Source organism: Diplotaxodon limnothrissa, linkage group LG19 (genome assembly GCF_057381915.1).
Source record: "Diplotaxodon limnothrissa isolate DT_005_m linkage group LG19, D_limnothrissa_male_GT1.1, whole genome shotgun sequence".
In the NCBI taxonomy this organism is placed as follows: Eukaryota; Metazoa; Chordata; class Actinopteri; order Cichliformes; family Cichlidae; genus Diplotaxodon; species Diplotaxodon limnothrissa.
The window spans coordinates 13140947-13257686 of NC_140614.1; the positions used below are offsets into that span (position 1 = coordinate 13140947).

At 42.3% G+C, this 116740-nt stretch overlaps 2 protein-coding genes across 6 annotated transcripts; one reads left to right on the forward strand and one right to left on the reverse strand.

Moving 5' to 3' along the window:
• The first annotated feature begins 9078 nt into the window (after window positions 1–9078).
• ralgapa2 (Ral GTPase activating protein catalytic subunit alpha 2) lies at window positions 9079–105189 on the forward strand. 3 transcript variants are annotated; one of them, XM_085343295.1, is made up of 41 exons: window positions 9079–9305; window positions 26712–26822; window positions 27194–27243; window positions 35786–35843; window positions 37232–37275; window positions 37410–37590; window positions 37769–37884; window positions 38575–38713; window positions 40878–41086; window positions 41622–41861; window positions 42075–42257; window positions 42969–43103; window positions 43205–43353; window positions 43499–43610; window positions 43824–44061; window positions 44417–44596; window positions 47460–47606; window positions 47961–48083; window positions 50645–50730; window positions 50822–50912; window positions 51110–51283; window positions 52321–52506; window positions 53207–53400; window positions 53651–53749; window positions 54290–54445; window positions 57931–58059; window positions 59051–59179; window positions 59453–59511; window positions 60356–60464; window positions 64617–64727; window positions 65229–65297; window positions 65579–65716; window positions 70106–70283; window positions 71705–72536; window positions 73138–73209; window positions 73992–74115; window positions 74214–74369; window positions 77008–77166; window positions 78930–79057; window positions 96808–96929; window positions 102654–105189. In XM_085343295.1, exons 1-41 carry the CDS (start codon window positions 9200–9202, stop codon window positions 102812–102814), a joined length of 6183 nt encoding a protein of 2060 aa, XP_085199421.1. In that variant the 5' UTR covers window positions 9079–9199; the 3' UTR covers window positions 102815–105189. The 3 variants fall into 3 exon arrangements, with proteins under 3 accessions (XP_085199421.1, XP_085199420.1, XP_085199419.1); XM_085343294.1 differs by lacking the exon at window positions 47460–47606 and adding an exon at window positions 100620–100661 and having other exon boundaries at window positions 102654–102715; XM_085343293.1 differs by lacking the exon at window positions 47460–47606.
• Window positions 105190–108013: 2824 nt separating this feature from the next.
• Window positions 108014–109625, reverse strand: insm1b (insulinoma-associated 1b). Of its 3 annotated transcripts, none has more exons than XM_085343173.1 (2): window positions 108386–109471; window positions 108014–108313 (listed from the first exon to the last, which is right to left on the reverse strand). In XM_085343173.1, the coding sequence occupies exons 1-2, from the start codon at window positions 109469–109471 to the stop codon at window positions 108014–108016; spliced, it is 1386 nt and encodes a 461-aa protein (XP_085199299.1). The 3 variants fall into 3 exon arrangements, with proteins under 3 accessions (XP_085199299.1, XP_085199298.1, XP_085199297.1); XM_085343172.1 differs by having other exon boundaries at window positions 108014–108273; window positions 108337–109471; XM_085343171.1 differs by having other exon boundaries at window positions 108014–109625.
• Between the last annotated feature and the right edge of the window lie 7115 nt (window positions 109626–116740).

A 116740-nucleotide genomic window follows, 5' to 3' on the forward strand; every position in this document is an offset into this window, starting at 1 on the left:
TTACGATTCGTCTCTTTCATGTCGGTTTCCAGCAGCCCACATCCTTCGGCGTCGACCCCCGTCCTTCACGTTTTCAGCACCGTGACATCCGACACGACTGCGTCCTAAACAGAATCGGATCATTAAAGGAGAAAACGCGAGGCATTGTCACGTTTGTTTGTTTTCATCCTGGGCAGCAGTTCAGATACAGCAAAGGCTCGGAGCCAGACTTGGCCCTCGCTGCAAAAAAGAAACACGATGAACCAAATCTGCATTTGTGAGCGCAAAACATGTACTGTAAATGACAACCGCTGTGCTTCGGGCAAAGGGTGGATGCTGCAAGTCGGCGGTGTGTGTGTGCTCGCGAAGATGTGTGAGCGTTTGAATGTGACAGCAGACCTCGCTAAGGACTAGCAATCACTCCATTCAGCATCTGCTGCCACACAGCTCATATTGTCATTCCCCAGTTTAAAGGAACCTTGAGCGGCTTCAAAGATCTTTTCAAAGCCTTAATCCTAATAGGTCGCGGTTTGTTCTGTCACATCAAAAGGGGGAGAGAGGAGGTAGGGGGAATAATGCATCGGGGCTGGCAGAGATTCTTAAGGGTGGAAGATTGGCAGAGGATTTGCAGTGCGGGGAGGACAGAAATCTGAAATATCGGACACAGAATGCCTGCTGTAATAGATATGAAATAGGTCTTCTCAACAGCATGAAAGGCTGACATTTCCAGAAAGTTTGTCATGAGAAGGCCCTTTTATTCCCCTTCGTCTATCTGCGTTTGTACTGCCACCATGTCCATAATGGAAATTCGCAAGTGTCACTCTAACAGGTTATAGAATAAGATTGGACATTTAAGATTTTTTTTCCACCTCTTCCCTTTTTTATTCAGTGTTTAGAATTTTCTGTGAGAGACCAATTGAGTCCAAGCCGTTTTAGAAAAATGACTTCTGCATGGCACTCCAGTCAGAAATCCACCTCCGGCACTTGTTTTCTGACCCGGTTTTACAGCGAGCTGGAAAAAATACGCCCTCGAAATAGTTTTTAAACCGTTTTCTTGGATTATAATATCTCCATGTTATGCAATATGATATATATATATATATATATATATATATATATATATATATATATCTGGCAAATTTCATTGGAGAAATTTGTGGAATGACTAAGCCTATTTGATGAGCAGATAAAATGCTTCTGTGACGATAAAGTTCAGATCAAGTCTGCCAAAGCATATAGTGGGTGTGAGACGTGCTAGACCATAAGTGTCACTTATGTGTTTACTCCTCACCTCTCTGACACTTTATCAGCTCTGATGGTGTCTCTCGTGCATTTCACCTGATCGACTAAGCAGACAAAGAGATGTGGTCCAGTGTTTCAACAGTGCACAAGTGTCCAGCTAATTAGGTGCTCATGGGAACCCGGGCATTGATTTTCTGTCAGCATGTCTGCCCCCGAAAAAGAAACAGGGGCTGTTTGTCTTTTCAAACGATGCACCGTGCACAATTGATAACAGCGATAAAACGGGTCAGGGGTGTAGCATAAGCAAACCTGGACACACTATACCCGTGGGAACCCACATATATATATATTTATATATAATGATGCGGTTTAATTGTACGGCTTTGTATGGGAAATGGGTAGGCTGCGAGTAGCTGGAAGTAAACAAAGTTTGTTGGGGATGGAAATGGACTGAGTTGTCTGACAAAAACATATCTTTTCAGCTCTGCAAAGGCGTGAAATCCCTCTTGTGCTTGTTATTTCACACTCCTGTGGCTTCAACTTGGGCCAGCAGTGACACAGTAAACAAACAAACACATGCGTTCTTGCAAACACACACCACAGTATTCTAAAGAGAAGGGATTTCGGCAGAGAACTTACTAATGACCTCACATTTTCAGGCTTCTCACTCATGGAGAATATCCTGGAATACCTACTGACAATTTTTACATTATTCCAATACAGCACAGCTCTAGCATTAAAAAAGAGCTATTTTTCTAGAATAGCAAAATAACCAAGGATGCTGCCTATCCCTCACATTCTCTCTGAGATTGGAAACACGGCTCAGCTGAGCACACAGAGCACTGCCATGTATACTGTAAATAATGGTTTCAGTATCACACTGGACAGTGTGCCAGCCACCTGCTGATCCAACCACACACAGGTAGAGCCAGCCCGGGTGCCGCGGGGCTGTAGACATGGGCATTCAATCTGCCAGCAAACTAATCAGTGAAAAGGATGACCTCCAAGCTTATCAGAAGGGGTCATGGATGTAGGTGGAGGAGGCAGCAGTAGGAGAGAAGGGATGTTTTGCACAGCCACAGCAGGGTGACACCGGCCGCAGAATGGGAAAATTCTCAAATCTCAGTGTAGGAGGTTAGAAGAGCGCAACCCTTGAGGAGGTGAGGGAAGCTTGGCTGCCTACCACCCACACATTACCTGAACATGTCAGAGTCCTGTGCCAACACCTTCAGCCCAACGATGATATCATGAATGCCAGGTTCACTTGCTTCGCAATGGATATCTGGCAGCCACTATATTATTGGCACTGGGCATTTGTGGGTGTAAACTCTGTATCACGATAAAGAGCAGCGTATACCATGAGTGTGAGAGTTTGATAAATAAATCTTGCCAGAATTAATGGGCATTGCCTTGCGTCGCACGTCTTGTACTGCAGATGCTCGAGTACTGCATTGTCTCTGAAGCACTAAACCCTGTTAAAAAAACAAAAAAAACCAATTCAATTCACTAGATAAACGCCCATCTTTGAAATGCAAGGACGTTTGCCTTTAAATTGAAGAATGTTCTTTTGCCTTGGCACAGAGATGCACACCGCTGAATCGAAGCATTATTTCAGCTCCTTAACTGATCACCGCTGGAAACAATTCTGTATCAGCATTTAAAGGTACAAGGCTGTAATTCAGAAGGTAATTTCACATCTTAACAGAATCCAATTAAAAGCATGGACATTTCAATTAAACCTCCCCCCGGCTTGTCGCTACAGTGTCACAGCATAAGTGAAATTGGAATCAGATTACGGAAAGAATCTGAAGAAGTGTTTTTCAGCGCAATAAGGATCACGCATTGCTGATAGAGACCCCTGTCATGCATACTGCAGGAAAAAAATAGCCCTTCTTTGCTAACATTAGTCATTTAATTCTCCCTCGTTATTAATTTCACAGCAGATTACCTGAGAAGATACAAAATGCTGTCAGCAAAGAGTTTTAATTAAGTATGGGGTATGTTGCTAAGAGTACCTTATGTGAAACTGCTGCCTTATAATGCTCTTGTTTTAATTACTTCAGAGTGCCCCCTCATTAACCTCTGTGGAGATGTGCTCCAAACTGCTGGCTGAATTACACACACTGCACTCCGAAATTGCTTATATCCACATACAGATACTTGTATTAATATTTATATTACCAGAAATGATACGACTGTTTCCAGTTCTTAAAAAAAGAACTTTTTTTTTTCAATTTCAAAGTAAAAGAAAAAAACAGAAGCATTAGGAAATCTGTGCTTTGAACTTCCAGCTGTGAGATAACCTTGGTGGCTAAGGGCACCATGACGACCCCTGGTGGGAGGTGTAATTTCAGATTAAAAGCCTGCATTTTTGCCTTATTAAAAAGAGAGGGAGAGAGAGAGAAAAAAGTCAACATATAGTATGTGAGTTTTCTATACAGCACGTCTAACAGTGAGCCTGAAAATGTATTTAATTGAAATAAATATTTCAGAATTATCTCTGCTGTTCTGCATGTAATAATTACAACAAAGCGTTAAAAAAAGAAAAAGGAAGGTAAAATATGGATAGTCCCTTTCTGAGGTGCTGCATTGAACCAAACAAAGATTGCTTTTGTTTTATCATTTTATTGCTCCGTGGCGCGTCTCTGTCAGGCAGCTGTGGGTGGTCGCTCAGCCTGAAAATGTGGGTCGCTGTGGACGTTTCCCTTTTGATCCTTTTCATCCTGAAGTTTCTGAATGGTCTGATATAGATTTCAAACATTACTCCAAAAGTGGGCTCCTGTTCAAAATATGCGGATGCACCACTGTCCACCCTCACACCTTAATGTGGTTTAACAGGATACATTAGCTTTTAATGGCACTTAATTGTACAAAAAGGAAATCCATAACCACATAAGGAGAAAAGTCAAGTATTTCCAAGCTCTTTATAAGAACAATTTAGAGCAGACAAGTGCTTTTCAAACCTTGGATTGGAATCAGTCCGACAGTCTGGCCATGAGAGCGGTGGTGCGCATTTGTAAGCCTACAGTGCCACCATTTGGTCGTGTTGGGGAGCGTCACTTGCCAATCTTAAAATAACAAATTATGTTTGGTTATGCATCAAAAGTCCTGTTTAAAAAAAAGAAGAAATAATTAAACAACAATCTTACAGTTGCCACAGTAAGAGTTTTAACTCTGCACTGAACCAGTTTTCAGGAAACAGTGGCTCTGCGGAGGGCTTCAAACTCTGCCTCAGCGTCGGGTATATGATTTCAAACATGAGCTGGACCCGAACTCCTTCCAGGTGCCAAATTAGAGAGGAAAAGATCCAGTCCCATTGTTAGTGTTGATAGATTATCGTAGGTCCGTGCCATCTTAGATAACGAGCAATAACCTGCTCTTCAAGAACAGGGGAGGTTTGCCAAGAAGGAATGGTGATTACAGTCAATTAAGACTGATGACAAAGCACCAATAATAACCCAGTGTGTGTGTGAGCATGTGTGAGCTTGTTTTATTCACTCATTCTTCCAAACTACCCTGTTTTGTGTAATCAACATCTGTTGTGACAGGCACCCTCCTCCTTTCTCAGAATGGCCCACTTCAGATAATGAGTGTCATACCAAACTGCAGGGCGAAGGCTGATTTTACTCCTCTTTTTACTCCTCCTCTTTGGCCTCTGCTCTCACTACCCTCTGTTTTCCTCTCTATCATTCAAGACATCCATTATTGGGAACCTTGAAAACGAGAGACAAATGCTTTCACAGCATTGTCAGTGGTGGATATGTGGGGGTGACAGAAGAACAGAGTGCAGTCTTGTTTTCTTTAATGAAAGCGATGCTTCACCGTTGACTAAATTTCTTGTTAATGTCTTTATTTTACATTCACAATTTTGTTTTTTGGTATTCAGACAAAACATGAGAACTTGTGAGATTTTTCCTACAGATTATTCTGTTATTGCCATTTAAATGGATTCTGTCAGTCTTATCTGCACCGATGCACCTGCATCTGCAGACCTATGGCTATGAAGCATATTTACTCCTTGGGAAAAGAAAGAAATCCAGATCTGCAGCCTTTGCAGCTCAGCAGGTTTGTTTGCTTCAGTGGTTTAGGCGCCATCTTCTGGTAAAATAGGTCAACTCCAAGAACCTAGGATGGATGGTTGTGAGGACAATAATTAGAAAACAAAAAAATAGTATTACATAACGTCATAAAGGATCTTTCCATATTTAAAAAAGTTTCCACCTGACCCCTCAGAATCACATAAAATTAAGCCATTTGAATTTTAAACGCATACTATGAGCATTTCCTGAGTTACAGCCTCTCAGTCCACCTCATTCACCTTTTTCTACAGAAAGTTTGAGCAAAGCTTGTACAACCAAATCTTTATGAAAGCCCACAAGTTGGTAAATATTCATAGCACAAATTTTACATGGCTTCATTAAATACACTACACATTGTTCTAGAATATTTGCAGATCCTAAGGTGGGAAGTGCCCCATGATTTTTCATATGTAGCGGTGGCACGGTAGTTGTATAAACCTTTATTTTTTCACATAAGGCTAAAAAGATTTTAAGCCTGCAGTCGGATCTGTGTTTTTAATCAGTTACTAAGAAGTGTAAGTAAAATCATTTTAGGTCAGAATTGCTTACAAAATGAGACAGATTGGTTCAGACAAGTAAAAGTGTGAAACTGCACTGAATGTCACTTTAGTGGGTTGATTAATAAATCTATCCATGTTCTTCAAACTTAATATTTATCTCACAACGATGTTCTGAAAAACATAAAACCTAGTAGTGTCATGAGTACAGTGAACTCTTTTTAAGGTATCATAACCGTGAGAGTACTTAAAACTACAGAAAAGCTTTGCTGTTTTGAAACTACCTTGTATTCTTATATTAATTCATCAAAACCTCCAGTTTAAAGTGTCAAGTGGCAGCAGCTGGAATGAGCAGTGAAGCTGTTATACTTTCATTCTCTTTTTAAGTGTCACCATAGCAGGGTGTGAATATCAAAAAATGCAAGTCCTTTTAATCTGAAAGTTGGGTTCCACGGTTCATTTTTAACTTCACTCTAAAAATTAGTGCATTCGGCTCTGAGAGTTTGCAGGAAGACATGAAATATTTTGAATACACCCTCTGACGTGTTCCCAGGCTTCCAACTACAGTGAGATAAAGTGCAGGCTTGTGTCTGCTTTTATACATATACAGCAGAGGAAATAATTAATATTAATGATCATTTACCAAGAGGCAGCCAAGAAACCTAAATGACTTAAAGTTCCTCCTGAGATGTGTGCGAACCTGGTGACCAACTACAGCAAAGGTCTCACCAAGGGTTTCTCCACCGCGCACTAAATGATGACTTCCTTGAGGATCAAATATTTATTTCACTTGGTGTAATGTGTTAAACCGAATTTAATTTAATGTGTTTTTTTCCGGACTTTTGGTTGATATTCTGTCTCCTTCCAAAAAGTGAAACTACCAGACAAAATGAGAAGCTGTAAAAAATGAACGACTGAGTGAACTGGGATCTACGTGCAGAGAAGCCAAAGAAAAAGCAAGATTAAGACCTAAAAAGAAGAAACCAATATATAGCGGGCCAAGGAGCAGCATGGATGAAAGTGATGTTCAGTGCCGAATGACAAATCTGCAGTGTGAAACATTTAAAGACGACTACCTGAACAAATTTTCTGGCTAATGGGGTTGCATATCAGGTAAAGTACCGGGCGGCATGACCATCATTAACTCAGCACTATTCACACAGGATCACACTTGCATGTTGGGCATTTTTCTCATCTGACAGAAAGTAGGTTTGGTGATAATGAAGCCATTTTTCAGGATCATAATGCATCTTGCTGCAGAGCAAAGAGTGCTCAAAAAGGCAGCTAATATCAACTTCGTGCCATGGGCAGCAAACAGTCTGGATCCAAGTCTGATTGAAAATTTATGGTGGAAATTGAAAAAGTAAATTTCCATAGTGAGCATCCATGCTGGAAAGCTGATCTGCCAGCCGCTATTTGGGAAGGCTGGTTGAGAGAGCAGGTTGATACAGAATATTGCTTTTCATTAGTGAAATCCATCCATGCCTCAGAAAAATCAGGTCGTTATGAAAGCCACAGGAGATGCAATAAATTATTAATTTTGGTGTTTTTGTAGATTACGCCATCATTTTCCCCTCAACATCGAGTGTTTCCATTTCTACCTTATCTGGAAAAAATATAGCGTTAATTAAAATAATTCCATTTAATTTATTTGAGGCATGTTTGGCTGTTAGACAAAGAAGAAAAGCAATAAGAGTGAAGGTTGAAATGATGCTACTGAGACCTGCTAAGATGTTTGATTTGAAGATGGTGGAGCTGACAAAAAGACGAGTGTTAAGGTTTTTATTGAGTGTGACCAGGATGGAGAAGATTAGAAATGGCTACGTCAGAGGAGTGGTTCAGGTTGAGCAAAGTTGGAGAGGCGAGGTGAGATGATTAGGACATGTGCAGAGGTGGGATAGAGCATATACTGGACACAGTGGACAAAGGATGCTGAAGATGGAGCTGGTCGGCGGGAGGAAAAGAGGAAGACCTCAGAGAAGATTTATGGACGTAGTGAAGGAGGACATGCAGAGGGCTGGTGTGACAGAGAAGGATGGAGCCAGGTGATTCCCTGTGATGATCCCTAAAGGGAGCAGTTGTGTCATAATTGTGATTTGTTTATGTCCTTCAAAAAGTGGTGATTTCATTTGTCAGTTACCCTTAGTTTTGATATTACTTTCATTTATTTTATTAATATGTGTGAACATACGCACCGTGTCCCTCTCTAGCTTTAGTGTTAGAGACTAAAAGGGAAAGCATTCTGTACATTCTTTCAAATCTTATTTTAGTTAGTGTTTCAAGAGCATATTATTTTAGTTTGTTTTTGTTTGTTTGGGTTTGTTTTTCAACCCAATTATACTTTTATACTTCAATTCACTAATTATACTTCACTCACCTGATGACCTTGTGTTGGACAAAATGGGCAATCACTACTTTATCTTTAATTTTCATGAAACAAATTCTAATTTGCAAGCACATTTCTGTTTGTTGTTGTTGTTGTTGTTGTTATGCCAAAAGGTGATTTATGAAACAGGATTTATGACTGGGGTCATATATAAAAAATAAAGAAATTACCTCTTTTACAAGTATCTTTATGAGTCTGAGTTATTGTACCTACAAAAAAAAATCAGAACTGTGACATTATCCTTGTTACAATTTCCTCTTGGTTCGATCTCTTGTAAAACACATTTTTAATTTGAATGACATTAAAATAAAGAATAAACTTTCTTTCTGTTCTTTCTGTTTAAAAATGTCTTAATATCATTCATGAAAGACACGTTGAACATAGGCCAACAAGTCATTTACAACAGTTTAAATACAGACAATCATTTTGGGGAAAATATGGAAATCACTTTTTCTTATCAGTGTATATAGTATCATGAATATTCATCCACTGCTCCTCTACTGTAGTGTTTTACCTTAGACACCAGAGGGCGCTTGGGAGCTATATCAACCCCATTTTATCAAAATAAAGAGGTATACAGTCTCACAGTCCCATTTTTAAACTAAAGCTTGCTGCCAATACTCAAACTTTTAGACAGGACAGTGCACTCAAGCCCACTACTATCAGTTTCTGAAATTAAAGTAGACAAACTCCTCCGTGGTGCTTTGAAAAGTCTGTTCTTAACCTAGAAAACTGAAATGAGTAACCTTACTTGTAGCAGGGACGGAGAGTAAAGCTGAAGGTGCAAGGTGTAAAAGACATAAACACGGAGGCGTATTCATGAGGTCTAACCACGCCTCCGTTAGACTGCGCTTCCGTGTTTACACACCCACAAAAATAGTAGACTCCAGCGGCCGTCGGGCGGCTGTTTACCGAGCAAGCAGAGTAGCAGTGAGGAAAGTGACAGCCACACGGGAGGCTCGGTGTATGGTGAAAGACAGGTGATTTCAGCTTCCACGGTCGCATTTTAAAGCGTAATGTTCACTCGAAGGGGGCATGGAGACGTCAAGAAATCTACACAGAAAGTTCTGGACCCAAAGAAGGATGTGTTTACCCGGTTCAAACACCTCCGGACTCTGTTAGGTGAGTGAAATGTCACCGGGGAGCTGGATGCTGCATCGTCGAGGCTTAGCTAAGTGGAGCTAGCTAGCTGGCACCAGCCGACTGCTAACGTCAAACAAGGCGTCAGGTCAGCTGGCTGCTTAGTGCGAGTCCAGCCGGCTGACCTGTAACATGCATCTGCATTATGCCGGTACCCTCTGCTGTTTGAAGTCTTTGTTCATTTAAAATATGAGACAAATCGCACTGTGATGAGGCATGGATGCTAGCTAATACAAGCTAGCTCCCCTGCGGCTACCTAGCCAGCCAATAATGCTAACTGATGCAGGGAAACAGATGACGAGAACAGGCTTTGCTGCTCTTCGGTCCTGTGCCATCATTATAGTGTTAAACACGTAACTGAAGCTTCGTCATTCAGCATCGATTCGCACAGGTTGAAGTCTCTGTTTGGACTTTTGGAGAGAAGACAGGGCTTTCTTACTGCAGGTTACCTTCCCGAGTTTCAGTCAACTTGCCTCTACCTTTTTTTGAGAAATTTGACATGATATTGACATAAACGTGTTACACAAGAGCAGTCATTTATTTTAATCCACTGGACAAGGAAGTGCAGAATTTATGAGGCTCATAAAACTGTTGTCTTCTTGCGCTGCGTTAATAAAAAAGAGACACGACTATGTTCTGCAGTCACCTGACTTGTGTTGTCCATACGAGCTGTTAAACGGTCTGAGTTTGCACGGCTTATTCCATTGATAAACTGTAATAATGACAAGTGAATGCTGAATCTACACTGATTTAAGCAGAACCGATGACGTGCAAGTTGTACATTTTATCATGCCGAATCATATCAAAGACAAAATAAATGCAGTGCTGGAATTTGAAGGCACCATCATCCTTTTTATAAATGAAGAGCGCATCCATTGGCTGAAAAATATATGTGATAGGCTAATATCTGGTGATATGTCACTGGTGTATTATTGGTTTCTCGTATTTGGAACTCAAACGTTGTATTAGAGGCCAGGAGGTCAAATGTTACAGTCGCCTCCCATCAGAACTCTGTTGACAACATCATGAATGCTGTACTATATCTTGTGCTCTTCTGTTATTCTCCGTGCTTTGTCAGTAATCGAGGTCAGTGTGGAGAGGAACAAAGAGATCTGGAGAAAAACTGCAATCTGCTCACTCTGAGTGCAATAAATCATGTCTTTCAGAAATATCATTCAAAGTAGGTCATGTATGTGTATTTCTTGACGTGGACCACACAGAGGTGAACATCTAGGCAGTTAATTTTCTCTTGTTTTTATTTGATGATTAATGGTTATATCCCCAGAGTAGCTGGAAAACAGATGCAGTAAACACAGTTTCTTCTCTTGTTTTCATTTAGATTTTATTTTATTTATTTTTTTACATAAAGCTTTGAAAAATATTGGAAACCTTTTTACATATTGTCCCAAAATACACACGATGACTGATTTGGGTAAGTTTTAGTTACAGTAAACACTAATTGCTTTTAGTTAGAGCACTTTTAGAGCTTCTAAAGTTTGGTATGTCTGTGGTGGCAGTGAAATTCAGAGGAAAGTCCGAGCACGTTTGCCATGTTTAGAGTTTAAACCATCGGTTCATTGACACGTGCCTGCTTGTAACCTTTTCATATAGTGACTTGTTATCCAATTTATTGATCCTCAGTACTGCAGCAGGATTGTAATAGCCACTGTCAGCCTAACAGTTGTAAATGGTAAATGGTCTGCATTTGTATAGCGCTTTTCTAGTCCATAGGACCCCAAAGCGCTTCACACTACATTCAGTCATTCACCCATTCACACACACATTCACACACTGGCGATGGCAAGCTACATTGTAGCCACAGCTGCCCTGGGGCGCACTGACAGAGGCGAGGCTGCCGGACACTGGCGCCACCGGGCCCTCTGACCACCACCAGTAGGCAAACACGGGGTTAGTATCTTGCCCAAGGATATTTGCCATGCAGCCAGGATGCAGCCTGGGATCGAACCACCGACCTTCTGATTAGTGGATGACCTGCTCTGCCACCTGAGCTACAGCAAAGCTGTGGGAAGTTGATATGGTTGAAGTTTTTTTGCTATCATAGCAAACTTTCAATGTCAAGACTAGTACAGCCAAGGTGGAGGTCAGCACAGTGCTCTGCCTGCCATCTGTGTTTTTCTTTCCCTCATGTGCAGCTAAAGATAAGGCTGGTCTGTTTGTCCAGCAGCTGATAGTTGGGCCGACGTTGCAATCTCCCCCAAATTCCCAGATTACACCGAGCTTGCAGTTCAGGAAGGATTTCCTCCTGGTTCTGCTGGTTCCTGTGTGGCAGGAAGCTTGATGAGAGATGGGGGTGAGGTGGAGGACAGGGCAGGACAGGGACTTGGATAGAGCTGACCTTCTTTCACCAATCACGCTGTTTTATCTTTTTGAAATATTTAAATGTTATTATTCATAACACTAGCAAGAGAAGACATTTCCAGAGGCGGCAGGCTGGAACAGCTTCTGGTGGGAGGAAATTTAATATGTAGCTTCTTGTTAAACTTTACAACCTGTATGTCAAGCATCCACAGCTGGGGTTTACCACACTTATTTACTATGTTCCAAGGAGAAGATACCATTAAGGCACAGTTTGTTTTTTAATGACTCTTATGTTTTCAGTAATCCTTTAATTTCTGCACAGAAGTTTTCAACCTGCTCGTCTTCTCTCAAGGTCATTGTCTATTAAGTTATCCAAAATTTGACCTCTTTATGTCATTGCCACACCAACACCAGAAATTTGGTAAACAGGCTTGTTAAATCAGTGGTACTATCAGCAGTATTGTACTTGAAAGGACAATCTGTGGTCTGGGCTATTTTCAGAGTGGCCCTCTATTGGTTTTCTGCTCACTGAGCCGATCTGTGGGATAGAGTGTGAAAGCTGCTGCATGTTAATTTGCTGGTCATGCCTGGCTGCATTTGGCTGAGGTTGTTAATTACAGGAGCCCAGCAAAACCACCTGATCACTCACTGCTTCACACACTTGTGGCACCAACCGCTTTTCCTTTGACTTCTCTCTGTGCGAAGTCTTTCTCATCCTCGGCCCCCACCTGCTGAGCTCGCTGTGCATCCCAGTGCTCCAGGTTGTTCATAGTGACCTGGAGTATGATGATGAAAGTGTAGGAAATCCTTCATTGACATGAATGTAAACAACAGTGTTTGTCTGGAGGAATACCCATTGTATCCCCGGGGCAGTATTTCTTTTTTAGTGCCAAGTCAGCTATAAACGAGTCACGCTGCTGCATTTGAAGCTCGTAAATGTTTAACTCAAAGCTTTTCGTTTGTGAGGACTTGAGACCGGGTGCCTTGGTTGAAGGAGTAAATTAGCTGTTGTTTCTTTACTTTTCAGCTGGTGTAAACAGGCTCAGCTGGAATCTGCTTGTGAACTGCACTGGAACAAGTGTTGCCAGTGATAACACTCAGGTGTGTTTGTTGTAGGTCTTGGTATTTTTAAGTTTGCAACCAAAGGTAAACCTGGGGAAAAAATGAAGCTCTGTACTCATCGTTCACAAAAAATGAAAATGGTGTCATTACACTCTGCCTTTCTTCGTGTGCTGTTGTGTGGGTCGGGGTCAACTGAAAGTGCTGCTGTTAGAGGAGGAAATCACAAGTTGAAGCACCAGGGGGGAACAATGAGCACAACACTGGAAGTGCTCTCAAGAAGGTCCTCTGTGTGGCTGAAGTAAAGGCTGAGATCACTTGACTTCTGATTCTGCCCCATTTGTACAACACTCAGGTTAGACTTGTGAACAAGTCCAGCCTCTTACCATCTTTTATCCCACACTGCGTAGGCAGGATATCAACACTTAAAAAGTGTAGTGCAGTTCAATGCAAGTGTCATATTAAACTGTCCTTTCAGGATTTTATTAACCTTTCACAGTCTTGAGTTTTGTTTCTTATTTTCATGCTATCACCAACTAAACTTGTATCCGAGTCATCATGGATGATTAAAGCTTTTTGACACTAATTGGCATAAGTGGACTCTTTAATGTTACAAGTAAAATAAATCTGACCACTTTTAAACCAAAACATTTACCTGGTTTCCAGATAAATGAAGAAGTATGCAGAAAGAAATCATTGTTAGTTCCCTGTCAGATAAACTGTTAATATAATGATGTTAGAAGCATTGTGTGCTGCTTAGATTAGATGGCAGCTTTAACAGCTCTGTAGTGTTGCCTATTACAGCAGCACCTCCTCTCATAATGGTCTAGGCATTTAGCATCTTAGCACGTACTTAACACGTGCTAAATGCCTTATTAAGAGAAGCACAGAGATGCTTCAGAATAGAAATGAGGAATATCTAACACTGTATAATCATGGAATAGTGTAAAGCTGCCTGATTTGACTGTACATTATAAATTGTTGTAGACTTTATCAGTTAAATTTATATTTAATATATATTTGCTCATAAAGGTGAATGTTTTTAACTGCTTTATATTAGTTGATAGGGTCGGCAGGACTATGACTCTGTCATGGATATCAATTATTTATTGTGTTGCAGTGATATCTAACAAGGTGGTCATGTTAACCACATGGTTTATTTAGGCTGGAGGGGAAGATCTATTTCCTTTCATAAAGTCTATAATTTTTACTGTCTTGTCAATCAAGAATGGGAGCAGCTACTGGCATCAACAGGTAGACGACGCTTCTGCAGCAAAACAACTTAGCCATGCAGGTTATCAAATAGTCACTTCTAGATGTTATTGTTACTTACTGTGCTGCTTCACTGATTTAAGTACCCTTTGAGTCAGTAATAAAACCCAAATATGTGTATATCATGGTGCAGTTGATCGTAATGAAAGTGTCAGCTTCAGTCTCTCGGGGCTATTTATCAGAAGCAGCATCGCCCCCCTCCCTAGAGACAACTAGACTTCTTAAAAATCGATCCTTAAAAGAAGAGACTGGATTATAACTGTCATGATCTCAAAAATGTAAAAGCAGCAAAACAGGTTTGTTTTTGTCCACATCTGCAAAAAGGCTCATGTGAGCCTATTACAGTGTGAAAAATGGCTGATGATCTAACAGATAGCTGCTGGGCAGACGAATGTAAAACCTCATCCACGTATTTGTTTTAGATAAATCAGTGGAAGAGCTTTTTTAAAAGAAGTTATAGAGGAACTAAGGTAAGCTGGGGAAAAAGCTTCAGTTCTACATAAAGACTGAGTTATCTGGCCACACACAGGAAGCAGGTGGAAGGTGAAAAACGAGTGTTTTGACCAGTAGTTGTCAGAGTCACTCTGGTAAATGAATGATGATTTATTTATTCATTAGCTACATTGGAACAGATCAGAGATTAATAACTCTGTAGGCAAAGAGCTTCAGGCTTTAAGAACAAGATTAAAAAGTAGATGTAATAAGAGGAACAGTTTGTTTCCACCCTTGTTTCTGCTGTTAATGTTGGTGGCTTCTAAACTGGTGGCAGAGTCAAGATAAGCATTTGGCAGTACAAAGAAGTCCTATCCCGCAGTCCCTGGGTGATTAGAATTGCAAATCATGGCACCATAAAACAGAAACTAGCTATCGCGCATTATAAATGCTGGATCGGCACACCTCAGTAGGAGTGGAGGGCTCTTATTAGTGTTAAGTTGATGTTGAAGTACGTCCATACCGTAGTAGTGACAGTTTTAGGGTGTCCCGTGTCTGTGTTTTCAGGTGTTTCTCATACACCATCAGAATAAACTCTGGGGCCATTTCTTTGAGTCTTTTGGAAATGTTCTTGGCTTTATTTTCTTTTTGCCATCACTGCTGTTTATCAGAGCCCACATTTCAGATATAAAGATATGTTTAAATCACATGCTTTTGAATGAATTCCTTTCCTCCCCTTTTAGCTACAGGCCAGCCGATGAAATGGAGAGAAAAACACCAAAACCCTGTGTTGTGCTGTGGGTGATCTGTGTTTCACCCACTGCAAAACCAGTTTGACAGGTTTCACTGTTGACCTTTCCTGTTTTTATAATGGCCAAACTTAAACCTAGCCCCCGTGTTTTACTGTGGCAGCATGTTATTGAGATCTGATCTCAGGGTGGATTTACATTTCATGTTGCCTTTTTGAATGCACAAGCTCCCGCTAATCTTAAGCAGTTTTAAAGCCAAGTAAAAACAAACACTCAGGTTTGGCTTACAGTCCATCAGATTAGTAGTTTGAGTAAAGCACAATCGAGGCTGGTGTTTGTTTCAAAAATAGTCAGTGACAAATTGATATTCAATGAAAATAGAACCTCTGTTTGGGGTTACACACTTGCAGGTGTTCATGTGACCTTGCCTTGTGGTCAGCTGTTGCGTCTTTACCTGTCTGCTTGTTTCAGTTTGGTCTTTCGTTTCCACAGCTCTCAATAAAAGTAAAGGTGGTGCGTGGAGAGGAAGAGTGAGTGTTGCCAGTTTAGCAGCTCAGTTCTGCGATAAGCTGTTTTCTAATGTGTGGGCTCAGACTGGGATAAGGTCAGGCTTTGCCAGTTGTAGCATGACCACTTCACACTGTGCTCTCTGTAGACTCATAGGCCCCAATCTGTTACACAGCTAGACACTAACTGCAAGTCAAGAGGCATTCATGCAGTGTTTGGCATGGTGGCACCATAATGAAATGACATGGGCCAAAAGTGATGGGATTGGAGGAAAGTCCTTTTTCATCACAGTTTCATTCTTGTGATTGATTTAATGAAGCTCTACACCCTCAACCATAAATAATACGTCTAAATAGGACTCTAGTTTTTATCCACACCATCATGTTACATCATGTTATGACAAGCCTGATGAGATTTAATTTATGGTCTTCCATGAGTATAGCTGATGCTTTGAGAGTGTGGCAGCCTTTGCAGTGTTGCTTTACCCTAGCACCATGTTAGTTATGGGTCCACCAATTGATCAGTGAAGCATTGGCTAATATACAAGTCAGCAAGGTGTGAGTGCCTCTGACAAATGACAGGATATTCTGATATTGGACATGTCTGTTAGATCATGTCAGTTTTGTGGATCTTGTATCTAAAATACAGTTTTATAAGTTTGAAAGATTATGATGAGTAAATGTCTGTTTCAACCATAAACATAAAGTTTGGAAATATTTTATTTATTTTCTTAAGCTAAGCTCACAATCAGCCAACCACTTGTACATTTGCCCAGTGCTGCAAAATAAAAGCTTTAATGGCCGAAGCAATCCATAGAAGACGAGTCTTGTCAGTAATAAAACAAATGGCTCTAATAGACCCCCTGATAAGGAAAATCATTCTGTCCCAGCGAGCATCAAATTATGATTGACATCTGTAGATTGGCAAAGCCTGGAGCGCATTTAGTAACACAAATGTTCACTGTGTGCTATCAAGGCCTCAAATGTGCCTCACACTGATTGCTCCTTATTGCATCATGTGACAGATGTGTCCTTCTCTGCTGGTTGCAGCAGATTTATGATTAACTTTGTTTCACTTTGGTCAAATATCAACCTTCTGTGGGTTGCAAAGAACTTCCTACAGGAGATATGTTTTCCTGTTTTGTCTTCTTCTTCATTTACATTCATGAACGTGGAATTTTAGGACTGATAATTGACTCTACGTGTTTGTTATGTCCCATTTTAATAGTGTGGATACTGTAGATATATTAAATAGTTTTAGAAGAAGTTATATATTAACTCTGCTTCCTTTTTTTTTTTTTTTTTTTTTTAGCACAGACAGCCACAAAAAAAGTTAGAGTAACTTGGCATACTCTTGAGGTTATTAGCAGTTACTGAGATACTTTAGAAATGGTTGAAATCTGTTAACCTTACACTTAAATGAAACCAGCTGACGGCAGCAGGTCTGTCCTTTGTTGTCTGCCTTTAGATTGTTTTTAACTAAGTATAAAACATTCAAACTCTGCACACTGACTTTATATCTTTAGTTTGTTCCAAAGGTATTCAAGTATTGTTGCATGTCTTAATAGTAAGTTTCCATCAGCACTGCATTAATGCTGCCCCTGGCTTCCCTTTGATTGGCAGCATTTGTTGACAAAAATAATTTTATTATGTCAGTATTTATTTTGGGTGGAGCACAAATGGTTTCACTTCCAGTGCTAAGACAGACATTGTTAAATAATATTGTAAAGGCCGTACCACATTATAAGAAAAATGTCCCCTCGACACAAAGCCTTTCAAAATGTTACCAGTATTGTTTTATCAGCAGCATTTTTTTTTCTGAATGCAGTGCAATAACTGACAAGTTTTTTTTTTTTAAGTTTTTTTTTTAGCACAGACAGCCACAAAAAAAGTTAGAGTAACTTGGCATACTCTTGAGCTTATTAGCAGTTACTGAGATACTTTAGAAATGGTTGAAATCTGTTAACCTTACACTTAAATGAAACCAGCTGACGGCAGCAGGTCTGTCCTTTGTTGTCTGCCTTTAGATTGTTTTTAACTAAGTATAAAACATTCAAACTCTGCACACTGACTTTATATCTTTAGTTTGTTCCAAAGGTATTCAAGTATTGTTGCATGTCTTAATAGTAAGTTTCCATCAGCACTGCATTAATGCTGCCCCTGGCTTCCCTTTGATTGGCAGCATTTGTTGACAAAAATAATTTTATTATGTCAGTATTTATTTTGGGTGGAGCACAAATGGTTTCACTTCCAGTGCTAAGACAGACATTGTTAAATAATATTGTAAAGGCCGTACCACATTATAAGAAAAATGTCCCCTCGACACAAAGCCTTTCAAAATGTTACCAGTATTGTTTTATCAGCAGCATTTTTTTTTCTGAATGCAGTGCAATAACTGACAAGTTTTTTTTTTTAAGTTTTTTTTTTATTCAACATTAAAACATGTTGAATAGAAAGACTGGGCTCATGTTGGTCCACTTACATGTTTCAAATGTCATGTTTGATGTCTGTCAACAAATAAGAGGACTGTTTGCGTGCAGACTTAGTATGTCACCCTCTTAGGGTTTTCTTCCACTCTCTCAAAATGATTCCACACTTTGGATTTCCTGCCTGACATATGTAATTACTGTAACTAATTACTGTGACCACTGGTAGCAGCCATGATAACTGTTTGAGACACACTGTCACCGCTTTCACTAAGTTAACTTGACTAAGAATGATCAAATAGCATTTGGGCGGCTCTGTGAATCATGCTGTCTGTTAGTGGAGGATCGTAGCTCAACATGCAAACAGCCACGGAGCAGGATGGGGAGCAGAAAAAAACAGATTTTAAGTAGTGTCCATAATTGGCTTCATATTCATATAGAATTTCCATTATTTCTGGAAGGATGACGGTAATAATATTCTTACTTAAATGCATTTTGTTAATTGGAATATTTTATAGCTAAGGTACTTGAGTAGAATAGCTAAGGGTATTGCTGCTGACTTTTGCAGTTATTATTCAATAATAAATACTTATAAATAAATGAAAAATGTTTGAACTGGTTAAAGAACTGAATATTCTCAAGAAATCCTCAAGGAACAGGCGTATCTTTATTATGATCAATCTCCTGCAGTCTCTCTAAATTTGGGAAGTATAATGGCATCCATAGTGCATTTGTCGCCTTCTCCTTTAGCTGGCATGCCATATCTGTGCTCCTACGTGTTGGCAGCCTCCAGGCATCCGTGCCGGGGCCCTTAAAGAGTCCTCTGTGTCTAATGTGAGCATTCAGCCAAGGGCACATATCAGTCTCTTCTCTCTCTCATCTCCTTTCTGGCAAGAATATAGTGCACCTGCAGTGCTAGCTAGCCCAGGACTAATGCAAATGAGAGTGTGTCTGATCAAAGGCTTTATTCGACTGCTTTTTGTGTATGACGTGGCATACTAATGATTCAGCTTTAATTGAAATAAGTGGCGTACACTGGAATTTACCCAGAGACTTAAATGTGGTTTAACAAAACCTGTTACACTGAATGTCAGTTTTTATTGGATGTGTTGTCTGCTGATTAACTTTAAACAGGGGAGTAGGCAGAGTGGCGCATCGTGGCCCATCGCCTTCAAAGAGCAAACAGCAGAAGAGCACACCAATTATTCAGCTAAAACTTGAGACTGTTCTGCTTTACCCAGCGGGTGGCTGCTGTTCATTTTTCCACCTTATTTGAAATGGTTATGCATCAAAGGATGTGCAAAAGCGTTAGATAACACTTGAACACTGTTTGGGGTATTTCCAACCACTCTCACCATAGCAGCTCTCGGTCTCTTTGTTGTAGAAGTCACAGTAAGATGTAAGGAAGCCTCATTCATGTCATGACGATGATATGAATTATCCGATAACAGCGCTGCCAAAGATCAGAAAGTAAAGGTATAATCTGTCATTTTTTAAATTAATTTTTTTAGACAGGAGGATGAGCTGATAGTATTAGACTGAACATTTTGAGAAGATACTGTGTTTAACGGCTGTGCAGTATATAAGATTATGGCTCTTAGCTCTGGCTGCATATTATTGTTTTGCAGCTGGTCGTTTCACACAGGGGTGGAACATCTGCCCTTTCCTGACAGTTAACAGGAAACATCACAATGGAGAACTGTGTCCTCCGAGCCAAACCTGGCATGGCTGATGTGTTTGGCATGTATTTATTAATTCCATTGTAGAAAATTGCAGATCTCCGAATCATTAACTTATCACTGTCAGCACCATTTAGAAGAGTGTTCATGCAATTGTTTGTTTAATAGGGCTGACTTGGTGATCCCCACAAGTCATTTTTACTGCATTTTATGCAACCAAAAAAGGCTTTATGTGAGTATGAAGCCTTATTGGGCACTTTATCAGAAAATAAACAGTAACTGGAAGGAACAAAATAGCACCTGTGGCATGAACTCGGCATTTGACGTTTGAAGGCAGTTTAGCTCTCTAGATTTATACAGTCGGCACTAAATTGTGCGTCTCAGCAGATATTGAGATTTATCAGACCGTGTGTGTGTGTGTGTGTGTGTGTGTGTGCGTGTGTGTGTGTGCGTGTGTGTGTGTGCGTGTGTGTGTGTGCGTGTGTGTGTGTGCGTGCGCGCGTGTGCGTGCGCGCGTGTGCGTGCGCGCGTGTGCGTGTGTGTCAGCCTTAGATTTCTGCCCTCGGCCTGCAGATACCCAGCCAGATATGATCTTGTTGTTTCTTGACTCTGTCTCAGAGTTTGTTGTGCACTTTGAACGTTTGTGAAACTCAGCTCGAACCAGTTTGGCCACACCCCGTTTACTCTTTTCACCAATAAAATTGTTTCATTCACCCATTTTTATTGTGTTTTTGAACTTCTTCAATAAACCCTAAAGGCGTGTGTGAGAGACATTTCTAACAGCAGTTTCATAAATTGTATAAGCATGTCTATCACCAGTCATGTTGCCACTGCCAAAGTTAGAGCGTTTTTACCCAGTATGATTCTTGATTAATTCAACACTAATTCCTGTGTTGTATCTCCATGCTACCATGCATTGCCTTCCTATCTCATTATTTGGCTGATTGCATTTCATTATCATTTCATTTCCTGTTTTTGACGCGAGCAGATGGAGAATGACAGATGGAGGCGTGTCATTCAAAGGACTGAGTTATTTTGTTGGAATCGGAGGATACAGAGTTATCCCCAGCATTCCTGGGTCTGGAGAGCAGGTTCTGTCGCTTTCTGTCCACATCCTGTTACCTGATGATGTTGGATATCTTCTCACATTGCTGGATGCTATTGAACAATTTCATTCTTTCATTTAACACATTTCTTTCATAAAAAGCAAGTCCTGATGTAGCAAGCATAAGAAATAAAGTTCCTCTCTTTCTGTAAATCATTAATGGCTTAGCAGACCATTAGTAGCTGGCAGTGTGATCAGATATTAGAGTATTCTCATTACTGAATTTTAATGCATTAACCCTCTCCATGTAGCCTGGACAGTAGGTCTGTTAGGAGGGATTGTATACACTCCCAATCACATCTAGGCTCTTTATCTGAACTTTAGTACTTGTAGGCAGATGACTGTCAGCTTTTTCCAACATCCTTAAGGGCTTAAGGATGTTGGCTTACCCACTGCTGAAGAGCGCAGACTAGTATCACAACAGCTTGATGTATGAAATTCACCCAGCACCATAAACATATGAAGCAGCCAATAATATTTAATTTAGAGGCATTTAGTGATGAATTGTTACACAATTCTTTTCTTTCTCCGTCTTACATTACAGGTACATGATTTTCTAATCTAATCTGTTTGATATGAAGACTTTTTTTTTAATTGTATTTTATCCACAGAGCTCTTAAGTACACATAGTTTCATCTCAGGGCACTTTTATATTGTAAGGTCAAGTTCTTACTGTTTATTATACACAGGACATGTTAAGGCCAATGTGCTGAATCCAAGTTAAAGATTGTGCATCTGCACTTCTTCCATGTTTTCAAAGCTACTGGGAAAGCAGTGAATAATCCTTCATTCTTCCTGTGCTCAGAGGTGACTGTGGGTTCTTGCACTAGCTTCAAAGGATAACACATAGTAGAGCTAGGGTTGTCAAGTGGGCAGCTACCATCCTCTGCATTTTGCTGATTTAGCCATTTTTTTAAATGGTTTTCCCCAATGCCTGTCCATTTAATCTTATTTCAAATATATTCTGTACAGTTTTACTAACTAATAATAATGTATAGGGACAAGTTTGTCTTATATTCTTAGGTGTACAGATCCTACAATAGGGGGGGAAAAGTATACCTTTAGTTTTCTGATGTGCACTGACTTGTGTATGTTCTTGTCATTAAAGCGGCTGTTCTGTTCTAAATGATAACGTGTCAGCCCTGCTTCCACTATGACTTTGCATGTTTTGTTTGATTATTGTTAGGGGCTTGTTTATATTAGAGGTCATTCTCAGCTTTTCATTAGCAGCATTCATATGCAGCATGTCCTAAAAGCTCACTTTTTAAAAGCTTGTGACGTTACTACAGCCCATGGGCTCACGGTTTACCAGACACAGACACTCATTGAGCCAGATAATAAACCCTTTTTTGTTTTTTTTGTTTTTTGGAAGTGATTGAAAGATTGGAATTAGGGGAATGATGTTATACAAATGTGCATAACAACTTTGATTTCTAAAATAGTAACGTGGATAGTAGGGCTGAGCCATACCATACTGTTCACAGTAATACTGGTATAATGTTGGGCAATGATAAGAAAATTAAATATTGCGATAGAATATGGGTAAAACGTGCATGTGCAGTGCCTTTGTTTTCATACGCACATGGTGGAAAAAGCATGGCGGCGATGGAGAATGAGAAGGGAGAAAGCGTATCGTTGAATGAAACGGATGAACCAGAACTGGTTTGTAAAAATGCTTCAACTTCAGTGGTGTGGAACTGGTTTGGCTTTCGTCCGTCAGATACACTAAACTCACATTAAACAGTATTATAATCATTCTTTATGGTTCACACTAACTAGATAGGGTAGCAGATAGGGCTGTGCGATATGACCAAAATCTCATATCCCGATATAAAACATCTATCGTCCCAATAACAATATAAATCACAAAAAATTTAATATTTTCTGTAAATTCTGTGAATCTCGGGTAGGTGAAGTGTTTCCAGCTGGGCGTCGTGTACCTGGAGTCGAGTGTTCTAACCGATGCATGAAACTACACTTTTTTAGCCATAAGTTGTAAAGGCCGCCGTTTTCTTTGTATTTATTACACAGCGTGCTGCGGGGAAAAGCCTGTTCTGAGTGTAAGGTTTATTTTTTAGCACCTGACAACTATTTTTTTTTTTTTTTTTTTTTTTGCTTCTCACCCGTCAATATTCTGCATACTTTTTCATGTGATTCCGTTTATTTTGAAAATTCTCAACAGGATCTTGAGCTTTATTGTGAAAGGTTAATGTGGAAAATAAACAAGCGGACATGCGATGGTTTTACCGTCGTTGTTGCTAACGACAACTCAAAAAAACAGGCGCTTGTCCATCCGTAGTGTGGTTATATTAAATATAAGAGAAAGAGAGAACTTTAAGAAATGAATATAGCCACTACAGTGGCCATCAAAACGATGAAAAAAATATTGCCGTAAACAGTTTATTTTGCGACACCACGAAACAAACAATAGCGTAAAATGAAACGATAGATGTTTTTATATCGTCATCCGATATATATTGTTATATCGACCAGCCCTAGTAGCAGAGAAACGCCAAACTGAGCAACATGAGCCTTTAAAAAGGTTTGGTGTATTATTCTGTGCAACATTTCTGATTCTGGATAACTAGAATATTTCCCCCTGTGCATCTGGGGCTACTTTACTCTGAGCCGCTCCCAAGTGACCAAGCTTCTCACTGTAGCTCTAAGGGAGAGCCCAGGCACTCTTCCATTGAAGGCTTATTTCAGCCTTCTTCATCTGCAGTCTCACTCTGTTTTGCCTCAGTGGTTAGCGAGTGTTTTCTGGAGGTTGGTGGCTGTCTCTGGGTTAAATCGGTCACAGAGTATGTTTTGATTGACCTTGTGATTTCTTTGGTCTCGCAGATTCCTGGGTTGGCCCATAGTGTTCATGCAAGATGCATTTGTCTGCAAGCACTTGTTACCTTATGGAGAACATTCTACTTTAAAGTAATAGTTGTCTTTACTGCTAAATCATGCGACTGGGGCTTTAGTAGTTGATTTTGCAGCAACTGCCTGCAGCCACTTGCAACCACTCAAGGAATTTTTTTTTTTCCATAGCAACTGGTGGCTGGCTATAGGCATGTGTGACTGGAGACTAAGGTTCATTAGATTTCTTTAAATCATTTTAGTGTTGGATGTTATTTTTATAACAGTGCAGTTGACCGGAGCTAATTCCTTCAGTTCAATGTGTTTTGTGATTAAGATTGGCTCATCTAAAACAGTCTGATAGTCTAAATCTAATCTATAACCTAAAATCAGTTTAGATTTGGATTGGAAATGGGAAAATTGGAATAATAATCTTTTTTTTAATTAGTATTATTTTTTTGTTATCCTACATTTTCCAGCATCTCTTTACAACTGTTTTTAGTGGTTAAAAATTAGCTGAAATAAAAACCTAAAAAAAATCTCCCCCTTTTATCCCTGTGTTTTTTAACGAAATCAAAAGTCTGTTACCGGTAGTTAAAATAATACAGACATTTGAATTTCCTGATGGAGCTATTCTTGGTTATGCTTCACTGTTTTGTTTCATGATTAATGAATCTTAGCCTCATGGGATTAATGTAGCTTTTCTTTTTTTTCATGTACATCTTCTTGTGCTTTCTCAGTTGAAAACAAGCATCTGTTTCTACAGCAATGGGCTGATAATAGCTGCATTACACTGGTTTAAATTGCTAGCTGCTGGCTGGCAGGGAGGTTGCCTATCTGCGGATATCATCAGGTAGTTTTGTTAGTCTACAGTAATTATGGGCAAGCTAAGGTAACTGTAAAGCATTGATGGTAGTAAAACTGGGTCGGGTAGAAAGTCGGTGTCATCTCACTGTGTGTCACCAATTAGTCGTTACATTATACATCTAACTGTCAAACAGCAGCGTCACTAGGGATTCACCCATGATGACATGATTATTTATTTTTTCCTAAATCGAGGCTAAAAATGTAAAACACTCATTACTTTGACTCAGTTTTCTCATCATGCATCTTCATTATCCCTGCTTTGATCTCAGGGCAAAGCTTTGTCTTTGTCACGTAATTCATCATTCCAGCAGTCCCCGGGAGTTGGACAGCTTCAGGGAGTTTTCCAATTTGCCATTTAGTAGAGGGAGAATTGGAACAGAAGGTGAAGCTTAATTGCTCTGTTTTGCCAGGAATCATTTTTGGGAAATGTATATGGGGAAATTATAGTTTTCAACAGTGTGTGTGTGTGTGTGTGTGTGTGTGTGTGTGTGTGTGTGTGTGTGTGTGTGTGTGTGTGTGACTAAACTGCTATTTAATGCATTGAAAAACACATTTACCACAGCTGTAAATAAATATAGATAGATTAATGCTTGAGGAAGCTTAAACATGTGTATTAGTTAAATATCAAGCAGAGGTGTCTCTTCCAGCATCCCAGCTGCCTGTTAAAGTGTATTTTTGCCCAGGAGAAAATCTGTCTTACAATAGCACTTCCTGAGTGCTGACCTAAATCCCAAAGAGCCCTATTGGATGGCATGGAGGAAAAAAGTCATCTCATTTATTCATCCTCCAGTGTAGATGAACTCAAAGTATTACTGGCTGAAACATGGAGGAGACTTTCATCACAGCAGTAACTGAAACAATGGCCTCATATTGTCTGAGAGTTTTGCAATCTTGAAAAAACAGAAGGAAACAAAAGGGGGAAAAAATCACAAACTGATATTTTCTTTAACATTTATTTGGTTTGCAAGTATGTTTTGTCTCCATGTTAAACTGTGACTACCATTCTTTAGATTAAGTGCTCTTAGCTTTGCATTGTATTCCTCACATGGACTTTGCCTTTGGGAGCTACAAAAAGTATATTTTGCGACTCGTTTAGCTTAAGCAGAACCTTAAAGTGATTCCTCACAATAAGGTTCTGGGTTTGCACCTCCTAGTCGACTGGGCCCTTTATGTGTAGAGTTTCTGTGTTCTCCCTGTGCCTGTGGGACCTTCTGAGTACTCTGGTTCTCTCCCAAAGGCATTTTAGGTTAATTAGCCATAGGTGCATGTATATGGGAGAAGGTAAGGTTCTCTGTCCCTCTGCCAGATCTCAGTGGACCGGTGCGTGGTTCACTGCGCCTTTTGCACCATAACTGCTGAGATGGATTGAGTTAAATAAGCGGTTGGATGGGTGGATGAATTTATTAGACGGCATCCATTTCACTGTGATGGACTGCAGCTTGTTTGCCTTCTGTTTAGGAGATTGATTGCAAGCTAACCAGAACCTTGTACCAGGCTGAGGCTCCAGAGCAGAAGGACCACTGTAGTCGGTTGAGGTGCAACATGGTGGCACCGGAATCGGTCTATTCATTGTAGTGCCAGCTTAACATGTATTACTTATTAGTTACTTATTATAATTTATGTACCAATGCACGGATGTGCCTCTGTGCGCCACCACAGAGGCAACAATACAAAAATTGTGTCTTTGTTGGATAAAATGCACATTTCACAGTAAAAGCATCATTTAGAAATCTTTCACTTTTCAAATTGTGAAATTGTAGATCGGGGTAAAAAGTTTCTCAACGTCCCCAAAAAAAACAGTTCTCTCCCGTGGCTACAGGTGAGGAGTGGGAGAAGTTACACTGCTTAAGGAAGTGAAGCAATTTGCTTTGTTTTAAAATGTATGTAGTTTTCTGTTTAAATGGGGAACTAATGGGAACTCACTGTCACTCCTGTGATTAGTGTCACACAGACAACATTAAAGCATCCAGGTTTCTCAAAACAGACTACAGGGGAAAATCTCTACATTAACAAACCTTGAACGTTGAATACACTGTTGAATAAAAGTGATTGTTGTTTCTTTTTTATTTAATTATTATTTTATATTCTCACTGACTAAAGTTGATTGAGTTTCTTTTTCTTTTCCCCCAGATATCATTGACAAGAGTGAGTTGAAGACATTCTTTGAGAGCAACAGTTCTCAGATTTATTTTATCTTCTATGAAAATTTCATTACACTGGAAAGCAACTTAAAACAAAAAGGTGAGTAAAAGCTTTTTTTGTAATAAACTGCACATGAACTATTTAGCTGCTGCTGTCACTGTCGGTTCAATAATTAACCCTCTCTTTGCCCTCTGTGCTACAGCAAAGGTTATTTTCCGTTTGCCCCACATTTCCAGAGCAGCGGTACTTAGAGAATCAATCTGATTATGTTTAGTGTAACTGAGTGGATTGAGCTTGCCTTCATTCATTCCCACTGGGACTGCGGTCTCATGGTCATACACGTTCATTTAAATGAATGTTTATGCAATGGCCCATATTATTTTTGCATTATTGATGAAGCTCTATGCAGCATAGCTTCAGGTAAAATGTTTTAAAAACTTTGTACTAAACGTGTATTCTTTGTGCTTCAGGGAACAAATCTCAAAGGGAGGAGCTGGACTCTATCCTCTTTATTTTTGAAGTAAGTGCTCTGTTGTTTTTTATGTTGATATCTCCAGCTGGTATTTCCAGGTAAACTCGGGGAGTAGAATCACCTGCTACGTCCTGAATTCACTTCATAGAGTCTGTAGATCAATAGCAGGTTGTTCTAAGGCCTCATTGTTACGCTGCCATTCAGTCCACTTGTTTTTAAAATCCAGGCGTGCATGCAAATCAGAGGTGTGTTTCATCTCTGCATGCACAGCATGCTGTTGGCTCTCTAGCCCCTCCCTCTGTTTTTGCTGAGCACTTTTATGTTGCACATGCAGGTTAAAGTCCCCTACCTTGTTTTCCCACCTGACTGCAAAGGCAGCTCGAGTTTCCAATACAAACAGTGAGCTCTCCGGTTACATTTGCTCAGGGCAGGGCTGTTAGGATGGCAGCAGATCAAATTGTGGGGCAGTCTGTTTGTCTCTTTTGGTACAGTATGCCTTGCCCTAAATTTTGTCATCACCTGGGAGCAGTATCAGGGGGTTCCTTAAATTACACCAAGTCACAGCTAGGGAAGCGCTGCCAAGGATCCTTAACTGCTATAGTCTGTCTTGAGCGATGGATTACTATGTTGTTGGGGTTTTTTGGGTTTGTTTTTTTTTTGGGGGGTTTTTTTTAGTCGGGCATATCAAATGCAAATTGGGCTCAGTGTTTTCGTGTAATCACATTACGTTTTCGGTGCTGTCTGGGTGATGCATCGTGTACTTCATGCATGCTCTGAAATGCTTCCCTATGTGTCTGGCTGCTCATCGTTTTTCCTGCTGGTGTTCTTTCAGTCTGTCAATCTTCTTTAGAATTAACACTTGTGCCGATGCCCCTCTCCTGCAGATCATACCAGAAATTATTTTCTGATCAAAACAGAAAAATGTTATCATTCAGTTCAACATTTCCATTCAGTTCTCTCTATTCTTTACCTAGAAACCCACAGTGTCTGTCTGCACACATCCAGTCATTTGACCTGTAAATAAAGCCTGGATTCATGGCTTCTACATATTTATGGAGTCATCTTTTCAGAGAGAACTAATATTGAAAGCAGCTTAACCCTCATTTTTCCCCTTTTAGCCCCTGCCTGTGACGCTGTGTGCTTTTACCCATGCACTGAGAAGATAAGCTTGCTTTGACTAATGTGGGCAGGACAGATACAGGGTTGCCTTGATCCTGAGCTGTGCTGCACTGTGTGGACATTCTCGTCACACCACATTACATTAAGAATTTTTTCGTCAATGTGATATCAGTGCATGTACTTCGAACATGCATACTTGAAGAAAATGTGTAATATTATGCAACGAAAGATGTGGCAGTGCAGCAGAAAATTAATTAAAACAGTGTTTCGAGGCAATGGCATTTTGCTCCCTCATAAATTATTTCTACAACAAGCACAGTAATGTAATATATTTCTTATGGGAATTTTACATTTATGCCACGTGTGTCATACACCTTCTCTCAGTGCAGGATAATACTTTGTGTAAACGGCCATTGTTAACATAAGTGATGGGAATCGCCCGGCCAAAACATGGCAGCTTTTGTCCAGCAAGTGTCAGAGGATTTTGTAGCGTGGCCTACGAGTGGATAATGGCTGGGACAAAAGCAAGTTTGCAGCACAGTGCTTAGAGTCACACTTTAATGCTGTATGACAGGGTAAGAAGAACAGGACATCTCAACATCACTTCTCATGTTCTTTGTATGAGTTTCCCTGGAGAACCCCGTTTACACTCCTCTCTTCAGGAATGTGAAACGTAGTCCCTCACGCTCTCACCTGTCCCTCACATCTGCCTGATATATACAGTCCACGTCCCCAGTTTGTTTCCTTCGAGCTGGCTATGTGGGGATTACTTTGCTGTCTTGATGAGGTATGCAACCCCTTTTTCATGAGTTGCTGTGGGGGAGCATGATCTCCCATGCTGGGCCCGTTTGAGTAATGGCTGTCTAGAGGGGGTAATCTTTTGTTCCTCTGCCTAAACTGTGCTGGTCCACTCCACCCCCCCATCCCACCAGCAGCCATCACTCCCTTCCAGGATTTCTTTGTCTGCTTCCACAGAGGCATCATACCATGGCAGTCTTTATGGGAATGCAACCACATTTCTGAGGATGCAGTCGTGTTCTCAGCATCTTTTATTTTGATATTGATTAAAGATTTTACCCCATAAAAAGCGACATAACATTTATTTATTTTGTTTAACTTTAATAGTTAGTCAATGTTGAATCAAAGGATTGCCTTAGTATGACCACAAGGCTTTGAACTCTCTTGGCAACTGTTTGTGTTTTATGTTAAAACATGTTTTATGTTTTTGAATACGTGTTGCTATGATACATGCTGTTAAAAATAATTCAAACGAAAAGTTTTCAGTGTATAACATCCGCAGAAAAAACTGTGTTTGGCTCCTTTGACCGTGTAGGCGGAGGCTTGAAGTAACGTTAGCAGTTTTTCTAGTCATTCACAGCTTGAGAGAGCGAACACTTAGTTTGATTAGAAGTTCTGAATTTATTGATCGAAATGTGAAAATACTCCACTGCCTAGCCATTAACATCTGCTGCACTTTAATCATTATCTGTTCCTGCAAATGACAAATTCAGTGGAGACTTCCAAGGTGATTGATGGTTAGTTGATTCCTAGGCAGTAACTCCCATACAAATCAGGCACATTAGCAACAAATACACAGAAACAAATGTGATGAAGTCAATGTGATGGTTGTCATAGAACATGGACAGAACATTGAACAGCTGTAAATTCACACAGAAGAAACTATCCTCTGTGTGAGAGTGAAATTGGAAATGGGCAGGTGGGAATCATGAAACCTATGGGCTGTTCAGCTGCAGAAATCTGAGGCAGTTTGTGCACAACCTAAACCTAAAACCTCACCAGTATCACAATCAATGAAAGAGGGTAAACTACTATAGATTTAGTAATCATGCTTTTTTTTTTTTTTTTTTTTTTTTTTTTTTTAAATTGCAGTTCATTTGGGTAGTTTAATCAGAATCAGAAATACTTTATTAATTCTGAAGGAAATTATGGGTTACAGCCGGCAGCATGCACACCAACCAATACCAATCCCTGAGGCCAGCAGGGGTTGGTACTGGTTCTTCCTACAGACTGACCAACAAAGAGGCCACGTTCCAGGTATGTTGGAACTTTGATATCAGAATTCATGACATCACACATGAGTTGGCACGTTCCAGAAAAAGCGAGGAAAAACAGGATTTGTTTCTGTTCTTGGCATGCTGGAGTCATTCACGCATCACACGCAGTGCAGCAGTAATACTACTTTTGTGTTTAAAAAAGACATTCGTAGATAGAGCCTGGTCAGTGCTCTGTGTATGGCTTCTTTACTAAGTCACAAATACACAACAGTGGCAGTACAGATTCAAAGGTTTACAGTTTCACAACTGTTTACATTCACTGCCGCCATCTTGGATTGCTAACTCGGGGTTTGTCTGCTCCGAGTCGGGAAATCTGAATTGAGGAGCCGTTTCCCAAAAATTCACTGGGGAAAATGAGTGTTGCGTCAGGGCCAGGCATATAGAGTTTATTGTTGTACTTCAATTAATTAAATCAAATAAATTAATTTGTTTGGAGTGGCCTTTTGCATGCGAACATGTCCACAAAAAATCTTATTAGCCTTTATAAAATAAGGTCAAGCAAAACAATACATTCTAATTACAGTTCTGCTGGTAGGCTAGTGGCTGCACACAGATGTAAAATTTAATATAAAACTCCCTTATAGCTCCATCCCTGTGAGCACAATGTGCCTTTCAAAGACACACAATCTGCTGTAGATGCATGGATGTGTCTCCATATCTGTGTTGTACATGGATTCAGACATGAAGGACAAAATTTCTTTTCCTCTTTTTTTTATAAAATAAAAACTTGTGCCAAAAGGATAAACAGGCTTCTCTTTACATTCGGTAAAGATTCATGGTTTTCAATCTCTGTCTTAACCTGTTGGCACCCAGCTGCTGTGGAGAACCACCTGTCTCGTCAGGTGACCTGTGCGTGAGACGCACATTGTTGCTGATTGGCCAAGAGTTATTAACAACCTTTAGCGATCAACAAAGAGCCAAATTTGACACATGTGACAGAGGTTGTGAGGTTGATCAGTGAAGTTAAGTGTGCTTGTTTAGTTCATTACTTTCTGATTTGAGTGCAGAAAGTTAAGGAAGGAGGGCTTCTTTTTTACTGTCATGTAGTCGTTTTATTCGTGTTTTTGTGATTTTTGTTTTTTGTTTTGTAATGACATGTGTTCATGTCTTTAGTTTTCATTCTTGGTTTGCAAGCTGCAGTCGTAAATTGTTTATTTGCTAATCAGATATCAGCTAATTAGAGCCAAGAGTTGGTGTTTGAGAAAATATTTTTCTACATGTAATTCATTTCTCTTTCTTGCTGCTGCACAGTAGAAGGATACTATAAAGAATGAGTTTTACAGCCAGCGTGAGACCTCTTTCTGTTTTCTGCTGTCACAAGACCAGAACCAGCTTCTCAGGCCTCAGGGGAAGAGTTTGTTTATGCCCCTGTATTACTGGAGATGACTTCTCACTGACAACAGTGGCATTGAACACTGGTGCCGCTGTGGTTATGGAACAGGTTAAGGGACAGCTTTGGGACCCCTGAAACTCCGTGACCTCACCCTGACATGTCAAGTGCCATCTGGACCTGAGTCAGCAGGCTGAATTCCCCTTGTTATCCTCTCTGTCAAGCTGCCCCATCTAGATCTGAGACTTAACTTACTGACTTTTTAATAAACAAAATAAATCTATTTTTGTATAGTTTTTTGTTTTTGGAGATCACAGACTGAGAGAAATCTTTTTTTTATAGGAATAGTATCAGCCAAAATGGCAACACACTAAAACAAGTATCAAGCAGAAAAAAAAGACTCTGAGAGAAGAGAGATCTCTGAGGTTAAACTGAGATTTATTCATGTCAGCCGTAGCATATGATTTATTTTGACCTGCATGTTTTTAAATGCCCAGGTGTGTAATTAGTAATTAATTACATAGTTTAAGTCTCTATCATGAGCAGCCATCTATAGTTCTGTTCGGCCTTGTGTAATTGCTTCATATTCTTTGTTCCTCTAAACCTCGGCTAACGCTTCTAATAAAAAAAATGTGCTCAGGGCCATTTAGTTACATGATTTGTTTTACAGTCTAATTCTTCTTGACTGGCAGTTTACCCATTGGACCCTCACTGGTTATGCATAATGCAAATGTACAAAGTGTAGCTTGGGGTTGCACAGGGGAGCAGCAGATGAATCTTGATGATCTGTGCGTTGGTCCAGAATATTACAGATAGGAACATTTTTGTCACTAGTACGTAACCTGATTAAGAAGAGTTTTTAAAACGGACCCTAGAATGCTGTAGCTTGGCTTTGCCAACCAAAGAGGAAGGTGTAGCAGATGGATGAGAAGCTGGTGTTAAGGCGCTGAAGGAGTCTCATGTGCTGTTGCTGCCATCTACTGGCCACAGAGGGGAATTAAAACAGTTTTGTAACACTGTTCCCATATTTTTGGTGTTCTTCTTAAAAACAAAGAATAAAAACAAGTGTTTTGGGCTTAAAGCACCATTTAATTGGAGTTTTGTATATTTTACTTGGTTTAATTTGCATGTTAGTCAAATTTCTGTTCAGTCTTACGTGGCTCACACTGTTGTGGCATAAGCAAAGCAGGTGTGTGTAACTGACGTCTTCTCTCTGTGCTTTTCATCTATAAGTGTTTGTAATCCCAGGGCCCGCTTTTGGTTGATTGAATGCAAGCACTATACATTGCACTTTATTTCCTACACTGCTTACTCTGTGTTATAATTTGAGTTTTGCCTGTTTTGTCTGGTTTTCTCATTATTGCACGTCCTTGACTGCAGTTTAAGGTAGATTAGTTCGTTATGTCTCTAGTGTGTTTGGTCCTTCCTCCATATATGCTATATTCATCTCTATGATTGCCAGAAATCCCAAACAATATGCAAAGTACAACATTTCATCTAAAAGCATTGCATTGTGATTGGTGCTAGAAGCCCTTGTAGACCACATCTGTAAGCAGCATATTCTGTGTCATGTTCAGGCTCTACTGCTGGAAATCTAAGTACGGATCATGTAAATGTGTTAAGGCTGCTGTTGGACCACAATAATGCCCTTATATTTATGCTGGAGTATGGCTGCAGATTAGTGTAACTCCAACAACATCCAGTCCTGCAGATTTTGTATTCGCCTTGTATCAGCCGGTAAATTCTTCATTGTTGCGGCCGCCATTCCAGCTCCACAGGGAGTTTTTCTGAGCTAGCTTCTCCACCTCATTCCCACTCTCCCTTCCTAATGCTCTGTGAAGAGACAGTGTTACTGTGTGCACGCACACACACAAGGCTTAAGCTGGCTACCCTGCTGTGCTACCGACTAGCATAATGTCTCTACTGGCATAAGGAGACAAAATGAAGGTGGCCAGCACAGCCTTTGCGGAGATGTAATAATCCCACTTGGGATCAATACCAAGGTGCAGCCACACGCCTGTACACGCATATTATCGAGTCTGGGGATCAGAAAGAAGTTGAATGGCACAGATAGTCATCCAGCGCCCCCTTAAAGTGATGTATGCCTTTCAGTTTCTCTGCTGTCACTGATAATGACGGGGATTTAGTCTCAGAGGACAAGAAGGGAAAGTTAAAGATGATAAGGGAAGAAGGAAGTTGTTGACAAACGGAGACACTCAAAGCCTGAGATGACTTGTGGGCCACCACAGCTCTCAGCATAATGCGGCAAAGCACAGGGTAAAGATAAAGCTCATACCATTTGTCAGACCAGTGTTATGTCCATGGCTAATAAAGCACAGAGTTCTGTTAGTATATCACTTCAGTGAGTTTTTTTTATCCTGCCAGTTTCTGTTTCAGTGGTCAGAGTGGGTCAGAGCTGCATACGTAAAGCAGTAAAGGACAGGCTTGACCTCTGCATTGCAATCATGAAGTCTTTCTGGGTCAGTCATTAGGATTTGATGAGAAGTGAGTCATTGGAGCATTAGTTGCTCGCAATGAACTGACTGTTAACTAGCCGCATGTGCACAGCCGCACACATCTGCAGACTCGGGGCATTTTTTTCATCTTTCCAGAGGGACCCAGTTAACGGGTCGCTGCATTGAGGAATAATGATAGTCTGCTCAAAGGTTAGAGCTCGCTAATTGAGTTGTAAAACTGTTGTTGGTGAGGTGATGAGTGCTGTGTCGGGTCACGGGGTTTCACTGACAGGCTAGGCAAAGTGGAGAGAGAGGGCATTGCTTAAATAAATATATATGTGTGTATATATTAGGGGTGCAACAATACACAAAATTCACGGTTCGGTACGATACTTTGGTGTCACAGTTCGATATTTTTTTCGATTAAAAAAAAAAGGTTCATGCCTTTTTAATTTGTCATTTATTAAAATTATAAATATATATTTTAACACAAACGTACAGTTTTTAAATGTAATGTTGCTGAAACAACAAAGGGATAAAATAATAAATCTCTGATCGAGAAATCACTCATCTTTGGAAAAGAGTTTGTTACAGAGAAATGTCTCTTTCCAAAACAAAAGCTATACTATACGCTTCTTCTGGGCTATACTCTCAGCAGCATATTAAACATATCAGGTCCCCATAAGGAGAATCATGTGCTAACGGCTGTCTAAATGACTCTGGTAAAGTTTGTAGCATGCGTGCTTGTTGTTTTTGTCTGCTTCCACTAGGATGCTGTCGGCGTATATGTGCAGTCATATTCGTTGTGTTCCCACTAGTGCTGTCAACGGTAATCTCGTTAAAATGACGTTAACGCCACAACACGGCAAACCTCTGTTAACGAGTAACCGCGGATCGCCCCGTGCGTGGGGCTGGATGGCGTCAACACGTTAACAAGCTAACTGCGCTAACGCACTAGTTCCCACCGATTGAGCATTGCGTGGCACATCCGACATACTATTTTACTTTTGTCCATGACGCGCTTACCATCAGGGTCATACGTCACATGAAAACCAAGATAGGTCCAAAGGCCAGATCTGAATGAGGGTGGGGGAGGTTCAATTTCGGGTAGCGTTGAGGCAGTTGCCATGTTGCAACGATCTTAGCTTCTGTCTTGCTAGCTTGCGCTGCGCTCAGTGGATCTGCACTCGACAGTGCAGCCTAGGCGGAGTAGTCGAACGCAGATCCACTGAGCGCTCAACACAGACAGCATCGTCAGAAGAAAAGCTGATAAAATAAATAAAACATTTTGTATTGTTCGATACATATGCATACCGAACTGAAAGCACTGTATCGAGCGGTTCAATATCGATACAAGTATTGTTGCATTGTTGTGTATAAATGTATGTATATGTGTGTTTTGGTCAAAAATGGTTTGACTTGTAAATTCAGCAAAGAATTATTTGTTTTAGAAATCCAGAAAACATAACTGGAATAAATGGGTGTTTTCCCCAATTTGTCATTCATCAGCTAGCTACCAGAATTGTTTGTCACAGCTGACGCAGGTACTGTTCTCTACCACTCTAATCACTCCTCTAAAGCTAATCATGACATGTCCTGTTTTTCATCAGAAAATCCTGCAGAATCTGCCTGAGAAGCTCTACAACAGATGGCAGTTTCACAGTATAGGTATGCACGTAACGTTTTTCCACTTTATCAAACATTTTGCACTTGCTTGAATTGTAACCGTTTTCTTTGTAACAACTGACAGGTAGGTGTACGCTTTGTATTTCTTTACACTTAAGGACAAAAAAATGGCACCAGGACCAAGCCTTAACCTTTAATAATGAGGAGGAAATAATTAGTCTGAGAAGGGGATGTAAATGGGAAATGCAAATTAACACTTCATTTGAAATGCAAATAAGTAATTGAATTATGCATGATTTCAGTCCTGCACAAAAAAGGAAAACCCTTGCAAGAAGCGATAACCCCAATTATAACTGTTTTTCGTCAGCCGTTGGCAGCTAAACAGTCCAGGTTGAGATCACTGTTGCAGATTTGCCTTCCCCCTCCCCAGGCTTGTAATTTTAAATATCAACACTTATCTTTGGGTGGATGTCCCAGACATATTTACCATTTTTGTCCATCTGGATCACAAATCCGCGCAGGTTTAAAGCTTCCTCTTAGCCTTTCTTGCACTCGCATAGAATTTTTTTTTTTCCCACACATCAGTTCAGGTGTCACTGGTCAAGATCCAGTGCTGTTATATGTGTACTTCAGCCTGGTTAACTTTTTCTTTCACATAATTTTTAGTGTGCTGTATCCAGAACCGTTACTAATGGAAATACAGCACCTTGCGACATATTCTTTGTGGTGGGTAGAGTAGCTCAAGAATTACATTAATGACTTGGTGGTTTTGGCCTTTTAGTTTGGAGATGCAGGGTCACAGGTACTTCACTCGTACCTTTAAGATGCTGAAGGAAATGTGCACAGCTTTTTGTTATCCTTCTGTCCCCAGCCCACAACCCATGAAAGGATTGCTCTGTGCTTTCGTGTTCAGTATTCTGATGAGAAGACCAGACAAAAGCTCCCTCAGTAAGGGCCTGTTGATCAGGACTTTAAGACACCTGTTCAGCGGTTTGGCTTTTACACTAACAAAACCCGATTCTTAATCTTAATCATCACCTTAAAATCAATATTAGGACCAGTCAAAGTGTTTTCCAGCCCACAACGTCCTCAAAAGAGACTGCTGCCTGTCAAGAGCATGTCCTAAATCACGCACGCACAGACATGCAGAGCTCTTCCTCCCGAGATATTTAGCAATCAGACCGATGTCTCATTTGATTACAGTGGAACCAGATTGGCTTCATAAATGTGTGTCGCTGCCAACTCGTGTTAATTTTCATCAGGAAAATATGAAGCCTTGCCACTCTACCCACTAGTTTGTCAAGACCACCCATCAAGGTCAATTCTTCTGAGTCGAGATGACAGCTTTGTGCGGTTTGTCTCTTTCCTTGTTGTGCAGAAGAAAATTTGAATAGCGGTTTTTGACCGTTGTCACGTTTTCTATCCTCCAGGTTCTATTCTCAAAAAGCTTCTGCACACTGGAAATTCATTCAAAGTAAGTGCCCAATTTGAGCTTTTAAAATCTTGGCACACAAAGATGGACTGAACATATTTTTTTAGTTGAATGGATTGTTAAAATTAGCCTCCTTTTGAATATGCATAAAAATGACCTTTTCTCCCGCTTTCTAGATTCGCTGTGAGGGGATCCGTCTCTTCCTGCTGTGGCTGCAGGCCCTAAGGGACCACTGTGCAGAGGAGCAGTTCCTCATCTTTGCCTGTCTGGTGCCAGGATTCCCCGCTGTGCCCTCCTCCAGAGGGCCGTGCACCCTCGACACCATCATTTACAACCCTTTCTCCAACCCCCCAGATGGTGAGAAAAGAGTAGCACATTACACATTATGTATTCACATTTAAATGACCATAGATTTTATTACATTTGTACATGCTTAGGATTGCCACTGAAATTATGTAAAGTACCCAGTTATAATACTGGGTAGGTTTATTTTCTGTCATTAACTCGGGTCCTTTCTTTCTGTTGATTTGAGCAGCCAAGGTGGTGCCTGAGGAGATCACCCCACTGGTTCCAGCTGTGGCAGGTGAAAAAGCTGCAGATGACCTGACCTGTTATATCCTAGAAATACTGCTTAAGTACATGGTCATCCAGGTAATAACTCACTTTGTCTGACAGCAGCAAGAATAGTAATGTTATCATAACTAACCCTGCCTGCAGGATATTCTTGGATGTGCTTGATGGCTGCTTTACCCCACTTGTTGTTGGGGTTCCTTCTAATACTGTTAGATAAAGTATTTTAGTTGAGTATTTCTTTCATCATGAAAATATCAGCTTTAACCCAGCACGTTTTATGAAGTCAGCAGCTAAACTATTAATTCCTCATGTTCTGTACAGTTAGTTCCTCAGACACAAACATTTTCAGTGACTAGATTAAGTTGTGTTATAAAATTTGCGCAAATGCACTTGCATACTTAAATTAAATGCCTTTTATGTGCAAATGCTTTTTCTGTCTTTAATAGACAGCCGTGTGATGGAAGTGCTCAACAAATGTGAACATACTCTGTTCTGGCTTCATCTTTCATTTGTTTTCATGATTGGGTCTCCTCCATGTATTGTGCCACTGTAAGATAAAAAGTAAATTCAGTTGTTAAGTCTAAAGTTTTTCATCATATTTGGCCTCAGATCTAACAGTTTATGTCTATGTACTTTTTTTTTTTTTTAATCTTAGAGGAACCTTCATGCTATTGTGTTGCAAACAATATACTGTCGCTGTGATGTTGGAAGCATCTCCTCTCTCTGTAGCCTGACCTTGTCTGCCTTATTGTGCTGTCTGTCTGCCAGGCATCCAGTTTAGAATGGAAGAACAAAGAGAACCAGGACACAGGCTTCAGGTTTCTCTTCACCCTGTTCAAGAAGTACTACCTTCCACACTTATTTCCCTCCTTCACCAAGCTCACAAACCTCTACAAGCCTTTATTAGGTAAGCCCACAAACCCAAACTATGCACTGTATATATTACAAACCGGATTCCAAAAAAGTTGGGACACCAAACAAATTGTGAATAAAAACTGAATGCAATGATGTGGAGATGGCAAATGTCAATATTTTATTCAGAATAGAACGTAGATGACAGATCAAAAGTTCAATCCGAGAAAATGTATTATTTGAAAGGAAAAAGATATTGATTCAAAATTTCACGGTGTCAACAAATCCCAAAAAAGTTGGGACAAGTAGCAATAAGAGGCTGGAAAAAGTAAATTTGAGCATAATGAAGAGCTGGAAGACCAATTAACACTAATTACGTTAATTGGCAACACGATTGTGTCTCTCAGAAGCCAAGATGGGTAGAGGATCATCAATTCCCACAATGTTGCGCAGAAAGATAGTGGAGCAATATCAGAAAGGTGTTACCCAGCGAAAAATTGCAAAGACTTTGTAGTTATCATCATCAACTGTGCATAACATCATCCGAAGATCCAGAGAATCTGGGACAATCTCTGTGCGTAAGGGTCAAGGGCGTAAACCCTTACTGGATGCCCGTGATCTCCGGGCCCTTAAACGACACTGCACCACAAACAGGAAAGGAAATCACAGAATGGGCTCAGGAATACTTCCAGAAACCATTGTCAGTGAACACAATCCACTGTGCCATCCACTGTTGCCAGCTGAAACTCTACAGTGCAAAGAAGAAGCCATTTCTAAGCAAGATCCACAAGCTCAGGCGTTTTCACTGGGCCAGGGATCAGAATCAGAATCAGAATCAGAATGGGTTTATTGCCAGATGTTGAGGTTTACAACATTAGGAATTTGCTGCGGTGCTTCAGTGCAAACAATAAGAATTAAAGTGCTATGTAGAAAGAAAGATATGTGCATGAGATATACATGAGATATATACATGAGAATAAGAATTAAGAGTGCTACGTAGAAAGATATATACATGAGTGTAAAATGGAGTGTGGCAAAATGGAAGACTGTTCTGTGGTCAGACGAGTCACGATTGGAAGTTGTTTTTGGAAATGTGGGACGCCATGTCATCAGGACCAAAGAGGACAAGGACAACCCAAGTTGTTATCAACGCTCAGTTCAGAAGCCTGCATCTCTGATGGTATGGGGTTGCATGGGTGCGTGTGGCATGGGCAGCTTGCATGTCTGGAAAGGCACCATCAATGCAGAAAAATACATTCAGGTTCTAGAACAACATATGCTCCCATCCAGACGTCATCTCTTTCAGGGAAGACCCTTAATTTTTCAACAAGATAATGCCAGACCACATTCTGCATCAATCACAACATCATGGCTGCGTAGGAGAAGGATCCGGGTACTGAAATGGCCAGTCTGCAGTCCAGATCTTTCACCTATAGAGAACATTTGGCGCATCATAAAGAGGAAGGTGCGACAAAGAAGGCCCAAGACGATAATACAGTTAGAGGCCTGTATTAGACAAGAATGGGAGAGCATTCCTATTTCTAAACTTGAGAAACTGGTCTCCTCGGTCCCCAGACGTCTGAGTGTTGTAAGAAGAAGGGGAGATGCCACACAGTGGTGAAAATGGCCTTGTCCCAACTTTTTGGGGATTTGTTGACACCATGACATTTTGAATCACCATATTTTTCCCTTAAAATTATCAGTCTTCTCAGTTTCAACTTTTGTTCCGTGATTTATGTTCTATTCTGAATAAAATATTGACATTTGCCATCCCCACATCGTTGCATTCAGTTTTTATTCACAATTTGTTTAGTGTCCTAACTTTTTTGGAATCCGGTTTGTATGTTTTAGTATGTTTATTTACAAAAGGAGTATTCTCTCAAGTTGCACACAGTGTACATCAGCTACTCTTTCTTTACTTATTACTTTCCCGTAACACAGAAAATAAGATAAGTGTGCAGAAAATAGTTTCCTTAATAAAAACAGTGACGGCTTTACTCGTGAGCAGCAGTTTCATGAAATACAGGAAATGATGAAATCATATCCTGTTTCAAGATTCCATAATCATTTAAATGAACAATTTGATTTAGTGGGAAAAACTCTGACTTCACCACAGCCACTCATTTAATCTTTATTATCTTTGTCTTTTTCTCCCACTGTTTTCCATTTTTAACCGCCCCTCTGCCCTCAACTCTTCATCCACTGTGTTACTCCATCAGACCTCCCCCACCACAGACCAAAACCCTTGTATGTGCCAGTGACACGGAACAATGAGAGCACCTTCTGCACAAGGGATCAGTACCTAGCACCTCGTGTGGCCTTCATCACCTGGCTTGTCACTTTCTTCCTGGAGAAGAAGTACATCAGCACTGCTGCTTCAGCGCAGAGCGCAAAGAACGGCACCGAGGTCATTCCCAAACTCATCCAGGTGAACACACAGTACCCTGTGTTGGTTTCTTCTTTCTCCATTCTGTTATTCCAAGATCTTCTTTATCCTTCAGATGTTTTTGTAGCACACCATCTTTAGCAGTAGTATAAAGACATCTGGGGTTTATGTTTCTGAACAATATTCATGCATTTATTCATTCCTAAATGTTATTTTACCTCTATATAAAACATAGTTGATCAACAGCTTCACAAGCAATACAGCATTCAACCTAAGATTATAGCTGAAATAAAATCGTGATGACGGCGATCAGGAGTCATGGAGGTTTTATTTCAGACTGCAACAGTTCTGTCACTTTCGAGTTAAATCAGTCATGGAGAAAATAAATGGATTTTTATGTGATTTATCCAGAGACAAATGCTGCATACATACTACAGTGGTTCATTTCCCTTTAAAAATGCTATAAAATACAACTAACAGCCAAGTAATCTGTGCTGAAGGAGACTGTAGTGGTCCGTGTGAGGAGGTACCCCCTACTGCATACTGAAGGACTCTCGTTCCTGGCTGTGTTTTCCAGACTGTCACTGCAGGCAGTAGCAGCCAGGAGAAGGATAAGACATCAGATGGGGACGCAAACGGACCAGCGGGGGAGCCTGAGAAGAGCCACTCCAACAGTAGCACCCTGTCAGATCGACGAGCCAGCGATTCCAGTTTGTGTAGCGTTGAGGAGGAGCACCGCCATGTTTATGACATGGTGCAGTCCATTCTGCTCTCCACCCGGGACAATGTGAACTTCGTCAACGAGATCTTCCACCAGGTGGAGTATTTCTGTCGTCTGTTGCAACCTTTGCCAGTATTTTCTATTTTGTTCTGTTGGAAGATGCCTCTAACAAAGATGCACTGCAGTAACACGGACTGTGTCGCCCTCTGCTGGCCTTTTCATTAAATTACAGATTCACATTTAAAACTAACTTTAATCCTAATGAGCCATGGTTTCTTTCTTTCTTTCTTGTTAATTTGTTTTGCAAAGGCTTTCTTGTTGCCATCCTGTGAGGCTTCTGCAACCAGGAAGGTCATCAAAGTGTACAGGAAGTGGCTCCTGCAGGAGAAACCCTCTTTCATGGCAGAGCCCGACAGAACCGCTCGGGAAGATGAAGTGGACGAATGCTCCGAACAGATTATCAGCACCGAGACAAATAACATGCACGTGCAAGTAAGTAATGCAGAAAGATGAATAAGTTTGCAATAACCTGTCACATATATAATGACTAAGTTGTATAAAAATCAGTTATGCCCTTGTTTTTTTCCCCATGCTTTCAAAAACCCGTCTTACAGGTAGTTTTTGCAGGCCTGTATCAGACTTGGTACAATTTGAGTTGAGAATCTTACAGAAAAAAACATTTAATTACTAACAATTTTGGAATAATCAGAAATGCAATAAGAATATTATTAGTTATTCACTTTCATTGTTAGACATATCTTTTCTGTTATTTGTAAACATTGATCTACCTATAAATCATATGCCTCAATAACTTAATTACCACAACATTTAAAGTGCATATTTTTACTTCAAAGCAATTAGCAGCTTTATTTTTTATTCACAGAAACTACCTGCAGCCTGTATCAATCATGCAAACGTCCAGAAATAGTGTCCTGTCTCTGCAGCCTATTGTGAGCCCCAGTTAATGGTGTAGAATGATAAAGGTGCACCAGACTGAGAAATAAACACTAAAACCCTTTTGACCATTAAAACGAACGTGTAACATGCAAATGATACGATGCATTTATGTGCATAAAACCAGCTTACGTTGATTAACTGGCCTTAGTCATGCAGTTTGTGTATACAAATACATAGAAAAACCGGTCTTAATAAATTAGTTTACGTCTACTGTGAATTTGACTGGCCGGCCTTGTCTTCTACCAGATGATGGAGAGTCACAGTCACAAGCGGTCGTCCAGCTGGGGTAGGACCTACTCGTTCAGCAGTGCCATCAATCAGGGCTTCATCACCGAGGAGGAGAACAGGAACATCAAAGCCGGCATCCAGCCAACACTACAGGTATATCTGTGTTCATAACCTCTGATGGTTGGAATTAGTGTTTTTCCAGTATTGTTGTTGTCTTAATTACTTTATGTTTGCACACATTTACGTTCGTGCAGGTGTTTCTGACCAGTTCATCCAACGTGTTTCTGTTGGAGCCATGCCAGGATGTACCAAAACTCCTGGAAAATCAGGTTGAGGTGTGCAAGGGTGTTCTTAGCATCTATCGGCATATGATCATGGAGCACTCCATGAATACACAGACGTGGTTAGTAGTATGTTTAGATGTGCAAATTTATTTATTTTAAAAAAAAAATAAAAAATTGTGATTTTTATCCCTTTTTTTTTTTTTTTTTTTTTTAATCGAATTCAATTGACATTATTGTAATTTATTTACTGTCCATGTTCTGCAGGGAGCAGATGTTGCAGGTACTACTGAGAATCACAGAGGCTGTGATGAAGAGGCCACAGGACAACCAAAGAAAAGACAGCTTTGCTGAAAGTTTAGCATCTTTGCTTTTTAGGGTATGGTTGCATTTAGTTTGTTACACACTCTGATAAACAGGCAGTCATAGAGATGGATCTGTCATCACCTCTGTTCTTTGGCTCTGAATACAGTGCGATTTGTCTTTATTTGTACACGTGCTATCAAGCCTGCTCTATATTCAGCGTGTTTGTGTCTCACTGTATGTGTAACTTGGTGCTAATTCATCATGTCTTTTCTCCTCCTGCATCCAGACCATCATTGTGGCGTGGGTACGAGCCAACCTGTGCGTATTTATCTCCCGGGAGCTTTGGGATGAGCTGCTGGCAGTGCTGTCCTCTCTTACCTGCTGGGAGGAGCTGGTGACAGAATGGGCCAGCATCATGGACTCGCTTACGGCTGTGCTGGCACGCTCCGTTTATGGCCTGGACATGGCCAACCTGCCTCTGGACAAACTCAGTGAACAGAAGGAGAAGAAGCAGAGAGGACGTGGTGAGAGGACAAAATGGGAGGAGATTAGAGTGGCTTTAATTTGATTGGAAGGATGACACGGTTTATTTTTTGTCTTTTGTTTTTCTTTGTGTGCTTGACTAACTCTGACCAGTACGATTCAGTACACTTGTTTGACCTGTTTTAAAGGTGCCATGCTTAAAAGTGACCTATGTAAGGTTAAAACGATAATTCTGCCAGCTACTCTGTGTTGTTTAAAGTCAAATAAAAAGGGTTGGCCCATTAATTTTCATTCTTGTTTTTTCAGCTCTAAAATAAACTAAATGTTTAGTTTTGTTCATTACAAAATGCCCTTGAACACTTCAGCACTCACTAAGTTTTGTTCCTCGTATGTCAGGAGTGATCCAGGACTCTCAGAAGGCAGCAGCAGTTGCACGCTCATTCTCCCTGAGCTGGAGGAATCATGGGGAACAGGGCGGGCCACCAGTACAGGAGCCCATGAGGACTCGCTCAGCCACTACTTCAGGAGCACCGGGTGTGGAGAAGGCCCGGAACAATGTCCGACAGAAGGCCTCTGGTAAGTAAGCTGTGGCTCGTATGAGCCATATACATTTAAAGCAGACGTAAAATGAATTTAATACTTGGCTTTATATAAAACATTAGCATTAAAGGCACTGACAGGTGAAGAGAATGACTCAGATTATCTTGTTATGATTGCATTTTTTAAGATGCATTTTGGCTGATGCGTTAGAAGCAGGAAACAAAGCTGTTTTAAATGTGTTGTTATTGTTTTTTTTAAAGCATTGTTCCATACGCACAGAGTATTATCTTCAGCTTTTGTGTGAGTCTCTAACACCATACTGATAACCCTTTGAAGCACAACTTTAGACCGCAGGGTTTATCAGACAGTATTATTGTGTGTGAAAGTCTTCAGACAGGTCCGTGTGTACACTGGCCCAGGTGTCTCTGAAAGCCCTGACACCAAAGACAAAGAGGCCAGCAGATGGCACCTATTGTTTCCCTCACATGTCACTACCCAGTGTCAACATGTTTCCATGTCAACTGGATTGTAGGCATACAGCACAGTCCCCCTGACAGCATGTCAGAGGCCAGCTTTGGACTCTGCAAACACCCCTTATCTGATGAGAAAGTGGCAGGCTAATTATAAGTTGAGCAGTGGAGTAGTAAGAAGCTACAGTGTCTGGCTTGCTCCTCTTAATTTTGTCTAGACAGAATCTTAATGTGGGGGATAAAACACAGAGATGATCCCTTTTTGTTCCCTGGCCTTCCGCCTCACCAATTACCGCCAATGTTCTGAAATGACGAGCTCATTGAGCGAGGAGCAGACGTAATTGTGCCTGGATGACATCTTAGAAGGGGCGTGTGTGTGTGGTGTAGGTATTACTCGTGTTGTGGGGGCCTAAATTTGTTTGTCTACACAGTCTCATTATGGAGACGTGTCTTCCCTATGCAGGCGAAAAGCAAGAGCCTGTAATATAAATCGCACACATTTAAAGGTTCAAGTAAGGTCACTTTTAAGGTTGTGGTGTGTGTGTGTGCGTGCGTGTGCATGCGCGCGTGTTCTCGATCTATTATGCGTCCCATGCACATGTTTATCCACCTATTATGCTGGTCTGTTTATTTGTATCTGCGTACAAGCAAAGATGGACATGAAACACTACTGCTTGAAATTCCCTTCCCTTTCTTTGGCCTAATTGGATTTCTCCCACATTGATCTTCAAAGGCCGAGCAGCCCTCCTCCCTACTCCTCAAGAGAAGGCCCACACATCAATTGCATGGCAGTTTTTGATAGTTTCATTAAGAGTGTAATTAATGCTCATTAATATGCATAAATGGGATGCAGTGGCGGGCTGGAGGAGACGATGTATCTCTCTCACTGAAAGGCATAATTAAAGTGTGCTGAAAGCAGAGAATAGAACTGTCCTCTTTCTCTGCTCCCTTTGAGATTAAACCTGAAGTGCTATTCAGGCACAATGGCAATGCCTCAGCATTGACAACTGTCAAAACTTGGTTGCACTTAAGCATGCAAATGCAAACTAATATTGTTCTGAGATCATGTCTTGATAACGAAGGAAGGGGCTCAAAAATTCATTACAGTACTCATTAAGCTTCTACAGCTTCAAGGACCCAGTTGAACCGGCTCTCAGTCTGCCAGAGATGAGATGGTTATCAGGTCTTATAGAATAATGCAGAGAGTGAGATCAAATGTTTTCTGCTTGGCGTGTACACGGGTAATTATTTTTATTAATTTTTCATTTTTTACTGCATAGTGTGTGTAGCCCTGCAATATACTGGCGACCTGCCCAGGGTGTACTCAGACTCTCACCCTGTAACACCTGGATACACAGCAGCCATCCTGCCTTGTATATGTGTGATGGATAAGTTCTGTTGCTCTCTTTCTTAGGTTGCCCTTGAAAGAGAGAGAGAGAGAGTGTGTGTGTGTGTGTGTGTGTGTCTCAATGAAAATTTTAACTACACAAATTTTTATCATCATCATTTGAATCTGCATGGATTTAGGGGAGAGTACTAGTCTATAGACTGATATGCGTTTCAGCTGATAAGGAGCAAAAAATCAGTTTGAAAATACTACAGATACTCCACACTGGAAGTCACGTATTGCCATTTGCAAATATGTTACTACATGTCAGAAAATGTATCTTTTAATTTAAAATGAATGTCAGCTGTATGTCATTATTATTTAGGAATAAATTAAAAAGCCTCCTCATGATCATCTTAAAAGGGTCACGCGGCTGTTAAATAATCATAATAATAATCAGTTCACTAAATTCAGAACCAAGACATCGCTGATCTTTGTTTTTGCTTTTTGGAGGAAAACTTTAGCATTCGTGCTCATTTTCTATATAGTTTCTTTACTTCTGTTGCACATTTAAAACCAGAGATTTTCACAGTAAAATAAAATCTAAAATTGACATAGTCCAGAATCAGTGTTTCTTCATTATCTGAGAAATGTGTATTACCAGTTTTTTATTTTATTGTCTTCCAGGCGTTTTGATTTCTTTCCCTCGTGATTTATATTTGGTAGATTTTGTGGTATTGCTGTGCTGATTTGTGTTATGATTTTCTATATTTTTTCTGTATAAAATCTTTAAATCTCACTTTTGTGACAGTGTCCCTTCATTTTTATTTATTTATTTTTTTGACTGGTTTTAAAATATTTTCTCTCTTAAAGCCGTTTTATTTTAACCTGTGACTCACATGCGACTATATTTGGATCAAACTCTGGTGCTGCTGGTCTTCAATTGCTCCATTTTCACGATCAGAATTGAATTTATTAGCAGAAGCTTCTTTGCAGCATTTTGTACTTTACTATCATTGAATATTTGCTTCTTTCCTTTACCTTTTTTCTCTTCCCACTGTCTCTCTTCTTTTTCCTCTTCTTTCTCCTTCCCTGATGGAAGCTAAGCGAAGCCAGTCCATCAGCAACTGTGTTCATCTATACGAGGCTTTGCCCACTACTAAAAGTGTTCCTATGCTGCTCCACACTGTGAGCTCTTTCTTGCCTGGTATCTCTTCTGGTAACTCTGCTTGCTCTCACAGACTCTCAGGTAAAGTATTGTGAGAGCTGCATGTGTTTGCATGTTGCGTGACCTTCGCCCAGCCTTTCCCATTCATATTCAGTCACAGTCTCTCGTATAGCACCCTGAACTTTTTATTTAATCCATGTTGTTGGATGATCTGACTAATGCATTTCTCAAGATTGCCCCGGTGCCTTGTGCTGTCCTTAACAAGTGTATGTATCACCGTTGCATGTTTGCATGCCCTGTTTTTCCTCACCATGTTTCATATGTGTGAAATCTTTGTCTGTACAGTGTCTGCAAGTCATATTCCAGTGTGTTTCCATGATATTTGATCCGTATTGCACCTCTGCCTGACCATGTCTTTGTCTTCCCGACTGTCAGATGTGGAGGAGTGTCAGCTGTCAGAGTGTGGGGGAGAGGAGGAGCTGGGAGGCAGAGACAGTCCTCTGCCGCGTAGCAGCAGCACCTCAGACATCACCCAACAGCTGTCTGAGACCTTACCAGGTATATACAAGCGCAAAGCACTTTTTAATCTTCTGTATACACTCACTGAATACTGTATTAGGTACACCCTACAAGTACCAGATGTTTTTCCAATCATCTGCTGTCCAATTTTGCTGAGACTGTTCAAGGTGTAGCCTCAGTTTCCTGCCGCTGTAGCTCATCTCCTTCAAAGTTTCAGTTATTGGCATTCAGAGATGCTCTTCTGCACACCCTGGTTGTAATTAGAGGTTATTTGAGTTATTGTTGCCTTCCTATCCACTTAAAGCAGTTTGGCACTTACTGAGAACTATTGCTCACTGGACAATTTCCTTTTATAGGCCTATTCAACTATTTTCAGTGGAATTACTCCTCTTTTATTCAGTTTGTGTGTTCAGCTGTGATACAAATTAACCCTGCAGTTTCTTTATAAAAGAGAAGTAAACTGTCACTTCAGTTGTCTTTATTACACCACTATCCAGTGCAATATTACGGTATTAATCTTATTCGGTTTTTCAAAGCAATACAAAAAAAAGCAAATAACAGCTTGTTTTTCACAGTTAAAAATTTAACCTCGTGATAAAAAGGATATGAAAAACAGGCCAAACACCAAATTGAATTTTTCTGTTTAGTCAGATTTTCATAAACAGGAAGTTACTGACTTCTTTACACTTTATAAGCTTGGAGCAGAAACGGCTGATATAATCGTGCAGCTCGAGTTTGCAAATGAGTTTGAACATCATATATTTGCACATACATGTACAAAAACAACCAATTAGAAAAAACAGCTCTGTAAGCAAATTAAAGAAAGGTAAAATTCATTATTCTTCTTTTCAACAAGATGATGTGAGAGTGGACTTGTATAGTGTGAACACTTTTTATTATTTACATTACAGTCAACTGGAATTTTTCATTTTAGCAGCTAAGCCTGATATGTTTGATTTTTAAGCATGAATAGTTAAACAGACCTTAAACTGTATGTCAGAGATCTTTGGTGTTATTATTGTTTAAGTGATGAGACGGTGGATTTATGAGCCAGTGCTAGTCAGCTTGGTTTAGAAGCTGCATTGCACAGAAACAGGTGTCTGCTAATTATTTCAGAGATGCAGTACATCCAGAGTATTCACAGCATTCTCCGGCTGGAATAAAGCTGCCGCGTTAACGCCCTATTCCAAATAGATTCAATTCATTTATCACAATAAAATTCTGCACACAATAGTGAAGTGAAAAAGTTGCTTGAAATTCTGGCAAATTTATTAAAAAAATTAAAGTATTCACAGCTCTTGCTTAATAACTTGGCAGCAATTGCAGCCTCAAGTCTTTTTGAGTATGATGCTTCAAGGTTGGCGCACCTATTTTTTTGTTGGGGGGGCAGTTTCTCACATCCTTTGCAGAAACTGTCAAGCTTGGTCTGAATCAGGAGCTTTGGTGCACAGCCATTTTCAGGTCTCTCCATAGTTGTTCAGTCAGTTTCAAGTCTGGACTCTGGCTGAGGCATTCGGGGCATTCAGAGAGTCTCAAAGCCACTCCTTTGTTATCATGGCTGTGTGCTTACGTTTCTTGTCCTGTTGGAAGATGAACCTTCAGCCCAGTCTGAGGTTCAGAGCACTCAGGAGCAAGTTATCATCAAGCATGTCTCTGTAGATTGCTGCATTTATGCTGAAATGCATCCCAACAACTTGATGCATCCCAACAACTTGATGCTACCACCATGCTTTACTGTAGGGACGGTGTCCCAGCAACAATGGTTACTGTAAGGTGCTTTATATTTTAAGGTAAAGACCCTACAATAATAACGAGGGGGGGAAAAAAATCACATGTCCTCTATGAGCAAGCGTGTTGGCGACAGTGGGGAGGACAGAGGACATGCTGTGGAAGAGAGCCAGAGATTAGTACTAACAAATAAGTGCAGAGAGGTGTACAAACACATAGTGAGTGAAAAAAGTGACTGAGGAAGAAATGCTCACTGCATCGTGGGAATCCCCCAGCAGCCTACACCTATTGCAGCATAACTAAGGGAGGATTCAGGGTCCCCTGATCCAGCCCTAATTATGTGCTTTGTCAAAAAGGAAAGTTTGAAGCCTAATCTTAAGTACAGAATTCTCGGTCTCCTGAATCCAAACTGGAAGCTGGTTCCACAGAAGAGGGGCCTGAAAACTGAAGGCTCTGCTTCCCATTCTACTTTTAAATACTGTAGGAACAACAAGTAGGCCTGTGTGAGAGCAAAGTGCTCTAATCAGATGAGAGACCTTTTGGCAAACTCCAGGTGGGCTGTCATGTGCTTTTTACCTGAGAAGCATCTTCCATCTGGCTACTCTACCATTCAGGCCTGAAGTGCTGCAGAAATGGTTCTTTTAGAAGGTTCTCCTCTCTCCAGTGTAACTGGACGCTCTGGCGCTCGATCAGAGTGATAATCGGGTTCTTGGTCACCTTCCTGAGCCTGTGTGCTCTGATTGGTCAGACGACCTGCTTTAAACATATTCATTTATTTATTTTTTTATAATTAAGATCAGGGCTACAGAGATTAACTGAACATGTTCCAGTTTTTGGTAGAGACCAAATCAGAACTGTTTGTTGCCTTTCAGTCCAGCAGAGAGAGTACTCGCCTACTTCCTGTGGTTCTGATAGCAGGATGTCTGAGGGCAGGACTGAGAGCAGTGAACCACCTGTGGTGAGAACATTCATCCTCAACCATCGTGTTAGCTTAAAATAAGATTGATCAACGCTTGGTTCATCTGTTTAAATGTTTGTCTTTTTTGTAGATCCTCATCCGACGGACCAGCAGCTCAGCTGAGACAGAGTGCAATACTGAGGGACACGCAAACTACACGAGGCCCAAGCTCAGAGAGAAAAGTTAGAAGTTATAATCACTGTTCAGTTTTAATGTTAAACAAATGTGAATTTTCATCAGCATACTCTGAGACTATAGCATATAAATATGTAATTGTTGCATTGGATATTACAGTTTTCCTTACAGAGCTAGTAGGCTCCATTTGAAGCTTCTTTTGCTTTTTTTTCTTTCATGAATTTAATCTTTTCACCTTACCTAGGTGAGAGTGTTAGTAGCGAGACGTCCAATGGCTACCTCAATGAGGCTGAAGTTACCTGGCAGGCGTTTGATGAGGAAGCCGATAATCAGTCCACGCAGTCGGCACACATGGACGTAACAGTTGATCCTCAGAGCCAGGGGAGTCTGCTGCTCAGCCATAATGAAGCTTTAGCAGGTAGAAACTCACAGCATGCCCCTAAATCTTGATGCAAGTGTCTCTATTAAATGTCTCTGTTTAGCTGTGCTTGTTACAGTTTGTTTGAGCTAACAAATCCAGTCAGAGTACTTGATTTATGTCTGTCTGCAGCCTGCAGCTGGTTTGATACATATAATAGTTAGCAACAGAGCTAATATCCTCATTATTATAAAGGAAGCCCTTTGTGACCATTCATCACAGTGATTAAATTATTTGGGACACTTCAGCAGTTGTGCAGTTTAAACTGGGTTTTGTAACGTTGCTCTTGATTGATAGATTGATCAATCTTAGGAAGGGTGAAAAACCTAATATTGTCTAGATGACTTCTCCCAAGCAATTTAAGATTTTAAATCTGCTCAGAGTTTGTGGTGTTTGAAAAGTGGAAATGTTATGAAAGGAAAAGTAACCTGTGGTCTCTGGTTTGTTTAAGGTATCTACAGATGTTTGACAAATTTAAGGGTGGAAAAAAAGATGCGCTGTTGTAGTATGGAGAAGAACCACCACAGCATCATTTTACTTTTTGCCCCTTGGAGGGATAGAACACATTTTTTCCAGGAAATATTCCCTCATTTGGTTTTCTGATGCTGTGCAAAAACTCATAGGTACTGTCTCATGTGTAATCAGATAGGAAGTGAAGTGGTGACTGTGGATAGCATGTGGTTCACATAATTTTCATTCAGTGAGAGCATTGTCATGTTGGAGGAGACTACTCCCATCAGGATAGAGATGTTTCATTAACCAGGAAAAATGGAGGAGGGGCTTGAATTAGCTGGTTTGTTTTTCCTTTAATTTGTCACCTGTCAATTTCTGTGAGGGGGGGTTACCACAACATCCCTTCAGCTTTGAGGCTTTTTATTTATTTACTCCCTCCCCCCTCGTGTATGCAGATATTGTCGTCCCCCTGTCTGCCCTTCCCACCCTTGTACGTGAACTTCTGTGTTTCCCACATTGTGATCACTGCCCCTCTGCTCTGTTCCTCAAACCCAGTTTGATCCATGTCCACTTGTTGTTTTTAGGTCCTGAGTGTGCTCTCCCTACCCACTCCGCATCCCCGTCCTACCACCACAACCACCAAAACCACTACCACTACCCCCAGAATCCCCCCGCTTCACCAGCCCTGCTGGTGCACACAGAGTGCCCACGGGATTGCCCCCTGGACGACACCATGCATCAGTCTGTCTTACACATGCCACACCACTTGGGTACTGCTCCCTAGCTGCTACTCATCATGTAGACCACAGTCTTCATCTGCATTTCACTTCTTTGTCTTAAATTCCCCCTGTAGATTTTTCTATTTTCTTTTTCTTTGTTTGGTTTGATGCTACTCTTACTTAAAGTAGTTGCTTTGTCATTATTCTGCACACATAATACAAAATAATTGTTCTTTTGTTTCTTCTTGTAAACAAATGAGCAATCTTTTATCTTTTTTTCCCTGCAACTAAATTTAAAAACAGTGAAACAGAAAAAACTTTCAGAAGTCATTTGAATCACCTCACATCAGCTACACTATCATCTGTCTTTCCAAGCCTTTACTCCCTCAGGTTCTCATTGCTCTCCTGCTGCCCACTAGGTGGCACTGTCCTGCCACAATTCACTTGGATGATGCATGTGGTTTCTGCCTGTTTCCCAAAAGTATTTGAGTGTTTTATTCACTTGCATAATGCGTTTGGGGAATATGCACCAGATAACTTAAGGATTTGGTCAACAGCTGCTCTAACGACGCATTAGCATTGACAGTCAAATCAATTCATTTTATTATAACTGTATAAAGTTGATCTGCATTTGTTGACTGAATCCATTCAGCTAAATAAAATGAAGTCTTTCTTGGTACTGGCAAAGTGTTGCCAAATAATAATTTCTGTAACCCACATCACCCATTACTCTTTCTATGTGACCATGCAGATAGCAGTGAGTTTCTGGCTGATGATGTCAGCATCATTGCTGGTGGGACTCTGACTGGCTGGCATGCTGATTCAGCCTTCGTCCTGTGGAGGAGAATTTTGGGTATCTTGGGAGATGTCAACAATATCCGCTGCCCCAAAATCCATGCCAAGGTCTTCTCCTATCTCTATGAGCTGTGGCACAAGCTGGCCAAGGTACAATAAAGACATAATCAGCTGATGATAAACCAGTAATTCCATATGTTATTTGTACACGAGCATAAAAAAAAAGCCTACATCAAAGTGATGCTTTTAAATCCTCTTTATGTCAAAGACAGATAAAATTTCTATAAAAAAATATGACATTTTAAATCAGACATTGTATTCTGTACTTCCTAAAGCAGAGAGTTTGAACCAAGCATTAGATATGATGTGTTATTCAATGAAGTGAAATGTTTGCTTACAGATTCGGGACAATCTTGGGATTAGTGTGGACAACCAGTCTTCTCCGCCCCAACCTGCCTTCATCCCACCTCTTCGAATGCTTGCGTCCTGGCTTTTCAGGGTATGAACAATGCAAAGACACAGCAGATGTTCAAAACGCTTTTTATATGTTAGTGTGCACACAAGCTATGGATGAAATACTAAAACCTAAAAATGATTTATAGATCTGATTGCCGGATCCACTGTCATGTCATTAAAAGTAAATATTAAAACATTTAGAGTGAATTTCTCAATTGGTGCTATTTGGGGGGGGGGGGAATCTGGGAGGATCTTATAATGCTCAGAAGGCAATATCATTACATTTCCAGGAGCAGCAAAAAGTAATCAATGCAGCTGAATGGTTAGCCTTGGCGGCAACAAACATATTAGTATTATCTAATCAAACTGTTTATGCAAACCAATAAAAGGAAGAATGTTGCCTCAATATGTGTTATGTCTGTATGAGGGAAAATTTAGTGGTTGGTGTTGGATTTTTTTTTTTTTTTTTTTTTTTTTTTTTTTTTTAAATGGGTGGGGGACATCAGCTTCTCAAGCCTCTGCTGCAGCTTAATAGAATAGAAGTGTCTCCAGCTCCTGATAATGGCACTCCTCCCCTCTTTAGGGCACCATGCTGCCTGCAGAGTACAAGGCTGGCAAACTGCAGGCCTTCAAGCTGATCTGTGAGATGATGACCAGGCACCAGGATGTGCTCCCCAACAGTGATTTCCTGGTGCACCTTTACCACATCATGCACAAGGGCTTCATGAGCGATGACCCGGTAAGGCTCCTGCACAAAAGCTGCCGGTTGTTCCTTTTTCCTCCAGTAGATGGCGCATTGGTCAAATCAATGTGCATCAGCCCTGATTAAAAACTGAAAAGCAATTAAGGCTGTTTGTTTTTGTCAGTTTGCCATTTACTTTTTTTAATGTGTGATTTTTGTCGTATTCAACTGGTTGTATTTGCTGCAATCTTTGTACTCGTGTCAGTACTAGTCATGTGTTTGGAGTGATGAGTTAGGTTCAAGGGTTTCTTGGCAGGAGTGAGGACACAGTTTATATAGGTTTATGATTGTGACCCTTGTTTTATTTAAAAAAAGAAGGTGAGGAGGAACATTACTGTGTTTTGGCATCTTCCACCTCCTTCAGCCACACCCTTCCTAGTATTCAGGTCTGGCATTGCTCCATTGCTTCTGCACAAAGCTGAGTGGTTATGAATGGAGTTCCTCTAAATAAAAACATGAAGATGAAAATGTGTGTAAGAGATGTTTTGCATGCTACTGTGTGTGTGTGTGTGTGTGTATATAAAAAGGACTGTAGATTTATATATGCCCTCCTCGCCGGGTTTCTGTTGCGCTTTGGCTGTGTGACAAGCTTATTAGAATGTTTTCCATGTCGTTAAATAATGTTTTGAGCCCCTGCCGCGTATACGTGATTAATTAAGGACTGACGTCTGTCGCGCTCCGTTAGACTGACACGTCGGCCGGGGGCCCGGAGTAGACTGGCCCGCTTGCCTCTGTGTATGCGAGTGTGTGTGAAGGAGTGGGAGGGGAGCCTGGGGAACGTAGTGCAGAGTAGAGCAATGAGGGGGGCACTCTGAGAGAGCAGGCAGCATTCTCAAGCTTTTGTTGTGGCTCTGTATAATGCGTTGGGGGGCCAGAGCCAGGCTGGCCACTGAAGCATGCTCAAATTGGCCAGAGAAAAGAGTCCTCACGCCACACAATAGAGGACAGCCGCACGCCTGCTTAACATAAGAAAGTGGCTCTTACTCTCCTCCTCCTTCCTCTCTGCCTTCACCCCACCCCCCCAATGCACCTAAAACATTAAGCTTCTTTATTTATAAGCTTTTTCTGGAGGCTCCAATTATAGGACTTATTTTTTTTAATGTTTTTTTCTTTGTGCGTTTAATATTAGACATCTGAAGATGTTTGGTCTTTTTGTTCAACAGCATCTCTCATATCTTTAGAAATGAATGCTGAATGTATAGTCTGCCTGTCAATGGAGTAACACAGTCTGCCTTAAACAGCCATGCTTTATAGACAGCAGGGGGAATCCCAGTGTAAATCCTCACCAATAAAATCAACTAAGCTTGGAGGAAAATGACATTTCCCTTGGAGGGATTCTCCTTCCAACTGACAGAGTGCCAAGGTCAGGGCTATTGTCCTGATAGTCTGTCAGTCTCTGGTCACTGGTCTCACAAAAGCATGACCACCGCACAATGGCAGTAATCTATCTAATAGGTCTGCAATCTGGAGTGCAATAGTCAACAGCATATTTTGCTAAACATAATAAGTGCACACAAAGCTTTAATGCATCTATTCACCTTTTATTCTTTAGGTTAAAGAAAGGGCTCGAAAGCACTAACACATTTGCACAAACACACAGATTTCAGCACCTGTGCAGAGCTGGCTTCTCCTTTTAACTCGGTTCATCTTGTCATTCCCTAAAAGGAGGCTGCTGCATAATTTATATAGTGTCAGATTAAAATGTGAAGGTTGACCCGTAGGCCACCGACACGGCTGTTGATTAAACTGCTCGTGGCTACAACAGCCTGCAGGTAGGTTATTATCCCTTTCTTACAACTTGTGAATGAATTACAATAGGAAATATGTCCCCATGCGAAACTGTACATTTAAATTGGTAAATTTTGGGATTCTGTGCAGAGTGATGTAATGCCAGAATGAACCCCGTCACCCCAGGGGCCAGCAGGTGGAAAGCGTTTGCTTTCGTGAAAATGAGGCCACATAAAAAGGCCTGAGGTAGCTCTATTCAGAGTTACGTTAATGCACCTTTTGTTGATGCAGGGGCTATTCCTACTGCCAACACAGCGCCGCATGCGGTTATTCCCTTTCCACATTTCTCTGTTCTGATTTCTATACACACTTCAAATCAGGTTCCCTCTACTTGCACGTACAATTGAAAGCACTTTGCATTCTACATTTGTGGCTTCCTCTAAAATGCTCATTTCAGGCAATCAAGAAACAGTTTGTTGCCTGCTAATTACCTCTGACTGCACTACACATTATGCTTCAGAGGTCAATTACCAACAAAACGAGGGTAAAATGGGCCCTCAATCCCGAAGCTCTTCCCACCAATTTTCCACATGTGTTGCTGGTGTTGGTTTGACTTCCTACTAGTCTTCTCTGTGTTTATTCTATTCTGTTGTTCACCTGGATTCCCTGTTTACCAAAGCTCTGGGTGATTAATGTCGCGCATAGATAGTGGTACTGTGTGTGTGTGTGTGTGTGTGTGTGTGTGTGATTGAGAGAGAGAGAGAGAGAGAGAGAGAGAGAGAAATTGTTTGTTAAGGTGCCCTTCGGTTCAGCTAGAAACGGGCTGATGTTTGAACTGTCCGATTTACACAAGTTTATGGCCAAGAAGGCAGGTGTTTGGAGCCTGGACCTTGCCTTCATACGCAAATATGCGCATGCATGACTCGGATAAGAGAGACAGCAATCTTTCCGTCTTATTTAGATGCTGCATTCTTTTATTCTTAAACTAATTATATTTTTTTTTTTCCCAAGAGTATTTCCTGTGTCCGTCAATGGTGAAGAAATGAGCGTCTTTGCTGTAAGATTACCAGCTAAATATAGTCTGGAAATTCTCAAGCATCCTTTTACGCCCTTCACTAGTGCAGTATTATACTGTACATACTTGAGCAGTTTGTGCAGAACCCTCTGCAATACAGCATATGCCTGTGTTGAAAGAGCACCCATCTGCCACTGAGCCGCCTGCACCTCAACCAAACAATACCTTGTCTCTGGCTTTAATTACAGGTTTGCTTGTGTGTGTACATACATGTGACTCTTGAAAGTTGAGGTCTTTTGTTCTCCCTCTTATCCACTGTGAACAATCCATCTGCTGTCTCTCTCTTCTGTCTGTCTTTCCCACTCTGTTTTTTCCCCCTTTTTTTGTCCTTTGGTGACATGCACTGTTGAGTGCTTTACTCTCCTCAGCACGCTTAAAATGCTTAGCCTACCTGTTGAAGTGAAAAGCTTTCTCGGTGCCACGTCTCTCACACTGTGGCCCATTTACAAAATATTTCTGATACTGCTTCACTCCACCCACACTAACAACACACGAGGCTCCCCCCAAATGCAAAAATCCCGGGCTGTAATCGTAAAAAATTTTGGAGAATTAAAAGAAGGAAAAAAATCTGTTTTTGTTCTGTTATTCAGGCTGTTCCTAAATAAAGTCTGCAGAGATATAATAACGGAGATTGCTGCAGACATGATGACAGTTTATCTGTGTCCATGCTTATCATCAGGATGTTTTGAACACCATCATCCGCTCCTGCTCTCCTCGATTCTTCTTCCTCGGCCTGCCGGGCTTCACAATGCTGATTGGAGATTTCATCGCTGCTGCTGCCTGCGTCCTCACCTCTGGCTCCTCAGAGGTACAAACACACTTTCAACTTTTATTTGATATTTCAGTCATACAGGAATTTATGAGTCAAGAACTAGAAAAAGGTTTCAGATTTTTTTTCTTTTTTCCCACAAATCAGTAGCACTGTAAATCTGCAACAAAGATGATAAAATTCTTCACAAAACATCATAAATCATCCTTCTCATATTTTGCAGCTGTTTGACATTGAAAAGCTGATATTGTTTTGTGACATTTTTATGCTTTTAGCAATAAAAAATTTATTTGAGGCACCAAATAGCAGAAATGTTAAAAAAACAAAATACAAACTGCACTTACATGTAGGACTGAGCAACTGTGGCTGAAATTAGAATTATAGATATTTTGTCTTACTATGATTATTCATCATGATAGATGACTTCATGTTTGAGGACTAAATGAAATACGTAAATATCCTTTTTTTCATTAAATCCACACAAGTATTAAATGAAAAGTGTTAATATGACTGTTGGTCATGTTCAGTTAATGTTGTAGACCATCTGTACAAGTGAGCATATGGACTTTAGATAGAGAGAGAGCTGATCTGGAGCAGATCAATATTATGGCCGCTATCTGTTACTTGCACAGCTTTAAACCCGAATATGGTTCAGTTGATGTTAACTGTCATTTATCAGGTGTGTATGTGTTGCTTCTTCCTGTTTTTGCCATTACACGTACCTCCCAGCATAGATTTGTTCTCGCTCCTCAGTTTAACAGCAGCTCATCAGGTGCGGCAGCACAACCTGCTACAGAGCTGCACCCATCATGCATTTAATCAATCATTTTGTTGTCCAGCGCCTAACATGTGCGATGTTTTTCCGTCAGCAGAATCATGAATAAAGATGAAATTAAATCTGCAAGCTCCCTCAAATCCTCATCCATCGTATGCGTTCTGCGCCTTTCGCTTGAAGCGGGTTGTTTATGTGTTTGTCTCTGGTATTAATGATGCCGTGGGTTTGGTTTTCTTTTTTTAAAATTTCCTCCAGGCTCCGAGGGTGGAAGCTCAGACGATCCTGGGCTCCCTCGTGTGTTTCCCAAACCTCTACCTCCAGATTCCTATACTGCACCGTGTGCCTGGCTCTGATGACATCAGTGTGAGCAATGAGGACATCAAGGTAAACGCTCATGATGTGCAGTGACGGGAATACGGACACTTCATATAAAAGCAGATGTTGTTTTAATTAGGATCAATCAGTCGTCTGCTGTGTAAATCATGACAAACTTATCCTAAACGTTATTAGATACAGCAGTGTGAACATCACACTGATTTAACATGACTACAAGGCTGTGTGTTACAGTTAATGGCGTCTTATTGTTATAAAGATGAAGGAAGGAATGGCTTGGATTGTCACTGAGAACTGTTAACTGGTGTTGTCGTTTCTGTTCAGAATTACTTGGTCAACATCCTGCTGGAGACGGCAACGAAGGAGCACTATGAAGGGGCGAGGTATGATTAGTAATTCTTTTGTTGCACTGTCTGATATGATCGCGTTTTACACACGTTCCAAGAAAAGGTTTGGGAACCTGCTCGTCACTGTTTTCTAATACTGTTTCTATGTTGATCACTCCTCGATAAATACAGAATACATATTTTTTAACAATCTTGTCCACCTGTGTTACGATTGTCGTGCTCTTGTAAGCTTTGGATTACACCTGCCTCTCCTCCTCCTCCTGCTCTATCATATTGTTGTTATTGTCATCATGACATGTTTTGAAATGCTTCCGCAGCCTTTTCCTGCTTTGTTCTTCCACTAAATTGTCATTGAGGCATTGTTGACACCAGCCAATCATTTTTAAGAGGGGCAGACTAACTAACCACACTTTACCAGCCTCCTCTTTTGGAGAAGCACCTCTACAGCCAACACTTCCAATCTCAAAACTCACTCAAGTAGCTTGTGGAGAACTCATTAGCATCGAGGTTCACTTCATTTTTCCAGGCTGCACTGTGAATGATTAGTGTTCAATAAAGACATAAACTGGAGCGGTTTAGTTTTGTAGACAAACAAAGTACAACCAATCAGTGCAGACATGTATTCATTCCAACATTTAGTTTCTCTTTGCAGCTGTACATTTCTGTATACATAAGGAATTTGAAGAGGCTAATGGTGGTGAAGCAGTGGCTACCCGTCATTAAAATTTGATGCAATGCTTCTAAAGCCTGTTTGCAAAAAAAAAAGTCCAAATGTTCATGGTTTTAATTATATAGTAGTTTATTTCTCAAAACATCTGATCCCATTCAGATCCTGCTCTACTTAAATCTGCACATTTTGTTCTCTGCTGCTGCCATTCAGGTGCATTGCTGTGTGCAGCCTGGGTCTGTGGGTGTGTGAGGAGCTAATGCAAAAGAACATCCACCCCCAGGTTAAAGATGCCATCAATGTTTTGGGAGTGACACTAAAGGTGAGTGAACCTCTTACCCGAGGACGCTGCACTTGTGCATTTCCAGTTTCATTTACAAGAAACTACAGGTGCGCTTTTTTTAAAAATGCTTGCGTCATGTGCTGAGAACACAGATAAGCCCGCTGTCCTGAAATGAATGGGTGTTGGAAGCTGTTTTTTTGTGCAAACCTTACATTGTTTATCTCAAACTAAAATGACAGTTGATTACATAAAAGGACTGCAGAAAAATTTTCAACACAGGCAAAAAGTGTGAGAATAAAATGTGACTCGTGGGTATATTCTGGAACAGGCCTTTTTTCTCCCTAAGTGAAGAGATGCAGAGAAGCTGTGGGTTTGTGGGCTTTTTTGGTTTAGTTTTTTTTTTTCTTCCATGGGAAAAGGGTTTGGGGCGGTGGCGTAATTTCCAGGCTGCTCACTCTCAGTAGATGTGGGCCAATTTAAGCAGCTACATCTCCCAGCTTCCTGCTCGAGCAAAGCCCCCACCCATCCCCTCGCCCCCTTCTCTAATGGAGCAGTAATCACTCCCCTGTACAACTTGACACACAGACTCAGCCAGCCCCAAAATAGAGGGTATAGGCTGGGTGGGGGATCTAGGGGGAAGAGTGGCACTGAGAGTCTCTTTTCTAAAAGCAGGTGCTGAACTCTCAGGGCCCCTTTTTGTGTTTGGCCATTTCTGCACTCCCCACATTGTCTGCCCTTGTTACATGTTGAGAGGCATTCAGCTGGAAGAAATAGGAAATTCTATTTCTCCACAAAGAATTTCAAATCACTGAAGAAATCCACATTTGAAAGAAAATTGTCAACAGCTCAATTCTTTCCTTCAATGAGTCTGGGGAAAATGAACCATGGTTTGAAGTGAAATGAAATTATGCTGATTATCTGCACAGTAAGTGCAAAACTAAATTTAAGGAAAATTACTCCAAATTTTGGCACAGTCAGTGTGTCCTCAAACTTTTTTTTTTTCACTGTCTTTAATCAGCATTGTCCCGGTGCTGTTTTACAAATTACATGACACAAATGCAGCAAGAGATTTTGTTCCTGCGTTACTCTCTGGAAGCTCTGAAAGAGACATTTAAAAGCCTTAAAATCAGGGATTCTGCAGATAATTAATGTTCTGCCTTAAGATCACACATTACATTCAAAGTACTTCTGTAGTTCTAGTGTCTTTAAAAAAAAACTGGCCCATTTTTTTAAGTGTAAGGAGAGGCTCCACTGAGGTTTATGTATCTGCAAAATTTAAAGAGTATCATGATAAAACACGTTCTTTCCCTACAGTGTTTAGATTGAAAATGAACTATTGGTTAGATTAAAAGTTCCAATGAAGATAAACATTAAAAAATGGTTGTTTTTGTGGGGTTTTTTAAGCATGACTCCTCATGTTTTTGTCAAATCTGATAGCCGATGTCATACCAGAATGATTTGACCATGTTCCAAAAAGCTTCTTGTGATGACAGGAGAGCTTGACTTTCTCGCTCTTCAAACACAAGTTCAGCTGAGTCGAGGTCATTGAGGGTGGAAGAAAGTCTACGACAGTCTGCACTTCTCAGTCTTCTTTGGTCTTCAAGTAGTTCCTGCACAGCTCTGAGATGTGTTTGGACAGGAGTGTGAATCCTTGTCTGCAGAAATGCAAATCAGCGGGTGGAGCTTGTCTCTGCAGAATCGAGGGGTGTCCAACTCGAGAGGAGTTGATATTCCCATCACTCTTTTTTTCTCCCTCTCGTATCCTTCTGTTACTGCCGTAGATTTCAGAGATGGATTCATCTGTAATCAAGTGTGAAATGCTGGTATGTCTTAGCCCAGCCCAAGCATTTGGCCTTGTTTCCCCTCCTGAAAAGCAGTTTACTGACCACTAACTTTGCTTTTTTTTTTTTTTTTTTTAAGTGTTAAATTCTTTATTCAGCAGGCTTTTTTTCCCCTTCAGGTCTGCCTACCTGATCACTTTTCCTTAAAGTGTTTCAGAGGTCTTACTGTGGGTACTGTCCTCTTACAAGTCTTCAGTGTATTTTACACCCTTTGACACTGAAACTTGTCTTACTTCTGATCTCGATCACATCATGTTATTTAACTCTGCTGGAAACTTGAGGCACTTTAAGTAAGATTTTGTTGAATAAGCCTTTTGTGAATTGATCAAATCCACCTCTTAAAATGGTCAGTGCCACAAAGCTCCTACAGCTCCACCTTAATGCTCCTACAGCTCCACCTTGATTAAAACAAAACATCTTAAATGTCTTCCTCCATTGTATATAAATTTTATATCCCTAAACTTACTGATTATCTTCAGTATGACATGAAAACATGGCAGATATTCAACATTGTACCAGGGTCCCACTATACGCTTCTATTGGAAAATTACGTTTTTATATACACTTGTACATGTGTGAATACACACATCTGGCATTGTATTAGTTAACTCTTTCTAATACCAGGTTGGGCCCTCTTTAACCTTGAGAACTGTTTTAATTCTGCAAGGCACAGATTCAAGGTGCAGGGAGCATTCCTCAGAGATTTTGGTCCATATCAACATGATAGCATCGCACAGCTGCTGCAGATGTGAATCTCCTGCTCCACCACATCCCAAAGGTGCTCAAGTGTGCTGAGATCTGGTGACTATGGAGGCCATTTGAGTGAACTCATCGTCGTGTTCAGAAACTGTTTGTGCAACACATTGTGTCCCAAATTTCAAATCAAAGGGGTGTGCGTGGCTAACAACAATAGTCAGTTGGTACTGAGGGGTCCAAAGTGTGCTAATAAAGTATCGCCCAACACCTGTGCACTACCAGCAGCAGCATGAACTGGCATAATGGATCTTTCATGTTGCCCACTCTAATTGTTAGCCAGCTATGCAAATGTGGCAGAAGAAACGGATATTCATCAGACCGGGCAATATTTTTACAATCTTTTATTGTACAATTTTGCTGAGTCTGTTCAAATTGTAGTCCGAGTTTCATGTTCTCAGCTGACACCTGGCGTGGTCTGCTGCTGTAGCCCGTCTGCTTCAAGGCTCAACATGTTGTGCTGCATTCAGCTCTTCTGCATATCTTGGTTTGAATGAGTGGTTACGTTAGTTACAGTTACTCCCATCAGCTCAGCCGTTGTACTCTGACTTCTGGCAGGAAGACGAGGCATTTTCTTTGAGAACTACTGCTCACTATATTTTCTCTGTTCACTGTAAACTTTAGAGATGGTTTGTGGGAAAATCTCAGCAGATCAACAGTTTCTGAAACACTCTGACCAGCCCGTCTGACACCAACAACCACCCCACGTTCAAAGTTACTTAAATCACCTTTCTCCTCCTTTCTAATGCTCAGTTTGAACTTCAGCAGGTTTTCTTGATCATGTCCACACACATGTCCTAAATGCATCAAGTTACAGTGGTCCCTCGCTATAACGCGGTTCACCTTTCGCGGCCTCGCGGTTTCTGGGATTTTTTTTTGGTGCAATTTTGCAGGTTTTTCTTTTTTGTTTTTTTTTCTTACAGCGCATTGTGTTCTGACTCCTGATTGGCTGTAGACCATTGTCAATCAACCCCGTGCCATGTCTCCTGTACAGTACAGAATGTGTTCAGCTTGTCAAATCTTTGATCGCTAGCAATGCAACTTTGAAGTGCTGCACTGTATGTTTGTAAGTTTTCTCACCCACAAACACAACAATGCTGACGAGAATCATGCCACCTGCGGGTGTCTTTGGTTTCATTCTATAATACTGGACTTATTTTTCTACGAATGTTTGAACTTTGAGTGTTTAAACAAGAGAGAAAAGTGAAAATGTTCATGCCTGTCTGGGAAAAGTGTACAAAGTGTGTAGTGGGGGGGGGTTTACAGCCTTAACACATCCAATTGTTAAAAAAATAAAGTTGGCTACTTCGCCGATTTCACCTATCGCGGGTTATTTTTGGAACGCAACTCCCGCGATAAACGAGGGACCAATGTACATGTGATTGGATGATTAGAGATAGAGAGATAGATATAGAGAGATATAGATATAGATATATATATAGATAAACTGCTTTTAGCTTTTGCTTAGCAATTGAAAAGATGTATCTGATTTAGTGGCTAGCTAGTGTGTTATGTTGTTGTTTTTTTTTAACTGACGGTACAGTTCCTCTTCACTTTTCAATTCTTGTTTGTTTGTTTTTTGTTTTTGTTTTTAAAGTTTGGGAACAAAGCAGTGGCGCAGGTAGCCTGTGACGTCTTTCAGCTGCTCATCTCTCACTGGGAGCATCTCCAGAGGTTGGAGCCCACATTCCCAAAGAAAATTATTGAGGTAAAACAGACACAAACGTCTGGTTTGCTATCCTCGTGGGAACATCCCATTGACATAATGCTTTCTCTAGCTGCTTACCCTAACCATCAGAAATGAATGCCTAAACCCAACCATAACCCAATGGTAATGTAAAAATGCCTTCAAACGTATGGGGACCATGATTTTGGTCCCCAGAAGTTTAGTAAACTTCAAATTTTTGGTCCCCACTAAGATATGAACACACACACACACACACACACACACACACACACACACACACACACACACACACACACACACACATTGATGTAACCCATGTAAATGTGTTTCACATCCAATAAGAGAAATTCCTTTGAAATAACTTTTAGCATTTAAATGCAAACGTTACACAAATTGTCGCTCGCTCATGTGCACAGTCCTCATCCTGTGGTTTCGTCTCCGTTTTAGCATTCAGCCCTGACTCAGATGATGAATGGGAGTGTGTCATCCAATTATCTTTCTCCTTGTTTTGTCCCAATACAGATCTTTGTGGCCACAATAGCCTTTTTGTTGCCGAGCGCAGAGCACTCAACGGTGGAAGCGGACAAAAAGGTACATGTTGGAAAGGATGGGACATGAAATGGCTGAGATCTAAAGGCTCTTGATCTATCATGTTGGAATGGTGCATTTGCAGAGGAATGTTTCTACTGAAGTGATTTGTTTTCTCTTCGACCTCGTTCTCCACTGCGTCTTTGATGCTCTCACCTGTTATCCGCTGCCACTCTTTTTTTTTTTTTTTTTCTTTTTTTTTGCTTTGTTAATAATATATCTTTTATTTGTTAGTGTGTGACTGAAATAAATTAGGAACTTCTCTCTCATTTCTCACACTGTAGTTGATGGTATCGCTTCTGCTTTGCCTGTTGGACTGGTGCATGGCTGTTCCCTTGAGTCTGCTGCTTGAGCCTATCACCATGCCGTCACTGGAGGACCACACAGCCCACAAGGCCCCGCTGCTGGACTACATCTACAGAGTGGGTGTCATCAGTGGCAGCCTGGAATAGAGCCACCTTTTACCGATTCATATTCATAGTCTTCTGAACCACACGCAGCTTTTGCAAACAGACACAGCAACTTAAGCTTTGACATCTCCACCCCCACCCCGCCACATGGGCTTGCCACTTTAATTAGACTCACCTCTACCATGACCTTTTGACTATGCATCATTTAACATTATTGTAGCACAAAGGCGTAGAAGTGTCCACAGCAGCTTACACTCGTGACTGGCATTTAGCATATGTACGAAACCCTGACAACTGTTAGGAAACTTCAGGAGTGTTTGTTTCAAGCATGCAAAATATTCCGTATTGGATCTGCTCCTCTGTTTTTGTCCCTCAAACTCTTTATTTTATGGTCTGACCCTGAGGATGAGGGCCAAGCTTCGGGCCCAAATGAATGAGGTATTATTCATTCCCTCCTGTCTGGGCAGATGCGGTCAACAGCAGATCTTTGTAAGGATGTCACCCCTGATAAGAAATGGTCCAATTATTCAAACGGGACCCTTTGTCCACTTGATAAGCTCAGGCTATAAATGCTTGTCCTGGAGATTTGAATGGAATATGTCTTAATATGAGAGAGACTGCAGCTGCTATGAAAGCAAAGACAATTAAGCATGATTGGTTGTCTATCAGTGCACAAAAAGCACAGTCCCTCTGGCTTTCATTCAAGGTGTGATGATATTAATGTGATATCAACGCTGAAATCTATATGTTTCCACTGTCACATTGGCTGCTAATTATTCTGTATACCAGGCAGAGAATAGAAAACATCTTCCCTTTATTCCATCACTACCCACGTTCCCTGACAGGTTGTTTCATGCCTCATTTTCCTTTAATTACAAATTTATATTTAACGCTCAAGCGCCCAAGCTATTTTAGTGACCACAATTTTTCCCCCATCCTGGCTCCATTTTCTGTTTAGATTTTCTAAAATATTCTAATCAATTTAATTATATAGTTTTTATTCAGACATCGGTTAGCAGAGATTCGCTGGAAAGTCTTGCAATGTAGTGATTAGAAGTGGAAAATTAATATAAATGTACAAAAAAAGACATATTTCCACTGTCTTTGTCACAACAGCAGAGCAAAAACTGCTAAAAGTTTATAGAAAAATTTCTTATGACTGAAAGCATCACAGCTACACATTTAAAAATACGACTTGAGTCATAAATGACTCCACTTGGGCACTTAACAATGTGTCCTTTGCCGACCAATCAAATGCAAGCAGAGACCATGTTTACAGCTAATGAATGGCTTCCATGCTTCCTGGGATGCAGACAAAAGTGAAAAAAGTTGGTACGGTTGACTAACGGCGAGCACATAGCTGTAAAAAGCAACATTGCACTAGACCATGTCGGTTCACTGGAGATCTGCTCAGGCTTCTCCATCTGCTCCCTGTGCCTGCCTCAGCAGCCAGCTGCACCGCGTGTGTGTGTGCGTGCAAGAGAGACAGCAAAGATAGGTACATCCGTGTTTTATTATTTGATTTATTTGTGTACATAGTGTGCTCACATCTCCATGCACCATGTGCCCTTCTAACTACTGTGTTACCTTCCAGGAACTGTTGCTATGCAAATTGCAGTCAATTTGTTGTCAAGCACAGTCGTGGGTTTGCCCCCCCCCCCTTTCTACATCTCCACAGAGGAAGTTCTTTGGGGCTTTGGTGTAGCAGCTGTTTGGTTCACATCTTTTCAGCATCAAGCCTCAAATCCCTCCCCCTACGCACCCAGAGGTCTGCTTGATGGAATCATCCACATACTGTCTACATTGCCCCACACAATACTGTTTCACATGGCAGGGCCAGCGTCTCACAGCCAAGTGTGTGTGCGCTGAATGGGATTAGCCTTTGCATGGCTTTACCCAAGTTGCTCCACTCTGAATAAGAGGCGCCCTCCTCTACATGCATTAGGCATATGTTCTACCCCCTTACCTTTGCTCAGATTATACACTATACAGGTGTGTTTGTCTGTGTACTCGGATATGTATATGTGGCTAAGCATGCGTGTTTGTGGTGGGAGCTGAGCACAAGGATAAAGTCTTAATTAAATCAAACAGTGTAAACCTGTTCAGTGGCTGTAATCAACTGCCCCAGTGCGCCTTATCTAGCACTGCCAACGGATGCTCTGCCATCTGTTATGTAGATCGATACACTCACACATCACAGAAGAAATGGATTAGTGGCTATAAAGACCCTCTTTTCTTCCCTTTTCTCCCTCTCTCCCCCTTTTTGCCTTATGATGTAAATAGACCATATATTCCCCATTCACGTTCTCCTGCGTCGTGCACAGTCACGACAGACACTGCTGCATATTTTCTTACCAGACTTCAACCTTCTAGTACTATGAGTGAGTGGGGGGGAGGGTAAACATACATCGAATATCAATATTTAATAAAATGAATTAAAATCTGGGAATACTGTAAACAAGGTGGCTCGTCTTATTCACCAGCATCCTCAGATAACCTTAGCTAAGCAAATTTTTAATTAAATTGATTCAACTGAAAAACGTCCAACACTAGACACACTTCAGCGGGATTTATGGTCCAGCAGAGGAAAGTGTTCGCTGTCCGTTCCAGTCTGGGGACTGCCTGCAGAGAGCTCTGATGTCAAATGGAGGCGGTTTACAAAGTTTAGGGTACAGCCGGTCTGTGGGCCACTCTTACTTGTACTGCTGATGGTCCACTAGGCAGCTGCAGAGGAGAGCAAAGTTAAAACATGCAAAGAGCTGAAGTAAATCCAAGTGTTAAAAACAAGAGTCTCTACTGCAGCCACTGTCTGTGCTCCCATTCCCGGGAACTCTGCTGTCATTCTCCTCTATTCCAGCCCACTTGTCAACATTAAAAAGACACTTTTGTCAGCTGTGCTCAGTCAGGATCTTTGAGGACTGCACAGGAGCACATGTTGCATTTCCCTCTTCAAACTCAAATGTGTAGATGGACACATTAGCAGGACCATAAATTATGCTTTATCTTGACCAAGTTGTCTCCAAATTCAAAGCACGCTAATGGCTCAGTCACACGAGTGAAAGTAGGACAGCGACCTCCTTTTTCAGCAACCAATTGCAAGTTTTGGTGACTAAATGGTTGCCTGGAGTGAGGTTGGTGTTGCTCACACTCGCAAGTCATCTGATAGGAGGCAACCTTGTTGCAAACAGTTGCAGTCTGATTTAGACTGACCCCAATCACTACCATAAATCACTACACTGTTTATGTAGACAGATTGCTGACATGTTGCCATCAGTATGAATGAGTCAATGAGCAAAACTTAAGGAGTCTTGACTCAACTAACTGCCAGCTGCCTGTAATCTGGTTATACTGGATGTGATGGACCGAGCAGTGAAGGAAACTTAGGCACAGGTTAAAGTCCAAAAAAAAGATTTTTTATTTAACCCAAAAAACATAATTGGTTAACTCATGCAAAAAGAATCAAAATCTTGGGCCCATAAAAGAGGTCAAAATAACAAAACTCTACTCAAAGTTGACAACACAACTGATAACTCAAACTGACCTAACTTAATGAGACAAAGGGGAAACTTAAATAGTGGCTGATCAGCCCACAAAAACAGGAGAAGGGGTAAAACACACAAAACCTAACTAAACCAAACATAATGAACTCCAATTCCCCCCCATGGTCCCGAGTTATGGCATGAACCAATTTGTAGTCTTCCTTTAAAGCTCGCTCCGCCCCTTTTCCACCTCTTGGCTCCTTAATCAAGGGACTGGAACAGCTGCAACTAAGGTAACTCAGAAAACAAAAATTTAATCATACATAACAGTGTAAACTAAAATGTGCGCACTTATTTTAGAATGCAGTGTTATGTGGATATGTGAATGAATTCTAAACCAAAACCAGTTATTTATTGTCCTGTAAATAAATTCCTATATTTAAAGAAAGAAATGTGAATGCAATGTTACTTATAAGCCTCTGCACTAACATGGTGGGTATTACCACTGTGTGGCTGTAAGTGCAGCCATCACACTGGAGCAGGAAGGTTGCTGAGCACAAATGTAATAGTTAAATATCAATTTATGTTAAATGAGAACTTCTGTCTACGTAGATGGCAATAAATGTGATTTTCAGCAATCTGTTGCAGTTAATTGCTGAATTCTAAGAAATATAAAACTGTTGGCATGTAGTTGCCGACTGCAGTCTCTTATCTTATCTGATTAAAGAGGTATGACTGAAGTTTGACTTTGAGGACATAATTTGCAGTTTGAAAAAGGTGATTCCAGTAATGTTGTGAGTTAAATGTAGTAATATTATGGTATTGCGGGGTGTTTGGGGTGTCTCTACTAAGTACTGTAGCAAAACAACCCATGCATGCCAAATAATCACTACATTTTTGCTCTTCCGCTCTCGTTCCTCAGGTGCTGCACTGCTGTGTGGCTGGGTCCAACCTGCACACCCAGCAGAGCCACTATCTGCTCACCCTGTCTGACTTGTCCAGTGACTATGACCTCATGCTGGGTCAGGTTAAGCGTTGCGAGCCAACCCCGTCACAGACACCCACCATGGACTTAGGCAACCTACTCACTGTGGCTGAGGGTAAGGGCAGGAAAATGTCATTTCCTAAATCTGAATCTGTTTTGAGAAAGATCGCACTGCATAAAAAGGTTAAGTGTTAATTGTTATATAGTATGTGTTAGTATGTACATAGGTTTACATAGGAGGGTTAAAAGCCAGTTAGTACTTGATGCCAGCTGCTGCATCGTAATGTTTTGGATACTGCTGCCAGCTCTATATTTTATAGTTCCTACATTATAGCTCCCAGAATATGGAGCCAAACTCTCTACCCTGTCTGCCCCCACCCTCCCACCCCCACAAAAAAATCATCCAAAACAGGTTACAGGTAAAAGCAAACTCTAAGTAGGCCATCCATTTAGAGCCTCTCCATTAAATGTCAATATCTTATTAAAAGTATAAAAAGGAAATCAACCATCACAGGGAATGGAATGTTCACATTAGTACTCAGCCCTAAGAGAAGACCCATTATGGGGTTTAGATTTAAAAAAAAAAAATCTTTTTTGTGACCTTGTGATTCCATTAGGCAACATATTTCTCTTTCTCTCTCGCGTCCTCAACTTCTAAAAAGTCCTCAAAGTCCAAATACACAATGTGAATGTCTCCTGAAACAATGTGAGAAATTCAAACAGAAGCTTTTGTCTTGAAAATTTCATCACACCTCTGCTTTTGTTCAATTCTTTTTTTTTTTTTCTGGTGCACAGCTGCACAGCTGCACAGAGTCTTGGTTGAAATAACAAAACACTATCAAAAGGGCAAACCAAAGAGTGCCGGCCTAGTTATATTCATGCCCTCACCTCATATTGATCAAGTCACATCAAAGGGCCAGTGCATCTCTAATGCAGCTTGGCCTGCTTTCTAAAGAGCTTTCTCCACTTTGATGGGGGATGATGGTATTGATAGCACTGTCACAATGCAAGAGTGCATCTTCTTGTTTTTCCCACATCCCTGCAGAATAAAGCACGGCATGCCTTTCACTTGGGAGTAAAAACCTGTACATTTACATAAATGCAATCTGCAAAGTACAATTCTATTCAGAAGTCTGCAAAGATGGTGGTTCTCATTAGCACTTGGCCAGTCTCAATGGTTGTCCATTGTAAGAAGACTCAATGGGCTTTTCAAAGTTGTCTCTTATGATTAGATGCTACCTACTTAGAGGTGTGCTAGCTAAGCTATTGTGAGAAATGAATAAAGTAGCCCTATTAGTAATCATGAATCAGATTTGGGTTTGTGTAAAAGGAGCTAATAAAGAGTGTAACATGTCGACACACAAATGTGGAGCTTTTTAAATATTGTTAAAGTCTACATTGAACATATTATAAAAGACAGCCCTGAGTGCAGCTGTATTCTAAACCCATTGGTCATTTTTACTATTGATCATGTGTTACACTTGCTTGCTTGTATTTTTTTTTTTTCTCATCCTCCCATCCTTTTTCTCCCACCAGAAAAGCGTCGCCGAAACATGGAGCTGATCCCGCTGACGGCACGGATGGTCATGACACACCTTGTGAACCATTTGGGCCATCATCCCCTGAGCGGCGGCCCCGCTCTCCTCCACAGCCTCGTGAGCGAAAATCATGACAACCCATACGTGGAGTCGTCCGAGCTGTCCTCCGAGGTCTTCAAAAGCCCCAACCTGCAGCTTTTTGTCTTCAACGACAGCACGCTGGTGTCCTACCTGCAAATCCCTGCCGAGACTCCCACCGTTGGAGAGTCCCTGCACACTTCCTCCCAAGTACGCGTCATTGTCCGGGACATCTCGGGCAAGTACTCGTGGGATGGTGCCATCCTCTACTGCACCGCACATGAAGACTTTGATGTGGGAGCCTTTAAACCAGTTGACCCTTCCCTTTCTGCAGCCACTGCAGTCAGCCACAGCAGCAACCCGCCCCCCTCCCCAGTAGCAGGACCGCACAAGCGTCATTGCTCAGGCTCCGATTGCCTCTCAAACTCTTGCGAGGAGGATGAGTTTGATGTTCTCGATAAGCTTTTGGAGGACCTCGGACACAGCAGCCCAGAATGTCTTCCCCAGCCACGACTTAAGCTTAACCAGCCGGCCGCATCACCACACGGAATGAACCTAGAGCAAGAGAACGCCATCCTGGAAGCCATTCATCGTCAGACTCAGCAGGAGGAGGAGCAAGTGAGGAGGTGGGAGGCTGATGTAAGCTTTCGGGCTGACTGCCAGAGCGAACCGTCCCACCAGGAACCAAAAGCTCCTTTTTACTTCTGCCGGCTGCTGCTTAATGATCTTGGGATGAACTCTTGGGATCGCAGGTATTACAGACAGACTGCAAATAGCCTGCTCTTTACTGAAAGAAACAAATAGAGGAAAGTGGGGTTTTAAGAGAAGTCAGACAGGGGTCTGTTACTTATTGGTCACTAGTCTAAAAACAAACACACATTAAATGCAGGCAATCAGAGAGAAAGAACAAGACACATCCTCTTGTTAAGTCTGACACAAAGTCACTTTCTTCATCTTCAAAGTAACTCAGCTGTTGGCTTGTTACTCAAAGAGAGAGAGGATGAATTTAAAGGCACACTGGAGTCCGCAGTGTCTTAATCTCCTCTCCACAGGATAAGAGTGCCCAGCTGTTTTCACTAAGGTCTAGCTTGCAGAGCCTCATCTTTGCTGTTCTGCCCCGTAAATTAAAAGCTTACACCTCTTAATGGTGATGGTGTAACATGCACACTACAAGAGGAGGTTGTGGCTTGCACCTGTGCCTGTTTTTTTTGGTCCTTGGTCATCAGATCTGCAAAACACAACTTTGGTTTAACACTTATTTTCTTTGTGATGATTTAAGCCGCTGATGGCAGTTTTAGTTTCAGATTAAAATCCTCATGTCTAATCTAATCAAGACTTGTTGTTGTTCAACAGGAAAAGCTTCCATTTGCTGAAGAAAAACTCTAAACTCTTACGGGAACTGAAGAACTTGGACTCCAGGCAGTGGTAAAGTTCACTTGGGAGTTTTGTATCATCTTGTGATGATTTAGCACGTCATGATAAGCAGTGTTGTCTGTAATGTATTGTGTTTTCCTGATCGCCCATAAACATGTTTCTGAATGAGTGGAATTAACTCTTTGCATGTCCTGCGAGCCCTCCAGTTTTTCAAGACTGCAGTGCTCCCTTACTCCTCCATGAATTTGCTAATCTGTGCCAACTCCTGCTGAGCACAACCCTGGAAGTCTCCCTCCATCACTCTCTCCGTCCTGTTCTCATCGTTCTTACTGGACTCTCGTAGTCCGATCAATTAGTGCTCTACACATTGCTAATGACAGGAGGTTATAAAATAATGCCCTCAGAAGTGGACCGTTTTCTCCCAGACGGTAGACCTGGTTGGACAATAACAACCTGTGCGCAATCATGCAAAGTCTCCTAAATGCACTCCAGCACAATGTACTGCCATGGCAACAGGGAAAGTAGGATGGGGGGGCTTTGCTGCCATTCTTCTTCTTCTTTTTTTTTTTTTAACATGATGTTAAAGCTGATGGATAGATAGCAGACGGGTTTTTGGAGATAAACATTTTTTTCCCCCTCTGTGCTTGAGATTTTTATTCAGCAGTTCAATTACACAATTTACCTTGATAAGCGAGGTGTAATCCAAGCATTTCATCCAGAGTAGCTCAAGTAGTTAAAGGCTTTTCAAGTTGTGTTACAACTGTTAAACTGGTTAGTGTAGCTGTTGTTCTTTTAATGCTGGCTGCTTTTTATTTTTTGTTGTTGTTCTGTAGCCGAGAGACGCACAAGATTGCTGTGTTCTACATTGGAGAAGGCCAAGAAGACAAGTGCTCCATTTTGTCTAACAGCACAGGAAGCCAGGACTATGAAGACTTTGTATCTGGACTGGGATGGGAGGTGCAAACCACGACTTTAAATCAAATCTTTGCATTCATATTTGCACAAAGTTGTACAGCCTCACTCAGAAAAGAGTAACTTTTGCTTGTACATTTCAGGTGGACCTAGCCACGCACTGTGGCTTTATGGGCGGGCTCCAGAGGAATGGCAGCACAGGTCTAACGGCTCCTTATTATGCTACCTCCACTGTGGAAGTTATTTTCCACGTCTCAACGCGTATGCCATCTGATTCTGATGACTGCCTCACCAAAAAGGTTAAAAAAAAGCTCGTATTGACTATTCGCACATCTGGATTGTCTGTATTGAATTACTTGCACACCTTAAGTTCTAAGTGCATTAGAAAAAGAAGAATGTACTGCAGTGAAATGGCTACACAGCCATGCCTGCCCAGAGCAGTATGTTGTTGCAGCCTTCAGCTCTGTGTTAAGCTGTGATCAGGAGGTGTGACTCCAGAGTGTGGGCATTGATTAGTGACCCTGGCCAGGAAGGCCTGAGGAGTAGAGAATCGCAGGCGCGTGAGTGAAGAGAGGGCATGTGCTGCTGTGGTAATGACTATGATTCTGCTAGCCCCTGCCCCCCTCCCTGTGTGCTGTGACCAGGGCCTGGATTCAGCCATTAGCTCTCCCTGCTAGGGCAGGCGCCGGCCGGATGCCGGCAGGATCCTTTTATCCAATTCCTGCTGCCGCCACAGGAGCGATCGATTTGGTTCTGCAGTGGGATTCTGAGCTGTAGTGCAGCAGTAGCAGTTAGCAGAAAGAAATGAGCCGCAAGGCCCCTGCCCGTGCTGCCAATCTTCTCATACAGTACCCTGCTGAGGAGGGAAATTCATCAGACTCTCCTCATATCCAGCCACACTCCAGCCCTCAACAGACATCCCCCTCTCCATTTCACAAATAATCGCCTACTCATTCCAAACCCATCCTGGAACTGTGTTTAGTGGCCACGGAAATTAGTCTGAGGAAAGATTTTGTCTCGGTTTGTCCAGAGTGTGGCGCTGGAGGGGTGCCCGTGCCCAAAGCAGAGTGTGCTGCCACTCCGCTCTCATTCAGTTTCGCCGGGAACTTCTGTAATTGCTCGTGCTCACCTCGCACAGATCTCCACACCAGCTACAGGTCCAAGAGAAATTTGCAGGCTGGGCCGCTTGCGCCGATGTTTCAGAAAACGATGGGAAGGTAAAGAGAAGAGAAAGTGGTATGAAAAAATTGGAATGAGAAACAGGCTTTGTCTGTGTCTAAGTACGATGTTACTCTGTCAATTTAAAAATAACACTTTTAGTCCAGCAGTCATCCACTTTACTTGCTGTAACCATAGAGGCATACTGTAGGGGAGAGACGGATGGGGTAGCTCTCGCTGAGTAGATTGCCTGTTTGAAGCTGATGGAAGGGGGGGGAAAAGCTAAACCTAAAAGAAAAGACGGAAAACCATGAATTCCTCAATCCAATTGTGGGTTTTAAGGCACTGCAGGCTGTAGCAGCAGCAGCAGCAGCTGGCTTCAGTAATGCATTTATAGAAATGACCTGCAGGGTTGGGGTCAGGCCATGTAGACGATGTGGATGTGTGTGAAAGTGAGGGAGATGGACGGGTGCCTTAGCCGTCCCAGTTACCCTCGGGCGCTACGTCTTAACTAGGTTGCTGCAGGTTGTTTTCATTAGGATGCTCTTGTCTTCTGGATCCTTTGGGTGGCAGTTTCCATGTATGTGAACCCCACTGGTTGGGTGGAAGGTCAAGGTGGGCTAATTGGACAAGAGCCTTTGACTTGAATCACATTTTATTAAAGAAGTCTCAAACATTTGGATGTGATTAACAAGGGGATAAATGGGTTGGTGCAGAAGATGATTGACTAGAGCATAAGCATCCTCATTAAACTTGTCATTCAGCTAATCCAAATGCTACTATCTTAACCCAAATTAACATCCCACTGCTGATTGTCTGCAGCAAATGCATATTCAACATTTTCTCTGAAATTGTCCCAGTGACTGACCTGGCTGGTACCTGCTGATCCTTGGACAGACAGACTGAACTGGCGAGCTCCAGTAATCAGCATGCCGTGGATTTGTTTAAGATTAGCGTATTACCATAATTAAGGGCTTATAATAGAATGTGCTAATTGCATTTTTGGTGGCGAGGGCATGTTTCTTAATGGCTCATTAGGCCAACAGTACATTGGCAGATGTTTTCTTCTGAGTAGAGACTCACTTTTCAGTTTCTATGATACTCTGGAAAATGGAAGGACTGCTTGATTCGACATCACTGGACCACCAGCTAATAAATGATCTACACTTGTCATCAGAGAATGTAATGTTGCTACTCCCATCTATTTTACTTTGAAAAGGGGAAAGCTGTTTACCTTTTTTCTTCTTTTTTTTTTTTAAACTAGCATCAGTCAATTTCCTGTCATTTAAGCAAATCTTCTTGTCCTGCCCAGTTTCATTTGTGGTTGTGAACAGAGTGGAAATGGGAAGCAATTTAACCTCTGATGGGGTAGGTTAATTGGATTTGAATTATTTGGTTTTAAAATGCTCAATTTTGTCCATTTTATGTTTGCTATTTGAATTTGTAATGAAAAAGCTATAATAGGAGACTAAACCAGAGCCAGGCTACGATTTAGACCATTGTTTTCAAACAAATTTTGCGATCACCTGCTCCAGAAACAGTTGCTCCCAAGATGCACTAGAAAATAATATTGTCAGTCATCCTCTTCTAAAAAGATTTTTAACCTCAGTCCGCTCCTCGATCTCCTGGAGGCAGTGTGGGTTTTAAGTGCAGAGCGGATAAAACCCAGTTAGAAGCCCTAATCCATCCAAATTTGTGTTCCTGTCTAGTTCCCCAAAGCAGTGAAAATTATATTCGCTCACTAAGCTGTTGATTAGACTAATTTTGTTTGTTTGGCAGCTGCGTCACCTGGGAAACGATGAGGTGCACATAGTGTGGTCCGAGCACACCAGGGACTACCGGCGCGGCATCATCCCAACTGACTTTGGAGATGTGCTGATAGTCATCTACCCAATGAAGAAACACATGTATTTCATCCAGATCATGAAGAAACCACAGGTAAATGGCAGTGCCGAGTGGAATATTTAGGTTATAGACCACTGCAGATGTTTTAGCTCTTTAGGTGTAATGATCATTTACGGGAGGTTTTACTTTTTAAGCATGCAGGTTTACTGTCATGTCTTAAGGGCACCTAAACAAAGTGGTAGCAGGTTAATTCTACCTGTTACCTGCTGTAACAAGTCAGCATACAGCATGGCACTGCATTAATTTCCTGTCTGTGTTCATTAGATAATGCAGACCCTCGTCCTTCTGTTGTGTTCAGACTTTGCTCTGAATTTCATACCTTCTTTCCCTTGTTGTGGTTTCTGTCTGAAGGCTCTCAGGTCTTTCCTCCAGCGATGCATTATTACCCACACTGTGGGTATGTGCTTTTAGAGATGGTTACTGGCCTTTGTTGGCTTGCTTTCATCTTGGTTACTCCATAGTGCTGCACTCGATGTGTGGCCTCCTGGAGGACCGTGAAATTACTTTGTCCAGGATGACTGGATTCAGATGTTCAGATATATCCACACATTATAAAAGTGCATAGTGCAAAATTTGTAAAGCAGTATTTTTCTTTTCTTTCCAGTAAGTTATCTTGAGAGAGATAATCGGGAAATGGATCATGTAAAATGATGTTGTAGTTTAAGCCTAACTTGAAGAAACACGTTATGTTCTTATTCTTCCATTGTTTTTTATAACAGTCATAGGAGGAGGGGAAATTCATTCAGACTGTATTTGTTTCTTTCATTGTTTTTTAGTGTGAATGATCATAGTGCCAATTTATTGCCGTCTCTGTTTGCATCATAGTCATTGCTCTAATGGAGTTCTGGTTTTGTCTGTGTAAACAGAAAACTAGCGAGGCCATCCTCGTCACTGAAAGCTCCACGTTTTGACTTTGTTAAATGTCAAAATTCAACACAGCAGTTCACTAGATGCAAAACTTTATTCACTGCTGAGAGCACATTAGTTATCAAAAAGAAATTTAAATCGTTTTCCTGGAACTCTCAATTGCTGTTAAGAAAACCCACAAAACTACAGTTGTTAAAGATCATAATTTAAAAAAAGAGTTTCTGCCACAGGAAGCCTTTTTCATTGGGTGAAGGTCAGAAGAAGAGCTGCCGCTGCAGTGCCGAGGCCAATCGTGAAAAAATAAACATTTTTATCGGAGAGTTCCTCTAAATTAAAAAACATGTAAAACCATCTACTCAGATGTCTGATACTGGAGTATTTATAGTATAACTTCAGGTTTCCATCACACGATTTAGCTAATTATTCTGTATCACTGGTGTTATACATCATTTTGTTGTTTAATTTGGCTGGTCGAGTGCCAAGTTGAGGACAGCAGGGCCTTTGGAAAGACTTTGACGTTCACGTCAACTTCCAGGTCAGTGACTATTGAGCTTCAGTGATTAAGGGCCCCCTTCCAATATGCATGAACAGACGCGTACACACACACACACACGCTATTCTTGAAATTCATTCTGCCCCTTTGTATTAAATAGCTCAATATGAGGGCATTGTATAGTATTGATTGTCATTTTAATTTCATTTACCTAACATTGATTCGCATAAGATATGTGTGGTTGTCATGCAGAGTTAGGCAAAATCCAATTTCAACTTGAACCCTTCCCCTAAACAGATGGAGGGTTTTTTGTTTTGTTTTTAAACAAAAAATGTGTCTCTTAAGTACTTGCACATGCAAAAACAGGATCCGCACTAAAATTTGAGTTTTATTATCGACTTGTCTAATTTCTTTGTTTCTTTCTTGACTTCCTCAGGTTCCCTTCTTTGGCCCTCTGTTTAATGGCGCTATCGTCACTGGAATGCTGCTGCCAAGCTTAGTACGGGCTACCTGTATCAATGCCAGCAGAGCTGTCAAGTCCCGGCTGACTCTCTACCAGAGCTTGTATCCTTTTTTCCTCAAGGCTTCTGCTTTACTTCCTCTCTCACACAGGTACAGCTCCTCAGATGAGTGTGACACTTTTAAAAGATGAGGCAGTGGTTACTCAGAGAGCTCAGACTGCTAAGTTTATTAGCAACGATTTTGAAATATTTCAATTAGATGTAAATAAAACATCACTGAGATTAAATTTCCAACATGACAAGCCACCACATTGGAGTGGATTCACTGGAACATGTGGTGTGCTTTCCATGTTAGCCAAAGTACACAGCTGAGTGCAGACACTGATCTTTATGAGCTACCTGATTTACATACAACTATTAGGCCTAGGCTGTTTCACAGCCTGGAGCAACACGGGAGGTTGCGGGGCTGTTTTGGGTAAGAGAACAGATAATGTGTCATCATCTATCACTACCGTTTTATGGCGGACGAGAAGAACCAAAATAAAAGCCCCATCAACAAATGTATACAAGTGCATACACTCACACACTGCTCTCATCCCTACACCCATCCATCCAACTGTGTGCCGTTAAGAGCCTGACTCCAGCTGTAGTTGTCAGTTGGTTTAAAGAGAGTGTAATTACCAGTGGAGATGAATTAGCATGTGAATACCAGCAGCACAGAGTCGAGGGAGGGGTGGGAGGGTGAGATTGGGGGGGCAGAGTTGGGATGGCCCCTGGAGGGGGAAACCTGATCTCCCTTAACGTCCCGCTCCTACTCGGACAGCGTGTGCGCCACCGCCTCACCAGAACCACACTGCCCCTCTGGCAGTTGCTATAGAAACCTCTCCCAAGGAGGTTTTATTTGGATTGAGGATGTATGCATAATTTCTAAACTTGTTTTCAGACTCTGTGTGGATGACTATTACTCACAAAGGGCTTTTGGTCTGTCATCGTGCTGCACCGCTCACAGTGTAGGGTGTGTGCAAGTATGTGTGTGTCTGTATGCATTTCACAGTGCATCACATAGCTTGGCCCCCCCACCCCAATATTGGGCCTTGTCTGAAAGTCCCCGGGGGTATCCTGAGTGACAGATGTCTGTTACCCGACGCCAAGTGAATTAGCCCAGTGTGATTCTCAGTGCCAGAGGGGGGCCGTCCACAGGCCTGCCTGGCTCTGGAAGCCTGAGGGACTGGGGAAGCCGAAGGGATTTTTGTTTTTTGTGTTTTTTTTAAAAGGGGGGTGGTGCTGCTGCAGTAAGAGGGCCGTACTGGGACACTAAAGCCTCACCTGGCATTCCTTAGCACAGAATCAGTTCAACACAAAGGCATGATCTATGAGAGGAGATAAGCGCTGCCTCTGGAGTTCTGGCACCGATCGGCTGCCAGGCCTCGCACACTCCACCAGAGGAGATGAATGAAAGTGCCAGGCGGAGCACACGGCCAAAATGAGTATCTGCATGTCTGCCTAGCCAGAGAGCTCGTGAGCACAGAGGCAAAACTTTAAGCTAATGAATGTTTGGTGCTGTATGAAAAGTGACAACTTGAGATTTGATATTTTAAGAGAACGTCAGAGCGCACTGGTGCAACGTCCCGCAGTGGTTCTGATCGTAAAAGAAACAGTGCGTTGGTAGCCAGGTGGAGTTGCTCTTTCAGATGCTTTGATTTCAACATTGCTTTTACTGTTACGCCACTCCAGCCTTTTGCATTTTTCCCTCTCCGGTCGTTTCAGTTCTTCCATCTTCTCAGGATATTGCAGCCCTTTATCTTTCACAGGTTGGAACAATGACCTGAAACTCTTTTTTTTTTTTTTTTTCTTTTGATGAAAATCCTCATCCTTAGTTTACCCCTTCACAATGCCTTTACAATTCACAGCCTGCTCTCTGCCTGTGAGGCCACTCTCCAAGGTAATTAGTTGAATATTTCTTCAAAGAGAAGCTATATAACCCCTGTGTGTCCAGATAAAAGGCCAGTATGGCTCTGCAGCCCCCTCTCTCGCGCCGTCACAGGGATCTAGAGGACTCCAGCAGTCTGCTGCAACGCTCACAGAATCTCTCGAGCTAATAGGATTTGATATTGAAAAATGACCACCAGCAACATTTTCTGAAAATACACACAGATGGGCTACAGGAGTGTTTTTCAAAAGGATACTACCTCTTGGCAGCTTTCTGTCTTTCTCATATGGCTTTGCTCTCTCGTCCTTTTTCTGCCCACATGATTTTGTCAAATCTGTGCAGTTGCATATGCCTTGTCGTGTCACGTACAGCCATCGGTGTCATTTGCGATTTGTGTCATTTTCCTCTGCCAGGACACAACCTTGGCCTCATAGGCAACATATCACAAGACTCTCACAGACAACTCATAATGTATCATTTATTATTTATATGGCTGATAGGAAATGCAGCTGCTCTGGCTTTGTGTTCTAAGTGTATTGTTGGCCATTCGCGGCTGCATTTTGAATACTTGAGACCACAAAATGTTCAATCAAAAACAACTTTGAATTAAATGTAACCACATTTGTTTTTACAGACTTCTGTGAAACATGGATGTTAATCGGGCCCTCCCTTGCAAATGTAAGAAGCTTAAAACCAAAAACAGCAATTAGTTTGTTAGTGACACGTGGACCAAACCTGCCACTGCACTGCCTGCTGCCATTTACTGTATGAGAAAGATCCTTCATACTGTCAGTATAGAATAATGTCGTCATCCAGAAGGTGGGATTCATTTCACTCTTCAACAAGCACTTGAGTTTGATGTGCCATCCATCACTCTTTGTGATGGGGTATTGTTAAAGGTGAAGTGTGTGTGTGTCTGTGTGTGGGGTGATGGCAAGTTACTAATAGGTGAGACAATGCAAAACTGACCTTGATTCAGAGGCATAGCCTTCCTATTGGACAGAATCAATAGCTTTTGCACACTGCCCTTAGTCCCCATCCTTTGCTCTGACACACAAGTAAACACACACACAGATCCATCTCCAGGCAGCGATCAATAACCATAATCTGTTTCTGCCCATCGCCAGTCATGCGAGCCAGGCTTTTAGGTAGCGTGTGTGTGCATGTGTGTGTGTGTGTGCGCAGCAGCAGGAAGAGGAGAGGAAGGCTTGATCCTTTCAGTGGAACCCAAAAAGCTGCTTAACTCTGTCATGTTCCCTCACAGGCTCATGTGAGCATATCTGCAGTCCCCCAGCTCCACTGCTGGAGACAAGATGTACATCTTTGCAACGGCTGTATGCTGAAAACACAATGGATATGATATTCTGCATGCACTGCTTTTGTGTGCCGTTTCTGCATCCCCACACGCCGTCATAATTAGTACAGTCGCCGCATTGACCGTGACACATTCTCACACCCCTTCTGAGCAAGTTATTGTCCCGGTCTCATCGCGTCTTTGTCTCACGACAGCATGTTCTTTTGTATACTGTAAGATTCTTCACCTAGCGGAGATGAAAGTGCGCCTGTATGCATGATAGGGTGTCATGAATAGGATCTGCCATGTTAGTGTTGTCTCTCATGAATTATTTAGCATCGTTGATAGGTCTAATTTGCCAGCTGTTGTGCCATAACTGTTGGCAGACTCATGGATAATACTCAGCAGTCTATATCACTATGGAGCACAGTGCTTGACTGGGCACAGTGAGACGCCAAGCTAGTCATTATAAGCTGGATTCATGTAATGGTCTGAGCTGATGTGAGTATAGCCAACTTCCTGTTCACTGGAAGCGGGGCTGACCAACTAAAAGTAATTTGTAATCTGCAGTAACTTTTGCAGCGGGAGTTGGACAGCTTGACTTGTTGCATGATTTATGACAAGTGATTGTCAGCATATTGTTATTACTGGATGCGAACCGTTTAGTCGGAGGCGGTTGGCTGCTGTTGGATGAGTAGGTAGCTGGAGTTGGGTGAGGGGCTAGTTTGGACTTAAAGTGTCCCTGCTTGGAGTTGGCAGGGCTAAGTTTGGGCGGAGGCTGGCATTGGCTTTGATAGGGTGGTTGAGAGTTTACGCATTATTTCAGGGGGCTGCAAAGAGAGGAGGGGGCTCTCCCCAACTGAATGTTTTAACCTAATCCCATTATCAGTGTAGCGCACTGCCTCCCATCTCTTCCCCCTTCTTATCCCTGCTCCCTCCCACTCCTCTCTCCAGCTGACCAGCTGTTCCTGCCGGGACTCACGACAATGTCCGATGTGTTCAGATCACTGAGTACCCCCCTCCTAATAAACACACACACATGAACAGAGCGCAGTCCATGCACGACCAAAGCAATTGCCAAGCCCATTGCTGGAGCCGAGAAGGCCTAGAGGAGGAGGGTGTTGGTTGGGGAAGAAGGGGTGTAGCTTTGGGGGTTTGGAGGGGGCAAGCACAGGCCTGTCAAACAGAGAGCCCTGACTCAGGAGGCAGCCCAGCTCGGATGGCATATGGCGTCTAGCTTCATACAACATGCAAAAGTATTCTCTCTCTTCACCCCCTCTCATCTACTCCCCCTCCCCATCTCCCTCTCCCTGCTGCTAATGCAGAATGACTCATAGCATTACTCATTTTTTTCCTGCCCCCCCAACACACATTAGTTCCTCCTCCTCTTGCCACCCAGCCTGTAACAAAAGGCGTACACTGTGCGGCACCCACACCCTGAAAGCCCTGGGGGCCTAGCACAGCCTACACTCTGGGGTCTGAGCTTCATGGGGGCCGCCCCCTTTTAAACACAGGTAGAGCAGGCATGGAACCAGACAGCCAACAGCAGGGCCCCAGAGCCCCGCCTGTCAGAGCGTACACACACTGCTGGTGTCAGAACTGCCTGTTGGTGTATATCAGTTTGTGTTTGTATATACAGCTAGCTTTGCACTCTTGTGCTTCGGGGCTTTAAAATCATCACGCTTGGTGTCCTGCATTTGTTCATCTTTGCCTCTCCCTGCAACCTTTGTGACGTCTTGCTGGTCTCACTGATATTTTTCCACATTTTGATTGATATTTAATTACCATGTATAAAAGTCTATTTCTTATCAGGATTTTTTCAGTTGCTTTCATTTATTTACTTTTTTGCGCAGTGTTTATCAAATAAAAAGCCGTGGTGTTTTCAGGTATCAGTGGTGGAAAACTGCGTAGCCTAGTGTAACCCAAAGAATGTCACGCTCTGTGTATTTTTAAACTTGAACCCCCACCCTCATGCCCTCCTCCCCCGTCCGTCTGTTATGCGTTCGTGTCTGACATCTGTCTGTTTGTTAGCGGCAAAGTGAGAGCCGGTTTTATGCGGGATCACCTTCCCTGTCTCTTCTCCATCTCGGCGTTGTGGAATGGGTTAGGAATGCCAAAAAGACCATTACAGTTGTGTGAAGGATTCTGTGTACTTTTTGGCAGCTCTTTGGACTAAATTAGTATTATTTTCTGGTCAATATATTTGAATTCCAGTACAAGGGATTTTTCCTTGTGTGGTGTATAAAAAGTGCCACATTCTGAATGTCAGATGGTAAAAATGGAAGAAAAACTCTGTATTTGAAATGATTTGACTATTAGATAACTGGAAAATGATTTGAAGTCTATTTCTTTGTCTTTGTCATTTTAAAATATCTTTCTACTACTGTGTGCTTCTAGAGAAAAGCCTCCCAGTTCTCCTAATGTGCTTAATAGCAGAAATTCCCACAGATTGAACCATCAAAGAGGACAACATGGTCCTCCTCCCTCTTATTATAGTTTGCATATGCTTGATCATGTAGGACTAAAGTCCTCATCTCAAATAGGCTACTATATGTAAGGGAATGGCCCTCCGAGCCAAAAAGAAGCGCAAATATTCTCACAAAATATCACGCATAGAAACATTGATGCAATCACCGTCTCACTAATAACGCACAGGATGCGTAGTCAGGATGCTGTGACCCCGGTCGCATGATTGGACCTATTACGAGCTACACTGAGACATGTTCATTGTGATTGATGTGTGCCGCTGCTAGCTTGGGTGTAAAAACCTGTGTCTGCTTTATGTGATTAGCATCCAGCTAGCCACTCCATCTGTTACCCCTAGCCCTGTTTAATTAATGAACTTTCTTTTTCCACCCCACAGCCAGGCAGTGCAACACTAAAGCAAAAGCTGTTAGTCCTCTCAGGTTATCCAAATGGATGCGTGTTCTTGCTCCCCCTCCCCTCAACCCACCCCCACTCAACCCACCCACCCACTCTCAATGGGTGCGTTCTCATTGATTAGTTATGTTTTGTTCCCCCCCCCCCTCTTTTGTTTCAGGGTTCTTGAAGGGAGGGTTAATGAGCTTTCCTGGCAAGCTTTAGTGCTTGGAATCTGGGGATAAATGGGAATAATTTTGTTGTTTTTTGTTTTGTTTTTTGTGATGGACTTGGCAGAGATGTGAAGCCTCGTGCCACCGTGTCAGTCTGTGTGAGTGTGTGTTTGTTTGGGTGTGTATGAATGGGTTGCGGCGGGGTGCGTTGCATTTCATCCCTGCTGGTCCATCATTCGTCTTCAGAAGCCGGGAATCTGGAACACTCTTTAACAGTTGGCTCTGTCACTATTCATCTTCCAACCATCTCAGCAAAACTCTTGTCCTGTCCTCCTTTTACCACCAAGTAGTCCTCTCTTTTTTCATTTACGTCCCTTCTTCCTTCCATGTCTCGTGAACAGCCTTTTGTCCAGCTAAAGCTGCCCTCTTTTGTTTGTGCGGCCTTTTTTATCCTTGTGCTAATCGGCATGGTCGTGTGCCTGAGTTGGACCCCATCTTTCACGCTCAGCTCTCCTTTGTTTGACACACCGCCCCTGATAAGAATCCCAATTCTAGGGCCTCTCTGATATTGAAATCCAACAGCGGCGTAGAAAGAGCCTTCAATCATCTATTATCTGTGCTCCAGTGATTACCATTCAATCTCCCTGGGTCCAGGCTCCTCATCACCGGCCCCAGAGCTGAGGCCGTCCCCTGAAAGAACCTGCATCCCTTAACGTCTGTGTCACATTGAGCATAGCCATAGATATTTCTGACACCGTCTTGAGACAGCCACGCATCGAGCGCTGCTGGGAAATGTCAGCAAAATGTCACTCATCATTCTCCACTGGAATCTCTCGTTCTCTGATCTGGCACGGGGGTTTTGGAGACTCTTGTGAAGATACCTTGTGACATTATTGGCGGCCTTTGTCCCTAAATGGCCATTAATTTTTCAGTTCCCTTTTTTTGTTCAGACACCAGAATTGCTCTTTTTTTTTTTTTTTTCCATAAGGCTGCATTGCTTTTAATGTTGCAGACTTAATTGGCTGTTTTAGGAAGGAATTGCTTGATTATTTATAAGTTGCACATTAATGCCTCTTTAAATGGTTCAAAGGCAGTGTGTGCTCTTCCGCTGGCCTGTGGCCATTATTCTCTTTCAGAGGATGTCCTTGTGCCTTGCAGCATTTGCATTTTTGCACTAAATGGAATGTTCTGCATTGACAGACAGGCAAGGGAAACAAAGCAATAACAAAAACAAAACATTTAACTGTGCATCACTGTGCATCGTCTGCTTCTTCTTAGAGGAGCAGCCTTTGATGTGTTAATACTGATAGTCTGTATTTCATTGTCAAGTGGTGGCTGTGGCTGAAAGGGAAGCGGTGAGAAATATTGGTCAAATCTTCCTTTGCGTCTCCACTGCAACAGGCTGTAATAGAGTTTGATGTCGAACAGAAAGAAGGTTTTGTTGGTTGTAAAAGCACACGGAACACATTTTGGGTGGTGGGATCTCCTTTAAAAATACCGTATAACTTTAAAGCACCATTCCTACTGTGCATGGTTAGCATTGCTTTTTTTCATCATTTTCCTGTTTGCTCTTGTTTTGTGTTCAAACATCCACTTACCTAATTCTGTGTTTAAATACACAGCAGCGCTTGGTACCTTTTTGTTTAATGTAGCGTACACATCTTCATTAGTTATGTATATCTTCTAATTACTATTGATGAGACTCTAGCTGATTTGGGTACAAATCTATAGCTTTTCATATTCTAATGAGTGTTATTTACCCTCAGATCTCCAAGCCAGGGGGCTTTGTGCAGGCAGATATAGCCCGCACTGCTCTAGCTACACCCACTTGTTTTTGTATCTGCCGACTCTGACAAAATCCAGTTTCCATCCCCCCACATCATCACCCGTCTGTGTGGATGTATAGCACTTCCCGCTCCTCCATCTGTTTTTGTCCACCCATGAAAAGGTCCATTATAATCTGCAGGATGCACAGTGGACGTACTGCAAACTCCACTTCAGCCAATCAAGACGCAGCTCTGAACTCGCGCCGTGAATCCAAGGGGCACGAACGCCACCCCCGAGTTCGTTTTGATTATGTGCGGTCTCTGCCAGAGATCTTCAGTTGAACAAGTTTTTATACCAACATTGTCTCCATCGTCCCTTTTCCCTATAAAAGCTTCCACTGTGAATGGAGCTCTGTGCATGCCCACTGGATGATGGCAGGCTCCTGATTAACCCTGGAGTGACTAGCTAATGTCATTGAAGGAGAGCCACCTGGCTGTGAGACTGTACAGTCAGCTGCCACTGAAGGACCAGAATAGGAGACGACCAGGTGTTGGGCTCCAGCCCCCCTAATTGTTGCCATGTAATAGCCTGCTTGACTGCACAATATAGCCCAGGGGCGAGGATTAGGAAAAAGCTGTTGCCATCGTAGAAGTCTATTTTCTTTTTTCCTAAGGTTTTGTGTGCGACTTTCTTTTTAAGTGCGTACATCTATAATTCTTCCTTCGCTGTCCTCCTCCTGAGGTTATCCACCATTCCAGGTTTTGTCCTTGCACATTACAGAATCTGGATATTTACTGTAAATGTGCACAACTACAAAGTTGCTTTTCAGATTGTGATGGGATAGAAAAATGTTTCATGTCCATGAGATTAACTGGCACAAACTTGACAGACTTTAGTTATCATGCATCAAAAAGTATGTGCATCATGTACTTGACAGTTTAGTATTTTCTTTCTTTAATAATTGGCCCGACAGTCCAGATCTCATAACTCATTCTAGCAGCGGTGGCATTGATTAAACTATGCCCCTAGTCACAGTAATGAACCTGTTCTGCCAGTGCTTTTACCGCAGATGTGATCATATGTAACCTAGTGCTAATCATTAGCATTCTCCCTAAATGCCAGGCATTTTGCATGAGGCCAGGCAGCCTAATTGGTCCAATGAACCTTTCACAGAGGGGGCAATGGAGGAGCAAGAGACTTTATGTGTAGGATGCCTCGGCCGGGAGGCAGAAAGGGATGCTTGGCATTAACGCATCACGCGTCTTCTGACGCACATACCGCAAGCATCATTAAAATTGCAGAAGCCTCTGTTCATTTTGTTTTAATATTTCATCAGTGCTTGTCTGAGCTGTGTGATCGCAGGGTGAAAATCAGAGTCATTTGGCATGACCCGGCGTTGGCACATTTCTCTGACAATTTAAGTGTCAGGTTGGTTTTGCAGATGTGTCAAATAGATTATAGAACATCAGGGTACTTTGATTACTGCTGTGCTTTGAGGTGTGTGTACAGGTGGGCAGAAACCGTGTGAGCGTGATAATCATCGTGCTACAAATTTCCTCATGAAAGTTGGAAGAGAGAAGAGGCTAAAGCCCTCATATGGATTTCAGCATGCCCTTCCCTGTTTAATCTTTGACTTTTTATTAAAAGTTCAAATTGAGATCAGATAGATGCTTTTTGCTTCCTCTCTCTCTTGAACAATTTCAGGAACTGAGGGGAAAATATGACAGATATTTACCTCAGATAGCTCACAGGATGCCCACCTTTGTCCTGACCTAATAACATTTCCAGAGGGTGCAGACATTCGTGACACTCTGGCCATCGTTGCTAACAAAGGAGACCTTCCAAGAAAACTCTCACCCAGCCACTCAGAGCTGTATCTGTTAATCTTCATCCCTATCAGCCTTTTGTAGCTCATCTTATTATGACTTTCTGTTAATACACAGTGGAGGCCTGTGTGACTGTCTGGCTATAATGGGTCTGTGTTTGATTAATCATGTCGATCCTTTATGCTTCACATCTAAGGCTGCTGTGTTAGGACTCATCAATGCAGGCCAGAGTCCTTTGAAAAAGAGATTGGTTACAGACTCGGCTCATCTGAATACACAAGGCTAGCAGGCTTTGATGGCAGTCATGTTAAACAAACCATGTGCCAACAAATTATGATGTCACCAGGTATCTTGGAGCTAACCCACGTCTCTGGTGTGTGAGGATGACTTGTTGCACTGCCATTTATATTCTGTGAAACCCTGGCAATCAGTCAGTTCGAACATAGTTTAGGGGTCAACATTGACCTTAGTGTAGGTGCTGCTCTTATGATTTGTTTTGCAGCGGAAATCGATTTTTAGTGGCCCCCAGAGGAACGGTGGGTTGCCGGAGACTTGAGAAAATGGGTGTCTGCTTCCTCCAGTCAGCTTGTAAATAACCCAGTCATGCCAGCTAGCAGACATCTGATTTTGTCTGCAGCTTTGGCGAACCCGTGTGAAATCACTGACGGGCAGTGATGATGTCACAGGTTAGGAGTGATGTCACAGCCATAACTCCCCACCCTGCTGTCCGAATGCCAGATGGACGGTAGAGAGGTGTGGAGGTTGGAGCTTAGAAAGCTCTCGCTGTGGGAAACGTGCCCCTCAGGAGGTGTCATTAACCTTGGCTTACTGTTTGACCTGACTCCTCTGGGGCCTCAGAGTTCCAATTTCTTGGACCCACTAATTGGGCTACTTGTTAAAACTCTCTGAAACCAGCTATTCCTCTTGAGCTTCTTATGTTTTGCAAGTCCACACTCACCCAGAAAGTGGACCCACAAACAGCATAATAACGCATCTGTGACACATTCAGACGTTTTCTGCAGCCACAGCTGTTTAATGAGACACCAGGGTCTGAGTAGCTGATATATAAAGTGGGAGATGGACACACATATACGCTATACCATACACATTTTCACTTTATCCACCTTAATCTGTTGTTCCTTCCCATGCTGCCATTATTCCTGCAGCCAGCCTTAGTGGCACATTCACTCTCTCTGTCCCCTTTTCTCCCTGTGTCTTTCCATCTAAATGTCTGTCTTCCTCCCCGTTTTCCCATAATCACCTCACACCTCTGAGGGCCTCTGCTGAGACGAGCTTCACACCTCAGCCCTCGCTGTGACAACAGGTACCGCTGGCACTCAACGCCGGGCCTCTCTCCAATCAACACCTGCTCGCCTTTATCTCTCTTTCTTGCCTTCCTCTTTACCATCTTTCCTCCTCCCTTTTTCCCTCCTTGCCACCTTCTTCTTTCTCCATAGTCATAGCCCTTATTTGTGATGTTCAACCAGTAGTTTGCCCTGTGCCCCTGCCTTTCTGCCTCTTGTGTCCTCTTCTGTATCAAGTGACAGGTTGTCCATATGCAGTAATCAGTTTGTCTATATCAATGCCTCCTGGAGATGGCACTGTAATTCCTTCATGATTTGAACCTGTTCATGTTGCTCCGGCTTGTATTCATTACTGCATTTGGTGTCAACAGCTTGTATCAAAGTGAGTCTTATTGTCCGCTTTTGATAGCAGTCATCATTTCCTCTTAGCTCGCCACCAAAGCAGGGACTAAACCTTCTAATTAATCCACAGGATTGGACCCTATCCGCGTGCTATCCAGTGATGTTGCTGTGAATGTGCATTTGATACGAGGAGGTGGTTTACTGTGTCTTTGAATGAAAAGCATGGCGGCCACATCTGCTTTTTTTATACTGTTTGTACCCAGACCCCCCCCCCAAACATCCTTTTCCTCTTAACAGCCCAATTATGTGACTGCTGGGAGTCAATGGCACTGTGAGCTACTCCTCAGCTCCTCTCCTCACCAAGGTCAAGCTGATTGGTCCAGGTTAATGGGCAGATGTGGGGCTAAGAGAGGAGGGGGGTCAAGCACCTAGAGGCACCCTTCACCTCATCTCTAAACTGTCCCTCTTCACTACAAGAGCCCCTTTTTGCCACCAGTGCTTTTACAAACAGGATTAACCTTGGCTGCTGCTGTGGAGACTTAAGCAGTAGGTTTGTCCGCACGCATGGCAAAAATATTTTTGAATAGGTATTTGATTATTTCCCCTTTTTGTTTTTGTGTTTTTTAGGTGAAACCCTGGATTCATAAAATCAGTGAAGTGTCATATGTCAGGATCATGTCATGGTTGGAGAGTTGTTGTTTTTCATTAGCACAGAGAGACTAAATCTCAAAGTTCTGATGTCTGGAATAATTTAAGTTTATCCACTATTTCTTGGCGCACTCGTCTTTTTTTGTCTCTCTTTCTGTTGCGAAAACTTCCTTATTAGATGACGACAATTCAAGCTTCCGGAGGAGCGCTGTTTGAAACCCGATTAATGCACCTTTGACAAAAGGAGAGGAGGAAGTCGCCCTCCCTGCTCATATCATCCAACTTCCGTCACTTAGAAGTGGATAGAAATGGAGCTTAAGCAGTGAAATGTCAGTATGGGGTGTCTTAAGACCCTTATAATGCTGCTTTGCCTAATCTGGGCCTCGACCCCCTACCCTGCCTTATCAGCAGATTAGCTGTGTGTGCCTGTCTCAATCAGTTCAGTTTAAAAGAGAGCAGAACAATAAAATGTTCAAATAGGAAATAGAAGACAAAAAAAAGAATAAAACAACCAATTGTCATCTGGACACAGAGAAGAACCCGTGTAGCTCTCTACGAATGCAAAGCTGGTCATCAACTCGTTAAAAAAGGGATGGTGAAGAAACACAAGCTAAATGTGTACTGCAGAGTTCAGTATTGTGTCTGAACTCTATGAAATATAATGAAGCATTGTAACAAAATCCTGTAATGAAAAATGAGGGATATTTAATGTCGTGACACAAATTAAGAGCAGGATCACATGGGAGAAATCAGAAATTGACGAACGTGTTTACACTGGATATCAACCATACCCCCCAGAGCTAACTACACTGAAGGAGATCCTTAAAGATGTCCCTGTTATTGATTAGTGTATTTACAACACAGATGTTGTTTCCTTTTTACAAAGATGTTTATGGTTTAATAGAAATAAAATAAGCTTTCAGCAGGAGCATTCACCAGGTCTGAACCGGTCATGCTGCTGAAATCCCCATACATGGTTAGTACAGCTAATGATTATTTGGACTGTATATAAAAGATGGACATAGCCATGATGACTTACGTCAGTGTATGTAGTGCTGTTTGAAACCTCAAGCTGAGCACTTTGGAAGTTTCATTCTTGTTTTTTGTTTGGAAACCGGACGAGGAGGAGAAACTGAGGTTATAGCTCACTGACACAGTGGCAATATTGTCTGTTTAACAGTATTCAGAGACCAACATGTTCAGAATCGGTGTCATTTGATAAGATCGGGAGCGTATGTAGTCAAAGTGCTCAAAGTCTTCTTCTAGACTTCTTTTTGCAACCCTGCTGGCCTTTAAAAGGAATCCAGATTTAATACATAAGCATTGGCCTCACATTTTCAAATCCTTAAGCTGCTCCTATCTTTTATGTCATCTAACCCCAAGGTGTCTACCGTTATTTGGTCTTCATCAGGCAAAAGCAGAGTTTATCTTTTTGTCTTGTACTGTAATGCTCTCAGAATTGCAGACCTAACATTAGCAGCCTCCAGTGGTCAAACAGGTTCTCTGTGGTCTTCTGACCCTTACTGTCTGATTACTGTTAATGATGCAGGTGAAAGACGCGTTTAGAATCCAGAACATTTGCTTGTTTATTTTGCCTCAGTGATACCTTTTTACTAAAGGACTACTTCCTGAAGCCATGATGCATAATGATCCTTGAAGGCCGTGTGCTTGAGTGTTCAAAGGTTTTGTGTATTTGAAAGATGCTTAGTGTGTGTTGGAGGCCGGTGGTGTGGTGTGACCACTTTTGCCATAGGAACACAAAGATTCGGATTGGGATGGTCAGGATGCTCCTCTCTAGAGACGCACAGGTTCAGAGGTCAGCTTAGAGCTCAAGCTCTTCTGGGGAACAAAGTGCATGGGTGGTGGGTGCTACCGTGAGCGTTGTGCCTGCTTATGCACAAACACCTCTGTGTGTGAGCGTGTGTATGTGGCTGAATGTGCTGGGTGGGGTTACGCACAGTATAAAATGGATCCCAGTGGACAGGCGTGTTCAGGACCGGTCCCTATGGATGGAGAGAGAAAAGAGGAGAGATGATGATGATGAGGGCTGGTGACGGTTGGCCGATGGGGTCCAGCGGGGATGGAGCAGCCTGCTAATGAAGAGCCATCTGAGGCCTCCATTCACCTTGAACATGGGGCGCTGCAGCTGCCCTGACCTTGGCTTTGATCCACAAAGATGCTTGACCCCTACCATTTCCCCAGAGCTACCCCCACCATCTGGACAGCATGCATGCATATGTATACATATGTGCACACACCCATAGATGCATATGCATACACACGTATGTTGCTCCATATATGCATGCACATATGTTCACACAGGTATGAGTAGCAGGTTTCTGGCTTCACACCTGCGCTGATTCGCTGCATGCTAGCTATAAGTTCAGGTCTTCGTCACCTGTAATGACAGAGAAGCAGAGGGCAGCCAGGGGACAGGATGAAAAAGGAGCATTTCTCAAATGTGTAAAGTGTTGGAGTTAATAGGCTTTTCTCTCTATAGCATCCACTTCCACCCCACCCTCATAACTCCAAAACGACCACATCCATGTCTCCAGATATCATCTCCTAACTAAAGTTGTTTTACATTAACTCCAACCTGGGAGGTTTTTTTTCTCATTACTATCCCAGTGTTTGCCACGCTCCATAAACATTACATTGGTTTTCCTTTCTTCTCCCTAATAAGAATGCAGCCGCTTGGAACGTAGGGGTTCCTTGGAAATTCCCAAAGTGGTTCTGCAAACTCTCCTTCCACCCGTGCTCGTCTTTCTTGACCTCCCTGTTCAGCTGTAAATGACAGTTATGTCACGGGTGACTTGAGTTGCGTTCCATCTGTGGAAATGTAGACCTGTCTGCATTTTCCTTTTTATATTTCATCCCTCGCTTTATGAGATTTTTTTTTTTATGGCACAGGATATGGGGTTTAGCCTTCTGTGATACAGTTCATCAGGAAGGCTTTCATAACGGGTAACATTTTCAGGAAGTATGAAGGTTTCTAAGCTGCCGTCCTCTTTCCCGGTCTCACAAACATGAATATTTACCAAGAACTCACCAACTGTAGCTGGAGCTTATTTTTCCACTAAAAGTACGTCAGTGTCTGCGGGTTTGGTGTCCATAACATGGACACGGCGTTTGCATCATTGTTCTGGATGTGTCCCCTGATTACTATACTGCATAGAGGTAACAGCGTCTGTGCATATGCAGGGGAACAAGCTGTGCCCATGCCTAAGTAATTAGAGACCAGCATAAAACTGAGAGTGAAGGCAAGATTACCCCTCACTGTGCATCAGGTCTGATTTCTGTGCAACAATTTTTTGTTTTTACCCGCAGATAGCATCTCACATTTACTTAAGTGAGCTGATTATGGCTCTCGCTTTTACTCATCCCCAGAATACCTTTTATTAGTCTCCCTCCCTCACCACCTGTTTTTCTCCCCCTCCTTCTGTCATATTTTCTCTCGTCTCTTGATAATTCTGTACTATCTACCTTCATTTTATTCTGTGAAGTTTTTTTTTTTCTCTCTCTCTGTCTCTCACCCAGTATAATCCATTTGTCTAACTTGGATAGAGGGCAGCGGAAGGAAGTAGTGGAGGAGAGGCGTGTGTCAGAGTCAGAGAGAGCGTCTGCTCCAGCTGGAGTCAATATTTGCTTTAGGAATCTCAATAACAGGCCTGCAGTCATCTGCATCTCTGATAATGGACAGCCATATGGCTCTGTTGACCCACGCTGTGCTGAGGTTCTCTCTCCCCATCCTTCCTTGTTTTTCATTTCTCGGCGTCCTTTTAAGTTCTCTCGTTTCTTCTCATTCAATCAGTCTTTTTCCTATATTTTGCCCTCCACTTGCCACCTCAAATGTGGACACATTTTGCTCTTTTTTTTTTTTTAACAAACATCCTTTCTCTCGGTCATCCACTAAACCCTGGATATGACCCACCACACAGAGCTGTGACCCAAGTTACCATGGCAGCAGAGCCTGGGATACCCACTCTTTGTCCAGCACGGTTTCAAACAAGTGACAGAAAACAGTGACGTTGCATGTCTGGCTATGACAGGAAGACAGATGCAAAGCTCACAGCGAAGTGCTTTTACGTGCTTGAAGTCATGCTGCTCTGCATTTCCTAAATGGAGGTGTTGGCAAAGAATAAGCAATTAGGTGCAGCATATAGTCGGCAGGTCGTACACTTAATATATTTATTTTTAATCTTCCCGTTTCTTTATTTTTGTGAGCTTTTAATTTAATGGATGTCTTAGTGTTGTGTCCTGACAAGTGTCCAAATGAGGTTATGTAAAGCTTCTGCTTCATTTTTTTTAGCAAAGTAAACTTCTCTTGTGTTTGAGCAACATGTATATTTTATTTATTAATGATCTCCTGCATGTTGGGGGGAAAAACATTAAGTCGTGGCTTGTCAGTGAACTTACTTCCTGTTATCTTGTCTCTTATTCTGCCCTCTGTCCGTTTCTGACTCGCAGCAGCTTGGCCATCGTACCCTCTGGTGTGTCCCGGCTCAGGTGCCCGTCATCCCCGCTTTGCTACGGTTCCCTTCAAAGCCATTGGTCATGGCTGCGTTGGCCCCTGCTGTGGCGGCATGTGCCCACAGCAGGCCTCCTGCCCACTAGCTGTCTCGTCCTATCTATCTAACCCAGACTAGAGCCTCTCAGCCCAGTCCAGCCTATCTCAGCTCAGCCTGGTACAGCTTTGGCGTCAGCAGCGGCCCGGTGTCACTCCACCCTGGCAATCATAATGAGACGAGGGGGAGGAGGGTGTCGGCGTTCAGCAGCGAGAGCTCCGCGTGTGTGTTTCAGTGCGAGAGCGTATGCATTTGTCAAGCAATTTGTCAGGTGTCGTCTGTGAAGGAAACATGACTACAACAGACAGCTGAGAATAATCAGACTACACACACACACACACACACACACACACACACACACGTATCTCACAGCACTTAGGATCATTATGGCTCCAGATAGACCTTTTTACTCCAATAGTTCACTACACCATATTTCATCCAGCACTTGCCGCCATTCCACAACATGATATATCTGTGATAATGATATGATAATGGCCATCAGAATGTTTTCCACCCTACCCAGCAGCCTTTTTGCGGGCTTATTTGTTTATATATTTATTTATTTATTGGAGCTTTCTCATTTCAAACCCAGCCATCCATCCTGCATGCTGGCTGCCCAGGCCCCAGTCACTGCTTGTCACTCTGAATTTCAAATGGCTCCAATTTTCCCCCTGATGGCACGGAGAAGTGGCAGGCAGCACATCAGGGAGGGTGGTCCTAGACATGCTGCCTGCAGCAGGGGTTCTATTAGAGCGAAGAGAGGGATGAGAGGCGGGAGAGGACAGGAGAGGAGAGTTTTCGAGCATCACGCCAGTAGTGATGTATTCTTTCTTTCTTTCTTTATGATTATTGTGGAGACTGCATTCTCATTTTGGGGTTGGTGTGGCATGGCTGATTGTTCCATCTTTGCTTCTGGCTGGGTTTTGCTGATGGTGGAGCTGCCCTGCCCGCTAAAGCTGCCACTCACTCCCACAGCACTGTTTGTGTGCGGCGCATCCAGAAAAATGTGGCTGTTATTTGTCTTTATTTTTTGTTTGTTGAAATCTGCAAGAAATTAATTTATATTTTTATGTAACTCTTATGAGAATCAAAGGCTTTTTCTCCTGTTTATCATTATGTGCTTTCCCTTAACAAGACCTTACCAGCTATGAGGAGCGGGCACTCTACTTGGAGGCCATTGTTCAGAACCATAGAGAGGTCATGACCTTTGAAGACTTTGCCTCACAGGTTTTCTCCCCCTCCCCTGGATATCCAATGAGTGGGACAGGTGAGAAATGAACCACACTGCAATTCTGTCCTCTTCCTCATTCTTTCCACTCCACCTCTTTCTGTCTCTCCATCTCACTCCTGCTTCATTACCTTTGGGTATTTTCCTCCCATGCCTTCTTCCCTTTTTCCTCATCATCTCTTCCCCCCGCGTTTCAGTCTCTCTTCTTCCTTCAAAACACACCTGTCCAAACCTTTTTCCTCTCCCACCCCCCCTCTCTCTCCACTCCAAGCCCACGCTCACCGATGAATATCAAACGACGGGCCCAGGCTCTTCTTCAAACACTTTTCCACTTCCTCCTGCCCCACTCACGCTACTTTGTACATCTCCTCTTTTTCTTTTTTTTTTCAAACCACATCCTTCCATGCAATTACTTTCCTATGAATATAAGCAGCCTTTTAAATGGCAGTTGCAGGGTGTGTGTCTTTGTGTATGTCTTCATGAGCTCATTCACCAACACTTAAGAGATCCGACCAACAAACAGCAGCTCTCGGATGTCAGCACAGCACTCTTATCAGCCTGTGATGAATAGAATGGAAAACGTGTCTTATCTTGTTCTTGTACCAGCACCGATCGATCTGCGCCAGCACTGAAATCAATACAGGATTGCACTTTTACACTCTATTGGATCTCGACACACGTTCTGTTTTGACAAGAAAAGCACTCCACAGCACCACTCCGCAGACGTCGTGTCATTATCGAATCTGTCAGAGCTTATGTTTTGAACGAGGTTTACCGTGTAAGCTGTATTTTTGTGCCATATGTGGGCATGTGAAAATTAACTGTCTACTTTTTCTTTCTTCTTTTTTTTGTTGGAATTGGCCTGTCTTATGTCTGTGTCGGACTTCAGATGTTCAGGTGTGATATTCAGGCAGGCGGGAGGTGGTGAGACACATTACCATACTGCTGTGTAGGGGTGTAAAATTTACCTCCTCCATCCTCGGTGCTGAACAAGCATGCAGGGGCATATAGAAAAACAGGAGTGAAAATCAGAGAGAATTATTTTTAATTGCTCAAAGCAGCTGATGCTGACGAGTATTTCAGTCGCGGGTTGTTTTGACCACCTTCAGGTGAAAAACGTTCGGTACCCGAAACTCTGTTTCCGTGTCGAGTCTGCTTCCAATCTTAGGATCATGATTTAACTATGTATTAGAATTTAGCTATGGGAAATCATAAATGGTGGAGGAAGATTATTGTTGCAGATTATTTTGGAAGAGCCCCAAATGACTGTTGACCCAGCGAACAGAGTTAAAGGGTTCCCAGATTGCTTTGGAGCCGGTCTGAGAAAGGTTAGCTAGAACTGAGAATAATGTTTCACAGCATGAGACGTGTGCTGCAGCCAATGCATGAAGCTCAGAAGTATAATGAAGTCTGCAAGGTCATTGTGTCAGCCTCCCACTGAGCAGCGATATCCCATTTCTCCAGAAACTGTGCAAACAGGCCAACAGAATAATACAAGGATATGCACAAAGGTGTTGTTTAAACTTGCATAAAAATACTACAATACTACAATACTACAATAATACTACAAATACTAAAAAAATACTACAATAATTTCTTACAGAACTGTGCAGAAGTCTTTAGATTTTGTATGCCTAAGCTAAAATAATTCTAATAATTGGTATGACTGCTTTTATTATTGAACACAGCCTGAACTCTGTTGGGCACTTTCTTGTAATTTCTTTAAGTAGTCCACAGAAAATGTTCTCCAGGCCTCCTGATGGACATTCAAAGCTCTTCTTTGGATGTTTCTGCATTTTTTTTTTTTTTGTTCTCTGTCATGATGATCCCACACTGCCTCAGTAATGCTGAGGTGCGGCTCTGGGGAGGCCAGTCCATGACTGATGGTGTGGTTTTTGTTTGATTTTTCTCTCCGGGTATGCTTTTACTGCACCGTAAAACTGTTATTTTACCAGATTGTTTTGTGACAGGCAACCAATTTAAAATTCTAAAGGCATGATTTAAAGTTGGTTATTACTAAGTTTCTTGTTATGTGTAAACACAACACTGTGTTTACACAGTGATTCGTAGGTCACTATGTGACTTATAGTTCGTATTGTATTTGCTACGTCTGGCGAAACATTAAGCAATGAGAGGTAAATGAAGACTTTTGCGTAGCACTGTATGAGGTTTTGGATATTGCACGTGGAATACACTCAGAATAAGAGTCATTTACAGGCTTCCACTAGGAATAAACCAGCCTATCAAAACTAAAGTTGAGATTAAAATAAAATCCATTTTAAATAGGCTTTCTAAAGTTAGATTATTTCTTTGGTCACTGTCGGTGAAATCCAGGAATTAATGACATTGTAGATGCTACAACCAGTACACACTCTTTTTGTCATTAGCAACAACTCTCACAATTTCATGTGTTTCATTTGTCAACTGCATTTTCTGTATTTCAAAAAGTACGATACGTGTGACGCTTCAGGTCTAATGCATCTCACCAGGCTTAGAGCTTGAATGTGTCTGTGATGGCTGGCTGATGTTGCTCCTCATTCTTTTCAAACGTGCTACCACTCTCACTCTCCTATGCTTTTCCTTTGTGCAGGATTGTGTGTGTGTGTGTGTGTGTGTGTGTCTGTTTATACACAAGTTTGTCTATCCATCTGTCTGTTCACCCATCCTGCTCTGCCTCTCATTGCTGCCACTAACATGTCACTCATGCTCCATGACAGCGTGCAGGCGTTGGCCGGGGATGGTTTGGGACATGGAGTACCCCTGGGCCAAACTGGACTGTAAGACTCTGCCTGCTTCCTCCATTCTAGGCATGACGCCCGGCATCGGCTTGCTAACATCTATCACTTCGTTTAGGTCACCCTGAACCCCACCATCGTCAGATAACTAAGGGTTGCGCTTGATTTAGCAGCAGGGTTTGACTTTAAGCCCTGCACACTAATTGCTAAATGAAGCGCTCCTGCAGTTTTGCCAGTTTGCTGTAAGGCATGCAACCCGAGCCCTCCACCTTGGTGGTTTGTCTGTCTTTCATAACTTCATTCTCACAGCTCCTGAATGTAACCCCCGTCTCACCCCACAACTTCAGTCGAGCATCGCGGCTTCCTGCATGAGCTAGCCCGTCTGTCACACCCGGATGAAGACTCCATCCTCACCACTCCGCCCTCCGTGTGTTACAACTTGCACCGTTTTGCTGCATTTTGAGTGTTTTTGTCATTTTGTGATCATTCGCTTTACTTTTTAAAATGATTAACTGCACACAAGAAAACCCATTTTTCTCTCTGGGTAAAAGTACATAAAAGCTCCCCTGACCCTCCGAGGTGCCCCGGCATCTTTTCCCTCTCTCATGCTAACCCTCTCAGCTCGTAACATCGGTGGTAAATGTTTTCCAGCCTCTTGTTTCCATGTGAACTGAACACCATTCGTGCTTGAGATTTTTTTTTCAAAATGGTCTCAGTTTTTAAAAACTCCAAGTAACCAGTTTGTCAGGTAGAGGGAAAAAAATGGCATTTGTTGATTAACTCATCACACAAATCAGTTAACCTTTTCTGACCTTTAAGCCTTTCAGCGACGGCTAACCACGACACCGCACGCGCTGGCTGAAGGTCCCTCCCTCTGTGCCTGAGAGTTTTCTTTTCAGCAGCGTTGTTGTGTCCTCCTGCAGTGTGATTAAGGTTGTGTGTCCTTTCTCTCATGATGCTTTACTTTTTTTTTTTTTTTTTTCCCTCCTTTTAGATTAAAAATATCTTAAAGATCCAAATACTGTGTGTGGTGAAGGTAAGCCCCCCAAATGAGGCCGGAAGCTTGTTTTGGTTCCGGCAGCCTGCCTACCTACCTGCTCTTCCCTCGTTCACTCATCCTGGCTGTTCCCCCTCCCCGAACCTCTCCTTTTTCATTCAGTACTAACCGAGCTTTATTTACTGAGCGCTTTAACAAAGGGAAAGGGACAGAAAAACCAGGCTGTTTATTTGGGGTATGTCCTACTGTTTAGGCCAGGCTGGTAATTGAGAGTGATGCACGGTGGGGACAATTAGCACCTGACTAAGTAGCAGCATGAACAATACGGCTACACTTCTGGCCCTCGCTTCTGCATGTGGCGCGCCTTTATCTCTTCCCCCAGCAAACACTTTTTTTCTTTCTTTCCTTTTTTTTTTTCCTCCCTCAATCCCCCCCACCGCCCCCACCCCTGTCATTTCCTCCTGTTGGAGTGTGCCTGTTTGCCTGGGGCAGACTCTGAGACTAACACCTGCCGCACTGGAAGACGTCTTTGTCATCTAAAGCCTTGTTTGAACTGCTGCAGTGGGGACCAATGGGATAGCGGGGCCATTTAAAGAGTCTCTTTGTTTTCTTTCTCCCTTTGCTTCTCCTCTCTTCTTTCCGTCAGAAATGAAGCTCTGCGTACGGCCGTTTTGACCGAGTATAGGGCGGACGTGTTGGGTTGTAATCACGATAATGATGACACATTAGCCTCTTCTGGCTCTGTGTTATTTTTCCCCACTTAGTAGCTTACTTGGAAAATTAATTCTTACAAAAGGCCATACAGTGAAGAAGATCATTTAGAAACTGATGCAACCGCAGTCATTAAGTGCCACAGTGGTAGTGATGACTGTTTAGTGCAGCGCGTCTTTAATGGTGTGTTGACTGGATTGCCTTTAATAGTCGTATGTTTTTCCAGCAGATGCATTTTGCAAGAGTTTACTGTAGGAATGAGTACAATACGGGAATGCAGAAATCGTCCTGCTCATTTTTACCCAAACCCGATCCTTTTTTTTTTTTTTTTCCTTTTTCTTTTCTTTTTTTTATATTCATATGCAGATTTGAGAATGCATGTTCAGACCCCCCCCGCCTCACCTCCCCTCTAGCCCTTCACAATACCCACACCCAGCGTTTCATCCACGGCCCAGCCTCCTCTCTGTGAGCCGTGGCTCTGGATGCTGCTGGTGTCCACTGTGCGGCTGAGTGTCTGTTACTCCAGCCATCTGCCATTCCTTTTAGCCGCTGCAACTTGAGATGCCTCTGAAAAAATGGCAGGAAATAAAAGGATAGGAAAGAAAATAGGCAACCAGATGCCACCTCAACAAAGCAGAAAAGTTGTTTAAACTCGAGGCACGGGGCCAAAGCGGGTGGGGGCGGGGTGGGGGCGCGCCCGTAGTTGGGGTTTGGTCAGGGGCACAGCGAGGAAGTCGGCGTTCACAATAATTGATTGTCCTCGCCAGCATTTCATGCCCACCTCCCGGCTTATTACCGTTTGTCATAATCATTGAAGTGAAGTTTTTGTGGAAAAGGAAAATGTTTGACAATAGGAAGGCTCCACATGTCCACAACAAGAGCGTAATGTGTAATTTCATTTTCATTCAAAGCATTCTGCTGTCACACTGTGAACTGAATACTTTTTTTTTTTTACAAAGGTTGCCTCATTTTTCACATCATAAAAGGGAAACTGTTGGGGATAAAGGCGGCTTCTCTTTCAACAAGCTTTGCTTCTCTGCAGCATGTGAAAAAAGCATGTGATTTCTGAGATGCGGCATCTTGATTCGAATGAATTCTGCTCTGCAGCAAACTCGAATCCCGACACTTTTTTATTCTAAACTTGGTATTTGTGTGAATGTTGGTGGAAATCCAGGGAATTGGGTGATCCTGGTTTTGGGAGCAGCCGCGTGCATGATGGAGCGTGCTGGGATATAAAACAATCAAATCCTCCTCTCCCTGTCTCTCTCTCTCGTTGTCGTGTTTCTGTCTACAAACTTTTCCTCCATTTCTCTCTCCCAGGGTCTTTCACCGGCAGCGGAAGCACCGAAGCCGGAAGCATCACCACCACAACAACAGATTCAGTCGACCAGGTGTCTCCCACCATGCCCCGTGCCACAAAGAACAGAGTTTCCGGGAAACTCCGCCGATCAGCCAGCGCTATAAGCAAATCCTCCAACTGAGCTCTTCAACCCATCCCCCTCTTCCCCCTACCCGAGTGCCGCCTTCAGTCTTTTCTCGAAAAACCTCACAAACTCAGCCGAGACTGCAAGAAATTACTTTGATGTTTCGTTTTTTTTTCCCGTTTTTGTGACATATAAACATTAACTGGAGCATACGGCAATTTTTAATTTAAGTGGCGATCATTGATTTCTTTGTCAGTACATTTCACTTTGTTGTGGTGTTAACTGAGACAGGTGTGTACGTGAAAGTAAGCTATTTATGTTCGTTGGTTTCAGCATAGGAGGCACCTGCAATGATTTTATCCTCATTTTCTAGAGCGCTCGCGTGCGCTAGAAAAACACTTAAAGTTCTTACTGTAGTAAGGTAATGGGAGACTGTTTTACCCTGTTTCTGTAGTTCCTCTGTCCCAGCACTTCATGTAACAAAGCACTGATGACGCAGCTGTAAATGACACCACGCTAAAACTGCACAAGAGTTTGGTATCCATTTATAAATAAGTCTGCCTTTTATACCTCTGTTTGCATCCGCCACAGCCTCTCTGTGTCAAAGATACCATTTCAGTTAGCGGCAGTGTGATGCCGTCCCATCCACGTTGGGGAATGATGTTCCTGCAGGGAAAAGCACCAATGGATGGGGAAAGCCTCCCCTGAATGTTTCGCATTCGCTGCACTAGTACACGGGAGTCCCTGCAGCATGTGCAGCCAGAGGCTGTTTAATTGTTTTGAACTCGGAGTGGACAATCGATGACGTCTTTCTAACTTGAGCTGAAATGACATTTGGGTTTCGTTTTTTTTACTACTCTAATTTTCCTTTTTAAATGAATTCCAATGGATCGCGTCATTATTTGATTTATGCAACTGCGCTGGAATGAGAAAACACTGCGTTTGTAATTGTTTTCTGATGTCGTTAACATAGGCTCATGTCCGGTAATTAAATAAGTTCCTCCTGTCTCTTTCCTCTGCTATCAGTTTCCCTGTCCTGTAAAGCCGAGACATCGACATTCCAACATTCCCAACACACGCAGACCACGGTCTTTGCACTCACTCTTGTCAGTTAACATCAAATGCTTCTTTGTTCTTGGATGTAAATTGCTTTAAATATTATTTGTTGATGTCAGTCTGTTGGATGGACTGTTTGAATTATCTTTTGCGGTGTTGTGTGTTTGTGTGGTGTTTAAAGGAAAAATGCCGCCAGAGCCTCAGGTAACTCCATGCACTGGTGTGTGTGTGTGTGTGTGTGAGAGATTGTGTTTCTGAGGGAGCTTCTCACAGTGCCTGTGTAATGTCTGTCTTCTAAGATGATGTCCCACATTATTTCCACGCCCCACAATCAAATCTCAGCGTCCCGTCTCCTCCTCAGGAGTAAAAAAAAAAAAAAAAAAAAGTCTCTTCCTCCCTCTGCGTCTCTCAAGTTCACGTCTCATGAAAACAGCAACAGATGGATTTTTGCTCTTTATTTATTGGTGGTGTGCTGCCACCTTCTTTGTGTCAGTGGCATCCATTCGTCCTCTTTCCCATGATCCTCTTCCCATGTCATGGCCTCCTGAGGCCATGGGAGGGGATGATGGTGGGGAGGAGGAGGGGGCTGGGTTTAGGTGGCATGCCAGAGCTGAACTCTTAACAGCCCTCCTAGCAACAGCCAGCCCGCCTCTCGCACTCCTCCAACCTGCCAGCTCGAGTTGTCATGGTAGCCAGGTGTCCCCCGCCTCCCCTCCCTCCCACTCACCCACTCACTCGCAAACATACTCACTCACATAAACACACTATAGACTCTCACCCTCTGAGGGCTCCACCTAAGCTGCAACACTATCCCCCATCTGTTGCACTACTATGCCTTACTTTCCCTGCGTTCCTCTGTCGGTTTCTCCACATCTCACCTCCTGTTGGTCCGTTCCCCGAGCAGGATGTGAGGAATCCCCGCAGCAGGAGGAGGACTGACAGATCTGTGCTCTCTTTATTTTATGTGTTGTCATTTTTGAGGAATGTATAGATATATAGGCCTGGATCACATCTATGGTTTTAATTTTCCCCAAAGCCACTTGAAGGAACTGACCATGATGTTGATCCAAAGATTGTAGCTTATAGAATATGTCTGTTAAAGGAGGGCTCGCGCCTTCCTTTCGGAGGATTAGTCACTGGAGGTGTTAGTTCGGACCAAGATTGTGTGTCTTATACGCGTGAAGAAATTGAGATAGTCGTAGTTTTAGTTATTTTCTCCTTCTCGTTTTAGAAATCCTTGTACATTGTGTCAAATTTGAGGGCTTCATTGCCCTCAGGATATAAATATATTAATGCCTGTAATATAATCTTTGTATAAGAGGGGGGAAAAGCTTGAAACTTTCATCATTACTTGTCAACATATCAAACTGTTTTTAATGACCGAAGTCCTGCTATCTTTATTAGAAATGTGAAAACTGAAACATTTCATTAAATCAATTTGAAATTCTACCTGTCGTTTGCTGTATTTCTGATTATCTGGATTTGTAAGGTTTGTGTGTGTGGTTATGATGGTGCTGTTGCCATGGGCTTTCTGACCCTGGCCTGGCCATGCTGGCAGCAGCAGGAGTAATCTGACCCTCCTCCCATCTGTCTCCCCTGCTGCTCTACCCTGCTTAGAGGAGCATAATGGAGCCCCACCAGGAGGTACAGGTGCAATTGGTTGCAGCATCTACAGGTGCCCTGCCTCTCCTGGGCCACATAAAGACGCAAGAAAAGTACTTGACTGTAATTGGAGCCCTTAAATTGTGCATCCGTGAGAAAGAAACCTAATGTTGCCCCATTTTCACCCGGCTCGGCACTGTTTGCTTGTTTGTCACAGACTCTGAGATACGTTACGACAGAACAGGCTGATATCCCCGTGAATACTACCAAATTGTGTTATTTCATGTGTTACGCTGGCAGCTGCAGTCAATTTTCACACTTCAGATCTCACTCTTTCTTAATGTATTGTCAGTGTTGCCTGGAGGAGCTCGAGGGGGTAACACTGAAAAGTTGGCCTTCTCTTTGGCCTTGCACCGCTGCAGGAGTTTTAATAAGCACAAGAACTCTGCAGAAGCAGGAAGAGACTGTGAGGAGTTCAAGTTAGTGAAGAGGTGATGTTTTTAAATGTGTGTGTGGGTGTATATATTTTTTTTTATTTTTACACTACATTAGTCTTTCAGTTGACCACCTTTTTTGTCATCACTGATCGGCCTGTGAGGTCAGCTATATGTGTCTTTTGCTAAATTACCACCAACTTAATGCTTTATGGATTCTGGAGGTCAGCTTTGAAGCCGGTTGTGCCCTGATGTGTCCTAAATCATTTGAAAACAACCGAAGCAGGAAAAGAAATCGAGTTGTGTGAGTTTTCCAAAGCAGACAAATGTTTTACTGCTGCAGAGGTGAGCTCTGATCCACCACCTCTTTGTCCTGCTGTCATGTCCTGACGTGGTATTAAGAGGGTGAATTTATGATTAGGCCTTAAGTGCTTCACTGAGGCAGCGAACCGGCGTCTATGGAGCCACCGCAGCGATGATTTACGCAGAATAAGTCTGATGTCGAAGGCACAGGGGGGTTCAGCCAAGGGAGTTGGACTTTCTCCCTGTTAAAGACGACTAAATAGATTGGTATCGTTTTGGAGTGTCACCATGTGTGGGAGAGGTGTTGAAGAGGAACCTTTACAGGTTTTGAAAGGTGACTTGGTTTAATTTCACTCTGTCAAAGTTTAACAATTTGTCATCTCGCTCCTGTACTTCAGAAGGCTGCTGTCAGAATCAACTTCAAATCAGCTGATCAGGCATAAAAAATGGGACAAAAAGTGCCCACGATGCCTCCTGTAGAACATTTTAGTCGAATAGAGTTTAAAATGTGTGGAGGAACGGAGCGGGATTTATTTTGGTGCGTGTTCCTGTGCGCACTGCGCAGTTTGCGGGTTGAAATTAAGAAAACGATTGATGCACGTGGGCAATTTGGCATTTCTTCTCGGCTTTTCCAAAAGGAGCAAAACCAGAACGAGCCACGAGCTCATTGTGATTTAGTAATAATTATTGTAGCACGAGGAGTTTTGTTTGGACATAAAGTTCATGGTGTCGTGTGCGGCTTCCTGTCTGTGTGAAAAGCGTCTTGAGACCACGTGTCCTTTGGAAAATATTTTATTTCGATAGACAACAACGATATACACATACAATCAAAGCGCTATAAAAGCCAACATTTAAGAAAAATAACTTGTCCTTAAAAAAGATTGCATCTAAGGTAAGAGCTTTACGTTTTTTCCTCTTTTTTTATTTTTTTATTTTTTATTTTTTTTACAAGAGCTGTGGAGATTGAAGATTAAAACCCGACCCACGACATTTATCACAACTCATAAATTTGACAAAAAGAAACAAAACAAAAAAACACAAAAGATTTGGCTATACGACATGTAAACTGCCAGAACGATTCACAGGAAAAAATCACGACAAACACAATAAGTTACATAAAATAATTAGAATAAATAAATAAATAAACATATGATGACAAATATTGCAACAATTTTCAAGAATAATAATAAAATATGTGCCAGCATTCAAATTAAAACAATCTATGTTGACTTTTTTAAGGCAGTTATACAGCGGGATTTGGATGTGTACGTAGGCTATTTCGGACTAGGCTTATTTGTATACTAAAGGCATTTGTGGTTCTACTAAACAGGGAATTCCTCAGTCACTCCTTTTTTTTTTTTTTCTCCATCAACACAAAGTAAGTTCTGTCATTCACAAACTAGCGTAAAGCTACAGTGATAGAGCAATCACGGCCGGTGAAGTCAACAGGCTTTGATGGGGAAAAGGATTTCTGAGAAATTTAAGACATTTCTTAGGTCTAGAAGCTATCGTTGAACATGTGCTGTCCTAGAAAAATACCCTTTAACAGTCAAACTAACGCTTTGTATTCGTTTGTTTTTTTTTTTATCTTGATAAACTAATTTGAGAAAGAACATCTCAAAATAGGCCTATATGTAATTCAAATATAGAGAGAAGCATTCAACAATCACTGATTGGCATGGAAAAGACACCACTTAAACATTAAACCGCCCTGCCTTTCATTGGCCTAAAGTTATGGCAGTGAGCACAAACCCTTTGTGTTTTCGTTTTTCTTTTTTAACCCCCTAAGCCACTTTTCTATCCGCTTCTTAATTATTATTTTTAATTTCCCCCCATCAAAGGCACGAGTTCTGTGTTGTCTTTAGCAGGCGGGGCGCACCGGCATTTGGAGCAGGATCACCTGCCTGTTCTCCGAGGGGTGGCACTTGTTTATGTGCCTGGTGAGCCCCGGCGAGCTGTAGAGGGTGGCGGGGCAGTATTTGCACGGGTAAATCTGGGAGGAGTGCATGAGGCGCAGGTGTCTCTCCTGGCCGGCCCTGCTGGTGAAGCTCTCCCGGCACACCGGGCACAGCAGGCAGTCCACCGGGCTCAGATTGAGGGGGCTTTGGTTTGAGGCTTCCGCTGAGGATGAGGATGATGACGCTGATGAGGAGGTGTTTGACTCCGGAGCCTGCTCTGCCGGGCGGTCGCTGGTTTGAAACCCGCGCTCCTCCAGCACTTTCTTTTGCAGGGCCTGGTGTCCCATGATGTGTTTCCTTAGGCACGCCTGCCGCTTAAACCTCTTCCCGCAGAACTGGCAGTCATAGCAGCCATCTTCAGAACCCGATTCGGACAGACCTGGACTCGGGGTGTCTCTGTCACTCATGTCTTTGGCTTCGTCGGAGACTGACTTGACACCTAGTGGTGGCATTTTGGCCATTTCAGGTTTGATGCCCTGCGCGGGTGGCATGGCGGGCGCGCCGGTGGTCCGAGGTTTGTGCCAGCGGCGGTGAGAGGCGAGGTTTGCCGGGCAGCTGAACATCTTATCGCACTCAGGACACCGGTACTCGACCCTGACTATGCGGGAGCACTTGTGCTGAGCCAGGGAGAACGGATCCGCGTACGCCTCCTTGCACAGCTGGCACACGAACTCCCCCAGAGGTTTGTTTCCTGCGGAGGACTGAGCCCGCGGCTTCATCTCCACCGGACCCTCTTTGATTTTGAGACCAAGCACCGGAGAAGTCGTCACCTCATCTTCAAAGTTGAGTTTTCTAATGGCTTTGGGTTTTTTGGATGCGGCTTTAGATTTGCGCTCCGTTCCATCAGTTGCGGGTCTTTTGGTGCCGACCCGGTTGCTTGGTCCCGGGAGGCTGCTGCTGCTGCTGGTGGTGCTGGTGCCGCTGCGGCTGCTGTTGCTGGTGCCGATTTTCAGGTCGACCGGGGCGTACAGGAGGTGATCCAGACCGGAGAGGGAGGCGGGTGTTGGAAATGACTCGGCAGAAATAGGCGAGCCCAGATTGAAACTTCGCTCGAAATATCCCCTGTCGTGCTCCTTGCTGATGGGCCGGGTGGGGCTGTAGAGGGCTTGGCACACGGCTTCTGGGTTGCCGAACTGTGCCGGCTTCTCCATTCTTGGCACCGACGCGTCAGCTGCGGTGAAATCCGGCGATGCGTTGGCGCGGTCCGGACTGGACGCCACTGAAATCGGCGGGGATGGGTCCGTGTGACTCGGCAAGGCAGCTGGGGTGGGTGGCTCCTGGAGGTCATCATCGTCTGACCGAGTCCTGTAGGAAACATGTGCAGATTTCTTGTTTCTTTTTACCAGGAATCCTTTGGGCATCTTGGCGAGGAACGGCGAAAAGGCACTTCGGGGAGGTGGGTAAAATCTGGAGTATCCAGGTTTGAAAAATATGGCAACACTAGAGGCTTATGGGACTTGATTTCCCCAGTATATCGATCCCTCTGTTGCTGAAATGTTTTCGTCTCCAAGGCATAGCTCCACTCTTTTTATGCCGGAATGATGCTATTGTTCTCGCCCCCCCTGTTGCAGCATCCCCGACCAATCGGATGAAACCAAGATCCCAGTGGGTTTTATTGTGGGAGGGCTCAGATCCTGGGTTTGCTGGATTTCGTTGGAGGATGTGCAGATAGCTTAGCAGATGTACTGGCGGTTTATTACATTAATGTGTGCGCTCTGCCCCTCCCCGACAGAGGCACACGCCGGGACCCTCCTCTTTTTACGGTCTGATGGGCCCCTACACAAATGCACACGTGCCACTGCTTTGTGGTTCTCCTCCGGGGGTCCCGGAGTTGCCAAAAGGAAATGTCCGTCACCGCCACAATTATCACAATTTCGAATTAAAACTGGGTGAGACAAGCTTGGTTAAACAGAAACCCAAAGGTGTGTTTCTTCACGTGTCCGCTGTGGTGTTGGTCAGAGAGGCGGCTCGCCTCACACACGGCTGTAAAACTGTGTTTGCAGTGCACAGTCATCCAGTTTGTTTTAAGACTAAACATTTTTTCTATCCACGCACTTGACTCGTTTGCGCGTGACCTTTACGCGCGTTCCGCGGGCACATCAGTGAACTAAAGACACTTTTTAAAGACCTTTATTTTGGTCTTGAATAAACACTACAGAGGGAGTGTTTCTTTATTTTAGGGCACGTGTCTGTCTCGGTAGTTTAACTCGACATATAAATCAGTCATCTCGCTGCATACATAAGTAATAAGAAGGCCCTCTGGTCTTTGTGCACAATGGCTACGTCTGCCCGTGCTTGGATATCCTGTCTCTCTTTTTTCGGTTTGAAAGGCAAATTGACCTCTTAACTGTGAAACGGGACTCACGGCCAATCTGGCCCACAGCTAGACGCGTGCTGGGCGGAATCAGTGCTCCAGACAAAGAAGGCCGAAACCGAATTTCGTGTTGGGGAGAAATGCTGCCCAGATATTCAGAGCTAAAATGTGGCTGATGTAGCTGCTGGATAGCCCAAAAGTGTTTTCGGGATGTTAGAAGTTGAGTACAATTCTGCTGGAAGAAGCTAATCTAAGTTTGGATTGTGTCGAATCCACGTTTTGAACAAACTGAACGGTTTGATTTACTTTCAAATGTCTCAAAGCAAAACTCAGCTTGCGTTAAACTGACTCATTTCGCAGCACGTCTCCATCTAACAAAGACAGACCGCACTGTTGTCTATTTCTCTTCCCCGTCAGCGCTCTGTGAGTCTCTCATATTTTGTGTGCAAGTCTTCTTTTTTTCGCCATAATGGCTAAATGTATGCGGCAGTGCGCCACTTGGCAGAATGTGCATTCTTTTTCCCTTTCAGTCAGCAGACCAGGGAGGAATTAATCTCCATCATCGGACATTGTTCCCCTCATTTGCATAAAGCTGCAGTATGACCAAGTCAAATAATTGCACAATCGGAGCCGAGCCGCAGGCCTGTGCCTTGCTTTCAATAGGCCTCTGTGCCCCGGTGCCTCCTCACCTGCCTGAAAACACACCGTTATGTTTGTTGGAAATGGTTAAATGATAGATTAGCTGAATAATAATGTAATAAAGTCTGAAATGCCCACGAGGCAGACTTAAAACTGCGGGAAACCTTTAAATTATTTCAGTAAGTGACAAAGTTTGACCACGATTTTGAAGTTTCTCTGAGAATCACGTTTAAACGTGTCGTTCATCTAATCGTAGCTGGGGTTTTTTGTTGGGTTTTTTGTATGTTGTTTTATTTTCACGGGTTTCATCGACTGGCCCAGAGGTAATTACAGATTTTCTCTAAATGAGAAACCTCTCTAAAACCTGATTTCTGTCCCTGCTGCATCACGCTCTCCTCCGCCGCTCTGTTGTTGAACTGTTGTTCTTTCAGTCTGCGCGTCTATTAGTCGTGGTTTGTTGGGACTACAAGCTTTGATGGCATTTTAACGAGTTCCTCTTTCCCCCGAGATAATTTCTGTGGGGCGCGTGGGCCGGTGTGTTGGCCTTGGCCGTACCGACGCATGCGCGTGTTTGCTCAGTGGCGCGTGCTGCCCTGCGCGGACGGGAAGCATAGGCGCCTAATTAGCATACAGCTGCAGCTGCTTTAACGCAGGCCCAACACCATCCTTTTAACCTTATGGCATGCTATAGGAGTCCAAATATTGCTCGAGTTTGCCTCTTTCTTACAGGTTATGATGTTTATGTTGAAATATAATATCGGTAAACGTGTAAAATATCAATAAGTACATTTTAGATGTTTTTTTTCATTGAGGTTAAATCACATTTCTTTGCTAAAGGCACGCTTTGTTTTGTTTTTTGTCCATCCTTTTGCAAATAAGCTCTTACAATGACTGCTAAACCTTTGTAGGCCTGTTAGTTTATGGCTTAACTGCATCACCAGAAGCCTGATTTGAATACTGGTCCATTTCTGAGATTCTGGCTTCAGAGCTCAGCTCTTACTTCATTGCACCACCTACAGGATGAAGGGTTAAACTCGGTGACAAAGGCAGAGTTTACCTCCAGTCATCAGAACCTTATGGTCTTTTAAAAGGCATCAACACATAGTTTGTGTTCAGCATTACTCGTGATTACAGACGGAGCTTTGGAGCCGTTTGGTCATGTCACACAGATTGGATTACACTTATTCTCGCTGTAGCTGTACAGAGACCTCCTGTACATCCCTGATGAATGATTGCCTCCATGTGCTGTGCCAATCAAAGCCAATTTGAAAGTGCAATAGGACGTGACTGTAATTGGTGCTCACTACAGGGCCACATTCAATGCACTGTCAATCAATTATTGTAATGGATTAGCTGAGCTCCTATTCTGGCTGGTTGTAATCTGATAGAGGGCTTTTTCAGCACCATGGAGAGAGCCAGCGAGGGATCCAGATTTAATCAGACTGGCTGTGGACACAGCACAGCCTCGGCTACAGCCTTTGTCCCCAACGCTGAGAGCAGGCAGAGACCAGCAATAGAACAGAGATGCAGCAGAACAAAAGAGCCTAATGAAGCCATTGGGGTTTTTTTTTTTTTTTTTTTAATATCCTTGTTCAAAACACACAGACACAATTTTTATCAAGGGAAACAGTGTTTTACTTCCCTCTTGTCCAGTCATCTGGCTTCACCGGCTCCATATTCCTCGACTTATTCAATACCTTCAAAGCTCTCAGCGACTTGGCATTCTCATATTTTTCAGACCTTCACCCTTACGCCCCTTCCCAGTTTCAGCTGCTGTTCTGACTGCTCCTCACTTCAAACCTAACACCACGGGTGCCCGAGCTTTCAGCTGTGTTGCAACTCATCACCTCTACACCTTCGCCAGCTCGACTCTTTGTCACAGTTCAAATCTCAGCTCAAAACCTGCCTGTTTTCATTTGCATATCAGCTGTAATCATCCTGTTATGTGTTACTTTCTCAGTTATTTTTATCTTTTAATAGTGTTCTTGTTGTTTAGCGTTGTGTAAGATGACCTCGAGTGTTTGAAACAAGCCAACGGATGAAACGTGTTATTGCTTTTGTTGTCTCCAGCTCTAAGTTAGTCCGTGCGTTTTCCCTCACTGTGGGGAAAATAAATGTATTTTTAAAAATAACTGCAGTTCTAAAACACCTTTTGTATTCCAGTTTCCAGATACTGACTGTAAACTGAAGGATTTTAGTGCTTGAAGTACTTTGTTTGAAGGTCACATCTCTAATGCGAGCTAACACCTTAGTTTCCTGCTCTCTGACCAGAGATCATTGTGGCTGTTTTCACAATTTGCGTCCCGTGTGACCTGGAAAACAATCTGTAGGCGATGTGCGGGAATTCAACAAGTCCCTGCGAGGCAGGAGTCAAACTGCTCCTGTAAAGAGCAACAATAGTAAAAGGTTTGTGGAAAAGAAGTCAGACAGTAGAGCCAGAGGATCAATGGGGAAATTGGCTGTTTAGCAAGGAGTGCAGCACGGAGGTCACTGTCTAGACTTTAAAGTGTACTTTGGATGGATGCCCATGAGACCAGGTTACTGTGAAAAACCCATAAAGTGGTATAGCTCCGAGCTTAAGACTAATGGACCTGGTGGACCTGACTGGGAATGTCCCTGATGCCATCTGTACGTTTGACGGTGATGCTGATGACTTTATGACAGCACAGACAGATGTTTTCTGGCTTTAATGACATTTCTAAAAAGGTTCTGTGGATCTAGTTGGCAAAACAGTCTTTTTGGAATATAGCCGCAGTGCATCTTTAGAGGGGGATTATGATGACATCCAAGGCGAATAAACGAGAACGCCACGAATGCTTTTAGTGTTTATATCAAACATCGTATGATCAGACATGTGAACAAAGGCTTCAAAGGGACAACACCAGATTTTTCCCCCCTTGTAAAGAGGCTGTTATTAAAAGGAGGTCTTTCTGCATATCAGGCATCAGTTGCTGGAGTCCCAGGGGCATGTTTAGCTCTAATTTACTCATCAAAAACATCAGAGTGTCTCTCAATAATCTCTGCAGTCCATTGGTTGTTTGGGGTGGAGTCCCCTGTCAGAAAGCATGCCCTGGAATGTTAAACACTAATTCACCTCTGAGCGGTGGAGGTGGATAAAGTGATTGTTCTATCTGGGAGCTGATTAAAACAGGCTCTAGCCCGTTTCTCCCCTCTGCGTTCACCTCTGACGTCCATCACATTCATTTCAGTATTCATGAGTGGATGAGAAAGCCCAGGCAGAGCGACTGCCGTATTACAGATAATAAGGCCAGCGGGCACCACATTCACTGCCACAGGTCCCCCCCCACCCCTGCCCCAGCTCATTCAATTACTCTACAAGAGTTCTCTGAGGCACAGCTACACTATGGGGGTAAAGAGGAGCAAATTGAGGTACATTCATGTAGACGCACACGCACTCACGCACCTCACAGATACAAAGAAGTGGAGGAGGTACGCACACGGCAGCGAGAGCAGCCAGCGTATAAAGGATCTCACTGACAGGCATTTAGCTTAGTAGTCAATACATTACACAAGTAGACAACAAAAAAGGCTCATCCTCTCTAACTCACTGGCTCCCTGAAGATTATATTGATAATGACTCTATAAGAGAAATGAAACCAAGGCCATTCCTCATAGACTCCATATATGAGGTTGCCATTATCTTGATGAAAGTGTAGACAGCAGCTGTATCATCTACGAGCATGAAAGATGGACTCTGGCAGACCTAATGGGCCATATCCGTTATCTATTGATTATCATCCATTCATCTAAAGATGCATTAGGGCCGTGTGAAAATCTCTGTTAAAAACATAACTGCCTGCTTCCTGAATTATTTACAAAGTTAGGTTTTAAACAATGGCTCTAAATGCGATTGTCCACCTGGTGTCATCACTCAAGAGAAGACTGGCTGCTCTCCGTGGTGCTGAACTTCTCCCCTGGAGTTTACAGCAGCAGCTGTCTCGTAGAGCACTGAGGATGTAAAACACTTAATGTGTAAATCTTGCTCTCAGTGCGCCAATAAAACACCCATTTTTCCACTGTGCGTGCTTTGATTGGTTTTTAAAATTAAAATTATACATAATACTTTTTGGAAATTCATGTATTTGCTCATGTCCCACACAACGATTGGCCAAATCTTTGCATTTCTAATGGAAATGTCTGGCTTGTCTTAGTAAAGCACAGCGCTCTCCTTTTAAGTACATTTATCCTTTTGTTTGTATCCTTTTGTTATAAGTGTTATAAGGGTAAAACCACAGCCTGTAACATGATATCGCGAGTTTGGCTGTTTCCCTTGCTTTCAGCTTTTCTGCTGCTTCATATTTACTTAAATCAGCGAGAGTGGTATTGATTTTCTTTTCAAACACTTACTCTAGCAACTTAAATTGTAGGCTACAGAAAAAGATGAACGTAGCCACCGTGATGTCTCCAGTCAGATTTGAAGCTTTATGCTGGAGCATCTTGGATTTTTTGTTTTTAGCGGTGGATCTATGAAACTGAGGAAATCCCAATGCAGACTTGTAAAAAGCTAAAGATTGAGATCATCGATTCAACAGGAAAGCGTTTAATAAGGTCATAAATTAAGGGAGCGAGAAGGTCATTTCCTCATAGATTTCTATACAATGCATATTTTTTTTTAAGGAACAGGAGTCGCCCCCTGCTGGCAGTCAGAAAAAATACAGATTTAGGGCACATGTGCACTGGCTTCAGTGCAGCATGTGGTCTATGTTTAGTGAGCCTGTTTCACAGACATTTCTTTGAGTATTACAGCCACACGTTGACTTTAAAAACGTACCTACTTTCAGCCGCTCCTTTATTCACCGGGGCCGTCACAGCAGGTAACTCTGCACGTGTGATTGGCAGATTTTTTACACCAAATCAAACGTCCTTAGATGAATGTGTAAACCACTTTATCTTTCATTAATATAATAAATGCTATGTCATCATGACATATCTTTGTCTCCTGCTCTCACAGTTCTCCGCTGAGATTTATCAAAATCTAACAAATGCACAAGTCTTGGAGACATTTTGAGCTCAATTATCAAGTCCACCCTTAACACATGTACATTTCTTGACATTTGATTTGGGAATTTTCCAAACAAAGAATTCACAGAATTGGTACACTCTTCATTAGATTGCATAATTTGCATTCTCTTGTAATTGTGCTGCTTCCTTGATTATTAAACGATCACCCTAATTAGGGAGCATAATAGGGTTAATCAGACTCTGCTCGTCACACTTATTATTCCTCCAAAAAATGAAGGAAAAAGATACAGTACTTGATTAATTATATCAGCCTTTTCATCAGCTGGGCTACCATCCCCCCCCCCCCCCCTGAAATTAATATCATGTTGTAAATGGAAGGAAGGAGCTGGCCGGACACAGACAGATGAAAGATTTCACTCAAATTAATTAAGCACTAATTATGCGGCGGGAGTTGGGAGCAGTTTGCATAATGAGCTCTATCAAAAGAGATCAGTCATGAAGAGGGACTGTAGAGTTTCTATACAGCCTTCAGATCATACAGACACACCACTGCACTCCACGAAGAGGGCTAGCAGAGAAGTGGGAAGAGGGTTAAAGCACTTCGAGGCTTGAGTCGTGAGGTTGAGGAGTGTTTTGTTTGGTTTGTCAACATGCCGAGGATCAGAGCCTTCCTCACTTGTGCTACAAATATGGA

What these genes read in the sequence shown, in the direction of transcription:
- ralgapa2 (XM_085343295.1), top strand. Translation starts at nt 9,200, where the DNA reads ATGTTCACTCGAAGGGGGCATGGAGACGTCAAGAAATCTACACAGAAA. An exon ending in CTATCCTCTTTATTTTTGAA is followed by an intron (nt 27,244 to 35,785) that starts GTAAGTGCTCTG and finishes GTTTTTCATCAG; the next exon opens with AAAATCCTGCAGAATCTGCC. An exon ending in TTAAGTACATGGTCATCCAG is followed by an intron (nt 37,885 to 38,574) that starts GTAATAACTCAC and finishes TCTGTCTGCCAG; the next exon opens with GCATCCAGTTTAGAATGGAA.
- insm1b (XM_085343171.1), bottom strand. Translation starts at nt 109,471, where the DNA reads ATGCCCAAAGGATTCCTGGTAAAAAGAAACAAGAAATCTGCACATGTT.